The sequence below is a fragment of the Symphodus melops genome (genome assembly GCF_947650265.1).
Source record: "Symphodus melops genome assembly, chromosome: 6".
Classification (NCBI taxonomy): domain Eukaryota; kingdom Metazoa; phylum Chordata; class Actinopteri; order Labriformes; family Labridae; genus Symphodus; species Symphodus melops.
Genome location: NC_136696.1, coordinates 25,726,912 through 25,855,001, shown reverse-complemented (window position 1 = coordinate 25,855,001; position 128,090 = coordinate 25,726,912). Strand labels below are relative to the sequence as shown.

The window sequence follows — 128,090 nt, the reverse complement described above, 5'->3', positions numbered from 1 at the left end:
CAGTCACCAAAAGATAACCTCGAGTCTGCCTTGTGTAACTACAACGCTCGGGGAACTCCAATTGGCTCCAGTTGAACTTAAATGTGTCAAACTCACATGTGTTGCAGGAAAAGGGCAAACCTTGCATAAATAAAGGTGGGGGAAAAAAATCTCAGAGCCTCTTTTAAAATGCTCTCCTTTTCGTCAACAATGCCAACACTGTACAGCAGAGGGCGGCGTTGTTAAAGAAGTCTATTGGTTTTGAATAAATGCAGAAACATAAGCATGCCTTCAAGCACAGGAACGACTCAGTGGAAGAACAAAGTAAATGCTGAATCCCAAAAAATCAATTTGAGAGCAAATCTAAAAGCAGGATTTAAAAAAAAAAAAATCTTTAACCTTTTCTTCATCAAGCTCTTGCCTAAAACTTTACTACACATGAGACGTGTGAGAAAAGTTCTGAAGCAGTTTTAAACAGATGGTTTTCCCCAGTTTCAACAAATACTTCCTTCTGCACACCAAGTTATCAAAAAAAACAACAACCTTTGTCTCCATGAAAACACAAAATGTCCTGTAAACCTGATATAGTAGGATGGCTGGAGAGAAAGGAATCGTTGGGAGGAGAGAGTATAGGACAACGTGTAGTAAAGGGCAGCAGTCGATACCCACAGCCTCTGCCTAGAGGACTATAGCGACCGTACACAAAGGGCACGACATGACCATTATAGGCTTTTGTCTAACCAACAGAAAGTATTTTAACCCTCCATATTCTACTTTCACCTTACATCATACAAAAGTCAGGCCACAGATCTGTGAAAGATTGGTTATTACCCAGCAGAATTTACATCAGAAGCAATAATGGCATCTGAGATTTGAGTTTTTTGTGTTCGAGCTCCCGTTCACCAACCTGAAGCACAAGTCATTTATCCTTGTTAAAAACTGGAAAGTCTTTGAATGCTTTGACCGAGCAGTCTAAAATGTCACCTCAACTCTGTGAAACTGTTCTGCTTCAATGTCTATCCAGAGTTACTTTTCATCCAGTGAATTATTCTTTTCTTAAAGTGCATTTGTTAACCTCTGACTCACAGCTGTTTCAAGTGTTGTTCACATCACTGCCAGCAGGTGGTAGCGCTGTACAACTCTAGTTCACACTGTGGTTTATCCTTCGATTTCCCTCAACAAAATAAATCATCTTTCTGTACACTGGAATAATTTGATCATATAATTCAGTTTTCCATAACTGCATGTGGTGGCTGGATGAAGTTTTATGAAGCTTCTTTTTCGCCATCTGAAGAGATTTGAGTTTGAGAGCTTCAAACTCTGTAACATCAGATGGCTTTTCCAGACTTTAAAGCAGACCTTCACGACAGTATGAGTCACCACCACACCTCCCGGGATTTCATATTCTGAGCCTCATATATAATCAATACAAGTCAAAGAAGCATGCATGTCATGAATTGATTGTTAAGTATACCCTGTTCAGATATTCTGAGCTGAATAAATATTACTGTAAAGAATGCGGCTGTAAAATAACCTTGTGTTGTCTCCTGTACAAGTTTCTACACAATGAAATCAAACAGTGAGAGTCCAAGGAGCTACACAAGCTTCAGCGCTACGGTATCATCGGCCCATGATTAATAACTGGTTTATTTTAATCACAGCCTCGTACGTTCAGAGTGCCTACTTACACTGACAGTGTGAGGCCTCAGGATGTCCTGGATTAGTTACAATGTCAAGGAGAGCTACGGTAACTCTGCGTTAGATTGAGCCCCGAGCATCATGCTGCTTTCATGGAGCTCCTCATGCAGAAACTAAGAGGTTACAATGATCCTCCTGTGAGTGAAAAAACACCCACAGCAACCTGAATGTTCTCTTAGATAACCAGGAGGTTAGAGTTTCTGTACAACATGCAGTCAAGTCAGCCAATGAATGAGTGGGCCCCTGTCTCCCCTTTCATTTTAATAAAATAAATCCAGCAGGTGAGGAGTTGTCTTAGTAAAACGCTGCTGCGTGTTTCACCTTCTGGGGTGGTCCCGGCTCGATCCTTGATGCCGACATTTACAGCACCTTCTAAAATTGATTGACAGATCTGTAAACAAGAAGAGCAGCTCTAGTTTCAGACCTTTGAATCGCTGCCAACACCCCGGGCTCCTTTCGGCTGTACTCAGCAGTTTGCTGTTTGGTGGTGAAACATGCAGACCGATCTGAGCTGTGTAGGTGGTTTTCAAAATAAGGACTTAAAACTCGCACCTGAAATGTAACAGCTTTTCACATGTCAACTTACATAAATAACAACACTTATGACTGCGTATTTCATTGATTGATATCACACATTTTAAATCAGCTGCTTCAAACATCTGCATGCTTTATACATTCAGACTCTGGAAAGACTTAGAATGGACTTATTAAAGATTAAACACTCTGTTACATTAATATGAGGGCACAGACTCTCAGGCTTTACAAAGACCCTGCGTGGTCACAATTAACAACCACATTCCTGTTGAATAATCACCTTTGCAGCCTCAAACAAGCAGTGAAGCTAAATATAAGCGCAGCTGCTATGCGCCCTTGAATGCAGTGTTTTGTGTTATCTGCAGTGTTGCACTCACACAATGCAATCTGTACTACAGTATGCCCAAGCACATTTGACCCCCAGCGTCCAGTTGCAATGACTAGTGTAAGTGCTCCTACCGTGTTCAAGCACCGTACACCTCCTTGGCCGTGAAACTGTTGGAAGAGGTGTGTCGCTTTGGCAATGGTACGGTTGCTCATGCCTGAGCTAAGGTGAGGGAACGCAATGCAATGTAATCCATCCTCATCTTGCATGATCAAGAAGTCCAGGGTAAGATGGCCGTATCTGAGCAAAAAACATCTCAAAATCAAGGAAGTGGAGTGTTTTCTTTCTTTCGTGAGTGTGACTTGTAAATCAATCAAAAAAAACTTGAAATGAGAAAATGATATATGAGCATTGTGTTTGTTTTTATCAGCTCTTTTGCATGATCGGATGTTGAAATAAAGTGTTTTCGACAAAGCTGACATTGGACCTTCTACAGGCTGATCAGAGGGCGCTTTTATTCTTTGGATGCTGAGTGCTCTTTGAATACAACCTTCGTTTGTGTAGACAATGGCCGCTGACATTGCAAAAAAAAAAAAAGTTAATGGACACAGTCTTCCCAGGTGAGTCTGGGGGCAGCTAAAAATATGTGTTACAAGACTCATGGATTGGGCTGTGACGTACACTTCATTCATCATTAATGTGATGAATGAGTTCTATTAAAACTAGTCGATTACCTGCATCAAATCAAACCAGTTATGCTCTTTGAAATGTTCCTTTGCAGAGAACTGGCCAAAGTTAGTGAGCACACACTTCAGGCTTCACAACAGGCTTCACATTGGATGGTTGCAATTTGTCATTATCTGAACATCGGAGCAGATCTGTCAGTTTTTGCAAATTGCAGGCCGCCTCAGCAGATGTCTATCAATATAACGACTCTCATGACCCTGGGAAAGTTCAGGCTTAGTACGCCTCCCACATCCACGGAACAAATTACACACTGCGTGAATTAATTCAACTCCATTAAAAACCTTCATCGACATCTGCTGCTGCAGCGATGCTCGGCCCTGCTTGTCTTGGCCTTTCTCCAGCCGGACGCCTCTTCAATTTAACTCCAATTTGGAGTTGGTGGATGTTGGCTGACAGTTTGAAACTTCTCAGTGGGATGCTGACGAGCGTCTTCACTCCTGCTAAAGGAAAGTCATTCTCTCGTCTGGACAGCGTTGCAAATTGCGTAAAAAAGCCGGTCCGATCAAGATAATGGCTTGTGAAGGAATGAGATTAGCTCCCTTTGTGAGAAATCTGATTGTGTGGATGGGACATTGGCATAACAAGTGTGACCTTGTTGCAGGGGCCAGCTGAGAAAGTAATTAGGCCTCACATATGGGGCGGCATTACCGAAGACTTTGTCATTGGCAGTGAAGGGAACAGACATGTCAGAGCTGTTTATGTCACAGGTGAGGCTGTCAATGTCAGCTGTGAATGGTAACCGTGGATACTGAAAGAGAGGGAGAGACAGCAGAGAAAGACAAGCGGCAAAGTAGAGAGACTAAAGACTCAGTCAAGCTGTTTAAACTTTTAAAATGTTCTTTTCTATTGAAGCCGCTGGAACGCAAATCTACACAGCGACAGCATTTTAAAAGTTGAACTAACTAGCTTAAATTCCATCAAATCGCTGCTAACTTTAGCATTTAGCCACTTCCAAGTTATGGTTTACGCTTGATAAAAATAAATAAATTCATTTAATATATTCACTTTTATTTTAGACATGTTTATAAAAGCGCCATTCACTACTGTTCTTTTTACATTTCTGTCACTGATGCAGTTTAGTGCCCACATATTTACTTCGGCCGCCAGCATGACAAATTGTCCAAGATCCCAAAAGGACAAAAAACAAAAACCAGAAACTGAATTTAAATTCCATAGTTTCTGTGTTACATTACCTCTGTCTGCCTTACTTAACCTGTAAGCTTAGCACACGGAAAGTTAGTGGAGAGTTGGGATGCAATCTTTGTCTTCAGTTAAACAAGCAAGCAGAGATGATCTACATAATGTTCATAAGAAATCCACACTGTGTGCTGCTCTTAATGGATCAATCCTCCCGCTGCAAAGACGACCAGACTGAATCAATGCCTGGAACTGTCTTTCCCTCTGGATATTAGGAGAGAGATTTTCTTACACAGCGGCAGGGATTGCAATGACACGGTCGTTCTGGCATCTGAGATGTAAAGCAAATAAAGCAGAGATCAGATAGCAGAGCCTCCAGAGTAGATACGCTGTGTTTGTAATCTTCTGGTCTGGACAGCTGGCTGAATGTTGCAGGGTGTTTTCACATTGTGGGGCTCTTTTCAGATTTGTTATTATGAGAACCCCAGACTGGAGGCTCACATAAAGAGCTCGATAAGAGGCCTTTTAGACCGCCCTCCTTCACTTATCTGCAATACAACAGAGGGCATTTTATGGATTATAAACAGAGAGGCTGATGTGTCTGTTGGTAATGTATCACTGAATTTCCCCCCCTTTTTTTGAGAAACTAATAAAAGCTTTGAGATGCTGGTAAACATACAATTCATGTTGTGACAAAGAAACCAAAAAAGCCTCATTACAGCTCTGTTGGAACTTCCACTGCAGTTTATCTGTTTGAAACTGTTCACAGGAACACGCATGCAAACATGATGCAGTGGCTCTGCCTCTGCAAACACGCCAAGCATGTACACCTCAGTTCTCCACAGAGGCTTTATCAAGCGAGGCCGATTCCAAAGACAGATCCTCACTCTGTGGTATGCCCTGATGTAAACAGCCTTCACGAGGAAGACCAGCAGCAGTCGTCACTGCTCAGGCTGGAGGGACAGGCAGCCTGTGCAGCGGGCCTTTGACTGGCTGATTGTGTCTTTGCCTGCCTGTGATAATTAAAATGACTCAACCTCCCCCTGCTCCAGTCACAGTGGTGGCATCGCAGAGGCAGCGGCAACAGCAGAGCTGTTATTGCTTGTCCTTCAGCTGAAAGGGATCGTGTTGGCCGGAGAGCTGAGGGCTTTTGTTCTGAAAGCTGAAAAATCTGGTGTCCAGCCTGGGTGGTTTTTAGCGAAGCGCTCTGGGAAATGAGTTATCTAAGCGGAGCATGCAAGAAAAACCCTGACATTAATCTTTAATTAAAGCCTTTACAATTTCGGACGACATGCCTGCGAGTCGGAGAGTTCCTGAAGGGGATAGATATGAACAGTGGGCAGCGGGGAGGGGGCCAGGCAACATATTATTTCTTCTGCTGGGCTCATTTTGTCTCATCAAACTCAAGGATCCGTTGATCCGCAGAGACGTTGTCCCGCTTTCCTTTTCTGCTGTTTGGATCACGAGACACCTTGGAAGGTAGGCTTGGCATTGAGACAGCTTCTTTTTTTTTTTTTTTCCTTTTTGGGGGAAATAGATAAGAGTAGCCTGAGGTAGCAGTAGTGAATTTGATGAGGAGTGTTGCTGTTTTGTTTTTCGACACAGTGATCCAGATTGCTAAATGTTTAGCTCTTGATGAGAGTCTGTCTCAACACTGTTTGTGGGAACACATCAAGGTGACTTTTTTGGTCCACACATTGTTTTCCCCTCTTTTTTTATTGTGTAATTGGTTGTGGATCTCTTGTTGAAAGAGCCAAATGATAAACCTGCTGGTAGAAGCAGCATGCCACTGAAGCATTTTCCTTGTTTTGTGACAGCAGCTGGCTTTGTGATGTCCCCCATGGACACAACCTGTTTCATTCTGGCTGGAGACTCAGTTGGAAAGAAAGAAAAAAAACAAGTCTCCCATGAAACAAAATCGGACTATGATTACTCCTCTCGATGTTCCCAGAAGGATGAAGGCATTACAAAGCTGAAAGAGGAGGTTTAGTGAGGAAGGGACTGAGGAGAAAGTGGCAGCACATCTCCCTGCGGCAAGATTTGTTCACTGGCAACAATGAGAGACAGATGGGAGGACGGTGGTGCCTAGCATGAGGAGGAGGAGGAGGGGGTTCACACCTTTGTGAGGCAAAGCAATTGGGAGCGATTAAACCCTCATTCGCTGAAGGGACGATGCAGTCGGAGGAAGGAGCCGGCTCGAACAGCGCCTGCAGCAGTGTTCCTTTTATCTCCACTCCTCATGAAGACCCTGTTAAATGCCATGGGAGTAGTTAAAGTGAAGCACACAGCGTTCTGCTGGGCTGCTTCACTGTTAACGCTCAACATCATGACGGGCAAAGCAAAAGAATTTCCCGGCTCCTCTGCACCACAGTAAAGGATCATATATGCAATAAGAGTGCTGCTTAACCCGTGTAATTAAACTCCTGACCTAGTCGGTTATAACTCGTCCCTTTTTTTCAACCACATGAGCCGGCTCCAACCTTCTTCTGTGCATGTGCGCGTCCTACTTCACTTACCTTTAACCTGTGCCAACCTGCAAACAAATGATGATTGAATGCTTGACGTGCTTCGCCATCTCAGATTTGGCAGATAAGGATGCATCCATTTCCTTTCCCCATCACGAGAGCGTTTCAATACCCAGCGGCACACGGCTGGCTCGGGCCTCTCGGTGTGCTCTTGTAAACTGGCGGCTCATCAGCCTGAGGGCACCTGAACACCGAGGGGCCCGCTCCATCATCGCCAGATACACAATCACAGGTTCCTCGCTGGGTTTATTACGAGTCATTTATCACCTATGCCTGCTTCATGTTTGTCTTTTGTCAGCTTTAAATTCACGCATTTACTCATTTGTCTCTTCACTGCGCTTCTTTTCAGCTTTTCAAACACACCTTTTTATCTCCCTCACTTCTATTCCCCCCCCCCCCTTCGCTAGTGCACCTGGCTCCTGTGGGTACAAAATCTAGTAATCAGGAGCTATTGACAGGCTTTAATGATGCACTGGTGTGTGTGCTTGAAAACATGTCGTTCCTGCACCTTGAGAGAAGAAGCGGCAAAAAATTGAATCAAACCATCAAACCAGTCTTGGTTGTTGTTCTTTTGATTTCTTTGCGCACATACTCGTCTTAATAGATGGATCGTGAATGTGAAGCGGAATTTAAATCCCACCACAGAGACACATTCCCAAAGGCACAAGAGCAGGACAGATCAAAAGGCAAATGAGGAAATCCACACAATCCGCAGCAGCCCCGGTATCATGTGGGGTTTGCCCTCCTGTGCGGATACATGCTGCCAGCACCATGGCAACCAAAGCAATTGATTGGTCGACGTGGCCCGCTGTGCACAGTGCAGATCTTGTTATGTGGGATGTTGGTTTTTTACTTGCTACCCCGGCCCCCTCACAGTGTGCATTAGCCGTGGTTTCCAGGTACCCGGCTGTCATGTACGCTTACCTTCCCTTTGGTTCTGGATGACTTTGAAGGACAGGAGATGGAGCGAGGCAGCGACCGCTGTGACAAAACGTCTCTGAAATGGTGCAGGTGCTGTGAAAGCCTGAAGGTGTTAAACTGAAAATGAGACTCTATTATCACAAGAAGTCATGAAGCCTTTAATAACTGTGATTCTGTTTACAGATATTTCCCACCGACGAGTGTTTCTTCATTTTTCTCCTCTATCCATTATTCCTTCCATTTATTTGTATGCTTGTGAAAGAGATTATATGCCACATGCTCATTGTTAAACACCTAATTAGCAGCGGGAATCAAGCATGACACTGTGACGGCCCAATCTGTTCAATTAACAGATTATACGTTTCTCTACGGGTTGAGGAAAATTCTCTGAATCTGCTGCTTTCATGAAATTCTTTCAGAACCAATGGGAGGGCTTACAGAGTGAAAGGCTTCAGATTAGTCGGGTGAAATGTTGAAACTATAGTTTACCACCAATGATCTGAAACCATTCAAACACGATCAGGAGTTAGTCTCATTGTCGTTTGAAGGTAATTCTTTGTAAATACAAATTTATAAAAAGGCTTTTACTTCTGTGCTGCAAGGAACTCCAAGTTGACTCATTATGACACCGGTTAAATATTAAACCTAGAGCAACACTTCTCCCATTTATATAATGAACAATCCTCAATGAACAGCCTGAACTATGAGCTAAGACTTCTTCACCCCTCTCACATATTGTTTCCACATTTGTCACTTTTATTAGAGACATTTTCTGTAAAGTGCTCGGGGCACTGAAGGTTGACCGGCACTATAATACTGATGCTCATGTGTCCCTTTACCCTGAAAGTAAAACTGACAAATCTGTCGAAATATATATGTTTTTATACCTTCTTGAAAGTGTTGCAGGTGCAAATATGCACTTTTTTTTTTGCCAGAATCTTGCAACCCGTACATGTGCACTGGACACTTGAACTGCATATGATGGTTAAAATCTTACCTCCAGCTCTGGTAGAAAATCTGACAATCCATGATGTCAAAAAAACAAATCCTGTCGTACGTTATGTGTAATTATTTTCACACGTTGTAGCGTGTGCATGCTTGAGATTATAGAGAACAATATTGGTTAAAATTCTCCCCATGTGCGAGATGCTTTATCATTTCAAATTCAGGTAGGATTTTCAAACTCTGGTAGTCTGAGCCCTGCTTCATGTGTGTTTGAAGCTCTATTTATGACTTTATGATCAGGAAACACATTATGGTGTGGGTTTGAATGTTATAGTGACTTTTTTTTAACATGGAAATTGAACAACAGGTTCAAAGGGTAAAAGTCTCATGGAGATTTTTTTTTTTTTTTGGCCAAATCCCCTGTTCCCTCTGAGTTTCTGATGCTGCTGCAGATTGGTACGTTTGGCAAAACATGGGTGTGTTATACGTGGGTACATTACTTTTGGTATAAGTAAGAGTGTAGTACAATGAATCCATCCTAAAATGTTCTTCACTCCTCTGGAATAATTGAAGCCAATAGTCTGTTGTGCTTGTCATCCGTGTTCTTCGTCTTATGAGACGTTTTGCTTTATATAAGAAATGCATGACCCATCTTGACAAATACACAAAGAGTATAAAGTATCCCCGCAAGCCCCACACCTTCATTAAGCATGCAGTAAAAAAAAAAAAAAAAAGCAGAACCCATATGAATATTGAAATGAATAATGTATGTTTTTTGCTTTTGGCTACAGCGAGATCTGAGTCAAACAGGGTTGCTCTCGCTGCAAGTTTCAAGGAACTGCAAATGTCAGTGATGGTTTCTTTCTTTCATTTCAAATGTATGCCATTACTGCATGTTCTGCTTTTTATTCCTAAACAGTGAAATCAAACATGACCAAGCAGAGACAACAGGGACAACAACTTTGATTCAGGGTTATGTAAATATTGTTTTGTGTTCCTCAATACATTCAAACCAATATTCAAGCCCTGACTCTGCAGACACACATTCAATATGTTGAGCTCCCCGAGCTGTCCGGCTTACAGCTCCTCTCAGCAGTCAATGCACCACAACGCTGGCATCCAATCCTTTAATCTAGTTTCATTTTAAATACAATATATACAGTACAACATTTGAAATGATACGTGTAAAAAAATATATGTCATCTTACAATACAGTACCATTTAGAGAACAGAGAAAGTCAAACGGACACAGGAACAACATCTGAACACACTCGCTCCACTGAACGATAAACAGCACGTGTGAACTCCAAACCTGTTGTAAGGTAGTATCGGTACGCTTCTACATACAAACCCAGTACAGTATCATGAGCAGAAGCTGAACAATACGTCATAGATCCTGATGTACAAAAGGAGTTTGTTTAATCCACTGAAAAATGCTTTTTGTTCATGCACTTTGTACATGCTCTGCTGGAAGACAGCTCACATTTCAAATAATTCAGAACCCTACGCTGTTGTATTCACATTCACCACTTGCTTTGAGCTTCATTGATCAGACCCTTACAGCCAATATAATGAAGCTGCCTGCAAGTGATCTACACACCTCTTCAATTATTCTCACAGAGATCTGCCTCTGAAGCATTTAACTCTTACCGAATGGACACCGACTGCAGAACTTACAGCTTCTCTACGGGAGAAAATAACAGATTTTCCTTTAGTATCACGTTAAATGTACAGTACAAATAATGCTGTTCACACTGTTCACTCAAAAGCCCGAGTATGGATTGAGTTTTCTGAACATGCTGCCAAATGCAAAGAATGCTGTGCACAGCAGTTTGCTGACATCCACTTGAAGAATTTATGCAGCTTTTGTTGTTATCCCCTAGATGTAAATCTGTCCATAAATCTGCAACGTGCAGCTAGTTTTGGCTGGCATCTTGTTTCAAATAAAGATCAGACAGCAATTTCTCCTCCAGCTGAAAAAAAAAAAAAAAAAAAAAAATCCGCCTCACAACATGGTTGCTCTGCTTGGGCATGAGGCGTATCAAAGCCATCCATTACACTTGTAAAACAGCTAACTGCCCTGCGGTGACATCATGGGTTTACAGCTCATAAGCAGGTAATACTGGAGCAGAATTGGCACCATGGTGTGCATCGTAAAGAATACCACGCGCGCAGCACAATGTAGATTGTGTTTCCGAGCGTCATCCATTCAGATGAGCTCCCCTCTAAGGAGCTGATCCATGCAGGTCACGGAGACAGTCACCAAAATGAATGGCAACATTTCCGGGCGAATGGCGAGGAAAAACAATAAGCCGTTTTGTGAGGTGGTGGGCATTCTAATTTCATTCAAGATAGCACATGGGGGACCTGCTGAAGACGGATTTCAAAGTTGAGCTACAAGCCAATCTGCGAAAGGCCTCGATCTGTGACACTGAACGAGACCCTGAGGGAAAACGCAGAACAGGTGGCCAACAGCAACAGAGCTTTACAAAACTGTTGCAGCATGCTTAATGACAATCTGCTTCCACCACGTGTTCCTCAAGAACCTCAGTGGTATGTAAACATTTACCTCTTTATTGCATTTAGTGAATCTTGACGACGTTTCAGTGTAGAAACAAATCGGTCACTGAACATTGCTCACCAACGGATCCTTATTACCCGAACATGGGAAATGGAAATTTTCAAAGCACGTCTCAGAAACGCTTTGAGCATCTCGATGGATGCTGATTTAACATGTGCAGCGTTAATTCTCGCAAATGTTTGCTGCCAAACATAAAGCAAGGTGGGGAATTCTTAAAAGGGACTTCAAAGGAAAGCAAAGTTTAATACCCCAAAGCAGCAGACTGAACGAACCAAGAGCAAAGATCAGAGAGAGGCAGCCATGTACTGTAGGAGCAGAAACATTGGGGTTGTGAGAGCGCAACATAAGGGAAAGAACGAATTGAGATCCTATAGCTTCAGGGGAGATGTTGTTTTGCTGGTGTAGAGAGCGAGGCAAACACAGACCAATTTACTCAGGGAAAATTGTGCTGTGGTGAAAAAAAAAAAAAAAAAAAACTAGACCTAAGAGCAGACCTGACCCATTCTTCACTGTTCAATCTAATCTGAGCTCTTAGAGAAGATGGGTGAAAACAAACATTGTTCTCGAGCTGGCAGCCCTGACGAAACATACAGTGCTCATAAGAGAGCTCGGCCCACTCACACAGTGAAGACGATGATTAAACCTGGGACGGAAAATGACAAAGAAAACAAAACAAGCTGTGTGTGATGGGTGAATATTGAAGGCAACAATGACCTCTGATACGTTCTGCTGGGTTTTCAAGGAGGAACATAATTAAGGGGCTAATGGGGGTATGATGGTAAAGAAACCAAGGCTACACACAATAGCAATCATGAATAATAGCTAAAGACACCATGGATTTAATTTGATGGTATTTTCAAGGAGAACCTGTTTTGTCAAAAAATATTCATTCACACTTTTTAATAGCTATTCTTTCCGCTGATTCATAAACAATCAGTGGGTGCAAAAGAGCAAGGAAAGAAGCCGAGATTAAATCAACCAAACAGCAGTTAATGAGGAGTCTACTGTTCCCTCAGTTAGATTTGTCTTCATTTCTGACATGATATCTTCTAACGTCATCAGACTGACGATGGGTGATGTGTTTTAATATTTAGGGTATAGATATAGTGAATTTGAAATTTCTGATGTATGAAACAGTCACATTTAAAATGTGATCATTTCATACAATAAAATAATCCTTCAAACGTCCAAGTCATTGGAGATCAATCTAAAATGACTCTCAGTAATTGTCAACAAACCTCATCAAAAGTCCGATACCAAAAACGTTTCAGTCCATTTCTCAGATAATCTCTGAACTCCATAACTTTGTCTGTGGCCATAAATTAGACATATAAACATGGAGAATCGGACAAGCCAATGAAAAGATGATGCAGAAGAAAAATCAAGAGGGATGTTAAGTAAAATGTCACGGTTTAATAACCAAAGACAATACCGGTCTCCATCCATCGATCCATTTTCTTATCTGAGGTCCTGTTGCAGTGGCAGAAAGTGAACCCAGACTTCTCTCTTAAAATCAACTATCAAAAGCTGAAACTGTTTGATAAGGCCAAAATAAAAGTTTACATTTCTAGCTAATGGCAGCAATAGCTTAGAGGTGGCTGAATGCTATAGCTAGCTAATGTCTACAAGCAGTTTAAAGCGCCTGTAAATGAAATGAATTATGGCGCCCTCTGGGCACAAAGTGAGACAATGTATGTCTTAACTGATATTCTTCACTGTAATAATCTTTGTTTAGGAAAAGTTAAAAGAAAGTCTGTTTCTGCAGTATGTTGTTCACTTCTTGTCTGACACCCTGCAGCAGGAGTTAAAGCAGAATATCCTTTCTTATAGTCTTGTTCGCCTTAATAGATCATGAAGAGGCATCAATATTAAAGTCGGTAAAGTCTAAAGTATTAAACTCTTTACTTTAAGGTTAGCAAGGTAGGGATTAAATGCATATGGTATCAACTGTCTCATTTTGGCTAGGTTATCATTTATGCCATTGTAGCACAACATAAAGGGCAATCTGATTTCAGGTCTAATTTAGTTTTAGGGTTAACATCACATGGTGCTCTGGTAAGACATTACAGCAAAATAATGAAGTTATATGTCACTCACTGAAATGGTATGGACGAGATGGAGGTCTATGATAAAGAATAATAAGCTGTATCAAACTGTGTCTACATCAACACACTTTTCATGAAATCTGTTGACATTAAATTAATTAGCGCCTCATTCTGTATCGAAGGGTGTAAAACACAGCTTAAAAATGTAATATGCAAGGGTACCAACTTCACACCCAGCTCTATTTAGGATAGCTTTTAAAAGTGTAAATAAATAAAAGGCTTGTGGAACATTTAAGAAAAACTACCTTCGTAAATACTCTGAGGTCAGTTAAACAGTCTGTAAGAATGACTGGGGAAGATGCTCCACCAAGGTTACAACTTGTAGGTATAAAAAACTATAGATTGATTTAGCAATCAAAATGAGTATCAATAAATACATACAAAATGAATAAATAAACCTGGAAATACATACATTAGTAAATAAAAAAAACACTTTGCCTCAATGATATTAAAAGTCTTTCTGGATAGTCCTCATTGGCTGGGGGGTTGTGTAGTCCATAAACTTATACTTCTAATAATAAGCCATTCTTTCTGACTGGCTGTCACTACAATGCGCACACACTCAATATCAAAGGCAATTTTGTGGTCTACATCTTGTACCTCAATGTTGCCATTTTTGAATTCCCCTAATGTGATATAAGAGGAACACTGTTTCCCTTTTTTAGTCCCAACTAGCTTCTCTCCTACTTCCAGAGCTCCATGGTGGAGAACGTCATTCTGACGGTCATCCGAACCAGTAGAAATCTTGATTTTATTAATTTTGGTGGATTTGTTAAAGACTATAACAAAGAAGTCTCCGGTGGAAGGAGGCTTCCCCCAAAAGTATTCGTCCACAGAGCTGTAAGCCTTTGTGGCGTCATAGTTTTCGAAGACGTTGATGTTTGTGTAAAGGCTGGCAGGAGGGTTGTCAGGAATGTCGATGGAGTCTTCCTCGAAGTCGTCGTCCTTTAGTTTGTTCTCGGCTCCTTTGTAAGAGGAGTAGTAGCCCATGTGCTGGAACAACGAGGGCTTAAAGCGGATCACGTCCTTCTGAGCCAGCAGACCCCTGAAGTGGATGAGGAGCCAGTCGCAGGGCATCTCCTGGTAGAACATGAGGAGGAAGTGAGCCAGCCGGGGAAGATCTCTGGAGTGGTACAGCTTCCCGATGTAGCCCAGCTTGGAGAACTCCAGCATCACCCAGTAGGAACCGTCTCTGGACGTGATCACCTTCTTAAGCGCCGTCAGGAAGTTCCTGGAGCAGCGCACGTCGTCCTCTAGCATCATGTAGAAGTGAGAGAGGTTTGTGCAGAAGTTCAGGAGGAAAGCGTAGTCAACGTTCTGCTTGGAGCGGAAACGAACCCGGTCCTCCGGGTCGTTGTAGTTCCTCTTTAACCCGTCCAGAGACGGATAATACTCCTCTGGGGCTTGGATCACCAGAAGGCGCCCCGCAATGATGTGATGAGCAAACTTTCTGGTGATTTCCTGCACCAGGTTTTCACACCACACCAGGTCAAAGTCTGCCAGGTGGACCACAACCACAATCTCTTTGAGTTCCTCATAACTGGACTGATCAAAGATGGATTTGATCGTCTCTAGAAGGTAGTTTCCTCTTTTTCTTTTGACTGATGACAGTCCGATGGTGAGATACTCTGCAAACAAAATGACATCTTTTATTTCAATAATGTAAACAAATAAACCTGCAAAATGCAAGTGCTAAGAATAAGATACATGCAAGGACAAGTTTAAAAAACCCATTAATTTTAAATGCAGGATTGTTCCTTTAAAAAAGACGTTCTTGCTGTATGAACATGACTTCCCATGAAGCTAACCTGTTAAATGGTTAGTGTACCTTGAGATGTGGATACTGACAGTGGCAATTTAAAAGTCTGTTGGGGCCCTAGGTGATAATTCATTGGGGGGCCCTCCAACCAGCATTCAACACCACTATATCTGCAAGTGCCCTGACACATACTGCTTTTTTTCCTGTTTCTTTTTTCTCACAAAGACAGATAATTCCTCTTTCACTTTTGTTGGCAAACTTTCACAGCAATAATACATGCAACGCTTAACAGGGCAACAACAAGGAGTGTTTTTAGTTGGCGCCCCCCTTATGTAGGTTCTCCACTGTCAAAATTTGCCCATTCTGAGCCATGCACTGCTTTATTGTAGTTTAAAGTTTGTAAGGCCTCAGGGGCCGCTTATTGGTCTGGGGCCCCAAGCAGTTGCCTGTTGGCAAGCAGCGCCCCCCCAGGGCACTATTTCATAACTTACTAACTTTAAAGCGTTTCTTGAAAGGCGTGATATACAGTAAATCTTTACTATTGTAGCTTTAATTTGTGACAAATCAAAATACAACATAATGCTTTGTGGATAACAACAGGAGACTCTCAACCAGCTCTTACTTACTCAAAAGCAAAAAATAGTGCCTACAATTGGTACCTTTAAAAGCCTAAAAAGCTGCCTTTGCTTTATTCCTTTCTTTCTCAAATATACAACATTCTGTTGCTCCTACAAGCAAAGATAAAATGTCAATCCTTTTGACTCGAACATTAAACTACTTACTCTTGCGATTCAGCGGAGTCCCAGCAAGATATCGATAGGTTACATTAATAGATCCAGAGAAATTACTGAGGTCTCTGAAGGTGTGAACGTATCGTTCTGAGCTCGGTGGGTGAACTGATGTTTCCCTAAGCTGCCTTTTATCCCCTTCCTGTGAAAAAAAAAGAGAAAGAAAAGCACAAGATTACTTCACATTTTTCAGGAACAGAGACAGAAACAGGCTGTCAACTTTTGGTTTCTTAAACTAATCTCTTACATCTTGTAACAACATGAGACAATGTGTGTTTAAAAGTGACTGAACTAACCCTCATCTTGTGGAGACAAAGGGAATATTAAAACCTCTCAAGGCAGTTTGCATAGCTGCAGCAAAAGGACTTAAGAAGAGCACCAGAGAGCTGCAAACACAGTGTACAGTACCGTTTAATAATTTAAAGAACAAACATGGATAATGTACTGCGATCACCAAGTTTGATGGCATCATGAATAAGAAATAAATCTTCTGGATGATTTTCACTTTGGGTCTGCATTATAAAAATTTAAAAAACTGTCCTTTAAAATCAAGCAATATAAACAGGGCAAATGGATAAGTACAAGAACAAATTTGGTTTCAAAGCCTATTTGTCCAAGTGTAGATATTAAAAAGGAAAACAAAGACTAAGTAAGTATTTTATCTTAATTGCTACCTTGGGAAATACAGTGCATAAATGTACTCACCAGCACGTAGCCATCTTCGATGTAGAGGTTCAGGAAGAGGAGGAAGGTGATGAGGAAGCCCAGGAAGGGGATGGTGGAGCGTTTCCTCAGACACCTCATCTTGTCCAGTGATTTCCACACCAGCCTCATGCTGCACGCGCTCTCACTGCGATCTGCATGAGAACAACATGAGAAATGACACGTTAGAGCAGCTTGCTTTGAATGTCGTCAGCTCCAGTCGCTGCATGTGAATAATTTGTCTCCTTTATCAAGCATCAACAGATTGTGGGGGAATTAATTTTAGGACCATACAGCCATGTATGGTGTGATTATCTTCCACTGGGATCATAATTATTCTTCTGCACATTTCTAATGATGTGTGATACAGAGTTTTTTCTTAAATCCTTTTCAGAGAAAGAGCTGGACCGAATGCACATGAGGGAAAAACTAAACACACTGCAGGATATAGAGGATACAAACATGCTCAGTGGAAGATTAGGATGATTTGGTTTGAAGCCTTCACACACCCCACGCCACAGGTATTTTTAGCTAATGGGTGTTGCTATGGCTGGTGCCCAGTTCTCCAATAGTCCTCCAGTCCAAGTTACATTTGTTGCCTATTAAGCTAAGGGCCTTTTTCAACTAGGCCTCTACATCACCTGGTAGACATGACTGAGAAAAAGAGCTACAGTCATGCTAAAGCTAGCTAGCTTATTAGTAAAATAGCACGAGCAGCCATCCCAGCGTGTGACTATTGGGGACAATGTAGTAAACTCCCTCAAATATGTTTTCTCTGAAAAAAAGAACGCTTCATTGTGTTAGAAATTGGAAACTGCCTCCATTATGTTTAATTTCTGAAAACCAAGCCCTAAATTCTCTAAAAGGTAGGGTAACCATACGCCACAATTTGATTGGGACCGTCCTGTTTTTAAGCTTGGTGTCCTGAGCCCCCACAGTTGTCTATAAAACACTTGTGTCCCGCTTTTGAAAGGTCCCTGTCCTGGTTTTAATTAACCAAAATAATACACTGTATGTAATGTCAACCACTGTTGTTGCCAAGGCATTGCTCTTCTATCCAATAGATAAACATAATTAATGCACCACAAGTCAAAGTTCAACACTGATTCATCTGTATATGTGTCAATCAATATCGAGGTTATGAATGTTGCTTCGCTAGCTTAGCTTAAAAACTGAAAAACAAGTAGCAGAGTTTCAGCTTCTTTAAAAAGCACTGGGCGTTGAATTTGCCTCACACTGCAAGTGCACATTTTCAGTCGCCCTCAGTGGAAACGTCAAACATTAAAACGAGCAAACAGGCTGGAAGTAATGCTGCTTCAGTGAGACACAACACAGGTGATAACAAACTTTAACTGGCTGCTTAGGAGGAGACTTAGTGTGACCAGCGCAGATTGATAGGCTACATATGGGTTTGCAATAAATTTAAAGTGTTCTGATTTGGAGGTTTAAAAATGTAAGCTTTGAGGCTAAACACAGGTTATTTAATTGTTTGTGATAAAAAGACCTGTAGTTAAGTCATAAACTTTTTCTACACTGCCATGTGTCCTCTAACACTCAAAACCCTTTTTTTTTTTTTTACTAAACTTCACTGCTTCCAATACGCACTCCTCTCTGTCTGTGTTGGGAAGAAAACATTCTGATGATACGACGGTCAAAAGGAGGCACTTCTGTCAGCTCTCATCACACTCCTTACTCCTCTTTGTTGTGACAATGTGTCTTCTCTATTTGTAGATTATGGGCCATCATCCAATTCAATTTTCAATTCAGTTAACTTTATTTCCAATTTGTGGTCCATGGACGAAAGAGATAAAAGATATAAAAAGGCTGAAGTGGAGAAGAGAAAGACACAAAGGACTATAAAATGGATGATTACTTTCATTTATCTCTTAAACCATCAGTTTCTAATCTAAACTGGTTTGGATTTCTTTATCATTTTTATACTTTTTCAAAAAAATAAAAAGACCCATCAAACACTCCGACAGATATAAGACATGAAGACAACACTTTCATGAAGACGGAGTTGACATTTTGAGATTAATCCTTAAAAAAAAAGCACCCATTCACCATTCCAATTCCAATTCCCATCCCACTCCCCATCCCCAATGTGAACAGCTTAACTTACATGTATATCACAAGGCTTATCCACAACAATGAAAGCTATATCATAACCTGCTTACAGCTATAGAGTTATGCATCTGGCCCATTCATGACAGGATTGGCAACTCTTCATGGCAAGTGCAGCCGAGACTGACAGAGTGTGTGTGTGTGTGTGTGTGTGTGTGTGTGTGTGTGTGTGTGTGTGGAGGGGGGCCTTAATAGCAGCAGCTGAAGCAACAGCCTACAGATGTAACAATGGAGTTGGTCTATTCTTTGCCAGCAATTAGACGTCAGCATGTGCTTTTGTTCCACAGCTGAAAAACCCCAGAGATGCCTAATAGAATACAAACTAGCTCTAAGCTCAGTTCAATGACTATACACACATCGATCACTCGCACCGGCAGTCAGCATCACCTGGGATTCTTACAGTCAATACCTCTTGTGCACGCTTGAAAACTGAAGTTAACGTATTCATCCTGTGCAGCCTGCTCTGTGCAATTTTAACCCCAGTCTGCTTTCGTATGAAACACAAGAATTTTTAATTTTCAAAATGTAGAAGTGCTGTCATACAAGAACGCATCAGATCAGCATCGTTTCAAACCGTTTGCCTACAAGGAGACAGACTGCGGCACATGCAGAGGAAAATCAAGCATCGATTAAAGAGGGTGCAATCAGCTTTCAGCGTGGAGTGAATAGCGCGGACAAAACAAGGCGCACACGGATCCTTTGGAAACCAGTTACAGATAACTTGGCAGCATCAGATCTTTACTTTTGCAAAAGGCTAACTATTTTTTTTTCTCCAACAATCAAGCAATTTTTTTTCGTGGGATCCAGAAGGACAGTTTTTCTGCTTTTTCTTGAACAGGAGTCAATCTTTTGGATTAGGATGTTTCCAATGTCCATCCTGATGAAACGAGACAAAGCTTTATTTTTAATTATTCAGTATGTGCTCAGAGCTCGAAGAGGAGGAGATGCTCATCCTGGTGAACATGCTTGCATGCTTGATGCTTGCATCTCCAGGACACCTAAAACAAGCTTCTGTAGCTTCTATGAGTATTCCTGTATATGGAAAAGGCATACATGGACATATGGATCACCGCATGAGCTCCCTGAGAGCATCCATTAACAAAAGTTGGACATGTGTGTTGTTTTTGTTGTGTTCACCCTTGTGGCATGAATCCATGGTGGAACCGCAGCAGTAAAATGGACTAAGTGTGTTTTAATGGATGTGTCATCCTGGCAGTCACACACTCCCTCAGATGTCCCCGACACCATTTTCAGGGCACAGCACACTTCTAGCAGGCCGGGGCTGTTAAATATCCATTATGCACTCTGTGTGTGTGTGTGTGTGTGTGTGTGTGTGTGAACTGGACCAAACAAACCATAACACTGGCCAGCTCCTCGCTGATACACAGCAGCACGCTGTGCACTTAACTCTCATCAACTGTCACTCCTGCAGGCGTTTCTTTCTGAGAGGTTAAATCCTTTTTGATTGACGTGTGGGAAAGAAATACTGTTCGAACCTCTGCACACAATGTGTTCTGACTTCACAAACTCAAGTTAATTTCCAATGTTTCGGGGGGGGGCCTGCAAACAGGCAGCATTCCTCGAGATTTTTAAGCACAGTTGCTCCTGGAACAGAGAGGATGAAACAACTATCTCAGGAAAGTATCACCTGGTTTTGAAACACCACGGCTATAGTGCCTCGAGGTTTGGAAAATGGCTCTCAGCTGGAAATCTTCTACCCATCAATCGTTGACGTCACAGCCAGCCGAGGGGTTATTATTATGTTGCTGTGCAGAGAGATGACTACACAAAGGGCTGAAAATGAAAAGAAAGAAAAAAACACCAACACTGAAGACATCTACCAAAGGGCTCTCGTAACCTTGAATCATGATGTTACCATTACAGGCCTTCTTATATCAGGAATTCAAAGAGGGCCTAATATACTTTTAGGGATGAACTAAAAGATTATTATCATTTGTAAAATAGTATTTTATATATAAGTCATTCTTAAAGTGTTTGATAAAAGCAAAAAAAACAAATTGTAAAGACTTAACATGTTTTATGTTTGTGATCAGATCTCCTGTTTTGTGGGAGGAGCCACGAGGACAGCCAAGCACACACTCTGTGAAGTATTGGAAAACTAAATGTTGGCTGATTGGTACAGGATCTCACAGATGTACGCCATCTCCACATCTCTATCCATAGCTTCAATTATTTCTTTGTACATTTTAAGTTTGCAAAAAGAGTCCAAAAACTATAGCAACTACTTCCTGCATATTTGTTTCCTCTGAAGTCATGTTTGACTGGACGAAATGTCTTGAATTGGCTGGAATTTCTGGAGATACAGCTCTGAATCTACAGAAAGTAGATAAAATGTTAAATTGCTTTTTTTTTAAGCAATTTAACATTTTCCTGTGCTCCAGGCAAACCTTTGGCAAGCTATCTCTGTCTTCATCGTCAATGTCCTCCCTGCCTCTCTGGCAGCACATATGAGCTGACTGATCCAGGTATTGTCTTCCTCTCCCCTGCCTCACCCCCTCTCCCTCTAATGGTGAAATCTGACAGAGGCAGACTTCAAATGGAAAACAAGGAGCTCCCCAGTGAGGAGGAGGCAATTATGGTCAGGCCTGATGTGCAACCTAATGCCAAGAATTCTATATCACACAAACACACACATACACACAGAACAAGAGCAAAACAAAACAAAGGGCCGTCCATTCCCCCTCCATTCGTAATGGCTTGATTGCTGCCGAGTCGAAGCAGTCCTCCTGCATGCCAACAACACCACTTTTTGTTTTTGAGTGCTGTGAAATGGGAGAGGAAATGGAGGGCAAAAGAGGTATACGGTTGAGCCGAGCTGCACTGACATGCCACGAACATGAGTCGAGCGCCACAGTAATTTCACATCCCACCTTCCCAAGGTTGTTCCTCTAAAGTCATTTTCACAACAGTCAAAGCCCAATGTCAGGACGGCTCTGAGAACACGCTGCTTGCCTGAGGAGAAACACCTGCAAACCTGGATCTGACAAAATCTGAATGGATTACTTTTTCTTTTTCTGCAAAAGAAAATAAATAAATAAAATGTTTTTGTACAGTATCGGCATAATGAATTCAGTCCGTTCAATGCTGGCAGGGAAGTGAGAGTAGCAGAATAATGAAGGTGAGATATGAAAATAAAATGTTTTCCTCTGGGAGTCTCAGGTACACACAACAATGATTCCTTCCATGTGTTATTCAGAAATCAAAATATCCTCTTAACAAACACTTCCTCGCTTGCTTGAATCAACTCTTAACTTTCTATTCAGGGCGCTACATTTTTTAAAAAGTTAAGCTGCATTTTTCCTGTAATCGGAAAAACCTGGACGGGAAACTCATTGTGAATAAGAAAAGGCGAAAAGATTAATAAATTGGAAGCGGAAAGCAATTCTCCCACATTTCATCTTGTTATCTGTTTTACATTATTTCCCCTGGGTATCCTGCACCTTGCAGATATACAGCTCTGCACAAATAATCAATTAAGCCTGCAGATTTGCGGGGATTCAGCAGTTGCTTTGTGTCAGGCCTTCAGCCACTTTCAATGGATTTCCTTCAGTGATAAAAAGCTGAGAGGAACAAAGGCTTCTGTTGATAACAAATGGTGCCACATGCTGGAATAATAAATCCTTTTATTATGAAACGGCTGTTTTGTTAATAATTTAAATTGGTCAAACAGTCTATCAATTACTACATTCTTACAGCCTGACTCATAAAAGAATCTGTCAATCTACAAAGACATTAAGACCCTCGTCAGACATCCACAACACCAGAATCATCTTAATTATCTTCACGCAATGGGGAATCCACGATGAGTTTGTTATCAGTGCATGGTGTGGTGCTAATTCTGCTGTTCAATCCAGCATGTTCATTGTATCATGAACCCCTTTAACAGATTTGTTTTATTGACCTACCCTATTTGTGGTTGATACCCTGCCATCTCCACAAACTCCAGCGGGAGTTTTCAGATTATTTGAGACGCCGCTCTTTTTTTTTTTTTTTTTCTGTTTTTTTTTTTCTTTTCTTGGTTAACATCTGTGAGCTGTCAAGTGGTTGTCTAATCATAAAACGATCCCAGATGTGTTGTGCTTTTTCTGAACTGAGCTCACATCACATTCAGGAGGCCAGACGGTTGCGCCGAGGACCCAAACAGATGTACCATCCAGCGACAGCAGCAGCACCCGCCTCCCCCTCTGTCCCCCAGTTCCGGGCCTGTCAACGCTGTCAGCAGCTTTAGCTCACTCACTCTAATGGAGGGAGGAGGTGTTGCGGAGGTGGCACTAGAGAAGCGTGTGTGTGTGTGTGTGTGTGTTGGTGTGTGGGTTCCCTACGGACACACTGTCTAAGTGCGAAGCTCTTCCCTCTGATGCCGCCACCACTAACCGCCACCGCTACCACTGCCGGGGCCCTCAAGGGACAAAACAATGAGTCCAGTGACTTCCAGCTGTTCTCCCATAAGGCCACAGTGTGCAAGATAAGCCTTGGAGGGTAAAAAAAACAAACCCAAATGGTCTCAGCACAACCAGCCTGTCAGACTCTCTGATACAGGAATATTTCTAAACACCTCCAGCCAGCATGTCTATTCTGGACGGTCCCGGTGTCCTTGCTCACACAGGGAAAGGACAGTGCCTTGTTCTCGTTCCAGGATGTGTTGGTCACATCAACAAAGCTCTTCAATTCATCAGCATTAATACTTTTTTTTCTTTTTTTTTCCAGAGCAACACTGGCAGCTAATGTCGTACAATCTCATGAAATACTGATCACTGTGCCACCCGTTGATGCAACCTTCAAAGCGATGAAGCATCAAAACATTCAGAACAAACGGTTGCGGCCCTTTCATTATTTCAGTACAATCCCGATCATTCAGCACGAGCACTATTGAAATGTGACTATAAATATCTTCCTCCCATCGTTCAATATTTCCCCCACCATTTCATCACGTCTAACTTGGCTTGAGAGGAAAAGGTCTCGCATCTTTCATAGCTACGAATGGACTCGTGCCATCTCTGGACAGCCAATCGTCGAGGCCATCAGGGACAGGGGAAAGGGACATCACATTTATCATGGAGCACAAACTGAGTGCAATCAAAGAGCTTAATGTGCTAATGATGTGGCAACAAATATTCCGCTTGCTTCATCAAAGAGAGCAACCAAGAGTCTGTCGGACTCGCTGCCGTTATGAGCTGCGTGCCCACCGCGAGGCCATGTTGAACAGGGTCAGGTTGAAGCCCTTGGTGCTTTATGCTGCTGTCCCGGCTCTGACGGTTATACTGTCTGAGGAACATGGAGTTGCGGGAGGGCGTTTCTGCACAGAACATTGGCTTGTTGCAGTGCAGGTGTAGTTTTCCAAACCTCAGCAGAAAATAGCTGCATTCTATCAAAAGTACCGATGTGTGACTTTTAGTCTCAGAGGGTTTTTCTCACAGGAGTACAAGGTTCAAACTCAAACTCATTGTTGTCAGTGTTCGGAGCGAAAAGTCATAAAGATTAGAGAAATTATTCTGGCGGGTTCGGGTCTGACACACTGCTCCTTTGTCCCACGATCTCCTCTTACGTCCTACATGTAGGACGGAGCGTTTCTTGGATTATAAAAAGGTTTTTAGTTACTCTTTTGATTGGGATATAAGTAATCAAAGAAGAAAAAACAAAAAACATTCCGAGGCAACTCTCTCTCGAAGCAATTAAAAAAGCTTTATATTTCAAAATGTCCATCAGAACATCAAACAGACCAAAAAGAAACGCTGAGCCATTTAAAGTGGTACACCACCTAAAGGTATTTTCCACTTGGAGCTGGAGTCGTAACCTCCTGTTATTCAGAGCCCATGCACTTTTAGAAAGTTCTATCTTTTTCTGATTTTTTTAAAGGCACTGGTCCCTGTAATGCAGTGTGGGTTTTGGCAGATACCTTAGATGCAATATTAGACATTAAACAAAAATGCCATTAACGCTTCGTCTAATGGTAGTCAATAGAGAGTCATTACTTTTTGGCAAAAACATTTTTCTTCTTTTGAATAATTCCACAAGCCTATTACAAACAGCATCAAGACAACGGCAGCTGTAAAGACTGCTCCATAAATACTCCCAATACTTCAACATCACCCTGATAAACACAGCGAGTCCCTCACTCAAAATAAATCCAATCAGACGTGTTATCTGAGTTTTTAACTCCAAACATCTATTTTAAGCTCATCAATGTCTCGTGTTATTAAATAAAATGTCAAAGACAAACATTTATCGAAATATACCCCTGCTGCAATGAAAAAAAACAAAGTACTTTCTAAGGTCTCAAGTCCCTGAAAGTCCTGAAAATGTTCCTGCCGTACAATTATAGATTTGTTGGCCTAGCTATCATGGGACGTCTGTGGTAATAGAAGAAATGCTCCGGGGACTCGAGGGCTTGTGGCGAGTCTCGAAAGCTGTTTTCACACATGTTGAAAACTCCTACATTTTTCCGAGGGAGCTGCAGGTTAGCCCCCACCCCCCCTTCCTGAAATTTATGAGTGATGTGGTTGCCCCTGATGCTTTGTAAGCTGTCTCCCTTTTAGTGAGGAGAGTTGTTTAGGTGTTTACATTTGAGGTCAGATGGAAAAAAAAAAAAAAGAAGCTTTTCACCACTCCGGCATAATGAGGACAGGAGGCGTGAGAAATGATTCATATGTGGCCGAACCTCTACAAAGCCCTTATGAGCAGTTAGCACTTTGACCCAGATTAGCGCTCTGCCAGGGTTGCACTATAGGGATGGCGATGGAGGACTGCGATACCGCCTGTTCATTTCCACGAGAAAACACACTTGATGTGCGTACAACCCCCTGTGCACATGCGGTCTGTTGTGAATGTGAAGCTGTGAAGATACGGCCCGTGATATAAATTATTACCTCCATCTGAGGCACAAGATCATTAGTACTTGGATATTGTGATGTAGACTCTGGGGTAAAGGTATTCAATTAGTTCTTTGTTTAATAACGCTCTGCTGATAGTTTGTGTGTCTCCTTGACTTCAAACTCCCATGCTGCCCTCTGCGCCCCACGTCACATGTCATAAACATATGCTGCTCCATCCCTGAGGCTTTTTTCTACATTAAAAGCAAAGACCCATAGGAATTAGCAGACAACAGCCTGTCATCATGTCTACTTACTCAATAAAAAACTAAAAAAAACTGGACAGTGGCTGTGAGCATGAGAGAGGATGAAAACCACAGGGGAAGAAAGGCCATTGAAGAAAAGGCCGGAAAGAAATCTCCCTCTCCCTCTCCTTCTCATTCTCAGTCTCCATTTGTGAGACGGAGAAAAAAAAAGAAAGAAGAGGAGACTTGGCTCTGCCTTAAAAGCACTTAAAAAGCCAAGGTCACCTCCTGGTCAAATCTGTGAAATGAGAAAATGGCTGAAGGGGCGAGAGGCCGGTTGCAGATAACATGAGAATGCACTATCTCCTCCCTCCACATTTAGTGCAGGGGGAGGACGGAGCCCTGGCAGGCGTTTTCAAAAGGCTCGGTGTTGAAATGAGGACTGGAGACACAATACCATGGCCCAGTTTCACCCAGTACGACAGCGCATACACTGAAGTGCTCTTAGGGAATGAGCTTTTTTTGGTCAAGCAGAGAGTGGACGCCGAGGATCTCACGCGAGACGATTTTGCATTTAATCACAACGGCTGAAAGTACTCAGGTAAAATTAAAGGTGCAACCTCCAATTTTGCCAAGATTCATTAGGGTCATTAGATAAATGGATCTGGAGATGCGGCGAGCTAATCCAATGATTCATGTCAAATCAATACCTAAAAACATATTACAACTATCTCCCTGAGGAGGAAATGAGAGTGGGTTGAGTAAAGGTAGAAGTGATGTCATCAGGAGGCAGGTTTTGGAGGTGAGCCACAGTCAATATGTTATTTTGACATAGACTGTCTTTCTCTTATTTATGCCTACCAAACAATCCTTTCTCCAACAATGGGGTTACAGCTGTGACTCCTACGCTACAACTCAATGTGTGCAAACCTTGTTTGCACGCAGGAGTGATGTCATCTGCAACACTTGCAGTCTGTGTTTTTAATATTGTGTAGCAGTGCAAGTGCAACCACGTAGCATGAAGTCCAACTCATCCTAACTGGTTCAATCTTGTGACCCAGACATTCAGAGTAAATCAGTAACTATTCATCTGTTTTCTTTTAAATGCTCTCTGACAGCTAATCATGGTTGCTGTCCAAATACTGAGAGAAAACGATGTAGTTGGAGGTCCGAGCCTCGATGACAAACTCAAACTATATTTAATGTTGAGCTGCTGCAATAACTATTTTTGAAAATGCAAACGTGAGTCTCCTGACTGAAATTCTTTTACGATTGTAAAAGTTACTTTTTGTGAAATGCATCTTGTCTGCATTTGGAAGGTGAGAAAGCAAGGAAAACCAGACGTGCATTAATGAAGCCAAAACTTCCAAGGCATCACAGCTCGAAGTCTAAATCAGGTGATCTGCCGTCATTAAAGCGTTATACTTCAAAAGCTGACTCCACAATCCTGGAAGATCACACACTCCTAGCCTTGAGAATGAACAACAAGCAGGAATGAGATGAACAGCACGATACCTCATGGAGAAGCCCCATGCTTCCTGTCGGCCTCAGCAGCCTCCTGTGGTCGAGTTCTTCTGTCGGCAGAACTCTGCTCATACATCGACTACCTTTCCCAGAGCTGAACCGATGGGAGAATATCCCATTTCCCTGCATCCTCGGACGTCTCCCAAGCCTCCAGCATGAATATTTGATGAGAGACGTGTGGGATGGCCAATCACTAAAAGACATTTATCTCCAATACCCCTGACTGGGCAAACCTTCTGCTCTCCTTTGGTAATCAAAAACAAACGCTTCATCGATGAGAAGCCCTTTTACAGAGAATCATTGAAACCACTGTGACGTATGAACGGAAGATCAGCTCGGCAACATGCTGGGAATACATGAGGATTCAAAATCTGATATAAAAATGACACATTTCTTTTTAAAAAAAATCCCACATTTACATTTTTCACTGCAACAAAATAAGAAAGTGCAGCCTAGTTTTTTCGCACAGCTCTGCTGCCTGTGTTTGTTGTCTCTGGCCTCCCGTGGGTCTCCGAGTGCACAGTCTATATTAATTAGCTAGTCTGGGACTTAAGTTTGTACTTATTCAACCCTAACGACCCTGTTTGTGCCACAGCAACATTACAGAGTGTTCAGCAAATTCCTGCGGTCATTGCTCAGACCTTGAGTTTTACATCATCAGCCTATTATTTAATAACCTTGGTTATGCAAAACACCGTGGCATTTGTGATGACACAAATGAGCTCCTAGGTCCTCATAAAAAAAAATAATAAAAAAAACCCTGGCTCCAATTTCACATCGTTTTAATGATGCTTCAATTGAGTCATTTTCTCTGCGAGGATATCACAATTCTTTCTCTTCTCCATCCAACTAACAGTGACCTTTCAAAGAAACTGTCCAAGACAATTTAATAGTTGGGTTACATTTATCAATCTAAACTCTATCAAAGCCCCAGCAGATCCATTATAAAACGTTTTTTTTTTTTTTCATGAGAAAAGCCATCTCAACTGCACCGTTTAACACAATCTATGCTTGTTCAGCCCGGGCTTATAGCAGTTCATGAAAAGGGGATAAAAGTGTGATATAAATAATCCTTTTTTATCTACATTGCACCGTGGGGAGGGGGGAAACGTAATTTCGATTTCACTGTATGTCTTACATATTTTGGAATTGACAAATAAAGAACCTTGAACCTTGAATCCTACATGGAAATGAATTTCTCTTTTTTTTTTTTTTTTTTCTGTTAACACATATTTCTTAAGGTATTTCAGCTCAAAGTGTTTTATCCCAAAAATAAAGGAACCATATTTTACAATAGCACACCTCTTTTTTTTTTCACCGGCAGAGCTACATTTTTTAAAGTTTCTTTATGGATCATGGTATCTGAATTCCTCCAGTCTTAAATTGAACGAATGCAACCATGCACTTTGTTATTTTGGCCTTAGACTTTAGATTATTTTATTTTTTTTACCCCATGGGATAATTCCTTTTCACAGCACCATTTCTGTCCAACAGGCAATTCCCACCAAAGAACAGTTCATACACAAAACACAGAACAAAACAAACGATGCCATCAAAAGTTCCCACTCTGGCCTGTTCATCGTGGCCTTCTATTCAGGGCAGCTATCACAGCAGGGTCCAGGCTCCTCAGTGCTCTGTCCCTCCGTCCTGAGGGAGGTGGATGTATTATGTCCTGTTCTATGAGGTTGCCACGATGGCCGTGTTGTTGTTGAATTCTGTTAGGTTGGCTGTGAGGAGAATAATTATTCTGGAAGCTATGGTTGTGATGCATGTGAGTTTAGACCTGTTTGGCTCTATATGTTGGTAATAAAAACGTTCCTTTAGTCCTGTTCTGAGTAATGTACAGCTCCATTAAAAACAACAGACTGCTACAAAAACATCCCGTGATTTAACCTTTTTTTCTTTCGTTTTTCTTGATGTGCTGTATTTCTGCATAGTTAGAACAGAAGGTTGCATTTTGATTTTGTTTAAGGGACAAAACGTCTTGGCAATGCTTAAGAGGTCATCATGGTTTGTGCCAAGATGAAATGAAAACGCTGACTTCTGGTTTCAATCTGAACTCTGGGGTAGAAAACCTGAAAGGTGCCCGGTAAGAAAGTGTTTTTTTACCACCATTAAAATGGGTTGACCTGCCCCAGAAAAGCTTTTTATGCTGCAGGCGAACCAGACTTCTGATGGAATGACTTTAGTTCATGCAGACAAAAAGAACTACTGTTTAAGTTTACACTTTCTGTTAGCCCTAATGCATTCATACAAAGTGCAGTAACAGTCTGAACTTAATGATTGATTGCACACTTGCACACTTTTCTGTCCCTTTTAGCTCATCGTAGTTTAGCCACACATCATCTTTCTGCTCCCACAGTGAAGGAAAAGAACGACACAGCTGTGCCTTTGAATGGGCTTATTTTACTTTGAAAAACTCCCTCAAACATTTCACTCATTCAGCATTCCTTTAAGCTTTTTTCATTTACTTCTTTGCACGAGGAAAATTCTTTTATCTGTGGTTAAGTCATTGTCATACCCATCGATCGAACAGAACATCCTGTTTCTTTTCAAAATAAAATGTGTACCTCAACAGGAAGTAAAGAACTCCTAGCTTAAGACAAGTGCAAAATACAAAATAAAAGCATCACAAGTTTACAATTCACTACAGTGTGAAAAGCAAAATAAAGGAATTTAAAATATGTGATTAATTGTGATTATTTTTGACGTAGCGATACAAATGAAGCATTTGACAGCCCTATTATTTATATCATATGTTAGTGGGTATTTTATAAACTGTAGTGAGACCTGCTCTTTAGCAGACCTCTCACTAATTATTTGATTATATAATGATGTCATACAGACACAAACACTCTCAGTCTGTGTCTTCATCACTCTTTTCTGTCACTTATTCTTGAAACTGTGCTGGCATCTGATTGCTATAATCACAGAAGTAAATGAAGCACCGAACCAACTGTAACACAATTACACTTTAATTAACGAGTGCTTTGCTGATCAGTGACATTTATGCTCCGAGCTAAAGCCTGAGAATGTCTCCACCAAGATGACATTGGCTAATTTCCCAGGTCCTGATTCCTTCTTTGTGTCCTCCAGAAAATCAATTAAAATCAGGTTGAGGGCGAACCAGCTCTCCAGTCAGAAAGGTTGTAATGTTTCACTGTTCATGCAGATTTTCTCTGACTGCTACAGGTGTAGAATTTCTGTTGCATTCCTGTCATACATTTAATTGATCTACTCTACGGATAAACGCTCATAATCACACTTTATAAAAAGCCTCATCTACATTTTTTTTTTTTTTTTTTTTTGTTGGAATAAATCCTCCTGTGACCCCATGCAGGTTAATGACAGCTCTGTCTGTGTTCACTCCATGAAATTGTGCCTCTTTTTTTTTCCATGTGTAGCCAAAGGGACTGTTTCTTTTGAATAGTGGTTGTCTGCAATTACTCTTTAGGTGGATCTTTTTGCTGTCAGTTGGAGATGCTGACAAAGGATGCCCTTTGCTTTTGAAGTACTTCATCTTGCCTCGGGTAAAAGAGTCCATAACTTGGCAAAAAGGAAAACTTTTTTGTTTGGTTTCCAGCCTCAGGCAGGCTTTCAACTGAGCGTGCCCCTCTGATGTTCAAGTATATACACACTACACATTTATAATGGTACCTGGAAGAGAGAAAGGCAGAGAATCAGCCCTACTCATTTCATGAAAGAGCAACTAGAGCACTCTATTAGGAGTGTACGCTGCACATTTTCTTCTACCTTTTGAAATAGCAAATCAGAATCCACTAAAAGCACGTCTGTGTGCATTATTAATGCCACTTGAGTGAAAGAGGTCGCCGTGAGAATGACTCAGAGCCCGATCTTCACCTGGTTGCCTGGGTCATGAAAAAAACTAACATCCTGTTCATCATCATAAGTCTGAACATGTTTGAAGGACTTATTTTACTTCTTTTTTTGAAGTAACTAAAACTCATCTTTTAATAAGTTGAGACGTGATGACTTGCAAAACGCTGTAACCTCTTATCGAATTTAAAACAGCACAAAGTCAAGAAATTAAATGTTAAAACTGAGAAATTCTATTATTTGTGTTCAGAAACACATTCCAAAAGATATTCATGTTCATCACTCTGCGTCATTCAGAAAGTGCTTGATGAAGGATTTCAGCTGTTTCAGTTTGTGTTCCCGAGCGTGTTCCCTCAGCCCTGTGGTCCCTCGGATTATTACTTGCCTCATTTGCACCACCCGCTTGTTCAGTCTACTTGAAATTTCAAAAGTTGAACGAATCATTTGAGTGATTTCAAGGTGCGATACCATGAGTATTATGGCAGGGCCAGTCCTGTGGCTGGGAGAAGGTCGGCCTGAGGGAACATAGGGACTAATTTGGGGAAAAATCCTTATGGGAATATCTGATTTAGGAAATATAGGGCCAGATTTTATTAGGAAACAAAGATCTGAATGAGTGAGTCTGCTTTGTCGAACTGTACACACAAGAAATACAAATCAAGACAGTGGCAGGGCTTGTTTAGCACCATGGAGACATGCTGTAATATGTGCAGAATGTAGTTTAGTATTGCATGGCTAAAATAAGAAAGGCCTCCCCTGATAAAGAAGTATGTTTCTCTAAATGCTGTGTTTGTGGTTCTGCATTTATTGGAGCCATCCCAAATGGGAAGGTTAGCTATGCCACGTTGAATCCCCGCACCATCACAGCTTCTGGCTTTATTATCAAATTCAAGATGTGTATATTACTTTCCATCGACAGTGAAATTAACACATCCTGACTTTTAGAAAATGAGGCTGTAAACAGTAAAGAACCAGTTTTTATGCAAATTATGATGAAAGGCTTAAATACTTTCTCTACATCAGAACATCACTGGTGAAGGTGAGAGTAGGTCTCTGGATGTTTTCTCTATCTCCATCCGTTCTCTTCCACATCAGAGCCTCACGTGTTTATTATTCAGCGTAAGTCGGCACACCAGCCTGGCTCCACCTTTGGCTCATTTCCGAACAATTTTCCAGCTTCCTGTAAAATGAATATGCATTGCCTTCGCAGTGAATCCATTTGCAAGACAGAATGATAATGAAGAGAAAGTGCTTTCAAAAAACCCAATTAATCTCATGTAAACCGGCTGCTCACTGCTTCTAATGAGATGCCATTTTAATAAGCGGGTATGTAGTACAACAAAGCCATTTGGTAAACATTATTGTTTATTTGTTTGATGACATGCAGGCAATGGAACGGATTGGATTTTGCAAAGAAACACTTACAAGAGTTTATATTAAAAAAAAAAAGGGTCCTTAAACTTGCAGCCTGCAGCACATGGAGGTTATTTGTTACACATGTTGACGTGCACAGAGAGAACGCTCATTTGTTTGTTTTGTTTTCAGGAGTTTATAAAAGTTGTCTTCACTTTACTGTACCGTGTGATCCTGTATCGTATCATAGTGACTTCCCCAGCATCATCAACAGCAGACACTTAGATGAACTGCAGGATTTGGTACTTCCCTATTGGCTGGAGGTTGCTGCTTGGTTTTGTATCATTTGTTTTAGGAGCTGTTACAAAGTCGCTATAAAGGTCCCATATTCTGCTTTTTCTGGTTTTATATGATCTTTAGTTTGTTTTCCAGGTGTCTTATACATGTTTCGGCACATCTATAGAAATAGCAACATGAAACGCTCAGTCCCGAGCCCCCCTCGTTGAAAATGTGTGGAGTGACATCACAAGACAAAGACGTCACTGATCCAAGCCCATTGGCTCGTTGCAACAAGCACAAGCTCCCCCGGGACCGACTGCCTTCCCAATATGGCAAAAGAGGCTGGACATATCCGAGACCAACGGCGAACGACTGACCAACTACGAGAGAGCAGATCGGCCGACCAATCAGACCAAATCAGACTTGGCACACGTAAGGAACCTTTTTTACTTAGTTTTCCTTCGTGGGGGATTCTGAGCGTTAGAAATACAGGCAGATGAAAGAGCCTGCATGGAGCAGCAGTAAATGAAAACACTCCTTTCTCAAACATTAGTGATCGTGAACATACTTTAATAGACACGTAAATAAGATATATGAACCCCAAAAAAGGGCATAATACGGGACCTTTAAGTTTAACGTACTGTGTCGTATTGTTGTATTGTATTTTTACTTTATTCATGCTTCTGTATCAATCATGACGTGTCATGAGTCATTGTGTTTTTTTGTACAAAGTTACCTAAAGTTGATCATTCTGTATCACATCACTTCATGTTTATGGCACCATATTATTGTATGGTTCGGTATCATATTCTGTTCAGAGTACCCTTTAGCAGGTTACTCCTTGAGATTTAAAATATATACAACAAGTATAAATCAATAAAGAAAATTGAGTATGTCTTCATGGAAGCAGGCTGCTTTAAAATTGACACAAATTCAGATGGAAAACATTTATGGAAACCTCATAAACCCGGGCTCTGTGCAGGCACAACCTAATTTCTTTTTCATTGCACCGTGAAATACTTGTTTCAGAGGCAGCTTGTTTGGACACGTTTCAGGGAGAAACAGAATGTGGTCGGTGAAAGAGCCCGGCTGTGTCAGAGATCAGTGAAAAGTGTTGAGAGAGGGATCAAATTTGAGAGCTAATCGGTAGCTTGTAAACAACGCCGTCTTCAGATGAAAACAAATCTACTTGTTATCGACTCGGAGCCTGCCGTCTGCATCGCTGCCTGGTTGAATGTGTTTACTTATTCATCAAGGTGGAGTGGGCAGGGTACTTTCTCAAACTTGGGGTCCCAGCTCTTATCCTCTTCCTGCTGTTGGACAAGAGGAGCAGACCTCATTAAAGATGCATTGTAACCACAAAGATGAGTTTAAAAAATGTACAATCTTTGTGCTGACCTCGTCAAATATTCACCAGCCCTACTGTACGTGTGCAGTCTTTCACGCTAGAGTAAGCGTGGCTTTTTTTTTTTCCACCAATGTGCGGCCTCTGCAGTGATGCATGCTATGTATGGAAGGGTGGGTGGGCAGCAGGATTAAGAGGCCATGGGGGATGTCTTTACATTATCTTAGCATGAAGGTCGCCCTGCAGATAGGAAACAAAGAAAGGCAAAGATCTTATGCAGAGTGCCTGGGTGGTCAGCTACCCCATGTTGTTCAGTCTGACCTGGATTCTCTGCAGACTGCTTGGTATTCAGGGAGTTAACGCTGCACAATGAGGGGTAATAAGAGAGTACTGGGCAAACTGTGCACTGAATTCATGAGCAATACAAGCACACAAATCAGAGAGTTGTGTTTGGGTGAGGCTTCAGGTTAGCACAATGGGTTTGTGGTCTGCTGGTAACAAAGCCCTTTATCTAATACACCATCTTTTACCTGGGCAACACGGTTTATGCCTGTGTCATTGTGTCCTGTCTGTCAATGTAGCTAAGGTTACTTTCAGCTTGTTTATATTTCTATATTCTATAATGAAGGGTTCATTGTATGACCCTTACATGTAGAAAGCAGTTTACAGTATATTTGCTTGTATTGTAAATACGACCAAAGGAATAAACATCTGTGCTGCAAAGAAGTTTATAGCTGCCGTTAAAAGTTGCTCGAGTCAAAAGATGAACTCACAATAATGCAAATACAGCTCTTGAAATATTTTAAAGACCACTCTGAATTTTCCTCCAGTCAGCATCTCCACATGGATGGAAGCCATTTTATTCATTTTGTGTTGATTTTCCACTCGGACACACATCTTAGTCTGAGCACGAGACCCTAACCTGCTACTACAACAGTACTTTAGAGAGCTTTTGAATAACAAGCAAGCTCTGCCCCAACGCTTTTATTGTGAAATGCTGCTTGACCTACACAAAGGTTCATCTGACGCTGTTAGAGCAAAGACAGTGGTGATATATCAAAAAATATTTTTGTTATATGTAGATTGTCAATACAAAGGTGTGAGTTACATTTCTAACTCATCGTGGCCCCTGAAGAGCTCAAACGTATTGGCCTTGCAAAAACCTCATGGTTTTGTTGTTTTCTAGTAATTCCTAATGAAAGCTAATGAACACACACGAGGGTTTCACATTTTTTTTAAATCAGGATTATTTTACCAAAAGCTGAATTTATCTTTGTCAGTGAAATCATTCTGTTCATTAAAAATGAAATTGAACTTGTTTTCTTTGAATACCTCAAGGTCTGAAAAACACTGCCTGTCATTGTTGTCTGAAACAGTTGGGATTTTCTACACAAAGAAGCTAAATGAGATTTTCTTTGAAAGTTGGAAGTAATTGTCTAATTCAAATAGAACAGGACAATGTAAAGTAGAAAGAGAGATTTCAGACTAAGCGTGGCTGACTCCATAAGCCCAATGATTAGCCATTAATCAACCTTTATGATAAAGACTGTGAAACTTGCAAGCAGAGAGAGAGACTCTTATTAAATATAAATATCTCTTAAAGCTGCAGCCACTATAGGAAAATGTGTGAGGAGTTTTTAGCTGACTATGGAAAATATTGAAATGAATACAGTTACCTCTTTATGACCAAAAAAAGCGAACAAGCCATCAGCCACAAGATCCTGAGATCTCCAGTTATTTTGAATGCTTCAGACAAAGGCTTCAGCTTTTATATTTTTCCTAGGCAAAGAGTCTCTAATGACTGATATATTGGACTGATAAAAGAAAACAGGATGCGAAATAGTATTTTACATCTTTTTTACTGAACAACATTAGCAAAGAGATAAGATATAGTGCTTTGTCCCCAGGGGGGGCGGCAAAATCAGCAGCTGGCCCGGATTTGAATCTGACCAGTGGCTCCCTTCCCTTCATGTCATTCCTCTCTCTCTCTCTCTCTCTCTCTCTGATTTCCGACTTTATCCACTGTCCCATCACTCAAATAAAAGCCCAAAAAATGAATCTTAAAAAGAAAAAGAAAAAAAGTAGCACTATCACTATTCCCCAAAGGTTTACCTAAAAGAAGAGAGAATGCAAGCAGCTATAAAAAGAGAAGAGAAAGTAAACGGTATTAAAGACATTAAACCAAAGAGAAAGCTTTCATTTTGGGCTAAAGATATCGAGACACAGTAAAGAAACGTTTGTGCTGCATCACATATTCAAAATCAGTCCTATATTTATTTTCTCTCCATTTTCATTTCAATTCTATTCTATTTGTCACAGAAACGGTGATTTATTCTTGGACCTTTGCCATCATTATAATATATTTTACATGGTTTTAAGAGACTCAAAGCCTGTCAGCCCGGCTAATAAGCCATCAAAGAGATCTAAAAATACCCACTAAGCCTCTTCTCTCTGCTCCATTCATGACTCTAAAGGAAATATGACAAGTGGCTTTAAAATCTCAATAAAAGCTTTAAGTAGCCTCTAAAACTGACACTTTGCATCAACCAACAGGCACACTACTGATTGCATTCCTGACTTTGGGACTATGTCACTGTCTTCAGCCGTAATGACTAAACTGTTGCCTTTATTTGCCTGATTGCTTCTGACTTGACTGTCCATGAGGAAATAAACAATTTCTGTAGAGTTTTTTTTTTTTTTTTTTTTTAAAGGTGCAGTGATGCTAAGTGTCTAAGGCGTGTCATTGAGTGTCCTCTCACATCCTCTCGCCCTGCAGTCGTGCCGCGGAGCTCATTTTCTCACCTTGTTTTATTCTCGGATCAGATCGGAGATGCATGGCCGATTATTGCCTTGTGTTCGGGAAGTGTGACAATGGGCGCTGAGCCATGGCCTGCTCGCTCCCTCGTTTGTGTCTCGCTGGCAGTGAAATACGGGCCAAACGAACGCTGAGAGAGACAGCACACTTCAGACCCGTGATGGATGCTGTCATTGTTCAAGGAAGGCTCCAGTACAGTGCGCTTTACATGAGATTTAACACAAGCGAGGAAGAAGATGCAAACTAATTAAGTGTGTGCACAATTTAGAGAGCACACAGAAGAAGGAAATCAATGCAATGATCATAAAAGTGTACGAAACATTATCCATAGCAGTTTCAGCTGACCTGCCAGAGCAGAAATGAGGCATTTCCCTGGTTTTTCAGGAAGCCATTTTCATTATTATGCCCCACTTATCAAACTGGGACAGAGTATCTCTCTTACACTGCACGGTCACCACTCCTGCGAAATCATAAAGCAGAAAATCACCATCCATCTGACATTTTTCGCTGGGGAAATAGTGGCTATAACTCCTGACTGAGTTGGCATTTGGAAGTTGGACGTTTGCGCCTCGGGGACAGGACAGGAGCTGTGGGTTGAGTGTGGCGCGGGAGCACAGAACAAGTTCTTCTCTCTTGTGGAGAGGATGCGCTTCAGTCACAGCTGCTGTGTGACTGGCCCTGGTGGGCACAGACGTTCAGTGAAACCCTTACATTTCACTCCACACCCTGCACAGTGGGGAGTTTCTCGAAATAGAACACAATAATGTGCATGTTGGGCTCTTCGAGGAGGAAATGTAACACACCATATGGGAGCAAGAGCATGCAAAATATTGAAACATTGCTTTAGACTCAGTTGTCAGATGCTGCTGATAACTTTCATTCCCAACTCTGACAACAGCACAGCCTGGGTTTCTTTAAAAAAAACAAAAACAAAGTCTGAGTGTACTGAGGCGGCTCACAGACAGGAAGGAACACATGTCAGAAAATGACCCGTGTTTGAGATCCTATTTTCCTCCTTATTTGCTTATTTGACGTCTTTTATTGCATAACATTATTCACTTTATTCTATTAGATCTTTTTTTTACCTGTTTTTTTTTTTTCTATTATTCAAAATGAAGATCAAACCTTTCCAAACAATGCAGATATAAACCTGAACATTCACAGCCTTAAATAAATGTACACACACTCTTTTATTGTAAAGCTCAGGTCTTCTATGCTCATTCAATCTATGTGGCAGCACATGTGTTTAGTAATCTATAGAGTCCAAAAGAGAGAGAGAGTCAGCAACAGGACAGCATCAGCCAATCAGAGGGCTGCTCCACCCACAGTCATTTTTTAAACATGAGAATTTGATGAGCATGCGTGAGTGCTTAACTTGTAAACGGTAGTGATTAAATGGACATATGTCACTGCTGTCTGTTTATCATAACCCAAAGCATTGTAATCACTTACAATGGGATTCATCAGTCAATAAACTGCATCGTAAACAAAGGTGATAAACAGCATGATTTAAGTAGGCACTGGCTGAAACTGTGGTAATAAAGTACACAACATCACTTCATTATTTCCTCTTAGTAAGAGGGAAAAAAACAGTTTGACCAATCTGAGTAGAAGAGAATAAACATTATTCTACTCCCACATCTTTTAAAATTACTTCATCTCTTGTGAGACATGAAATAGTTTGAATGATTTGAATCTTCTGGACTTAAAACATGATTTTAATAGAGGTTATGATACGTCCCTCTCGATAAACAGTCGTGTGACCACTCAGAGCGCTTTGACACCGCAGGTCACACATTCACACACAGATGGCAGAGGCTGTTGATGTAAAGTGTCCATCAGAAGTAAGTAATCCTGTTCATACACATTCACACTCTACTGACGAAGCAGCAGGAGCAATTAGGGGTAAAGCGTCTTAGCCAATGAGCTCGCCTTCCGGTTGAGAGACAATGACTCCACCTACTGAGCCACAGCTCCTCACACTTACTGAGGGGTAACTGTATCCATGCCATAGAGCTACTTTTACCACTAAAGATAATCAATAATACTATTCCGATTTTTACTTTGAAAAATGAGGTGATTGAATTTGTCCAAACACAAATATCTGGGTTTTCACTTGAAAGAATCTGTGTCTTTTAATCAGCATATTGAGAGTCTAGAAAAAAAAACTGAGTGTGAAATTGGATTTCCTCTACCCGAAAAAAATGTTATTTTTCTTTTGTTGCCAGAAAGAAACTCATTGAAGCAATATTTTTATTTTAAATCTGCAACTGACTACAGTGATGTTTTTTTATATGCATGCTACCTCATCCTCACTGAAAATCTAGGATTTATATCTATAACACAAACCTCTTTCCCCCCCTCAAATATCTCATCGCAGTAAAGTATCCTGAACCAGGTCTCTTCTTCGACGCAATTCAGGCTCCTCTCCACAAAAAGAAAATTAACCAACATTCATCAGCAGCTCAGCACACGGGCGGAAAAACAAGACAAGTGTTTTCCTCGGTGATATGTAGAAATTATAGTCTTGTCAACAGAAAGGCAGACCATTCAATTAGGTGCTGGGCTCCCTCCTGCAGGCGAGCAGAGCAGCAATGATCCAATCAGGAGGAGAGCTGGCTGGTTAATATGGCATGTCACGTCTGAGCTGCCTGTTCTCTGGGTAATGCCGCTCAACGCCAAAGGGGCACTGCAGCCAACTAACTCCAATTGATTTAGTAAGCAGCGAGAGCCCAGCCTCTTCTGAGAAAGGAAATACCAACCTGGATAGAGCACTCGATGGCAGAGAGGTGGCTTTTATCCAGCCCACATGCCTCAAACTGCCGGCGTTGCTTTGAGACACTAACTGCTGACATTTAACAGAAACAACAATGTGACCTCCGGGGCTCCATTCACAGCGGAAAGGTCAAAAGCAGGACTTGGGCTCCCACCAACTGGGAAAGAACAGTAGCAACTGCAGACGCTATTTGTTAAATGTTGACGCTAGTTATGCCATTAAAGCCCTCCATCTCCCACTGCCTCTCCGCTAAACACGGACAGCTCAGGTAAAAGTCAGAGATAAAGAGGGAGCCTTTAGATGAATCGTGACGGGTTCGCTCGGATGCCTTGTCACCCACTTGCTCTCAATTCAGACCTCAGTTATTATGCTTTAAATAAACCTACTGACATTTACATTCTGCCTTTATATAACATGTTTATGAAGGGGCCGTGCCACGGCTGAGAAACAGAGCTCCAGAAACCCTGTACTGCAGCCGGGGCTCTGCCAGCCATGAATTAGCCATGTAGCGCTATCGAAATGCAGGAGTCAGCATCTCCAAGTCATAGCCACAAAGGGTCTGATGCTCTCTCTGTTGAGCCAGTGTCCCAGCATTGACTGAGGGTTGTAATTCTCTGAAGAGATTGGAGCTGACAATCTTCGGCTTGCCAGACACAAAATCCTGTTTATCTGTCAAGACGAGCGGCTCTCGCCCACCATTCTCTCCCAGTTCTGCCTGTAAGCTCTCCAAGCAGACAAAGTCTTAGACATCATGAAGACAGAAAGACAGGCCTGATAGCAAAACTGACTGTGCCATCAACACTCCCAACACCGAGAACTTTGGTCAGTCGTGGCTTACCAAGGACTGCAGAGACATGATTTGACTTTCATGTTCTTTTCAATGAAATGCTCGAGGTAATCTCAGAGTTTCTATCTCTAGAATAAACTGAGGTATGCCAAACTTATCAAACTGCATTCTTTGAAGAAAGTTTTCTATGTACTTTCTATTAAAGATGTTTGAATCCTCCTGAGTCTTAGTATCTACCAATACTTCTATAGGTATCAAGGTAAAGTACGAGGCATGCTGCGAGTTCAGTTTTTACCGCTGTTTAATATGTAAGGATTAATTAATCATAAAGCCTTCACCTCACCATTTGTTTCTGTACTCACACTCTACAATCACACTCAAAAAAAGATGGCTGGAGGGAGGGAATATTAGCTTTACTACGGGTGAGCATGACCATCTCGCATTAATGCTTTTCCGTTGCTCATCATGCAAACAATACGCACAGCTGTTGTTTTATTGTTGTCACTGTTTACTATCTTTACTATCCCTGGTTACTAGTCTAACTTTATAAATGTACGCCTACCTCATCCCAGGCGTAAAAGTTATACAAAGGTGCAACACAAACAGGGCCACGGTCTAGTTATCATACAGGGTAAAAGCCATCATAACTTTCAGCTATGAGTCAGAGCTAACGTCACAGCCCGGCAAGTGGAAACTACTCCTGGGCAGCAGGGCTTGAAACTTAATCTGACATGCAGTAACCATCAAGCATCAGAGAGAGAGACGGATCTAAATAGATCAGTCTTGATTGGTTGCTGTTTGCCAACGTTAGGAGACAAATGAGTTTCTCCAAGGCAGCTGGACAACACTGTCTGCTGTAAAGTGTCCTGTAAAGGGTACAGATCCAGTCCCGGTGTGGACCAAGTCTTGAAATTGGCCTCGTAGCTGGAGAGGTGTCATATCATTTACTGAGCACTGCCGAGTTGCCGTTGAGCAGGGCATTGAGCCACATCCGTTTTTGTAACAATAACTTGTCTATAACCTATAATATTCTTTAAAAAAGGAAAGCAGTTGGCAACTTATTTCACATTAACCTATCTGAAAACTGGGTACAAGCAGTGTTTACAGCCAAAAGGAATCAAAGTGTGTTGACAAAAAAAGTCGGGAGACTACTTCAGGGATCAGTGTTTCTAGTTGAGTGGCTTACCCACAGCTTGTTTCATGTAAGAAGGACTGAAGACAGTGGGATTACAGAGCATAAAACACAGCCAAAGAGGACAAGAGTGTAACTCAGAGAGAGATGGCAGCTGTGGCATGCTTCTGAGCCAAGGTGCTGGTGTAGAGTGAGAGGGGAGTGTTGATGGGCTTGCCGGGTGAAAAGGAGTGATGTGAGGCTAAGGTCGGGCAGATGGTGGCCGATAATGAGGGTGTAGAGGTGCGGGGAGGGGAGGGGAGTCGTGCTGTTCACAGGCGCTCGGGCTCTGCAGCAAAGGCTCAACACTGACTTCAAGACCTGGGAGACTGTGAGAAAAAAAAAAAAAAAAGGTGTGGGAGGTGGATAGAAGAAAGGAAGTATTGCCCAAGAGGGTGAGCCAAGTTGCTCAGTGCAACTTTTAACAAGCACACCCATCATCCCGTGTTGTCTGCAGAGCAGTCAACGAATGTGGGAATATTCAAGCATTCACTCACTTGAAATTCTCCTGCTCCTTTGGGTGTATTCTCTCCTGCAATCTTTTTCCAATGTCTTGACCTTACCTTCATTAGTGGGTTGACATTAATGCATAATTGATAAGAAACAAATGAGTCTATGCTAATAATGTGGCGAGAAGTGTGACAGGGAGAGTGCACATTTTTGTGGTCTTACGTCTGGCTACCAGGGAAACATCTTCTTTCCTGCCCACCCACACTATCAGATTATTTAAAATACCGCAACTGTGCAATGTGGACCAACAGGGTAAAAACAGCAGATTAAGATAACAATGAGGGAACCAGTGATAGGCTGGAGGAAATGATTTGAGTTAGTTAGCAGTGAAAACAATCAACAAAGAGTCCTCAGAGGCAAAGTTTGTGAAGCCACTATCGACTTATCATTGCATATCTAAAGCTCCTTAGCGCGCCAGCCTAAAAATGTAAGCCCAAGAAAAAAAGGGAGTCAGAAAATCAAATAAAGTAATGAAAGGATGTATCCTAATCCGGCTTAGATGTCATAATTTGTGTTGGCAGAAAAATGTGTGCCTTAGCAGTTTCACATTAACATTCTGATTGGATTTCCTATTGGTGTTGACAGCGCTATGTGCTAATTCTTTGTAAAAAAAAAAAAAAAAAAAAAAGTGTGAGGAGTCCTTTTTTTTATAACCAACATTCTGATTAGGCTGCATATTTCATGGGTAAAATAAGGAATTTGTGCGTTATTATTAAGTCCCCTCCTCCCTGCCTACTTTCTGCCTCATTTGGTCGTGATGACAGTTGACAAGCCCCACTGATTTTTTTCATTAACAGCTCATACCGTCACCAAAGCGTCGGTGGTACACAGGAAATGATTGCTCATATCAATATTCCGGCTGACATATCACACACAATGCATCTTAAGTAGACACCATCTCTGCCACGTGGTCCCAAGGGTTGGTCCATTGATCACGCTGCATTATAATTATCGACGTCTGAGCCAGGGGGGGGATAAATATCAACCACTACTTTTCTACGTTGACTATCATGAGTTCCAAGAGGTGGAGAGCTTCCAAACAGGATTTTATATCCTCTCCACATGGAATACATAATTCCTAGCCTCTGATAATGCGAAATAACTCTGAGGGGTGTTTATGTTTTAAATGCTAACTGAACATGGTTATACTGTAATTTGTAGAAGAACAATTCCATGACAAATTACCAACCGTATTTCATCAAACACAGAGGTCTTCTGATAATATTAATTCAGTCCAATCTGGCATCATGTTAATAGAGTTTTTATTTTTTTAAATGTCTGTCCCTTTTACAGTCACAGAGTAGCACTATAAACTCCATCAGAAGCATCAGATTGATTCGATGGGTGACATGCTTGATCAAATATTTAGAAATGTTTTCCGGCTTTCAGGTTCAAATGAAAGGTCTAACAATATTAAGATATCATGACAATCAGCTTTGGGCGCCATCATCCCCTAGGGACAGACTTCCGGATGCTCAATACGGTTTCATGATGTCGGCCCCAGCGAAAACATCCCGAATGTCATGCAGCATCAGATGTTTTACATCAGAAATATCAGCATGCGCCGCACCAACCACTTGGTGGTAATTCCCAAATAACCAAAGGTCCCCCTGTAAAACTAACCCCATGCGAATAGGACTTAGGGTACAACACTCTCTCTCGAATGTGTCTGGTCTCAATGGACGATCATGATCTCATGACAGAAAATGTAATTATCAGACCCATCAATGTGGTGCTTGATTTGGTTTCCCTTCAGGTGAGCGTACAGGGAAGATAACAGGATTGTTGATCTTCATTTATGACACAGCATCTGATATACAGGCATGCTCCTGGGGCTTCTGAGTCAATACCAGTATCAGTTTAAAACCTTTCATTAAGGTAGGTATAACACTTCAGTGGCTACCTTATTTTCTCTTTTATCTCAGAGGCTCCAAGGAGGAAATAAAGCACAGGCGAAAGCCTCTGCTCCATACGGGATAAAATCTATTCTCTATTATTGCACTGCCATTGCTTGAGGGCTGTCAAGCTAAAGGTAATGGCATTGCCTGTGATAAATTTATGGCTCAGCTGCTCCATGTTCCATGAGGGATATAACGTGCTGGGAATTGTCCAGATTGTTGAAGTCACAGCTAAAATGACAAATGAGCCTCCTGTGACAAATCAACAATGTCATTTACAATGTCGTTCAAATGACTGAGTGTGTACTAATGGTAGTCAATGCGTTATATATTTACACAAAGCTGCATGAATGGTTGGTCTGTACAGTGAGCTGTCACACTTCCTGAAGGATTGGAAGAAACAGAATACAAAGCAAAGGAGATGTGGATGAGTTGGTGCAAGCAGCATTGGAAACATCCCCTCTTAACAGCAACAGGGTGGCACTCAGCGGTCAGTGGAACAGCTGGTTCAGAGGCCAAGCAGTTGAACGAGGTCCTTACACTACAGGCTCCATGTGAGAGCCTTCCTGTCCATCACACCAGCTCTCACCAGATTGAACACCCTTGCTTCTCCTTAGTGGGTCGAATCCATTTTCATCCATTTGTTCTCTCCTTCGTGCCAAAGCCAGACTGATTCGTGAGACTGCTCTGTGCCAATTAATCAATACTCCTGGCTAAAGCAAGTTGGCAGTAGTTCAGCAGAGCTAAAGCTAATAGGGCACTAAGCTGGCTCCACATTTCCATCTTTTACAGGGTATGAGACCGTGCATTAAAGCAGGACACGGCTCCTCGAGGACCTAACTTTTGTCATCACATACTAAATAATAATTGGTTTACCAAAGGTTAATTGCTCAATAGATACTAGGCCATTGGAATTTAATTGTGCTGTTAAATGCCTCAGATGTAGCCCATGTTTTGTAATAGCTCATTTAACTTGGAATGAATGTAAAACTGTCGGATCCCAGATGACTAGTAAAATTTTACTAACTGTTGCAATGAGACTACCGTAAATTCCGGACTATAAGCCGCTACTTTTTTCTCACACTTCGAGCACTGCGGCTTCTACTCCGGTGCGGCTAATGCATGGATTTTTTATGGGGGACAATGAGCTTCTGCCGCAAAAACATTTGACTTCGTCACGTCGGATCTTAATATCAGTCATTTTGCGCTTCATGCACGCACCCTCATGATGGAAAACACACGGAGAAATACATATGATGCAGCTTTCAAGTTAAAGGCGATCGACCTGGCTGTCAAAGAAGCTAACAGAGCTGCTGCACGTTAAGATGACACTGACAGCGACAAGAGAGACTGAGGAAGTGAGTAATGAAGTCATTCTGAGGCAGTGAATGGATGGACTTTTTGTTGTGAAATATATTACGGTCATCTTTTTCATCAGCCGTGTTACAGACACCGTCGGCTAGGCTTCGTATTGTAACGGTTCATGTTGTAAAGTCAGTAGTTGATAATGTGTTCATAATTCCGATTATGTGGAGAGTCAGTGAATGCACCAGCGAGAACGTGTTGAGTGGCTGTATGAGAGAACGCTGGGGGAGAGAGTTGGATTGTTACGACAAGTTATGGTGTTGCTCTCTGCTGTAAACGGCGTGGTCACGGCCGACAGTGATCGGGTTATTAAAAGTTATTATTTGAACGCTCTCGTCGTCCTTTAACGTCTGTACGGACGCTACAGTATTTGCGGATGTTACCGGTAGCCTACGTCTGTGTAAATAGCTCTTGTTATAGCGTGGACACCTGCGGCTTATAATCAAGTGCGGCTTATATATGTACAAATACATTTATTTACTTATTTTTAGCCGGTGCGGCTTATATCCAGGTGCGCTCAATAGTACGGAATTTACGGTACTTAAATTTGTGGAATCACAGGTTGATTATTTTAATATTAATTTGAGATTCTTGGTATGTAAACTCTCATAGCACTGAACGTCTTTATTTTAATTAAGTTAAGTTCTTTCTTTGAGTTTGTTGTTCTTGCCCTCCAGCTTTTTCACATGGTCTTTGCATTGGTAGATATCCACAAGTCAGCAGGTTTAGCAGCATGTGGGAGCTCTCTCTCCCTCAGTAGATAATGGGAGCATTAAAATGCCAATCTGGGATTTTGTGAGTGCATCAGCCGTGCATGTTAATTCAAATATTCCTCAAGTAGTGGTTGTAAAGTTGATGGAAAAAATGTTCTCTGCAATAATTTTCATCTCAATGCAAAGTCATTTAATGCCCATCTGTATTTCTACAATGTTTGCAAACAAGAGGAAATTACCCTTCTAATCTTCACGTACAATGAAAGATAAAGACTTTCCTCTCTAGTGCTCTTAATTCATGCATCAACAGGGCACTGAATCACTTTTATGGTAAAAAAAAAAAAAAAGTCTTCCTCTGAGCTCCATTATGCTTCTGTTTGTTGTTTTATATTAAGAAGTAGGTGTTTAACATTGAACTATGCCAAAGATAAAACGGTAAGAGAGATATAGTAACATATTTAGGAGGAATTGCCATTTGAAAAATATGTCTTCAACTGCTGGAGCAGTGCCACGGGAACAATTTCAAGGCACAGCCTGTCGAGAACACAACCTAATGGAGGCTTATAAATTATGAGGACAACATCCAGGCATGCTATCAGCTCATTTCAAAGAAAAGACTTTTGAGGCAGAGTGGTATCAAATGAACCTGGAGCAGACGTCTCATTGCTGTTTATCAAACCTCCCCTGGCAGGCTTGCTGGAAAAGCAGACAATCAAGTCAAGTAAAAACATAATTACTTTGTTTATGTACTTCCTCTGTCCTGCCTCCAAGGGCAGATTCGACCCAATTATGACAAGTGAGTGACAATTGAATTGGACAAACACCAGGACGGATGCACAGTAGTAACAAATGTATGCTAACTCGCTATGATGAGGACATCCGCCTTCTAGATGGTCAATGTCTCAAGTAGAAGACAGGCACTTTATTCTGCTTTTTTTCATGCTTTGCTAACATGTGCAAACTACCATTCAATAGAAACAGAAATTGTCTAACTGCACTGAATGATTTTAGTGCCGATCTTCTAAATATGCAGCTGATATTCACACAACTTTTAGCTTCGTTTTAATCTGCGTCAACTCCTAAAATCTAAATCTGGCCTTGAAACTGCCAGCTATTAAGTCAAAGAAAACATATCCACTTCATGTCCTCCATCTACCCAACTAACAACAACAAAAATGAAACAATTATGAGTTAACATCAGCCATATCTCTTTTAATTAATAAATGTTATCAACGTTAATAATAAAGATTCACTAATCTTCTTGTTGTGGGCTATATTTACTCTTTGCTATAATGTTAAACCATAAGCTTTAGAACATAACATTAAAGGCAAGTATAGAATATGTATCATGGCATACAGACCTTTATTTTATTTCTTAAATTCAATATTCAACACCTTCAGCTCTGTTTTGATCTGGTTCATTTGATCAATGTCATATTTTTCCAAATTCAATAATTTGCTTGTGTTGTTTCCTTGATTAAAGCAATTACCTCCGTTTTTATCAACAGTCCAAACAGATAAGAATGATAAAAGGTGATTTTTTTCATTTACCTCCCATAAATTCCATCTTTGTATTTGTCAGAGGCTTGTACCTCAGAGCATGCTGGGAAGCCGAGACTTCTGTCAACATACCCTCCGAAATGTTGTCGAGACCTTTTTTTTATTTATTTTCTTTATCGTACAGCCCCCCTGAGGACAAACACATGATTGGGGCCAGTGAAATTAGATTAACCGTCAGCTTCCTGCTGTGTTTGTTGTGAGGATCCTGCTGCCAAACGTTTGACAAGGATGTCGCACAGAAAAAAAAACCAAAAAAAAACGCAGCCACTCCGGAAAAGCTGCCAACCCTGGCATCTGACCCCTCGGCGCGTCCGAGCAGCTACAAGTGCTTTCCATCTCCTCCGACTGCTCAACCTGTCAATCTGCCTATTCAAAGGTTTTCCCCTTTCCCCAGGAAAAGCTCATTTTCCCTTCCTCTTGGCCCAGTCAGTAAGTGTCACTTCAGTTTAGATTTCACTACCCCCCTGCAGCCGAGCACTAAAGCTCCTGTGGAGGGATTTCTGTCTGCTGTTGTGGTCCCGCTGTCCAATTAAAAGTGTGGGGGCCGGGAGATGAAAAAAAAACAACTTTCTGCTCAAAAGATAGGTAAATGACTCTTTTCTTCAACTACACATGGAAGTATTATGTTCATATTCACTCAGTATCACTAAGCATGAAACATATCTATCACCTTTAATTTCATGTCTGCATTTTTACTTAGAGGGCTTTTAGGCAAACATGCAAAAACAAACAATCAGACAACGTTTTTGTGTAGCACAAAAAGTAACCTAAATGTATTTATGATCAGAATTCCTAAAGGTTTCTTGGATTATTAGCATTTCTTCTGATCTAACTGCTCAACATCCAGATGTTCTTTGGTGAGCTCCCGGTTTACAAGAATCCCATCAGGCCTGTTGCCTGCCAACACCACAGAGGGCTTGAATCTTAATACGGCCTGATGCTTGTCGAGCATCCAATCTGCTCCAGATTGCAGGCCTGTCTCTGAGAATAATGAGAAACTGGTTCTGCCACAGAGATTTCCTCAAAGACCGCTGGATTAGGAATTCACAGGAGATGCTGCCTCTGCAAGATGGCAACCCCCTTTTCTCTGCAAATCAATTCTAATTTTACCCTCCACGTCGATAACCTGCTCGTTGCTCTCTTTGTCTCAGGCTTGCTTTCTGTTTCTCATGCCGTCCATTAGCCAAACTGCTTTGGTTAACTTGCTGACAATGCCATGTGAGTATGTTACAATCGGGTTTCCCATGCACCATTCATTCATCAAATATCCTCTTGAAAAGCTAATGAGGGCAAATTTGAATTCTTGAAGGTGTCCCTCAAGGCTTTTGTATACCTGCAACCCAAAGCCTGTGCTCTCTGTTGGTGTATTGGACTCTTTCTTGGCTTTCCACATCAGTTGTCAGGTTACTGATGTCAGTGAGGGAGAGCACGTTATTAAGGTAAAGAAATATCCTGAGGCAACATATTAATACAGGGTCACGGGCTAGCTTTCCCCGGAGCTCGCTGTCAAACTTTGGAATTGATGTAACAAGTCATGTTTGAGCAGAGGGTGAGATGCATGCAAGAACTATCACAAAAATAATGATTGATAATATTGTTGCTGCATCAATAAATTACCTTTGGATACTTACATTCTCTCTACATTCATTGTGGAAGGGAGACAGCATAAAATGTATATTGTAACACCTTATTGTGCACTAGAATTAAATTGCTTGTTGTATATAAATACAGGTCAACACATTACAGACGCACTAATCCGACCAGTCTGACCTCAAAAACTTAAAATCCAACTGTGTCACAAGAATTTCAACAACTCTTCATGCTGCACCTTGTCCTCTGGCTGTCATTTACTCCCCTAAATATAGAATTCCTCAATTGGTGAATCATATTTGCAGGATGAAAGGATGAGATTTTTTTTTTTTCTGTTGGGGAGTGTTATTGCTGCAAAAAGAGCCGGCCAAAAAGTAGTCCTTAAAAGGGCGGATGTGCCTTCTATCAAATAGCAGAATGAAGCCATCAACCCCATAATCACAAAATGTTCCTCAACAAAGGAAGCCAGAGCTTTTTTGTCATTTCCTGTAGGTTATGAGGAGCAGAGTAGAAAATTGCCTGGCATGGGCACATAGTTACACACCTGCTTGTGTATCACCTCTGCCTGATTATTTTGTTTGCTGGAGCACATTTCTGGGCCTCTGACTCACTGGGTTTTATCAAATTTTCTGGATGGCAGCTTTTATCACAATAGCTCTAATCACTCCCACCTTCCCATGCTGGAGTAATGTGACAGTAAAGACTCATAATGTGACTGCATGGAATACTGAAAACGGATGGATTTATTTTTTTATTTGGAGCCAAATAAATTGCAGAATAATGTGGGACAAAAATACGGTATGACAGAATGAAGATAGCTGGAGAAGACCATTTATATCCCCAACAACAAACAACATTTCACCTTAATGCCTGGTACTGTGGATCACCTGAAACAATTACTATGGAACCACTCACTTCCCATTATAGCTGATAATTCAACAGGAGTAATCTACTAGAAATAGATTTTGGATATAGGCTTTTTTGGTGGTCATCACTCCCCCCTACGAAAAGAAGTGGCTCAACCAGCAAACTCAACCAAGGATTATGAAATTTGGTAGGTATTTGTGTCAAGTCAAGACCTACAAAAATAGCCTCTTGGACCCATGTTGTCTACTCAACTCGAAGTCCCCCATGGATTTAAAAAGAGGGAGAAAACCACAGATTTCCAGGGTTCCTTCTGGGATTAACTACTTCTGAGATAAACTCAACCAATCAAATTCAAATTAGGTGTAAATGTGGCGGACACCTCACTTATAAAATACAGACAGGGTTTGGCTGTGGTAATATTAAGCCTTTTTCCTGGGGTCACACTTTGAATAACTCTTCTAAAGGGGTCAATCGGATCCACTTTACATTCGGTGTAGAAGTTGATGGAAGCTGAAAATGTAAACAATTCCTTCGGCCATTGAACAAAACTCAAAGGATGTAGCCGTAGCGTCTAGTCAAGACTTCATAACTGTGACACAGGAAGTCACTGTAACTCAAACACAAAGGCTCCAAACAGGTACAACACAGAGCTTTTGACTGTTTGACTCACACGTGATGCACCTCAGCCTGACATGCAATGTGAGTGCCTCTTCAGTGCTTCTACAGTCCTCGTTATTGACAATGCTATATTAAGATTTTAAAATCTTTTGCTATTTTTGTTGCTCTGAACATTTCCTTTCTGATTGAAGTCTTCTATTATTACAAAGATTACAGTATTTGCCTCCTCTTTGGGTAAAATGTCCTGAGGTTACATTTGTCATGATTTGAAAGAAAAATGGATCAATTGAGATTGATTTACTAATACTTTGAATTATTTGTCATGCTAAATGATTTGTCAAGCTGGATTTGAAACAGATTCTGAAGTAAAACTGTGAAAAATGTCAGACATTTTTTCTAGAAGGCTTTTCAAACTGACCTAGTAAAGATGAGTGTCTGCAGCCAGCAGGTAGGTAAAGCAGTAACCTTTGTGAAAGGACAAGATTTCCTCGACTAGATGCACAGAGCAGTGGGCACGCAGTCTGTCCCGAATGCTTCGTCTCAGGAATACCTAATGCTCGGCTTTGCAGGAGAGAGGCCAGATAATAAAGCTCAGTCAGGATCAGTGGGGCCGCTCTCCGCTGACTCTCCCCTCATTGTCGGATGCTTTGCTCCCTGGGAGTCGCTTCGCATTATCAGTGATCATCAAAGGCACTGTCAGGAAAGTGTGGAACTGGGGCTTCCACAGGCTGTTCGAGACGCTCTACACATTCAAATGAGACAAGCTTATTAATTCTTCAAAAGCCACACTGCTTCCTTTTCCCCCAGACTCATTTTGGTACATTTAAGGATGATAAAAGCTCAGCCAGGGAGCTCTCCTGTCTCTCTTCTTTCTTTCTCACACATACATCATACATAATGCAGGCACATGCGTTCAGCTGATCTCCAGGAGATATTACTTCTTGCTTTAAAATAGCTGTCATGTCTCAAAGTCTTTTGTGGGAATGGAAATAGGGGCATTTCAGGGACAAAATGCAGAGGGAAAAGCTGCTGCATTTTGCACCAATAGGGTTGCATTTTACATGGCTTAGCTTCATGCTATTTTCTGCTGCAGGCCAACAAATACTGCTGTCAGAAAGCTCTCAGTGAAAAGATGCGTTTGTAATACAAGCATATGTTCAGAGTGTCAGAGATGAAAAAGCATATACAGTATGAGCCAAAAACCATTCTCAACACAGAAAGTTTAAAACAATCTTCAGACTTTTTGACTTGGATGTCTTGTTTATCTCACACGGTGACCCTTGAAGTTTTAATTCTGTGCAATGAGGAGGTCAATTTCTCAGAAAATAATGTAAGAACCAGAAAAGCAAAGGAAATGAAAGTAACAGACAGTTTGAGCGGCTTAAATCTGAGGGAACACGAGGAGGAGAAGGACAAAGTCCCGAAATTCATTACAACTTTTCTTGCATTCTCTATTGCTGCACATTGGATTATATGTGGAACATCAAAAGCTTTAATTATCTTAATTACTCTCCTACATTTGCAAGAAGGGAAGCTCCTTGAAACCAAAAGAAAAATGCAAGAGTGTCTGTGGCAAAGCTGGTCGTTAAAATGCACATAATTTGAACGTTATATGAGAACTTTAATTGGTGAATTCATGCTTATCAAGGGGCCTCCTTCATTACAATTCAAGAGCCTCCTCCATGGTGGCCATATTTTTTACATAATGAATGTGATTCTTTTCCTCCCTCAGTGCAAGAACTAATTACACAGACCTGCTGATGGCCCCCACCCCACCTACACACCCGGAATTAACGTGGGAAGTTTATAGACAACAGGACTATGAGAAAACTCTTTACTTGTGAAACTCATTATGGATTTATTGAAAACCACACCAGTAAGTCCATATTAATTTGGTTATAGCACTTGAGCTATGATTATTAGAAATTCAATTGCCAGCCTTGTCATATCCAACATTTCCGTTCGACTTTTCTCATTCGAAGTTACAATTACAGCTTTGAAAAGGAATGCATGGACTCATATGTAACACAAGACTTTGATGTTTTGAGGAACATCTGTAAGCCTTCAGCGACTGTGCAACACTCATCAAACTTTCACTTCGCTCCAGTGTACTGGATATGGTTCAGGGGCAATATTAGAAACCAAAGGTAGCTGCTCCCACTGTTAAAGTTAATGGATGTTGAAATGTGAGAAACACTTTACATGATGACATATAATGATATACTTAGACACATCTACCCTTCTGCACACAGGCATTATTCCCACTCATCCAAACTCATTGACTGGTTTTGACAGATTAAACTAAACATAGGCTATCTCATGAGCAAGCAGAGACTTCAGTGTTGAAAAACGAAGTAAGGGTGGAAGTAAGAAATTCCTGCAGTTCCTCAACACTTGGATGTCACACACCTATTCAAAAATGACTGGTTTTTTTTTACAGCACAAATTACCATGTTTAAATCCTGACTGTAAAACAAAATACCTTAGATTAGCTCATGTCACGATCTGCACACACTGTATCCAGCTCTTTTTTTTTTTGTTTAATAATTCATCTGTTTTTATTTTATGACGGATAAGAGTCATTAACAATTAGTTGACGGGTGGGCGTGGTGTAGCGGTTTGTCAAGATGCTTAAAACCCGTCTCGGCTGCAGCTCTCAGCCTGTCGTTAGGTTGACTGCGGCCCCCTGCAGCAACAGATGGGTGAAGTCACTCAGCCTTCGTTTATGCTTAAGAGTCTTTGTGAGGCATCAAAGCGCGGCCATGATATTTGACCTTGAGAGTCAAGAATGTGTTGGATATTTGAAGGGTAAGATAAAACAATGTTCATAACCTTTGCGTCATTTCTTTTATAAGAAAGCATTGATTCCACTGTTGAAACACAAAAACACTGTGTTACACTGGATTTGAATGTTCGCCAATACTGAGGCCCAGTAAGAGCAGAATTATGCCAGACTTGGGCAATCTTTGGGATTGAGGGCCTTAGTATGTTAATCTTAATCACTGTGATGCTGTGATGCTGTATTTAGACTGGGATGTTGGATTTCTGTGTATAAGACCGAATGGATTGGATGATAAAATATGATAATGATAAAAGATGATAAAATCACTGCAACATGGTTTTGGTTTATATGTGGAATATTTGTCCATATCAAAGTAAATGTGTTAAAAACTCCTCTGTTGTATGATTATAGTTAGTTACCCCACATGCCTCCACATTTACATGAATGTAAAAGCAGCAGCCGCTAAAAGGTGTGCAGACAGGTTGGAGGCTTAGCGAGTGCCCTGCCCTCTTGTCTCAGGAGTCGGCTGGATAATGTGGCGGGGCTCACCCTGAGGTGCAGAGAGCTCACTACAGGGCCAGATGACACTCGTGCAGGTCGACTCTGTCGGGCACAAAGCCCAGCTGACTTGTTCAGCAGAGCTAAGCCAGCAGCGACTGCCGGGGGGGTTAGAGGTTACCATAAGCCGCTCTGGGCCACCGCAGCCCACTGACTCCGAACAGCAGGGTCAGCTGTGGGGCCGGTGGGACCACTCTGCGAGGTAACGCACACAAACAACAAAGACAAAAACAAGAGAAACATGACAGGAGGAAGAAAACAACGAGGAGAAGCCTAACATGAGGATTATGACAGTTTACAGCACAGAGCGCAAGGAGGGATTGTATCAAAGTCACACAGCTTTAACAAAAGCACAGCACTCAATGTGGCCTGTGCTTTGGAGTCCCTGTCTTTCTCAGGTCAGACACTCATACAGACTACAGCAGGTGAAATGTCCTGTCAATCTTGAACTGTCATTAAGCGTTCAAAAAATGATGCTGAATATTCCTTCTGCAATGATTTAGATCTTTTTCTATTAAACTGTGAAATGTGAAAATGCATCACTGTGCAAATCATGTTGAACCTATGCAAGCCAAAGCAAACAAAAGCCTCATTATCATTATAGGTTCATCATTATGGCTGTGAGCTGTCCATTAACATATGTGTTTGTTATACTCAGGCACTTCATCAAATGACACCATGACCACTGTAGCGGAGACGCTGCCAATATGCATTTCATTGTCATATCAGCTCAGTGACAAGAAAAATACATTACGAAATCAAGACCAAACACATGTTTGCCGACATGTTAATGAAGCTGCGGTCGCCGAGAGAGACAGAGCGGCTATACTGATACATCTTTTTAGCCCCGGGCTTGCTAACAGCAGTGTCAATTTCTTATGTGAGTCCCTCAAGGCTGCTGGCACAGAAGATACTTCAGATGGAGAGGCGGTCGGGGTGTGTGTGTGTGTGTGTGTGTGTGTGGGGGGGGGGGGGGGGGGGGGGTAGCGGGTGGAGGGCTCCTCCCATAGCGCCGCCTCACCGTACCAAAAGATAATTGTCTCCTCCTCACCCGGAGAGGCAGGTGTATTTCTGTGACCTATACCAGGTACTCTTCCCCTCTCGTGCACAGTCTGAGATGTCACAGCAGTTTGCCGTAATTACTTCTGCTGATAGAGGTGAGAGAGGACATTTGCATCAGATGAGGCGCCGAGTGGTCGGGTCTCCCCCACTCGCTGTGTGCAGCTTTTAATGTCACCGTAATCTCTAAAGGTTAGCATTGGCAGCCCTCCTGTATATCTGCACAACGAGCTGAATCAGTGGTTTGGAAATAGGTTTGACATTGAGTTCGGGTAAATGCAGGAACACACACACTCACACACACACACACACACACACACACACACACAGAGTCACAAACACAAGGAGAGAAACCCTGAAAGAGAAACATTGTGTATCTTCACTTAATCGGATCTCTTCTGGTGTACTCCTACACTTAGACTGTGGATAAGATTGGCAGGGTCAGGCCCTGATTTCTTAACACAGCAGTCTTCTCTTTAGACTCTCTTTAGGCTGCACAGATAAACACACAGTGAGCACACCTTACTCTCTAATACAGTGAGCTTTCCTCCTTTAAGAACTTGCTCACCTCTGCTGCAATTTGCACTAAGATGTGTTAAAACCCTGCATTTACCAGATTTCTTTGGATCACCTTTAAGTCCGGCCGGTCTGTTTACCAATTAATAAATACAAAATGTGGAAAAATAAATTTAGCATGGTTATTGCAGAAGCTCATAGGTTTTCAGTTGATATAAACTGACATCGTTTTAGTGAGGTGGGAAACGAGCCGGTGCTGCAGCTCCACAAAGTGTTCAATGGTTGCCGCTACTTTTCTAACACATTTGTTGACCTCCCAGCCTTCACGCCCAGACCAGCCCATAGAAAAGGCTGGGGTCCCGAAAAATCCCGTGACTGGGCCTTCCCAGGATATGATTTAAGTCATTATATGCTTGTAGCCTCCTGGCTAACATTAGCTTCTTCTGGGCATCACCAAAAAGAAAAGGTTCACATCATTTTAAGAAGAACATTGAAATGGTTGTTTCTGTTCCTTTAAAGGACCTTCAAAAGGCAAAGGCCAGGACATCTGTACTCTCTACATGCAGAGTTTAGACCTCGGCCAACAGGGAGGAAGTTCACTTGAGTTCGCAGGACCAAATCTAACAGATACCTGAGTTTGTGTGGATTTTAAAGAAGTTATAGCCATTGTTGCCTTTATACATTTATGTCTTTGTGCTGTTTTTAGAAATACTGATTTTCCATTCCGAGGGAAATCATGAGTATTTAGATTTGAAAAAAACATTGGACATTGTTGGTTGAAATTTGGATACACAATGTTTTATTGGCTAACCACCATGGGCCCTCCCCATGAGACTGGCTCCCCATCCCGCCCAATGGGCCGCCTTGTCAACAGTGATCACTGAAGTGAAAGTTATAAATTATATGGTAAGATTCCCACCCCTATATTTAATATTCAACATACAGCCTCTTAAAATACACCCAGTAAATGCAGGTGCTTTTGCCAATTTTAAAATGAGTCAAGTGCAGCAAGCCAACGTTCAGCTACAACAATCACGCTATCAGAACACTCAACAAACCTGCAGGCTGTAATTTAGATCCATCTCTGGACTCACTGAGCAGTTGTTCACTGATGCCGCAGAGGTGTAGCGTCAAGAAGTGCTTCATCTCTCTGTCTCTCTGCCATTTTTTCTATTCCTCCAATCTCCCACTCCAGGAGAACCATTCTGCCTTCAGTCTCTAAATCCCACACCTCCCAGAGCATACGCGTCTGTTCATCACACTTTCTCCTTTCCCTTCTTCTCTTTTTGTTTCTGGGATTCTGGTGACATTTTCATAGTGCCAGATCCTTGCCTTGAGACATTTATGCATGTGCCCACACCTCTCTGCCGCCCTCAAAAAAAAAAAAAAAAAAAAAAAAATCACACCTAAATACACACACAGACAAAGAAGATACACACACTCCTCGCCTGGAGCCGGGCCCCTCTGTGCTCATCTACCTCAGAGAAGCTGGAGCTTGGCATAGAGAGGAGGCTCCGGTGGATTCTGTGCTCCGCCTGCCAATGCTGCTCTTTTGATCTGCAGCCAGCTGATGACAGATCTACATTAAGCTCATAGTCTTCTCTCCCTCGCTCTGCTTCTCCTCTCCTCCAGCCTGACACAGGGGCGAAATGTGTGCTGTAAGTCCATGAGCATCGGTGGGAATCGACATCTCGAGGGGTCGACCCCGTGAGTCTCCTCTCACACCAGAATGAGAGAAACACAGAACCCTGAGTGGGTTTTTTCAGCTCTCAGAGGAAAGCCATGTGGGTGTAAGCCAAAGATAGTGCCAGACCAACAATTCAGGAGGAGGCTTTGCACTTCACTGATGTGCACCCTCAAGTTTCAGTGGAAATAAATCACCATATTTGTGCACATACTCGATAAAACGCTAATAATGGATGTACCTGAGCAACCTGACGAACGTACTGTACAGCTCCTCTGCTAATTGTCTCCCTCCTTCTTCTTTGACGTTTTTGTCTCTCGCCAGCTTTTGCTGTAAAAATAAGTATGTTAGTCATCAATGTAGAAATAGTTTTAGAATTACCAAGAACCTGTAAATTCTACTCCTACTTTTGATTCATGTACAAAGTCTTCGAAAAGGACAGGATTTAAGAAAAAGAGCTGCTCATGACTGTGAAAAAATGGGAGTTAAGAAATAGGCCTGAATGATAAAAAAGGACCTTACACATTGTGAGGTAATGTTATTCAACTCTGAGGGTGTCGGGGGTGATCAATATGATACGGCACGTTAAGATAAATGGCCGATTATGATGAGAATATCTTCATACAGCAGTTCTGCAATAATTCATATATAGCAAGACAATCATAATCACCCATAAAGATCTGATTAACTGGAGAATATGAAACAACATTAAATAGGTAGAGGTATCACAGGTGTCTAGTTAAAGCATTTGTTGAGTTTGGAGTGATCTGTCTCTGTGGGAGTTGGTCTCTTTTTGAAACTTGATTGAAGGTGTTGGAGGAAGATTAATCGAGGTTGTAGATGTTTTGACAAACTACTTTTCAGCTCTGTGCATCACGTTATGTTGCTCTGTGTTTTACGTCTGTAACTTGTTTATTGGGACACTAAATAAGATTCTTAATCTGAATAATTGTTTTTTTTTTTTAACAAATTGAATAAAGACAATTGGTTTCCTTTTATCCTTTAACATGTTTTCATTTTCTCCTCTTTCCTTCCTAGTTAATCTACTTATACTTCTACTACCCTTTTCATGCCATGAGCTCCTCCTCAAGAATACAATACAATTGTTGTGTCATACGAGTCAGGGTGACAATATATTGCTGTATCTATATTTTGTCCTTTGTCCGGGAAATTAATGAGAAAGGTGAAACTAATCAGGACAAGTAAAACTGTTAAAAATGAAGGAAAAGAAAAAAGGTATGAGGTGAAGACATCAGAAACGATATAAGAGAGGTACGTGTGCAAACATAAAACTGGTAAATAAAATGACAAAAAGACTCTCCACCCTTCAGTCTCAGCTATCCTGCGAGCAAACCTCGCAAGCACTACTAGATGGTCTCAAACAATGCTCGCTGGGACTCTATCTGACTGCCAACTGGTGTCAATGCACGGCCCCTGCACTCCATTTAATGGGTCCAATGTGTCCAGGCTCAGTGTCAGCATCATGCTAGTTTTTCCTTCCTTAATTACTGCATTTTAGTAATATTCTTTGCAATGCATGTTCATGGAGCAATTGCCATGAAAGTGCAGTTTACGGTTCTGTCTTCAAAGAAGGGTGCACTGTAAGGCTGCAAACACGTCTGCTTGTAGTTGTCTGTGATTCGTCTTTGTGTGATTGGTTAATGTGAGCGATGAGTCTAAAGTGAACTCTGGTCTAGAGTGACTCACACCAAAAACCAGACACTTAGCTTAATGTGTCAGACTAACAGCAGAGACTATTTCATAACACTCTATCGGCTCAAGGGGCATTTCCAAGGAAACTCATTGTTATATCGTATTTTCTCAAAGTGGGTTTTCTTTGGCCTTGAAAAAAAAAAACATGATTTGGAGGTAGATTTGGTTTGCTGTAATTACTTCCTTAAGAAAAAAACAACAACTGCCAAACGGCGCAGCATAATGTTCTTAGCCAGACACTCCTCTGGTGCAGTTCAAAATTAATTAGAAAATGAAAAGCTTTTTAAATAGGATGGGAGTCTGACAAGTTTTCTTTTTTTTTTTTTTCTGTGCCTCAATTCATTTAAAAAAATGCCTCGCCAATTACAGATGCAATGAAAGCTGCAGGATCTGTCTGGGATGTTTGATTTCATATGATGAAAAATAAACAGCTGTACTTTTCCCACAAACATCTGCAGAAAATCTGCAATATGAAATATATGTATATATGAAAATCAGTTGTTCTGGCCACTTTTCCTGCTTCCAAGTGTAAATCTGCAGAACAAAATCTTCAACACAAACCACCACAATTTACTAGCAGACCACCCGCCGTCATGCATTGCGAAGTAGACGTTCAGAAGCTGTACTCAACCACCTCAGTGTGCATTATATTGCATTTTTCTAGCGGGTAAGTGCCGGGGGAAAAATAGTTCTTTACAGTGCAGCACAATGAGAGTAATCACAGAGAATGCATGGCTAACAGCTGCAGATGAACGAAGAGTGACGGGCGGGTGATGGAAGCTCACTATTACAAAAACACAACCAGCTGTTCTTCCTAAAAGGGATCATCTGCTTATTACTGCTATATCCAGCAGGAATTTCTCGCCTTTGCTTTATGTAGCACGGCAGACTGATTGAACTGAGGTGTGACTGTGTTCTGAAAGGTGAAGAAACTGTCTTTCAGACGCTATGATTCAGTGTATAAATGTAAAAAAAAAAAGTGAGGGGTGGGGAGGGGCTGACACTAAGAGCTGCCTGTATTGTTTGTGTTTGTCATTACATTGCCTTTGTGCCTTTGTGTGGACTTCAAATTGGCAATCAAACCTGCAACATTACCATTCTAATGGTTGGAGTAAGGGCTCTGTAAGGAGGTCACGGCCTACCTCGGTGGAGGAGAGAGACCTGTGATGATTGTCTTCAAGATTGTCGTTTTTCTTTGGTGTGAAGGGGCACACATATACACACATCAAGTGATTTTAGCTGCACACATAGATAATAACTCCAGCTTTCTTTTGTCTGAAGACCTCAGTCACCCCAGACGACGGCGCCGTATCGGGACACATGAGACGCAGTGAGAAAGGGCAGTGAACAGACGTGAGAGTAAACACCAAGAGTCAAAGTGAATGTGGGCATAAGAGGGAAACAGTGAATATGTAACTCACAGCAAACACTCGAAGAACTCAGCGTCTGCATTCAGTGGCTGCGCCTGCTGTCAGCAGCTTCACACATGATCACTATCAGGACCTGCCTTACAAATGTCAACTTCAATGAACACACACCATGTCTTTCAAGCACCCTGTGATCGAGCTGCTTCAAAATGTAACAATGAAAGGTCACTTAGGCAAATGTCAAAGACTTGTGAACACAAAGATGATAATTTGGTTTTCATTACCTGCTCACTGTCAAAGTCCGACCTAGCTTTGGATCAGATTTATTTGGTGCTTTCAAACTGTCCTGAACTTTTTTGGCTGTGGTGTTTATGTGACGTCCGGGCTCTTTGAATCCGCCACAAGCGGCTTCATTTCTCAACACCGGAAGTTGCCGCTTGTAATTATCATGAGAACTTCTTCTTCTCCGGCAGTGCTGCTCTGACAACGCAAACCTTTGGGTTATTAAGGGAGGAGGGAAGCGGAGCTGACACGCGAGGCACGCATGTATCTGGTGGAAGTGTTTCTCAAGGGGGAGAAATGTTTGGCGCTAACGACACGTACACTCACAGGTAATGGCTGGGTTTGTTTCAACGCGTCACAGATGCCTGATCGAGTCTTACCCACACGACTGGTAGAACCAGTGAAGGCATGTGACAGAGTCAACACAGCAGCATGCACCGATAACAATAATCTATAGTATTATGAAGACTGTTATTTTTAGCAAAGTTCTTTTTTTTTTACCTGGAACTCATCAGGATTTTTGCACTCCTACACCCCGTCTCTGTGCTGCATATTTTGCTTTATGCTGCCATTTCCTTTGACAGGCATGTGTTCATTTCCTGCCACAATATAGTAAGCCCGCACTGTCATTTCAATATTCTTTCAAACTCAGCTTCTCCAGCCTTCCCTGATTTGAAATCTTAGCACACAGTCTTAGCTCTGAGCCATGCTGTCCCGTAGAAGAAAACAGCTGTTTGCATGAATCTTTAATGCACACCCACATTGGCATGGCATTGAGGCAGATGAGGAATTGGAGAATCACCTCAATCGCTGATTTAAGCTGTTTCAAGTCCCCGCTGTTTCAGAATGTCAAACGTCTCATTTACTGGAGTGCTCCACTTAAAAATGTTAAAGGTTAGAAAAACAAAAACAGCTACAGCACTTCAGCCAAAGTGTGACGCAGAGTCCCTTTGCAGAGTATGTGGGCAGAGTGTCAACACAACGGAGAGAGACAGCTTTTCATCGTCTAGAATCACAAGGCTTTGCAAATCAAATGTCTGAGACGGGAAAAGAAAAAAATTGGAAATTCATATTCCAAAGTGAAAGCCAATATTTAAAAAAAAAGAGTGCAGTATCACAGCGTGTTAAATTAGACCAAAGAAGCTTCACAAAAGAACTTGAGGCATGATCGTCCTCTCCTCTTTTTGGTGAAATGAAAGTACACATAAGAGGATCACAAGTTTTAGGTACAAAGCTACATAAATGCACATAACATCATCTGACCCCTTTACAAAAAGTGTTTTATATGTTGTATCTACATGTCACATCCCTTCAAGACTTTTTCTTTAGTTTAGTTTCAAACCGATTTTAAACATTTTAATCATCCTAGCGTGTCTTAAGAAATAAACACAAATATGGAGGACGATGGATGTTGTCAGCTGGCTGTCCTGTCAAGCACATTGAAAAAACAAAAACATAAGAAAAAGACAAGAGTTTAAATACAGGCTGAGAAGTTGTGTTTTCACTGCAATGAGCTGTAAAAGTAACCAACGCTTCTTGGTCTGCACGCTCTTATCTGGGTATTCTGTCGTTGGCAGCCTGACAGATTAAATGTCAAACTAGTTTGATATTTATAATTGGAGATAAGGGAAGATCAGACCCAAATAGGAAGCAGTAAAAAGATCGTATTGACAAGAATCTTGAGGAATATTTGGAAAAATAACTGGTTGTGACAAGCCTCAAATCAGGCCACACCCCCATCATCATGGAGTCGGTCTAAAACCGTCTAATATGGAGCTCACTCAAGTTGTTAACACAATGTGCTTGAATGCATCACAAATCAAGTCACAGCCTTTAAAGCCAATAGGAAGGGGAGTCTTGAAAGTTGCTGTGTCAGGGTAGTGGTGGAAATGTGCCACATTGAACTGGGGGAACCAGTACCTGACCAGTACCAAAGAAGCTCTGGCTCCAGGTTCCCAACGTCAAATGTGTCAGACTGGTCCGAACTGTGAAAATGTAGCATTTTCTATTGTAGCAACCTAAAACTCTTTATGTCTGAATTATGTAATTGAACTCGCCCGCACTTGTCAACAACAACAGCCAAATGTTATCCGTCACATTAGACGGGTTTAAGTTACACAACGATGTTAAATCGTTACCAGAAATGTGATTCATTTAGCTGCCTAATTAGTGACTGGCAAAACAAAAATGCAATTATTTGTTCATTTTTTGCTTCTACAGAGACACAATGAACGGTGGTGTTGGTACGTTTATGAGCACAATAACAGAGAGTCACATAGTGCTGCAGTGACAGCCAATACCTCAGAGCTGCACATAATATTGAGGTGATGAATTGACTTCACCTGCGTGCAAACCAATAATAAGCATGGCTGTATGAGAGCTGAAAAGCTCCAGCACACTGAAAGACAAACACACACACACAAACACACACACACATTGTGCTGTTGGTCTGTCAGAGTGTTTTGTGGTCTTAATTTAGAGGGATATTTAGAGGTCCCTCTGGATTTGGTATCCAATCCAAAGAGTAAGTATTTCTCCTCGTTTTATATTTCTCTGCAAAAAAGCACTTTGGTGAAATAAGCTTAAGAGTCAACACCATAAGCTGGATATGCTGCCCTGCACAGAAGAGCAACGCGGCTGTCAATATGGCTGCGAGTTTACAATTGTTGTGCTTGGCGACTGCTGTCTGTATCACACAAGTGTGAAAAGCAATAACACCACCAAAGTGCAACGGTTGGCGGTCAATATTTTCTCTCTCTGATAAACCCTCTGGGCAGCAGTGTTTCCTCATCTAGCCAACACAAACACAGCTTTGCAGTTTCAATCTGTCACAGTGTGTGAATATCAAGTCAGGAAGGAGAAAAAAGAAAAAGAAATCAAAATGTAAACTGTTGTCTTTTACCACTCTGCATTCAAAACTTTCACAGAGGAATCATCCAAATGTGAAGTTTAGGGATTGCCTGAGATGAAGTCACGCTCCTCAGCAGTGTCAGCGGGGTTAAAAAGAACTCCCCGCTGAAAGCAAATTAGTCTTCACGGCTGTTCCGCTGCGACTTTGATTCAGTTTACCTTTTTCTCATGGCACTCCTCTGCGGGGGGAAAGTTTTATGAAAAAGCAATCCGAGGAAGCTACTGTGAACTATACAAGAAATGTGTAATCGAGCACAGCACACTCTTTAGAGATGCTGAAACAAAAGAGAGAGAGAGAAGAAACATACCTGGGAGAAGTCAGATGTGTTTGTGGGAGAGAGTCTGCAGGCTGAGCTGGACGAGATGCATGAACACGTCTGGCTCACAGTTATCTGAGGAACGAAACAAAGACACGACATGTCAGGGAGATAACACATCTGTGTAACATCTGGAGCATCTAATCGAATGTATGAATCTATGTATGGAACCGTAAATGATCCACACAGCTCATATGGATGCATGTATGACAGGGGTTTGCAAAATAATTAAAATACACTCACTCACTCATATACTCACATTAAAATACAATCAGGCAAAAAGAAAATAAAATCAGGACAAATGCAGTATAAATAAGATGCTAAGTAAAATGTTAATGGTTGTCTGAATGTTCTCACTTGAAAATGTGGTTTTTAACCTAAATGGGATATTTCCTGGATAAATGAAGGTTAAATACATAAAAAAAAATAATAATAATTTAATTGATAAAGATGAAATTGGTTCCATTGTATAACAGACAATCAAAAATGTTTGGGAAAAAAAGTATCATAAAATGAATAAAATTGATAAACGACTGTGATTCAAAGTGGAAATAAACTTTTTTTCTTGATAACAGTTCTGAAATATAACACAATAAATGCTCGACTTTATAAAAATGTAAACCACCTCATAATATCGTTAATTTAAAGGCACAGTACGGAAATTCTGCCACTAGGGGGCTCTCAATTCATTCAATAACAGAAAGCAGATGCTGAGGCTCACAGGAAGTTATGCCCCCCCCCAACCTCGATAAATACTGACTCTGTAGTCAAGATGAACGGGTGAAACCGACCTTAAGGAAGAGAATATGTTTACAGACGATGTATCTGATTATCATTTAAATGACCTTTTTAATCACAGCAGCACATACAGCAACAGAATGGCAGCTTTCAGTAGCAGCTCACGCTTCCTCATGTAGTGGTCTTTTAACTTAAATCCGGTGTTCCCGTGGCAACGATAAACATGTCACGTCCTATAAAATTACAAATTTGTCTGGCTTTGATAACTGTTGGAAATATTTGAGGTAATATAAGTGCTAAAGCTTCAGTACATTTTTAATTAGATTAGATATCTGTGATGCAGTGCAAAGAAAAGCTTTCAAAAGGTTTTTGTTAGAAAAGCCATAATTAACTCAGGTTAAAATGAAGAGATAATAACACCCCCCCCCCCCACACACACACACACACACACACACACACAGCTACAAGTTACATTCAGTGACTCACACTCTCAGTCAACAGCAGCTGCAGACTCCAACGTCATACTTTTTTAAAAACAGATCTCCAGAGCACCTTGAGGAGAAAGCAGCGCTGTGCCGAGGACGTCCAGGAACGCTTCTTACTGTCGCCGTCTCTCTGCCCGCTTACACTGATGGCTGTAACAGTGTGTGTGTGTGTGTGTGTGTGTGTGTGTGTGGGGGGGGGGGGGGGGGGGGTTCAGCGCTCCCTCACTGAGGCAGGGTAATTGGCTCGAGATGATGGGCCATAAACATACATCACAGGGGCAGTGAAGCGCTGAGCAGACAGCTAACTAAGGCTCTCTTTTCTACGGCGTGGCTCTTGTTTGTCGTATACACACACACACACACACTTACTGTCTCTCATTCTCTGAATATTCACGCTCTTTGAGCACACACGCTGGCCCATCATTATTACCACACAGAGAGGAATAACAGCACCCCTTTCTTTCAATTTTTCACCACAAAGCTGTGACGGCTACACTCGACCCTTTTCGCAATATTTTGGGCATCTTGACCCAGAGGACGCTCTCTCCTGCCATTATCATGCACTGATATATAATAGTTGCCATCCATTCAAAATGCATCATCACCATAACAGGCAGGATGGCCCCTCTCGCACCATTACTAGCACCAGACACAGTGCTGGATAATAGGCTATCCTTTCCTGCGGTGCTATCGCCACGCCGCAGACTTTCCCTCCATTACCATAACACTCCTGTCATAATAAGCAGGGAGAGCCTTCCAGTCATGACCACAGCTCGCCGGGAGGAGGTCACTCGTGTCAGATTGTTTGCTCACACACGGGTAATTGGGAGAAATAAGGCCGGGCTGAAGGGAAATAGCGGCCGAGCTCCTCTTAGTTCCTTCGCGCGAGAGGCAGCATTTTTCTTTGCTGCTGAGCCAGTCGATGCGTTTCAAAAAGTGAGGAAATAATAATAAGAGATGAGGGGAACGGCGCCAGTTAATTTGGCCCACTCAATTGCTGCTGTTTGCAGCATCTCATGATGATGTATCATCGTGGATGCTTCCTTGCTATTCTGCATTCTCCCATTCAATGACCTGGGATGAGGAGTTTGTCCATAAAATCCACTTCATTCATCAAGCACCTTTCTTTTTATGGGATTTCCACATTTAGTTTCACAGGTCTTGCATGACACACACACACACACACACACACACACACACTTCAGTGACAAGCAGCAACCTAAGGACCCCCTAACTCTCTCGGCAGACTGGAACTTCAAGGGGAAGGGTAAAAGCGATGGCGTGGGGAGGGAGGGACAAGAGGGGGGGGGGGGTCGAGGCAATATGCTCATTATTCAGGAAGACACTCGAGGCCACAGGAAATAGCACACTTCATTTTTCTTGTCAAACTCCGGCTGGCTTTAATGGCGTGTTCACAGCGAGTGGTGAGACAAAGAGATGGCGTGGCCGCACCTGAGACGTGGGAGGAGTGCCGATAGAGACGGAGGCTGCCGCCGCACATTTAGCTCTAGAGCAGAACAAGCGAGCTGCAGGAGCTGCTAAATGTGTCACAGGCCCAAATAAATTCGTCTCACCTTTCAGAGAGAAAGTGTAGCAAGGTTTGCTTTCAAAGAGGAAAATGAAATATTGTCTCAGTTATACTCTCACTGGAGAGGGGCGCAGATGTTCCTTTTGTTCCTCCCATTCCACATCCGCCTGAACCGTCCCTCATTATTGCCTTCATTACCGGTGCCATCGATACAACGGGCGGCTGCCAGAAAACCTGGATGTACACACAACTCATCATCCAAACAACAATTAATCATCCGCCCAGCAATTACACACCTTCCACAATACCACTCATTGATTTTGAACACACGCTGACGCTTTTTCTCCGCTCCATATTTTGGATGGAGAGGTTTCCGGGAGAGCGCCGCCATGGCACGCCGCAGGCCATGCAAAGCAATCTTCTCCTGCTCCATATATCCGCTGGACTGGAACTGTGTTTCTGATCACAGAGATGATGGGGCAGGTGTTTTGGTGCGGCTACACTTCAGGAAGAGGCCTCGTTCCATCGCGCTCCAATCTCCAGGCATGGCAGCAGGGCCGCGCTATCAGACAGTCTCTTTTGTGCAGCTCCTAATTGGCGTAATTTATTGTCCTAACAGGCGGAGCAGCTGTGGCTTTACAGCGTAGCACCAATTAAATCCAGATGCTGGCATGAAAGGATGGGTCTGAACGTGACTCGGGGACCAATCTCTAATATTAACTCGGATCTCTGTGAGATAAATGAGACAATCTGTGACGAGAGATTCTCTTCAATGCATCGCCATCATGCTGATATAGAAAATTTTGATGAGAAAACAGTTCACAATCAGATCTCAGGCAGACGATATGCATAATCTCTAATAATAGAACGCAATTATCTGGTAGATTAAACGGCGAAACAGAAATCTGCAGGGGGACACCTGACAGCCACGGCGCCAAGACTGTGACTGAAATGCAACTCACAATTACTCCGTTGGACTCGTGTTCGGGTTTCACTGTTGTTAAAGACGTTTTTATTCTGCCACAAAATGGCTCCAGCAGAGGATCAGGTGAATATGAGCAGGAGATCTGGGGAATATGAGGGAGCATCTGAGAGAAAGCAGGTCGCTGTGAAGATTTCTCCCGGGCAGGGATAACCCCGACATACTGCGCTCGCCCCGGCTGCCTCTTCAGCCCGGGCCTCTTTAGACGAAGAGCCCCGGGGACAGACACAAATGTGAGTAACACCGGATGGAGGCAGCGCCGAGGTCACCACCTCAGAGCTGCAGCGGAAAAAAAGAGAAAGCGCAGATACACACAGCGAATCCTCGGGCCTTAAATTCAAAGTGAAGAGACAAGGAGTAATGAGAGCGTTGGCCAGGTTCTCCTCTTTATGTTCATTCGTCTTCTCTGTTCAGTTTTAATGAAGTGTTTGTCCGCTCTGCCATTGTTTACTCTTAATGGAGGGTGTTTGTTGATGTAATGTGCTCAGCCTACGACAAGTTAAACATCCTAATGGCTTCTATATTGTACGTTTTTCACACATCCTGACATGCTGCTTGGAGTGTCTCTTTTGTCTTCATCAGAAAAGTGCTGTTAATGTGTCGCAACCGCGAAGGAAGCAGGAAATACTGAAGAACACGCACATGGCTGGATGCTACTATACTTTAAGAGGAGAGTAAGAGAAATGTCTTCACAATTCTTAAACCATTAAGGTATTTACCTGAGTGAGAGAGGATTTCTCTGCCATGGGAAACACAAAGATTTTTTTTAGAAAACACCTCTTCTGGTATCAAACAGCAAAAAGCCCCCACCTCCACCAATTACCTCTACATGAACGTTTCCAGTGGACCAACATTTAAGACACAAGCGATGACTTCTTGTCTGTAAATTACGATCATATCTGTGCCAGTATTTAATCCCATAGTCTTCACACGAAGCATTATTGTTTTTCTTAAAGGCTTCCTCCTCTTCAGGGGAAGAAAAAAGAAATCGCAGCAGTAGATGGACTTGTACGTCTCTAAAGCGCCTTCCTCCACCTGACTTCACCCTGCCTCAGAGCTCCTCTGAATCTTATTACTCTCCTCATCTTACAACTGCCTTCAAACCTCTGAGACAATATCAAATACCTGTTTGCTGTAGCCTTGACAACAGTAGCTCTTCTCCGTGTTCACCGCAACCTCTCCCCCCCGCCCTCCCCCCCTGCTCCTCCTACTCCTCTTTACTCTGGGAGAAGAAGGAGTCGAACTCTGTTTGCGAGCAGAGAGCCGTAAGCGGAGCGACGAGCGTGGAGGAAAAAAAACCTCAGTGCTTCACAAGGATAAAGAGCTCTGACCCAATTAGTTGTCTTTGTTAAATAAAACTCCACCGGCCCTCGTTTAAACCGCCACGTACCCCACCCACCCACCCCTTCACACACTCCCCCTCCCTTTGCTTGTGTTTTTACAGCACAAAGTGATTACAGATTTAATTAGCTGAGGACCTTGCTTCAGGGAGACTCCTAAATCCATATTGATATTTCTGCCGAGTTCGAGATAGAGGCCGAGGCTCAGCGATGATGACTTACGAGGGAGGCTGAAGGGAAACATAATGAAAAGATGGTTTGCAACTTTGGCTCCCTCCTGTTTACTTTTTTTCCCCCCTGGAGGCGAATCACTCTGTAGCATGGTGATGTTGAGCTTTATGCATGGAGGGCAGGGAGCTGATCAATGCTGACTTAATGCTTCAGCCTTGGATGTAAACAGGGCTGCTGTCGAGTTCTGCTTCTGACATGTGAGGGTTTACTGCTCCTGCTGACATGTATCATCTGTCTGCACACCTACTTTCAAACACCTGGACAACATGATAAGAACCGAGTTACAGTTTAAAAGTCCCACTGCAGCTTTTCCCTCGACTAACAAGCTGCTCTCGTAGGTGTTCACGCTGATGAGATAATTTGAGGTAAACAACAAAAAATGCTTGGTTAGAAATGACAGAAAAATCATGCTTGTGGTCTACAAGGGGGGGGGGATGAGAGTATGGTCTTTCCTTCTACCCTCACTTTGCAATAACACATGGACACTTTCACTTGTATGTGCAATAATCTCAACCAAGTGCAATAATCGCAATAATAATCGTCTATAGCCATTTTTTGTATTTTTTTTTAGCTACTTCCATTTATATATTTTTTTAAATATTTTTTACGTTTTTTTCCAACGGAAGAGTGTTCTATTATTTATTCTATCTCATTCTTTATATTGTTACTTTTTTTGTTACCTGCTACATTTTATTGTATATGCTGCTGGAACCTAAATTTCCTTGAGGGAGTCATCGCAAAAGGATCAATAAAGTTCAGTCTAAGTCTAAGTCTCCAATCCATTTAGCAGACGCTTTTATGCAAAGAAATGCACATCAGAGAGAAAGTACAACAAAAGCAAAGATCTAGAAAGGAGGAAATAATGTCAGTGAGTGCTGACAAACGGCTGTCAGTCCGGACCGCAGAGCTCGCTGTGGAATCAGGAGCATTAAATGGAGCGGTGGTGAACAGCGGCATAGAGCGCACTGGAGATGACAGGGCGCACCAAATATGTGTGGAAGTTGACAGTAAGAAACTTAATGATAGTGCAGCCATATGTTAGAAGTCAGACTTCTTTTTTGATTCTTAATCTGTCCTCTAATCTCATCACACCCTGGATCACAAACTGTTGTAAGTCTCAGTGAGAGCTCGGAGGGATGTCGAGTGGCTTACTGGCAAATGTAGGAAGTCACGTTCAGAGTGTTCACATTGTAATGAGACTGGAAGTATCTTCAAGGGCAACAGTGAAGTGTCAGTTTCAGCATAAAAGCCTTCAGCTGAATGCCTACAAGAGATTTAATTAAATATTACCTGCAAAATAAATGTTCAATAGTGGTTCATTATTTTTAAACATCCCATTCTCTCAGCTATGAAAATCGACAAAAGCAGCGTGCTGTGGGTTTTCTTTTCATCATGACTGTACCAAGCAGGCTGTACAGTGCTGAGCTGCAGACTGGGGGAGCCCTGAGCGAACGTGCCAGAGAGGAAATGAAAAAAAAAAAAGAGGAGGGAGAGTATGAGGTGTCAGAGCGACTCGTCAAACTTCCCTCACACAGTATGAATATTTCACTCCTGACACACAGCAGCTCCACGACTGCACCCCGGAGACTGACAGAGACAAAGAAACAGGAACAAATAGATCTGATAGAGAAGATGGAGAGATAAGAAAAGATGAGATAGAGAGATAGATTCATGGATAAATTGGTGAAAAATGGATTAATACATGAGAACATTGGATAAATGTGTGAAAGATGAACTGCATGATAGATTCTTGTGCAATCAATAAATGCATGATGAAAAGATAAATGACAACAGATGGATAAATAAATATAGATAGCAATGAGATCGATAAATGTGCAAGGCTGCTCATAGGGGGGATAAGAGGAGAGTATCCTGTCACCCAATCACATGGGGGGGGGGGGGGGGGGGGTCCAGTAGAGGTTAGCAAAAAAAAAAAAAAAGGTTCATCCTTATAGATAGACAGACAGACAGACAGACAGACAGACAGACAGACAGACAGACAGACAGACAGACAGACAGACAGACAGACAGACAGACAGACAGACAGACAGACAGACAGACAGACAGACAGACGTCAGTTTCGTTGTAGCTCTTCCCCCACATGGAAACCTGTCTCAGGCTTCACCTCTCAGATCAGTTTTTCAGCCGGCAGTGCTGACAGGAGGAGCTCTCCACAGCTGACAGCGCTGCCTTCCTCTCTGAGAGCTCGCCCATATCACTCCAGCAGCTAATACCCAGGACAGAGCACGACACACCGCTTTCAATCACACAACACACCCACTCCTGTGAATAACACAGAAGCTATACCAGCACGCACTGCTGAGAGAATATATGAGGATGCACAGAGCTGCAGCTGAACATCACACATGTTATAGATAGTATACATAAACACATATTGGGGTTTGTGCAAAGATTTGTGTCTAATGAGAGTCTCCAGATACACATTTTCTTTAGGATGTTTTTCTTTTAACACCTGACACAATCACTGAAGTGGACAACAGCAAAATACTGACTTTATTGTATTAGAAGACAATAACAGACCACAAAACACAACTACGGCCCAAGACTGAAAATTCAAGAATGTCCCTTTAACTTTTAACTTCACTCTGGAAACCAGTTTTCCCATTTGAAAAGTTTCATTATGTTAACCATGTAATGCATCTTTTACTTTTTCCCCGTATCATTTGTGTCGTTTTATTCTCTCTGCCCTCCAAACTGCTGTACAGGACAATAAAAATGCAAACTGTCTCGGTGCAAACGACTGTCCGAGGCATGTGCCGCAGTAAAAGCATGGTTTCATTTTTAAGTGCTGTGTTTTGATTTAAAGTTCGCCATGTTGTGCTGGTCACTAAGTCGGCATGAGATGCGCTGCAGGTTTACGGGAGCAGCGGCGAGAGGAGGAGCACTGCAGCAGTAAATCTGACCTGAAGCACTTACTTCCACTCAGTATCCTATGGGCCATTATTGGTGGGTGTGCTCACACATCAAAGTGGCAGGGGTCTTCCAGGCTAAAAAGGAATAAGAAACAAAGGACCATTAAATCACAGGGAAGGGCCCGGCTTCTAGCGACACACACATGTACACGCACACACTCACACGGTTTAACACTGCAGTCTGAGGAGTGTGAGGAGAGTTTAGCACCCAGAGAGAAGGAGAGAGGGAGGAACGGAGTAGGAGGAGGAGAAGGAGAGAAAAGGAGCGCGACATTGATTTTCCACCCTCTGAAGTGCCAGTTCATCATTCTGTGAGACACACACTATCGATCCCCCGCCTTTAGTTTGTTTGTAATTTTGGGGGCTCAAAACCGTTCACAAAGATAGATCCTCTTATATGCCACTTGCCTCCCAGATGAAGAATGGAGGGATCAGAGGATGAGTGGAGATGACCTCATTCTGTGAGGTGCTCCTCAATCAGAGGAGGAGCGCTCGGGTGTGTTTGTTATGATACAAAGCAGCAGTCTTGCCTTAAGTTAGTTCTGTTTTTTTATCCAACATTAACACCATTAAGCACAGCTTTATGAGGGATTCATGACTAGTGGATCTGCATCGGTGGATTTAGGTTGACATGCCTTTATGGTTTCTATGGTATCTGCTGAAGAAATGCTCCACTTTGAAACCTCCTGCTCTTCTCTTCCACGTCCACTGGTAGAAAAGAAAACTCGTGCTGAGTGCTTTGGTCCAAAGAAGCCATTTGTGAGCAGTTTACTCACACCACATTACATCACTCTCTGCACATAAAATGACTTCCTTAAAGCAATAACCTCCCTCTGCCATTTGGAGCTGGAGTCAACTCGCTTACCTGCCAAGTCGGCACTTTAACTCCAAAGCTCTAATGCCCTTCAAAATGCTCTTTACCGAATCATGACTCGTTACATCTCGGAAAGAGTCAAATCTGAGAGTTTCAACGGAATAATGATCAGTGAGACGCACACGCATTCAATCACAAGTGGAGCTCTTGTAAAGGATTTAAAAGTTTTCCTCGTTCAAAACGTTGGCTCTTATCTGTAGCCTTGGACATCATTTGTTGCAGCTCTCCATTCAATATGTTTCAAACAAAATCTAAATATCTTTCTCATTTGTGGTTGTCATGTGACTTTTTTTCCAATTAGCTTTTCATGGCTCAGGTACATTGTCAGCCTCGATTATACTATTAATGTAGCTTTCAAAGAAACTTTCCCAGCACTGAACATGTCGTCTTTATAATGTATAAGTAATGCTCAGTAAACTACAGAAAATATAACACATAAATTAAGAAGGGACATTGTTTTAAATGAAGTAGGTGCAAAGGACATCAAGTATCCCCTTGAAAAGAAAAAATCCTGCACATTTCAAAAATGTTATTGAAACGTGTAAAATGAAGTTAAGATTTCAAGCATCAAGTGAAACTGAAAGTGTAGTGCTACGTTTTAAAATAAGGTAAATCACTGGAGGAGTTTTTTTTTAATTTGCATTTCCAGAACAAAGTCAAAATGTGAAGAATGAAGTTAAAATACGAAAAAACATGTTTGATCTTTAGTGTCAGGCGTAAAAAATGAAACATGGATGGAATGTATTTACAGTAAGTCCAAAGGTTGAATATGAAGATGAAATTTGTAAGTATGTAAAAAAATTCTCAACTTTGAGGAAAATGCAACCATTTCTGAAAATGAAGCCAATGCAGAGGTGCAAAATCCTGCAGTTTGTTGAGTGTCCACCAGAGGCCGGCTCCAGGAACACCAGAAGTCAAATACATACCACATTAAAAAAAGCCAGTTTTTATAGCAAAAATTAACATGTTTACAGCCTGATACAAAAAAAACCTAAATAGATCTAATTAGTTATTGTCGATTTGAAGGGGTGAATAAGATGATTTCTGAGATTTTATTCTCAATAAAAGGTTCTTTCTCTGATTTACGTTTTTCGTAAGCCTCGCAATATTGCAGAAATGTTTAATCCATTTTTGACATCTTCACTTTATTCTCTACATGTAATAAAATAAACCTCCCTCCTCATATCTTACTCATGTCTGATTTCTTTAAGAAAGCTGCGGCTGATATAGGTTTTAAAACTAGAGAGAAAGAAGAGCAAAGTTTCTTTTTTGAAAGAGCCAGATACTGAAGACATAAGATTTGTTTTCCTTTCTTTAAAAGTAAAGTGAGAGCATTTTGACACTGGCTTCTCTTCTCTGTGGTTGAGCTGTGGGCTGTAGGTGGTTTCTACATGTTTAGACTTGATAAACACTGCACTTCTCTCCTGGAGCAAGCAGAGAGCGCTTTCACTGCCAACACTGTTGATGGTAGGAGCGTATTCGCAGCATGTTTTCCACTGTGACCTCCGTCGCTTCCAGGGAAAAATTCTGCACCTGAGAGACAGCCACACGCAGCCTTACCTTAACATCTCATCTACATTTTATTGCGCCCCACTCCTCCCCCCATACAGAGCGATATCACTTCAGAATACCTTCGTACATATACAGATCTGCAAATCACACATAAAGGTCATCTTACTGTAGGGAACGTAGCAGTGACAGCAGGAAAACATCTGTTAACAGAGTCCACCGTGTTAAAAAGGAAAACTCACATAACAGTGTCACTCCACTATTCTCAAATCTTATCTTTCTCTTTTATACAAATGTGATCATGTTCTGAAGGTTTTTGTGATTAGTCTCAGAGGCCAAGGGGAATATTTTTCCACAAGATAGACCACATAAAAACACCACCGAAGTAAAGTTGTAAAGGCAGGTTGAAATAACGTCCGAGTTGCTGAATGAGGCTCCCAAGAGTCAAATGTTTCCATTCATCTTAATAGCTCAGTTTTTCTGTGGCTGTAAGCTGAAGTAAATTAAAAAGCATGTACCAAGACCCCATAGAGTTTTCAATGGAGACCGCCTCCCTCCTTCACTCTAATGATATCATATATTGTGAGAAGTACAGAAGTCAATCCACAAAACATTTTAAACCGTCGAAAACAACACATTTTAAGTCCCTTAAAAATGATAATAATTAACGACCAACAGTGTGGTGTCAGCAGAGAGCTTCATTTTATTCACAGCTGTTAAAAAAAACAAATCAGAGTTTTTCCACTGATGCTATGTTCACTTTTTGCCCAAGGATTCTTGATATATGCCATTACTCAAATCCAGGTAAAGGGGCAGGAGATGGGGTTGGTGGAGTTTTTTTTTAAATTAAAGCCCATAATAACTTTTTCCAAAACTCAGAACACACTTTGATAATCAGGTCCCTTTGTTGGTGAAAAATAATCCGAAACTGAAGTTTTCAGCTATTCAAAGTTTTGCACTCACAGCCTCGCTCAAAGCACAACAGCAGCTGATTTCATCCTGATCTGCACACTTTGAGCTCAAATGGGTGACTAATCAATCATGGAGTGTAGTGATTGGGAGCAACATAAGGCCGCAGATTGTTGGGATTTAGTGGCATACGTCTGAGAGCTACTGTTTATATAAGAGAAAACAAGTCCATCTGGTGGTTTCTGTTGAGTCACACTTACATTGTCTGTTCTGGATTTGTTCTCTCGATTAAAGCATGTAGATTTTAGGGTCGAGTCACCCTGTCCCTGCAAACTGTGCACTCATCTCTGTCTCCCTCCAGAAGCTTCCAAAGTGGCAGCATTTCTTGTAAATGGGCTCATCAGGAAAATTAAAATAATAAACCCATGAAAAGATAATAACTCTACAGATCCTTGAGATGCCATGTTGATATTGAGGAAAATGGTTGTGACAGTTTCTCCATAATGAGCCTCCATCCTTTCACAGTTAACAGAAGTGAAATGAGTGACAGTCTCAACACTCTGGGTGGAGGTCATCCGAGTGAAGTGACTGCCACATCCTCCAGATGCTCTTGCCATATTTGCAGCCTACAGGCAGTCTATCTATGGTACTTGTTCATTTCCTGACTCCCCAGGTTTTTAAAATGTCATTTATGTCTAATGGCCGTGCTCATTAGCTGCATCTGAAAAACACACTCTGGTCATTACCAGCTACATTTGCAGTCAGGCTTCATGCCGAACTCTCTTGTTTGAGTCATCCGTCTCAGCACCATTCCCTGGCAGTTGGAACCATAAATGACACAATGCACAAATCTTCTAATTATCTGCAACTATCTTTATCTGCTTACATTGCGAGTGAATGTGTTTTGACAAGGCTGCTTTATCGGTGTAGCGAGAAACCCGATCTGAAACAACATCCATCATGTTAAGGCTGCCAAGGCCACTTGGGGGACTGCACAGGCAGTAGCGCGCTTAGAATTGCACTTATACCTTGGTGCGATTCTCTTGTGTTCAGGCGAAGTGGGAGAAAGGGACTGCAATATAGAGACAATAGCACTCAACTCTCGTTCATTATTTACTTGTATCAGTGACAGATATGGACAAATCTTACATGAAAACTACGGTATGTCTGGGGAAAACACCCCAAAGAACATAGTCAGGGTCAAGAGGATCAAAAGTATATTTGAAAACCAAGAAATCCACTTTTGTCACTACTCCAAATAGAAGAAGTATTGTGGTCTCCATAATCGTGCTGTTATAATGCTTTAGTATCACAGCGCCACATGGTCTCTTTGAGTTCTGCATATTTTTTTAGAAATGTTGTGTGGGTGTACAACAGCCTGTCGAAGAAAGAAATAGAGAGAGGGGGATAGTGGGTGGGGGAGCGTACTGGCTATCCTTTGTCAACCGCTCAGTGCCATTTAATGGCCTGTAAACCCCTTTGCTGGGGAAAGAACAGGCAATTAGCATACTGAGTGGATTACAAGATTGCTCTGACTCCTGGATTAATGTGTGCACTTAATCTTCTCTTTGCTAAGCGATTCTTGGATATATAGCCATTAAAGGGGAACAAATTTCCCACCTTTCAAAACACGACATGAAAAGGGTTTCTGTCGTGATGCTTCAAAGTTGCAGTAGAATGACTTGATAAGTAAAAAGCTGTCTGGATTAATTATCAAAGGACAACATGTATCTCTTTCAACTTTGGTCATCTCACATTTACAAGTCTAACTAGTTTGTCTACATACATCAGTGAGTATGATGGGGGTATTCTAAGCAAAGACATGTTGGTACCTTCTATAACTTCAACATTTTCAATACTTTCAATACTACGTCAACAGAATTTCCCCCTGGGATTAATAAAGTATTTATGATTCCGATACTTCAAGTTTAAAACAATACAATGTCCATTATTTAACTAATTGATAGAATTAAACGACACCAAGGCTTTAAAAAACAACCGCTATTTGGTCATATTTTTCAGCAAAAGCTGCTCTATGCAAAAGAGAGAGAGCCCTGTCTAAATTGCACAAACACGTTGGAAACATCGCCAAGTGCTGGTGTTCACTTGCAATCTATATTACATAGTGCTCCTCTATTTGTTACCGTGGTATCAAATATGTATTCATACAACTGGCTCAATGCTGGTATTGTATCCAAGTTTAAAGTCTGGTACCATAACAACCCAAGTACCTCCATAGTTCATATCTGTGCTGGAAGTCAGAATGAAACAAGCCAATAAACCACTATCCAAAATGTTCAGCCAAGTTAATTGATTAAAAATGGTGTTTAATTGCAAACTGGATCAAATCACTGAAAAATATTTTTTAATCACAATGCCAGTTATTTTGTCCTTCATTTTATGCACTGCAAGGCAAACTTTAAATACTCCATTTATGTTACTAAGTAATCTACAGGGAACGTGCTCCTGCATGCATTTGATTGGCCAATGCACCTTCTTGCTGTATGAGTTCATATTGCTGCTAAAGTTGAGCCTGGTTCAACAGGTGACCATGTGGTGTTTTCTGGGTTAACCCCATTGGCATCCCTGGTGTGTTGCTATACCAGCTCCATTAATATGCATGAGAAGACAGCGTTATTTTCATACAGGTCTAAAGTAAGTGCAGCCTAAGTGGCCCTGGCGCCTTTCAATGCCCTCCGTGGTTTGGCTGAGTGCCCCCAAAGTTCTCAATTGCCCGTGCAACTGTGCTTGGTTCCACCCATGCACAACTCCAGAAAGGTTAAACTTATTCAAATAAAACACAACAACAACTAATGGCAAAAAACTATCTTCTGACACAATAGCCATGAACCACAAGGGAAAATTTGAATGTATATTTCCACGAAAATGTTTTGCTAAGACATTGCTTCACAACATGAAGGTTCCTGGTTCCTCTAAAGTATGATAGAGACTTAGCAATGTGCATCCGGCCTTTCATCCAAATATGGTCATCTCTGATTCACAAAAACAAAGATGGTGACACCAAAAGACCGAACTGAACTATTTAAAATCACGAGATCGCAAACAAATGGTTCATGCACTGGTGGCTCCATCCACTTGCTTTATTGGTAAAGCATGACCTCCGGGGAAAAACCTCAAGCTTTGTCATGTTGGTGGGTGAGTTGCACTTTTTTTTTAACTTTGCAACCAACTACAGACTCATTGTTCTCCACTGTAGACAATTACGCTACAGATATTTTATTTGGCCATCAATTTAATTTCTACTTTTTGTGTCCTTGAACACAAAAGTCAAACATTTGGAAAAGTCCCTGACGCACAACTACGCCACACACCACATCATCGCCATGATTGCTATCCTCTGACTATCTCTTCTCTATATGATAAACTTTCAGTGTGCACACCATATCTCTACATTCTCCGGCTTCATCTGCTATCTCTGCTATCATTCCTGAATCACTATACCTATTGGCTGGCTTTGATATGATCTTTAATCCACGGCTCCCGCACCTCAAGCCTGAATCTTTCACCCAGAGTGTCAGCTCAGAAATGAAAAGCGCTGATAACTTTGCACAACTATTGCTCACTGCCAAGGCACGGTGTCTTAAAATGGAAACCTCAGCTTCATATAACCGCATAATGCACAAACATTAATGTTGCAGGTAAAATAGTGTCAAAACCAGATAGTCATTATTTTAGTCTGATATTCCCTGGAAAAAAAACTTTTGAAAACTTTAGAATACCAAAGCTTACTTATAGTACTTTGCAGGTGGTACCAATATACCAAAGAGCCATCATGTTGTAAACATAAAAAAAGGCTTAGGACAGCGTGTTTGCCTCGCTGAATTTGTGTGAAAATAGTCTCAGCAGCAATAACAAAACGCACTTCTTCCTTACTTTAAATATCAACATAGATTACCATCACCGCTGCAATTCTCTGCCTCCATCCTCGCAGATGAAAGGCTTTCAGGATGCACTCCTTAAAAAGAGAAATATAGCGCTGATTCACTGCATTGTGTCAAAATGGGAACAGATGGTTGAGGCATACCTCTGCTGTCCGTTGAGATGAGTGCTCGCTGTTCCAAAAGCTACACCGGCAAACCTAAGCCACGGCAGGCTTGTGCTGTATATCAAGCTTCACTCCTGGGTTGTTTTTCAGTGGCATTTAGAGTGTGTAAAAGAATGGGGGAAAGAGAGAGAAAGCCAGGATCCCTGGACACATTAAGAATGCGTTTTCTCCTTAGAAATCAATAATGTCTCATTGCCTTGAAGATCGCCGGGAATGCCATCGCTTTCAATTTATTCATTCATTCTTCTCAATGAACACACTGCAGTGATCCAGTGTTTTCCATCCCGTTTCCCTCTTGGTTCATCTCCTGGGAGGTTCTTTTAACTTGTTAAGATCTCTTCTCTGCTTCTTTAACAAAGGCATTTGTCTGAGAATTGAGAGAGAGAGGAGGAGAGAGAGAGAGAGCGAGTGAGTCCTGGAGTTTGTCTCTGCTTTATTGCATCACAAGCAATGGGCTTAGACATGTTTATTTTCTTCCTCATCAGAACTTGATTTGATATGCTGAGCTGCATTATTTTCTCCACGCACTTCTAAATCTTTATTTATTTATTTATGAAAGCACCCAGTTTAGCATGCAGCTCCTGCACTACCCCCCCTCCCCCCCAAAGCATGATTCCCTTAAAGGTATTTCATGACTCAGAAGGGGCTAACAGAAGCAACTATTGCACAGCAGGGACTTAATATGCCCGTCCACTCACCTTCATTGTCAACATTAGTCATAGAGGTGTTTAGAAAGCTGCTATCAGTACCCAGTTTTTCTTCAAAAAGCGAACTGAGGACTTGAAACATACTTAAACATCACAGACAGCAACACATCCCAGCTGTGGGGTAAGCAATTGCAAAAACTTACAGATTGCAAAAGTAACCTCAGGGAATAAACGGATTTTGCCAGATGTAGTTTTCAAGACTTGGCTGTGATAATATTTCCATCTTGGCGTGCCTGTCAAATGCAGCTGACTGGTTCTCCGGTCTGAGTCATCTCACTTTGTAAGAGAGATTCATCTGTTAGTCTCGCCACTTAGAAAGTGGAGGTTTAATACATTTTACTTTTCCATATTTCTGATCACATCTGCTTGTCTAGAAACTTTAAGCTAAAGGCCGTTGCTTACAAACTGACTTTTTCGACATACTCTGGGGACTCGATGACTAATATGGAAAAAGTACGTTTTCAAAAGGCCCCAGTAGATTTCTTTAGCTGGCAGCTGCAAAAACAGGCCGCAGTGAACGCAACTTAAACCTTGGAGGGAAATCCACAGATCAAAGTAAGTTGTTTGCCACTTACAGTACAAAAAAAGTGTCTGATAAAAACAAGGGAGGAACTCTTGCAAAGATAAACCTTTGGTAAGTTACTCTTCTAGAAAACTGAAAAAGCCAGACAAGGTTCTCTCTGAAAACTCCTTCATTAAACCCTGATACCTCGCAGGACATGGGAGTTACAGCTGTGTTACAGCAACAAAGCAGGATAGTAGAAGAAACAATACACAGTGCAAAATAAAATGTGATAAAAACAAAAAATATGCATCAAAAATTGTTTAAAAAAAGCCAGTAACAGAGCTACAGTTGTAACATAAAGATGTAAGTCATGCATAAAGTACCACTTTGGTATTTTACATGGTTAGTACATGTCCAATACAATATTTATATTATATGACACAATAACATATTAAAGTGACCAATTATGGCAGCAGTAAAAGTCCAGCCCTCGTGTTCTGGATGGTAAATTCATTTTTTGGTAAAAACAAAGTTTGGTGTTATTGAAGAGAGCAATTCAATAGGAAATGTTGGTTTTCAAAAGTGGCCCTACTCTTTAAGTATCCTTTTGGTATATCATTACAAACTTAGTGTTCCAATATGAGGCTGCCATTTTTTAAAAACAGGCACTTAAATTCACTGCAGGTGCCCCAAAGGGTTATTCAATCATATTTTGATGCTGCTAGCAGAAGCAATATACTGGACTAGTATTGAAACTAATTCGACCTATTAGCTATTTATACAAACAAAGAAAAAACATGTCAAATTAAAAAGGCCTTGGTTTGAAAATACATGAATGGCCCTTAAATTGGACCTCTTCTCCAGGCCTTTTCAAGGTAAATAGCAGGAAGCATGAGCGATACTGAACAGCTCCGGTGTTGGTGGCTCAAGAAGTAAGTGAGCGTGTGTGCACACTTGAATCATTCTGCTGAGCGTAACAATAAAACATAGCTCAATGTGAAGTTCCTACTCAGCAACTTTAATGCTTGCTCCACGAACTACGGGGTCAGAGCTTACTGTAGTTTTTGTTCTCCCCACATCAATATATGATGCTTCACTGGGGGTAATGAGAAGCTGTCCACAGTTGTAAAGGTGAAGTGTGCGAACACGCTCCGTGCACGCCACACACCTCTCGACCCCCCCAAGAATGTCGGCCGTGAAACAGCGAGGCCTTTACGGCTCAATTCTGTGTTCCCTCACAAAACCCCTGAAGTCAGCTCGGCTTTATTACAGCTAATGTACCATCTGCTTCCCAGGGCAACTCCTCATTAAATATGGAGGAGATAAATAACATATCTCACGCCTGCACAGCTCTGAACCTAAATGTGACCACGGCTGGTAGAGAGGTGTGTGTGTGTGTGTGTGCGTGTGTGTGTGTGTGTGTGTGTGTGTGTGTGTGTGTGTGTGTGTGTGTGTGATGGTGGGGGAATGAGACAGGCCTGACAGCTCCTTCTTTATACAAGACAGTCTGTGCAACATGATGAAAAATGCAAGCAGAAGTTCCTTAAAAGATTGCTGCTTCAGGCAGTCTTGACAGGATATTTTGCATCTAAAGACATCCAGGCGAGCTCGTCACATTTATGTTGCGAGCTTAAGATTCAATCAATCAGAGGAGAAGTTCCACTCACAACAACAAATCAATATTTCCAGCCTCGTACTCGCGATTTGTAAAAACAGAGACGGGGAAGCTTTTAAAACTTTCTTGTTTTTCCGACACTGAAGTGGGCCGTTATTGACGATACCTGCATGTCTCTTTTTGCAGCTCTTACTGTCGAACCATGAACCTTGCCTCTGCAGCTGTAAGAACATTTGAATCAATGATGAATTCATCAAGAAGAACCAATAGTTCTCCATATTCATGGGTAACAAATATGAAATCATAAAAAGATGAGTAAATAAATGAAGGATAGATGCGGATCAAAATTATACAACATTTAAAAGACTCAAATTAAACATCACTTAGTGACATAGAAAGCGGCAACCAGCCAATTTATCCAAAAAAAATCTACATTACATTCAGCAAAAGATTAAAAAAAAAAGAAGTTTTTCAAGATTTTCAACATTTTTTTCAACATAAACATTAAAGGGATACTTCACCCAGGGATCCTTTCACATGGTAGAAGTGTTGAATGGTCGTGAATCCAACCCTCATGCAATATGATGCAATATGACGCTTTTTGCATCACATGAAGAAAACTTTTAAGCAAAGAAAAACACATTTTTCTCGTCTCAGGGCAAAATGAGGGCTGGATTCACGACCATTCAACACTACTACCATGTTTCTTATGATACACAGCTTCATGTAAATGGGTGAAGTATCCCTTTAAGAAGGATACACCACATCTGTAGAACACACTCTCTGCTTTCATGATGGATTTCAGTCTTCTTCTTCTTCTCTTCAATGGAGGGATCAATATCTCTACGCACGGTACAATGCAACCCTAAGTCTATTTACTGTGATCAACAGCAAACTGTTCAGCATGAACATGTTCATTCACACAGCCTAGATGCAATCCTGTTTTTTGTTTTTTTTTCATGATGGCTGACGATAAAAATCAGTGTCTGAATGTCGTGTTTACATATTAGACTGCTCTTGTGTTGAAGCGCTCTGCTGAGATTTAGAAATGTATCCATATTGTTGGTATTTCTTAGTCTATGAGTAGCAGTTTTCATTATGAGGATAGGATAAGATTCTTCCCCAACGGATATAAAAAATGAAATAAATTGTCAGAGGGAGGAATGCACGTACAGATTAAACAGGAGGAAATCAGCAAATCCCCCGATGAACGTTTCCAGCTTTACTTATGTTTATGTGAAATCAAAGATCTGCGATGAGGAAATCTTGAAAAACACAAAAGGCCAATAAACCAAACTGCATTAGAGAAGCGCTGCAGCGATACCAGAAATGTTAAGTTTGTTATAAAACAAATCAAAATCTTAAGTGTTTCGTACGACAACAAAAACAGAAGTCTGAAGCAACAAACAGCAAGCAAACTCCTGCACACTGTCTGAATGTCACAAATACATCGGCAACATTTTAGTACCGAAACGTTGCCAACGCACTTGTGCAATTGAGACAGCTCTCTCTCTTTAGCTTACAGCAGATTGGCTTAAAAATGCAACTGAAGATCAGAATTTCGTTTGCAGCTTTAGTACTTTAAGATCTTTGACTGTATTGGATGAGGCCTGAGTGACTTCACACGTCTGTTCCTGCAGGGGGAAGCAGCCGTTGCAGCCCAACGACAGACTGAGAGCTGCAGCTGAGGCGGGTTTTAGGCCTCTTGACAAACCGTTACATCTCGCCAATATGTCAGTCATGTCAGCTTTGCACCTAACTATGGACATTCATGAACCCTGAAAGGACTGCTGGATTTTTTCACGTTCGCATCGGCTGAATTTTTCAACACCGGAGGTTGCCGCTCGTGTCAGTTACTGTCCATCAATAAAGTAACATATTGAATAATTTCCAAACATGTGGGAATCCAAAAAAGCATTACACATTTTGACAAGCTGCCATTTTGCTGCATGTTTGATCTGAAACAATAGTGTGAGTATGAAGTGGTGACTCATCAGCAGACTTGGTTAATAGTTTCTCATAAAAATGGTCCACATACTTCCAGAATTGTTGACGACCACAAAGTTGTGGGAGTGTGAGGTAACACACTCTCCACCTTTTATAAGCTCTCCGATAATGAAAAGTTATCTCCTCTGTTTATCTATTTCCCCAGACAATTAAATTCTCCATTACTGTCACAAGGACATATGTGCGTGGGTGTGTAGATGTGTGAGCACGAAAGCCAAATGAATAGCTACTCCCTCGTCACTGCTTAATTTTAGCAAGACAGTCAGGACGGGAGTTTTTTTATGAGCACCTATTTACCATGCACACACACATACTGTTTATTTTATGCTAAGTAGTGAGGCCGCCCTTATCTTTGATTTTCCGAAAAATTGAAGGGAACAGCCGCAGCTCAAAACAAATCTTAACACGTTGTTGTGTGAAAGCTAAGGGATAAATCTCCTAGGAAACACATCTGTTTCAAGTATACACTCTGGATTGTAGTCATGTGGTTCCTTTGAAGGCCGACAAACATTTTAAACTTCAGTCCATCAAACTAAAAAGTGAGTCCGTCGTTGATTTCTCAGGCTCCTGGAGGTGGTACTTACTTACATAATAATTCTTTGATTGTATTGTGTGTGTCTTTTATTAGTCTGTTTGGGTGGCAGGAGCTCAGTCTGGATTTAGGTTGGGAACCGGAGGCTCACGTCCCAATACAATACAGTGTATTAGTGCATGTCCATAGAATCCTTTTTGTGCATGTGTCTATTTCAGCCTGTGTGTTAATAACAGAATGTAAAAGTGATTTCCCCTCCTGGGATTAATAAAGTATGTAAAACGTACACGATATTTAAATAAATCAATAGCAGAAGAAAAGTGAAATGCGACATGACTTGTTGGCTCACTCAAAGAACGAAGGTTACGACACAATAAAGACATCCAGCTTGGTTCAGTTGTATAAAAGCAGCGGGGAGCAGGTAATGTGAAGTTACATCACATCAACCCTGAAGGATCCCACGAGGTCCTTCAGAGCATGATGTTAGACATGATGTTGCAAGACTACAATACCCATGCAACACAGAAGAAGACAGCAGCTTCAGCTTCACAAATCAGATCAGAAGTTCAAAGTTTTCTGTCTCTGTGGAAGAACTTTGAAGGGTTTATGTTTGCACAGACTATTTATTTAAATACATCTGTTGTTGTTTCCAGCTCTGTGTTCACACGGACGAGACAGAGCTTCCTTAAGCTTCCACACTTCCTGTTTATTGACAGTAACTTAAGACACAAAGTCTGTCCATAGAGGTCTTTATGTTAAGACACATTTTTTAAATCAATATCTCTGGACTAAATTTATGATAAATCTTGTTTATTTTTTTAAAGATTTATGTTTGTTCTTTTTGGCAGTGGATAGAGTCAGAGAGAGAGAGAGAGAGATTGGAGACATTCGTACCCGTGCCGCCGGCTTGGAGGACTACAGCCTCCATACATGGGGCACACGCACTAGCCACTAGGCCACTGGTCACCCCCCCTCCCCCATGAGAAAATTGAACCACTAGAAGTGAACAAGTTCAGTCACTGCTCCCTGATGCCTCTCAGCCTCGAAACATGACAAAGAAACAGCAAACTTTTCCAGTGAAATACTGACTCAAATAGCGAGTAAGATTGCATGCTATAAAAAATTGTGATGACTCAGCATAGACTGGACAGAGAGTCATTATTGCACTGAATTGCCTGTCAGTCTACAACAGTACACTGTGTTGAGTTTCTCACCAGATTCCCTATAGTATGTGCTTAACTGTGAGGCAGACAGTTGTTTTTCGGCAAAAATTGAGCTTCAGGAAAAGATCCGAATCAAAAACAAGTCATGCACAACAGAGCTCATTTCCATTTTTTTCCATTTTTGCATAGATTCAATGTAAATATCCTTCAGATCTCATGCTAAAAAAAGGCAGGAATGCCTAGAAAGACTTTCAGAATCTCTTAAGCACTCACTGTCAAGCTCTCATGTTGTCAAATGTCCCAACCCCTCGAAGACATTAAGCAAATGTTGCTGAGCGGCTGTCCAAATGTTTCATCAGTGCACTTTTCTTAAGAAGTGTTTACTCTGCAATGCCAAACAGAACGCTGCGAGCTGAAAGGAGCTCCCTGCATGGTGTTTTCTCTTCTTCCCTTCACCACTGGACACGTTGGAGAGCTCTTTGCAGATGGATACATGCTGCGCAGACTCCTCACGCCAACCCCACAGGCTATGTTTTGGAGCGGCACACTGTACACGCAGGAGGCATTGTTGGAGCTCAAACTGCAAAGGCTGCTGAAGTCAGCTTCTGGCATACTGAGACAAAGCTGACAACTGGTTATACACGAGCCTTTCACTACCCATACACTGCCACACATCTGCCTTTGTCTCCCACCTTCTTGGGCTTTTTATTTCCCTCGAGCCGAAAAAGGAACTCCATAAAAGTTTCAAAAGTCAACAACTCTATCGAGGGTGGGTTCCTCAAAAGAAAATAAGTTTGTTTTTTACTATGTGAAATATTGGAGCTCTGTAGACGTCTGATCTAAAGCCCCCTTTACAAATGACATCCTGGTCATTTTCTAGACACTTTGGGGACTTTGGGGTCCAGACATATTTCAAATTACATATCACATCACTATCAAATGTATAAGGGTTCCACTAAGGTTGAACCAACGCCCATTATCTTAGTGATTGATATTATGGAGAAGTAAGTAGGAAAGCTTGAAGAAGAACATTAGATCTTGGTTTCATATTTTTAACCCCAAAGATGCCAGGAGAAAAACAGAGAGAGCGATGTAGAAATTAATTGTAAATGAATTGTGCAATAGTTACCAATATCGTGTGCCTATAGGACTTCTAGGTCAATTGCTGTGGAAATGAAACTGGAATATTGTTTGATTTTTACAAGAATTGTGTCAAAGTTTATGAATCTGCTTTCGAGACAAAACATGATTACTTAAAACTCCAGCGAACTCTTAAGATTGGAGTTCTTCCCTCTCTTGAAGAGATTTGATTTTGATTTCTGGCCGATCGGTTTGAAACTGTAAGAATCTGAATTGATTAAAAGTGTTTGTTGTTGTTGTTTTCTTGTTTGAATACACTTGCAAGCTTGATGTCATCGAAATTGAGGGAAACCTCGCTGTCCTTCTGAGGATAAAAGGTTTGAATATGAAGTGTACGAAAGACCCAAACACCCCAACCATGACTCGTGGTGAAGTATAACACGTTTATTTCCCGCCTTTACCGACTTCACCTTAACTTCGAGCAGACGTCTACAAGGGGAGAGGGCAGGAAGGTATTAACGTAACAGATTCCAACATTGTGGTTCACACATGTAGCCCTCCTGGACCTTTAATGGAAATCTCCATGTGTGCAGAGCAGGATGTGAGAGGCCCCTTAGAGTCACACTGTGCCATATATATCGTTTACTCCATGAAAGTAAACTTTTTTTTTTTTTTCCAGGCCTCGTTAGAAAGAAATAGTTTTTTTTTTTTTAAATGATGTGCCACCTTAAGAGTGAGACCTCTGATCTAATAATCATGTGTTACCATCCTCCGGCTTTGTTGTGACTTTCAAACGTGTCGTACAACCGTGACGACTCTTTGGCCCACCAGCAGCCCCCGAGCCAGGTGACCCTAATTACAGCGCTGGCTTGGCTGCCAAACGGATCTCATTGGAAACCAGCCACAGTTTTGGCGACCCCAGCATACGAGCTGCTCCCAGTGGAAAGCAATTTAATGCTTGGCTGCTCAAAGAACAAAAATGTATGCAGCACAAGAAATCCCTTAGATAAATTAGAGCGGGCAAGTGGTCTCGGTCAGAGCCGTATCTGAGGCCTGATGAGCCACCTGTCACCTTAGAGGAGACATGAAGCCACAGTGAGATAGGAAGCAGTCGGAATCTGTCACCGCCCTGCAGGTGCCAAGTTACCTGTGGCTGTGGAACTGTCTAAAAGGCTTCGTTAACTAATAAACCATAATATAATCTAAGTATAGGGTAGAGGGGGGCAATGTGACCTCAGATTCATGTTTTTTTTTTATTGCATAGTGAAGCAGCTGACTACTTTGTTTCTCTTGTGTGACTCATTAAGGAGTTGCATTAAAAATAATAACAACCAAAAGAATCAAAGTGTTTATAAAGTCAGGAAATCTTTGCAGAATTTGAAAATTCATTCATCACACTTACACTCCAAAATACATTTAGGAAACTGGGAGCTTTGAAACCCAAAAATGTTCTGGGACGGATTAGTTTTTACAAAGACAACAAATTCAGTCAGTGTCTTATTATTGCTGCCAATAATAGATATGTTAAATGAAGGCTGGAGCTGAGGCGGGTTTCAATCCTCTTCACGAACCATTACATCACACCCACCTGTCAATCAAGTCGCCCTGGTGCTTAAATGTGGATAACACACAGTGTTTTCAAAATAAAAAACATACCCCTGTGTGTGCCAATGATGACATTAACTCATCAGAACTATTTAGTTTTTTTTGTACCAGGCTGTAAACATGTTAAACATGTTCATTTGTTCGTGTTTGTGACTTCTGGCATTCCAGGCCTCAAGCGGTCACTTGACAAACTGCAGGACTTTGGGGGTGGCAGTCCGTAGCTCAGTCCATATGGACTTAGGATGGAAACCGGAGGGTCGCCAGTTCAAGTCCCGATGCGGACCAAAATATGGAATTCTCAAGCACTGCCAAGGTGCCCTTGAGCAAGGCACCAAACCCACACCAGCACCAGCAGAGGGGGCGCTTCCGGTGGGAGCAGCCATCACACTCTGACATCTCTTCATTAATGCATGTCCACAGGTCCCACAGCGATTAATAAAGTAAATAAAATTAAAACCAAAATATATTCCCTGAAGGCATCACTAGAAGAGCTTGTTTAAAGAATGCAGTAGACAGAAGCATGCACGAGTAACTACGGACTCATACAAATGAACTCAGCTGAAGCATTTATGAGTTTTCTGAGTTCCACATAAATATTCCTGCAGTCAAAGGCGATATGTCTGTATTGCTTCTCACTGCAGCCTGCCTGTGAGTTGAAGCTGACAAAGTGAAAACATGTCCTTCCCCAGTAATTAGTGCTGAAGTGCCAACAGAAAATTGTCCTTTGAAGCCCACTACGCCGGGGCGGCTGAGGAGCAAATCAGCGTGGGTTGAGAGGTGCTCGGCTGGAGCAGAGACCATGATGACCTTTAGATTGAAACAATGTCCTGGGGAGTCAAAGCCATTAAGCACAGTAACTGTAGGTACTGGAGTGAGCCCCACACTGAGAATCCATCTCCTTAGATTAGCTGACAGCAAACAGGCCACAGAGTGGAGCCCGCTTTGGTGGAGTGACGCCCTGAAGGGGCCTCAAAGACGTAATCCCATTCGCCCTCCGAAGGCTTGAATTGTTTCTCCTCGGACCCCTCTCTAAACAAAAAAGAACATGGACCACACACTGCTTCCCTTCAACCAGGGAAGCACAAAGACATCATAAGCGACACGACTAAACCAACGACGCCTTCTTTACTTTTCTGCTTTAAAAGAACGTCTGACACATTCTTTGTCGGGTTTTCAGTCGCAGGCTCGTCTAACGGCATCCCTTCATTGTCATGCCTCAAATCCGTCCCATTACAAGCACGTTTGTCAACTAACTAATCACTTTTTCTGAATGCCGATGACAGGAATTATGTAAAAAGAAGTCTTTTTTTCCCAGTATGTGGATCAATGGCTTTGACAACAGGACAAAATCTGCAGAGCAACAAGTTCCTGATGTTTACCTAATGACAAATGCTGACAAGTGACGATGAGTTGCAGTGAGGAGTCTATGCAAAAGTTTTGACATGTTACGCAACCACAAGAAAATGTGAGTTGAGGAGAAAGGTAATGGATAATGGATGGAAAAACTGCTGCATATCTTAATGAATATCTGTCCCACAGTCTGCTGCTCTTGGTGACATCAGGAGCATGTGAGGAAAGAGGGGAAGTGATGCATTATGGGACAGTAAAGGGATGGCCAAATATAAAGCTTTGGCTTTTGGTTTTGGCCAGAGAGACTAGTGCTAAATGTGACATCTAAAGTTGCATATTGCACCTTTTATATACAGATTTGTACAAGGTAAAGATCCACTGATTGATTCTAAAGACTAAACCTATTTATGCGACAAGATGTTGCAAGCACAGTTTTTACACTTTGATATTGATCATCCCACCCAAAACAATCCAGTGCATCCATCAATACAGTGGCACGCATTTGGAAGTAAAAGAAAATTCAAAGCAAACCCCCGTGGTCACAGAAGCACAACAAGGCCTCTCTCCTGCTCCTCAGTAATCCCACAGACAGCAGCCTCACTGTTTTACTTTGATGGCAGCTCTGTGTCTGTAAATGATACAGAGCCTTTGTTTGTTGTGAAGCAGTCTCGGGCTCGGGTTTGTCTCTAAGTGCTGAGTATATTTACCCTCTATCCAGTGCTATGCTTTGTTGCACTCTGTGAAACAAGGTAGAATTCAATTACATGGTGGCCGAGGTCCTGACAAGAGCTCGTTCTTGTTTCAATCACCCCTCGGATGGATGTGGGGATGAGGAGACGAGGCGCTCCAGTCGTCCCATCGTGGACCAGCAGAGGGCTTTGAAGCGTGAGGACGAGTTGGTCATTGGCACTGATGGATGTTTAAATCAAACAACAGCATACCTTTAGTTCAGTCAACCCGAAACACCTTTGTATGTTTCAACCTAACACCTGTGCAGATTTTTTTTTTACGACTCAGCATCTAAATCAGTGATGTGCATGTGTTTGCTGCCTTTTCCTTGTTATTATCAATAGCCTTAATGTAAATAAATATCAATACAGCTAAGAGGGTTTTTTCCACAGGTTTAAGTACCCCACTTGTTGCTATAGAAACAACCCCACAAGCCTTGGATTCCTGTCTGCATCAAGCGACGACCTCCAGTGTTTAAAAAAAATGAAGCCAATAACACAGCGGTTCATTGACTAAATGGTAAATCGACTTTATCTTGTAAAAAGCTTTTCTAGTCTTCTGACTACTCAAAGCTCTTTTACACCACAGGTCACACATACACGCTCACACACTGATGACAGAAGCTCCCATTCATACACGTTCACACACCAGCGGCGAAGCAGCGGGAGCCACTTGGGGTTAAGTTTCTATCCATCTCTACCGACTGATCCGCAGCTGCCCATAACAGCATGTCCGCTCGAGGCTGGTTGCACAAGCTTCCACTTTATTTTAGAGTCATCGCAGAGACTAAAAGGATTGGTTAGAAAACTGGTGGTAACTGAAAGAAATGGGTTTGAATCGGGCTGTTTTGGTTCCATTATACATTAAATATGATGTTTATAAGGTCCACTGCACACACCTAATGCAAAACAACATCTGTTGAAGGGCCTCTATTCCAAATTTTAATGTTTTCTTCTTTTTTTTTATATATCGCCATTTTCTCCAACATAAAATCGACAGTCCGTGAGCTCTTTGTGAGTCATGCAGTGTGTACAGTGCAGCCATCACACTGACGGCCCTCTCTCAGGACCCTGCCCGAGCCCGGCGCAGATGAACAGACTCCAATAAAACAAACACCATCCATCATCGTGATTGTCACACTTTTCATTGAGTTCATAATTTCACTGTGAAAACGGGTGTGGAGCCGTGGCTGCAGAGACAATTTAAGGCAGTAATCAAGCACATTATGAGACCATGTTGGTAATTAATGGGTGACAATGGCAGTGGGAGGGTCTCATGGGAACTGGGTAAACCATATTTGTGAGGACTCGTGTATTTCACCTTATTCCTCTCAATAACACGATACGTTTGTCTGTATTCCTCGGGGTTGGACTGTCGCCTGTGATTGAACACCGCCTTGTCCTGGCGGAGGCCAGATCATTTAACTGCTATTCTCCTCAGTTCCCTATGGGGGCTTTTTTTTGGTGTCTGCCTCATTGTGTACACAGCTCGTAAATGATATTTATGGGCGAAGCCTACGGAGGGATGTTGTGATGAGAACACAAACGTACAAACACAAACTGCAGAGTGACAGCGAGAAATATGGAGGAGACTTAAGCTACGGCCGCAGCATGAAGATGGTCATGTCGATGCGGCGGGAGATATTCCTCAGAAGTTTTGCAAATAGAAGTCAGAAACTAAACTCACTGCAAACATGACCAATAAGTCTGCATACGCTTACCGTACGTACATACACTGAGTGATTACCAGAGGGTCCGTCGCTCTAAATATATACTACAGGACTTAAAGTGACAATCTGACTGGTATTACGTTATTATGGGAGCGACAGTAGCTCATCCTGTGGAGACCTGGGTTGGAAACTGGAGAGTCACCGGTTCAAGTCCCAGTACAGACCATGTGCAGAGTGTGTAATTGGGGCTGGTCGCTGGAGAGACGCTAATTCACTTCCTGAGCACAGCCGCCACTTCATCAAGGCACCAAACCCCCAAACTGCTGGGTGCTATTCCCTGCACATCGCCCTCCCGCTGACATCTCTTCACTACTGCACGTCTCTGAGTCCTGCTTTGTGCTTTCAGGCCTTTGTTTGTCTTGTCTCACAAAGCAAAGGAACAAGTTGAGGTTAATCAAGTAAAGACAATTACATACAAACTCAAACAGATTTCAACATCACATTCTTACACCAAGTAAAGTCTGGAAGAAAAAAATGGAGGCAAGTTTTTTTTTTTTAACGTTTATTGTAATGACTGGGAGATTCAAACATGTAGTCTGCTGCGATCGCCTCTCTACATGGGGCGTGCCACATAACTGCTAAGCTATTAGCGCCCAAACTGTTTGATGATACGATAAAAGATGCGAAATATCTTGTTTCAAGCTAATTGTGTTCTATTTAGAAGTGTGCAATTTAAATCTGTGATCTTGTGATTTTCACTTTTTCCTTTTGTATTAGAGGAACACATGGACAAAAGCTTTTCAGGAAAAAAAAACAAAGATGGAAATATGTTCTTCTTTTAACCGATTTGTAACATCAAGGGAAATATCAGATTTCACAAGTTTGGTGTTTCGATGTTATTTGAACCCAGGTGGGAACAGCATACATGAAATATTGACAAACATCACATGCATCTTATTTTATGTTAACTTATTGCTCTGACTTTCAGACCGTTACAAAATTGTGCCTTTAGGACTGAAGTGACTTCTGTGGCCTTTGCAATGAGTTATGCAGCCAAACACAAAAACCCACTAACACACACATACACAAATACACTAAGACACACCTACACAAACACAATAACACACACATACACAAACCCACTAAGACACTAAAACACAAATGGAAAACTGGAGAGAGGTTTTTTAGCTAACCCTGAGCACATCTAGCTGCATTCCTACTCATTTTTCTGACTCACATATGTTTTCCCCCCTCCAGGCGACTTCCAACCAACGTTTGTGAACATGAACAAATCTCCCTGAGCCCGGTAACAATATAACCCAGACTTTAATGTGTGATGTCATCAGAAGTCATAGCCTCCAGCTCTAACATTGACTGAAATTTGGATGTAGCATGGTTTGAACTTTCAACCACAAAATGAGGTGAAGGGTTGTTTTTTTTTTTCTTTGCAGAATGATTTAAACCCAAAATATCTTGGTTGCCATCAGGGGAATATATCCGAATGCAGGGTGCATGTTCAAAAAGATTCCACTGGTTCTTTGTTGCCATGGAAAAACCTGACAAAAATGTAGCACGCTGACCCGATGTTGAATTGACATAATCAGTGGTAAACTGAAATGTTTTTTGCAGCACCCTTGCAATTTGTTCTTTTCACAACTGATTGCCACGTTTACCTCTTTTAGGAACCTTTTCCATTCCAGCTCACTCAGAGGCTGAAATGCATTTTGACAGGAAACCATACCAGTGTAGGGCATTTTAAAAACTTGTGGGTTACAATAGTTCAAAGACAAACGTGTAAAACTCTGAAACACTAACATAGTGTCATGCACACCTCTGCATTGTGCATATCCATTTAACTTCAAATATCGTGCCTGTCTCCTTCCTTTTATTCATCCGTTGATGCTTGGCTCTGCTCTCTGCATATCAGGTCTGGGCACAGGCTAATCGTTCGTCCCAGAGGCTCAGCAGGACTGCAGCAGTCTGAGGGCAGCATGTAACCCCAGACGTACTTTAGAGTGGCACAGCAGCCTGAATGCCACGTCCACAGAGAGAGAGAGAGAGAGAGCGAGAGAGAGAGCGACCACTGGCGTTTGGCCTGTCGTCTACTATCAGCAGGTTTTTGGCTCAGTGAAACCTTTTTGCACCGCTAATGATGTCTTTTATGCAAGCTGTGATCCATCCAGAATCTCTTGGCTCGCCTTTAGGTAGAATTTATGCCTTTAATATCATGAATAATCTAGTTCCTAAAAAATATCTGTATTATCTTCCCCGTGAGCTGAGGTAAAGATTCCAGCAAGAGACTTCAAGGTAAAGCTTTCAATTCAGACACGGCTTTGCACTAAAACACAAACGTGTAGAAGCAGCTCTGCATTAAAATTTGATGAACTAAGTCATGAAATATGGAGGTGCTGATAAAGTGGATGTTAATAGGTTGCCTATGGGTGGACCGAGCCTGTAAGTGAGGTGAACATCCTTTAATGCAGAAACACAAGCGTTTGTAAAATGCTTCAGCTGCTCACATGGAGAAAAAAAAAAAAAAAAAAAAAGAGCAAATTACTTTTCAGTATTTGCACAGAAAAGCAACAGATGTGTTAGTAAAAATGGATGATCATTATCCACTTACCTACACGTTTTATATTTAATAAAGCACTCTTCATTCACTTCACTCAGCTTTCAAAGGACGCCATAATCACAGATGTGATTATAAAAAAACGTCCTTTTGTGCATCGACTGAAGTCAACCTGGATCAAACTCCATCAAGGAGCTGTCCATGGTGCTTAATTTGAGCTCTCAGAGCTGGATTTACAAACAATCCCTTGCTTTAAAGCTCAATCCTCCTTTTCTTTTTCATATTTTGTCCGGTGGTGGAGCCAGAACTTGTTTTACTGTGGTGGGTGAACTGGGCCACTGAAGTACACACACACACACACACACACACACACACACACACACACACACACACACTTTAATAACTTACATTAAGTATCAACTATATATGTCATATTACTGTGTACATTGTTTTTGGTGTTTTTGGTAGTCCTCAAAGCCCAGGTTTGGACCCGAGCTTTGACTCCTTTCTGTCTCTAAAATAAAGGCATAAAAAGCCCCAAAATAAATCTGGAGAATGAACTCAAATGAACTTCTTCATTCAACACATATCTGTAGTGATGACTGCTTTTGTTTGTTGATGCTATGCCAAAAATACTAAATGAGACTAAATTCCAGAGAGAGAGAGAGAGAGAGAGAGAGAGAGAGAGAGAGAGAGAGAGAGAGAGAGAGAGAGAGAGAGAGAGAGAGAGAGAGAGAGAGAGAGAGAGAGAGAGAGAGAGAGAGAGAGAGAGAGAGAGAGAGAGAGAGAGAGAGAGAGAGAGAGAGAGAGAGAGAGAGAGAGAGAGAGAGAGAGAGAGAGAGAGAGAGAGAGAGAGAGACAGAGAGAGACAATGGACCCGAACCTGCGGCCCCTGTACACGGGGCGTGTGCACCTATCCCTGCACTATGGTGCCACATGTTCAGTCTTTTTAAGGAAAAGCATGAAGAGAACTTGATAATTACATCAAGCCCAAAATGTAATCTTAATGTCACAGAGAAAAGTCCATCCACCTATAATCTTCTTTGCCTCTTATCTTGTGTCGGGACAGGAGGGCGGTTTTCTTTCCTTGCATGCACCGTAGCAGTTGACCCGCCTGCACAGGTTGGCAGTGGATCACACAACTAAGACAGAGACAGATATCACATTCAATCCAATTAAGAGTCTCCAAATCTGCACCCAGAGGACGCCCATATGGTCGAGGGGAGATCATGCAAACTGTACAAAGAAAGAGCCCAGCCGGCCTGCTGCTTTGGAACAAGGAGGTTCAAAGATGAACCACTCAGCTGCTCTGCTGCCAGATTTCTCTCCTTTTTTTTTTTTTCAAGGGGAAATATAATAGTTGTAATCCTGTCAGGAGCATATGTTCCCATTATTTTAAGAAATCAATTCTATTATTACAGCGCCAACATTTTTTTTTTACAACTGTTAAAATGATTCAATCAATACTGCTTTGGGCACTGGAACAGGAATCAAAATCTAAAAGTATTAGTGTTGGTCTGACTTCAGAGTGCACTCACTGCTTGGTGTAATGTATGAAACCCACTTTGTGCACAGACATTATGAGAGATGAATAACATGTTTGTGTTGCTCTTTTTTAGAGTGACAAGAGAAAGGCGGAACTTGAAAAGAGGCTGGGAGTGCTAATGAGCCTTATTTTAAGAACACAACACGGCCATGAATATTTAACAGCTTGTCTCCTTGATGAAGCACCAAAATAAAAAGTCTGACGAATTCATCATCCCGGGTGAAAAATGGTTTGTGTGAAGCTGCTGCTGTAAAGATGCCTCTGAACAATGTTACTGTACAACAGTGATGCATGCCTTGAAACGGATCCTGTACATCTTGATTAAAATCAGAAGACTCATTTAAAATGTAACCAAAGCAGCAGCACACACACTTAGTCCGAGAAGAAAATCGCAATGTGAGATAATGTTGTGTTCGATATGGTGATCAAGATACGAAGTGAAAAATGAAGGTTTATGAGATATAAATCACAGTTTTCATATCTATCGACTGTGGTTCATGTTCACATCCTTGTTTGTGCAAAATGTTTCATCCTAAATCCAAATGAAATCCAAATATTTTTAACACTAAATTGGCACAAATTCATCTGAGGGAAGCTAACAGCTAGCTAAAGATTCATCTGAGTGGCTTAAAAGGAAGAAAGTGAAACATGTTGCACATAAATACAGAAGAAACCCACTACACAGTGTTTAAATGTCTCTCTGAGTCAGGATGAGCGGGAAGCTCGAGTCCCGTTAGCTGAGCTGTTGTCAGACTTGTGTTTACGGAATAATCGGCGTGTCGCCAAATTTGTTTTGGTTTCACGCCGGTGCTCAAGGGCGACATCTACGATCTCACGCTCTTCCTTTAAGATTAATGTTGATTAAATCCTGGCCTGTTGAACTCGGGCCTCGAGCATTCTTTGTTTACACAACTCATGGTTTTGCAATGTGATTATTGTGATGGGTCATATCATAAAAATGAAATTGCAATTAATTATGGAGCCCTAATGTAAACTTACTTTGGCATTTTTATTATTCAGGAATGTAATCGTCTTGTTGGCGCAGTGGTTAGTGTGTGTGCTAGATGTATGAAAGCTGTAGTCCTCCTTACACTGCGGCCCAGGTTCGAATTTAACCCGTGGCTACTTTACCGCATGTCCCTCCCCGCTCTCTTTCTCGCTAATTTCCGACTAAGAAAATAAGAAAAACAAACCGTTTCAAATCTTTATCTGGAATCAATGACCGACACTCTCTGAGCGGACCTTTCAAGGTAGTCGTGGAAGATATTCTGCAAGGTGCAAACTCCCAGGTTCTCACTTTGTTGCTTAGCAACAGCGAAGGCACTGGCCCCACTTCCTTTCCCTTCTTCAGGAAAACAACCTCAGTGTCCAAAATAAATAAAGATAGAAGGACCACACAGTGAACCTCTTGAGCGGGGTTAAGTCTCTGGGAATAACACTCAGCAAACAGCAGGGAGAGCGGCTGCGAAAGGCCACCGAGTTGTTTATGTGTGGTAATTACACCCTTTACTCTTAGGACATAAACAAACAGCTTCATCTATGGATTCTTTAAAGGCCTGGAATAAGATAATTAGAGCCTCCTATACCTATGAAGATAACATGGTGAAACGCTTCATTAAATGTGGTGTTGTTTAAAGATAAATGATGAATTCCTGACATAATTAGATGTCATATTTTTAGACTCTGAACACTGACAAAGATTAAAAATGAATGCAAATAGCTGTTTACGACTGAAAATGCAAGAAAACACCATCAGAACAGATCAAAAGGGCTACTAGACTACTAACAACACAACTAAGGACTCCATATCAAAGACGACTGGCTTTATCTCATTAAAGCAGGCAAGAAAAAAGGGGGGGGGGGGGAACTTGAGTTCCAAAGGGAAATGTAACAGTTTTGCCCGTATTTGCTTTGTTATTTAGCTAGAACAGCTCAAATTAATTACTCTCATCTTCCTCACTCGATTCATTATTCTAGCTGTAAACACATTAGTCAAATGAAATGTCTCCAAGCACACCTGGCATTCTTATCTTCCCCGCTGTAGACGACAGGTCGGTGCAGCTTTCCAACGCGCTGCAAGCAGAGTATTAAAGAAACCCGGCGCCTTTTCTGGGATATGGTACCTGCCGCCTTCGTCTACCGATAGCTGCCTCCCAGGAAGCCTTAATGTATGAGATTTGTCAGTGTCAATTTCCCAGCTAATCTCTCTGGTCCACCTCGCCGCTGCCGCCCATTCATTCTGCCGCTCTGTCTCTACCTGCTCACAGCATCCTGGGAAGGATGCAGAGGCAGCAGGAAGCCGAGGGAGAGGAAACACATCTGTTATAGCTGCTGCTGCAGAGTGACCCTGCGTGTGCAACCGGCAGGAATGATACACATCCAGGGACAACTGGGCCAGCTCATGCATACTTATTTAATACACAGATGATTTACTGCACAAGGTCTGTTTTTGTGAATGACACTCTGAAATACACACAAACAGCTTTGAAGACAGACCAGGAAACTCGTTTATTTTGAATCAGGGTCACTGTACAAAGTAAAACACTTTCAACACTATTTATTTGTCACTGAGGGAAATTCTGGTTTGCACTTTTTGGAGAAATTCTCACACACACACACAGGCCCAAAAGGGACATGCATGTATGGAGAGATGTCAGAATGGGTCATCTACACACTGTTGGGGGTGCACTGCCTTGCTCAAGGGCACCTCTTCATTGCTCAGGAAGTGACCTGGCATCTCTCCATGTTTTACTTGAAGTGACGACTCTCAGGTTCCCAACCCCAGTCCCTACAGACTGAGCTATATGCTGCGACTGTCACTGGAGAGAAAAGATGTTTTATACCTGATTTAGCAGACGAGCTCATTTAGTCCCTGGTCAGGTGATGGCAATACTAAAACACAGATCAACCAGTCATCTACACATGCACACACATTTAGTAAGAGAGAAGAAGAACACAGAACAATATACAGATAATAAACATTTTGAACACGTTTTCCTGAGTTAAAGAATATCAATATTAGTCTATGATAAATCCTGCAACTCAAATCAGGTCAAACTTTTTACAACACCTTCATATACCTACATTTTATCATTTCTCTTACAAAATGATATTGTGGGAATATTAAACCACTTTCGCTCTGTGCTCCTCCAGCCCGTGAAGGAGAGAGACAAAGACAGCGGAAGCGTGCGCACACATACGTGCAGCGCAGAAACATGGATCCACGGGGCAGAGAGGTGAGGCGCGAGTGAATGCAGGGAAACTGTATTTTGTTTGTTGAACCGTTAGCCTGTTAGCCTGTTGTGCATGTGTGGCTGTCCGTTAATGTTTGTGCACACGACATGAGACAGCTCACGTGTGTGAATCGACACAAAGTTTGGCTATACTTGTGAGGACCATCCGGTCAGATTCAAGTCACATGCCGATCTACGAATGCACCTCTACAGCTTAATGTTTAAAGTGCACACCTTGTTTGTGGAGACATGTGTCACACTGGTGCATTAATGTGGAGATGTATTGAATGCACTTACAAAAGACAAGCCAGCCTGATGCTGTAACATGGTAATATGAAGACTCAGAGGAGCTCAGAGTGCAGCTCACCAGGCTCCGTTCAGGAAAAAAACTTTTAACACTGTGACACTCAAACACAAAGGAGGGATAAACGGCTAATCAACAGACAAAGAGTTCTCTTTGTTACACATTCTTGCCCTGGCTTCTGAATCTCAAACCTGCTTTTTTTTAACAGTGTCAGAAAGCAGCATTTCTCAAGAAACAGGGAGTGTAAGTTTCAGCAGCGGAGCTGAATTTGGCAGGCACAGAGGTGTAATATGCCTTAAGTTCTGCAGTGGGAGAAGAAAATGCTAATTTAGGCTATGTTTAAAAAAGAGAGAGAGAAAAAAAAAAAGAAGGTTTAAATCCTCTGCTCATTACTGTTGGACGCTGGTGTGCTGCAAAGCCTCCCAGCCAGTAATATTACAACACTTAATTAAAATAATTCCGAAAAAACATTCAATGAAGACCTTGCCTTTCATTCGACTTCAGACTTCAGAGGATGACATTCAAACTTTTCCAATGAGAAAAGAAAACTTGCAGCTTCCTCAGAGCTGTAAGTGTTCGAGAATGATTATATTTATTTTAGGACTGGGAACTTTTTCTCTCTGTTTTTTTTTTTTTTGCAGTTTGAGTGTTGATCACACACGTTCTTGTTTCGAAGATTACCTGCTGTGTTCGTTCCTATCGGAGGAGGCCAAAACCCCCCCAAGTGCAACATTAACAGATTAATTTCCACAATGTGTCGACACATTTCCACCAGAACAAGCTCACACAGACGCCCTGCTCAGAGCTCATGAACAGTATTTAAAGGCTTGGTGCTCATGTTAGGATTCATCAAACATGGAAGCATGTGCAATTTTATGCTCCCTGACATATAAAAAATCCAATATAGAAATGTCTATATCTATATCTCTGTCATATATGTGTGTATATTCTTTAAGAGCAAATTCTCTTTTTAGATTTGACTTTTAAAGGAGCAGTCTGTAAGATATCTAGCGAATTAACTACAGTATACTTCACTTTACTATAGTAAGGAAACATGCTATGTTGAAGTTGAGGCTTCTCTGACAACAACACAGCAGCCAGAATGTCCTTTAGATTCTGATCCCGAATGGTCTGGATTTGTTTGGACCAGATAAGGTAGGCGGTTTTAAGAAACCCCTACACGGCCGTTTTGGACGTAGCTCGGTTTACCAGGAAAACATAAAACCAACAGGTGCTGCAGCGATGGAAACAAGAAGGCAAGGCAAGGTTCAGATGGACCTGAACTAAAGCCTCTTCATTGTTCTAATAAGCTCCACGAGCAGAAACATGCTCAAACTAGGATCAATGTTTGAGAGACTGGAGAGAGGTCAGATTGCAGAGCTGGATAAACCATACTTTACTATAGCTGCATTGTTTAGCAAATCATTAGAAATACAATAAGTACAACATAGACGAGTATCCTGACCTACTGTACTGACTGTAAATAATGTCAGTTATTTGAGAGTATTTTAGGCATTCATGGACAGATCTCTAAGTACCTCTCTCTGCATGAGAACAGTGTGTGTGTGTGAGTGTGTGTGTGTGTGTGTGTGTGTGTGTGTGTGTGTGTGTGTGTGTGTGGAGGATGAATATGATGAATTACATCTTTCAAAAGTAACCAAAAGGTCCTCGTCATTTGACATCCATGACAAAGATGAATTACTGAACCGCCTAAAGGTCAATGAACTCCTAATCTACAGGGTGACAACAAGCCAAGAGGAATGTCTTAAAGTGACACTTTGTATTTTGGGAAGCAGCAGGTGTAGCAAAGAATTGATTCATGTCACCATGGTGAGTATTAATACCGAGAATTGTGAATTGATTCCAACATCCAAAATTAGATTTTTCTACAGTTCAAGTACTGCTGACTAATCGCCACTTTCCTTTGTAGCACTGGCACACCAGATTGTTCCTAATGTTAGCTAGCTCTAAGCGTCAGTAGTGTAAGGCTGTGTCAGAGTCAGTAACATATACACTGTATTAAATATACCAGATCTGCAAAATGAAAGTGAGGCAACCTGTAAACGATCAAAATGACATCATGGGGCATCCACGGGAGTCGAGATAAGTGCGACAACGGCCAACAACATCTCACCAACAGTCCGCTTTAACAATCAGTCAGTACAGAATAAAACTAATAAGACTCGTCCTCTGTTTCAAAGACCTGCACTCCTACAGCGTCGTCAACAGTCTCGCTTCAGATTTAAGATCACGTCATTGTTTAACAAATGTCTGATATATACTTTGTCAGTAAGTTATCCTTTAATCCATCTCTCTTTTTCTTCAGGTTGTTCTCTGTTCACATGATTTCAATAAGCAAATAGCTGCACTGTCTTGTGAACATTTTATTGAACCCTTATCAGAAAATCCTTTTCAGTGTCTTAACGCGCTGCAGCAGACTGAGGTAAATCCTGAAGAAGGGACCCGTTGTAACAGAAGCAGAAAGTGTCTGACCCCAGAACGTTGATGTTTTTCTTTACTATTAGAACTCAATAGCTTCTGTGTGAAGCTGCACGTATGTGGGCCAGTGACAAGACAGCCCAGAGAAGCGTGCGTGTATCTGTGTGTGTGTGTGTGTGTGTGTGTGTGTGTGTTGCATCCTCTTATTCTTACCTCGGCATTAATTATTCATCCAGCTGCATTCCATTTAGATGTGTAGAAACTGAAGCTTCATGTGTCCAGGCTCACTGCAGTGTGTCTGCTGCAAAACACAAAGAGAACACACCAGAGTGTTACCATGATAAGTACGCAGGGTGATGTGGTAAAATAAGGTTTGGTAAAATGGGATCCTGCTACAGCGGGTGGTTAAAACAGCACAGCGCATCACAAGGTGTCCACTTCCTGCCATCGAGGATGTCCAGAGGAAACGCTGTCTGCGGCGAGCTCACGGCATCCTTAAAGACTCCTCCCACCCTGCCCACAGACTGTTTACCCTCCTGCCCTCCGGTAGGCGCTTCAGAAGCCTCCGGACCAGAACCAGCAGACTGAGGAACAGCTTTTTCCCCAGAGCTGTCTCCCTACTGAACTCTACCCCCCAAACTCTGAACTCTGTCTCTCTCTCAAACTCCGCCCCTCTCTCGAACTCTGCCCCCTCCTGACTCTTTGCACTTCTGGTGAGATGCCAAACCTCATTTCGTTGCACTATACTTGTATATGTGTAATGACAATAAAGTTGAATCTCATCTCATCTCATCTCATGTGTGTTTTTTTTGATTTGTCAACAAACTACAGCAAAAAACAACAATATAAAAATGAGTCCCTGAAGTTCTTCATGTTATTCTCTGATGTGGGGAAGAACAGTAAAACACAGTTTATTGTGTTTAGCGATTGTTGTTCTGTTTTCTTCAAGTATATTATATTGCATATCATCATCATGTCCGGACTGGCACAACAAACTGGTCTTAATGCTAAATGGACTTGAGCTTGTATGGTGCTTTTCTAGTCTTCTGACTACTCAGAGCGCTAACGTATGTGAGACCATCAGAAGAAACTAATCTCATTCACACACCACCGTGAAGTGTCTTACCCAAGGACACATCGGACATGATGCTGCAGGAGCTTCTGTTTGAGAGACGACGACTCTACCCGCTGATCCACAGCCGCTGACTGAAGGGGCTAAGTGTGCTAACAGTCGGCACGGTACGGATTGCCCAGTGTGAGTGCCCCCTTATAATGGTTTTGATCTGCCTTACACTGGGACAGTGTTTTGGGGGTCTTTCTTTTAAATCATCCTGTTCTTATGAAGGTTATTAAAGCCCTGTGTTCAACACAATATCTGACCTGTCAATCATAATCCTTGTGCTGAGCAAACACTGTGATGAAAGTTCATCAGCCACCTGTCAAGAACGTACAGAAAAATCCCCTTAGAAATACACGGCTGTAAAGTATTGCAAAAACACCCATAATCCTGTAAGAAGTGGCTTCCTGCAGTTTTATTTTATGCCAGGAATTTTTAAATCTCACTTTACGACGCATTGATTTATATCCTGCTAAGCATAAGGCCATCAATCTGCAGTGTATGACATTACGGCTCGTTCAGGGCCGTCTGGGGAGAAATTATCATGCTCGATGATGTCGATGAGTTAAAACCCATAGAACAGATGCACGCCTGATGTTGGATTCAAAGCACAATGCAACATTTCACTTCAAAGCGCAGCAGGCTCTCCGGAGACAAACTGCTGAAGGTACGAAGAAGCGTTCTGCAGGAGTCTGGAAATCTTCTCTAATTCAAAGGAAACTGACAAACGGGGATTTTAATTGCAGATTGTCGAGGCTCTGCTGATGACCAATATGTGTCAATGCACCTTCTATAAAAATATAACAATTGTGCATCAGTGGTCCCGTCCGCACAAAACTCTCATTCATTTAAATTAAATACGCGTGAAATGTGCACTTGACAGACGTCGCTGTTTTTTAGAAGAGCGCCACTCGTTATCCCGTGACTTAACTTTAAATAAACTCTTAAACGTATGACCTGCTTCACTTGGACTTCAGAAGACTTGATTTCATTGAGACAATCTTAAGCTCTTGCCCCAAAGTAATATGTAAAACAGCAAAGGAAGTCTATTTTTCTGCCTTTCCTTGCCAAAATTAAAGATTTAAAGAGCCGGACTGGGAGCCAAATGTGCTGTGGAGAGCACATAAAAAAATGAAACATTTCCAAGTGCATATGTGATAACATTCAGCTTTTTTTTTTCCCTCCATGACTCTTCATTGTTGAGATGGCCATAAAAAAACAGTGCAGCTTTGTGCTGTACATTATCATATAATAATGCCACTAAACTGCAGTCGGAATCATTTTAATGGACCAAAAACAGGAGTTGTTCAGCAGAGTCCTGAGTCACGTCCAAATTAATGCAACAATAAGACTGGTATGCAATAATAAAGCATCCAGCGGCCTAATAGCTGACCCAGGAGGCTTGATTAGGCTGTTTCTGTAACCCATTACAGCAACGCTGGCAGTAAAAAGCCATCATAGTGACAAAACTTCAACATAATGACGCTTGGTTATTGTGAACAACATGTACACGGAATGTGTGAAAAGTCCAAAATAGCTGGTGCATTCGTTCAGCTCTAATAGGAGCCATTTTCACAGTGTATGAATTAACATTCAGCTCTGAAAAGGTCATCTTTTGCCTTTTCAAGCTGTTGTGTTAAAGAATTATGAAATTAATAAATATCTGTGAAGTTTACGAAACATTCAGTTTAAACTTTTTTGATTAACCTTGTTTTTCGTGTCATGGCGGATGCATATAGTTAACAAGTAAAGGATTGTTTATAGTGTTTTTATACAATAAGGCACAAGCCAATTTACAGCTCAATTTCCTTATTTTTTTGGACTGTTTAAGGAACCTGCTTTTTTTAAAATAGAAAACACAATTAATGCATGTAAAGGACAAGAGCAGCAATGAAAAGAGAAGTATGATTTTGTCCAACTAAAGGGGGCGCCAAAATCAGCTAACCAAAGAAAGTAACCGTCGAGGTTTACTAAAGCAGATTTTCAGCCTGAAACACCAGGTATGATCTCTGTAGACACAACCCACCCACTCTTCTCTTGCCTTAATCCATTTCAACCGTACCCAACCAATTTAAACTTTCAATGCATCTCAAGGCGGCTGTGTCTCAGCGGCAGAGTCGGTCATCGCTCCTCGAGAGTTCGATCCCCAGCTCCTGCTAGCTCAAGGACACAAACCAAAACAGTCAAATTAAAACCTGTTTCTTTGAGTTTGCGCCTGTTTTTCCCTTTCTTTCTTAAGAAAGGAGATACAGGTGAGGACAATCAGGGCAATCAGACAGGCGGGGAACCTTGATTAAAGTTAAAGGGATTCAGGTTTACTGTCCTCCAATGAGAACATGAGTTTCAGTCTGCTACGTACAAAAACAGCACTAGTCCTTCTCAAGGGAACTTTTACTGATATTCAGTGAGCTCATTTCAAAATCCATATTTTTACTTTCATATAGAAGTTGAATCAGTACTTTTGCTTTAACCACTTCTGCCACCTCTGCACATCACACCTTCTTGACTCAGAGCAGACTCTGTGGGCTGAAGTCCTTTTCGAACTTGAGCGCACTGCAAACCTGCCAGATATTAGCATAATAAAGGGAGAAACACTGACACAGCATGCGTCACTGTCACGCTTAATTCCTGTTCGCCCCACAATGGGAGAAAATATTATCAGTGTTGTCGTAAACATAAGTACAAATCCCTGCTGTTACGGCGCTCCTACCGAGAGACTTCTGATGTTTCCCAGTCATTTCCATTCCACTGGCAGCATTTGCATTTGTTTGATTTCCAGCAGCAGTATGCGATGTCTCTTTGTGCAACAATTCAGACACAAATAAATTAAGATCCATCCTTCCTCGCAAAGATTATTTATCTCTCTTCTCAAGCTGTCGGAACTTTGAAAACAGTTTTAAAGATATGCATTACTGTTCCCACACCGGTCGCCCACTGTTTCATCTTAGAAATTGCAGTCTGCTGTTTTTTTTTATAAAATATCTGCCTTATACAACATCTTATAAAGGATTTGTTTAGCTGACTTTGGTGTGCACATGCAGGATGAATCATTGTAATGTAATGCATGCCTATAGCTACAGCCCCTCTGCTAATCCTTCTGCAGAAAATCAATTTTTCACATCGGTTTCGGCTGCCCTTAGGAAGACAAATCACAAAACTAGTCAAAGCAGCGATCAGAATCAAAAAGACTCAAATCAGACGGAGCCGAGTCGGTGTAATGCCTCGTGAACAATCAGGAACAAGTCAGTGCCAGAATGAGAACACGTTGTTTCATTCTCATCAGCATCTCAAAAAGACAAACATGAGATAATTAGGATGATTAAGACGAGCAGAGACTAAAGGCCAACAGTGTTAACAGAGCTGCAGATAATAAAAGGATTAGGGGTGATTCACTTACAAAAGCTAATGGCATTTTCAAATATAAAAAAAAAAAAAGGAATTCATTAGCAAATGTGACTGACGTCTGAGTATCACTCCGTTTCAAAGCAGAGATAGAGGAATTCAAATCAACAACAGGTCTGCCTGTCTGGGAGGAAACCGGAAAAGTCACTTAAAATGTCACAGAGTCAGGTGAAAAACTGCAAAAATGGCACCTTGAGGAAAAGAGAGAGCAGATCTGCAGCTGGCAGATGAGCACTGACCCAATCTGACCCACTTCTCACTGATTTATGGTTTATGGTCCCTCAGCAGACACAGCTTTGTTCTGAGGGGTCATAAATCTCCTGCACCTCAGAGCCGATCAACTGACCCTCCAATCCTGGCAGATCCCCCCCCCCCCCCCCCTTCATACAGACCCATCTACCGGCAGCTACCCAGCTCTCAACACAAAGCAGAAATCATCCGATAGCACAAGGCCGGGCAGTTAATCACCGTGAGCGGACAATAGTGTGAAGCGGAGCCAAGTCGGGCTGGGCATCGCAATTGCTAAAGCGCTCAAACGGGACAGCTCAGAGTTTTACCTGTTTGTTATCTCGACTCTGGGCTAAGGGAGTGTTTTACTGAAAAAATGGAATGAAGTTCTCAGTGTTCGATATACGCCAGAGAGAGAGAGAGCGAGGAACAGGCACTTAGTAATTCTGCCCCCGGCCATGTTGAAAGGGCTCAATTCCTGGTAATTATGAGACAAATTAATTGTAGTGAGGTCATTAGACAGGCTAATGGTGACTCAGCAGGTGAACTCCTGCAGCATAGCTCGCACTCAATTCCCCCCCCCCCCCCCCATTTTGTTTGTTGCAGAGGCAAACAACACACCAAGAGTGAAGAAATCAAAAAAGGAAGAAGCAGCCACAAGGAGGGGATTACTTTGCGTCGAGTCACGAGGAACAACATTACAGATAAGAGCAGTCAAAGAATATCAGTTAGACTTCAACTTCCCCAGATGAAATAACCACAGCATGAAGGGACTACAAATCCCACTGCTTAAAAAGAAAAAAAAAAGTTGATGACGAAATGTCGAGTCTCTTATTTGCACCGTGACGAAACAAAACGAAAAATCTGCAAACTCACCTTCCTTAAGCGTGCTCAGTCCTTACGCTGCGTGTACATCATGAGGGAGCTCTGCTGAAGCTCCGCGCTCCCCACCAGCCTTAATGATCTTCATGACTCACACGGGAGCTGATAATTGGCTCTCAGAAAAGTGGGATAAACACCCATTGTTAAGGCAGTAAGTTGCTTGGCTTTTTTTTCCCTTCTTCTTCTTCTTCACACTTATGCACGTGGATATTTCCTTCCCTACCTCTCCGCCCCCTCCTCCTCTTTCTCGCTCGTTCACCGACTCTCTCAGAGTCAGCAGCCCCCTCTTCTTCTCACCACTCTCTTTACCGAGGTGCCTCCAACACTTTCTCTTAGGTCTCTTTCTGCTCTGTTTAGCTCCATTCTCCAGTAGTCTCATTTTAAAGGAATAATGTATTCACACCTCTTTGACCTCGACGTTCCTGTAGCTCACGAATTGTTTCTTGATGAGGAGTGTTGAGTATAACTAATTAGGGTTCGGAGCGGCAGGAAATTAAGCTCGAGGAAATGACAGGATTGAATTTTTTTTAGGTTAACCTGTCGATGCCAGAGACTAAAAAGGTACAGCAGGTGTGTTATATAAGCTTAAGGTCCTTGGCCTGGCAGTGACTGAGAAGTCGTAGTTTTTCAAAATAAACTTCTGGGTAGAGCAGAGATCGAGCCAAACGCTCTCACGCCAAAGTAATGTCTCACCATGAAAATGATTTAACAACGGTAATGTTTGTGTACTTGCCTGAGAAGGAGCTCACTGATGTCTAAAACCTTGACAATTCTGAGTAACTGGATCCTTCAAAATGCCTTCCAGCTCAAAGATAGAGAAAAGTTTACATCATTATTACACACTTTTCAGACCCCTCGATTGAAATGAGAACAAAAAAACTGATTAAACCTCTGCAGGTATTGGAACACAAACGTCTGGTAGAGAAAGGTGAGTCCAATCAAATACAGCAGTCCGCTCAATGATGCATTGATTGAAATAAAAATACATTGAAGGTAATGTACCTTGCTCAGTGAAGACACCCCCTTGCTCCAATCATGCCCCAATATTCTACTGAGAAATTGCATAACCTTCCCGATGACCATTAGCTGCAGCCGCAAACAAACACAGCATCACGAACATCAACAGATCCGCACGTGCAAACTCCAGTGAAACTCCAACCAAACCAGCGGGCAACTAAGCCTTTCCTTTGAAAGGTGACTTCTCTTTAAGTTTGTAATGAAGGTTAGTCACATTACGACTTGAACTTCCCCTTCCCCCCCAACCATAAAAGACCTTTATTATGTAGCAGAACTTAGTAAAACTCCAAGTTTCAGTGTTGTGTGTGTGTGTAAAACTATCATAAATGTAGTCAAACTTGTGATAACAGTTCCTCAGATGAACTACATTTTTTTTTCCTTCCAGGGAATCAGCTCCCTTGGCAGTAATCTGCAGAGCTGTATGTACTGTCTGAGCACCTGTGTTGCCTGAAATTCTGTGATAAATTAGTGACATAATGAGCAGCTCCAGTCGCAGGTGCATCAACTGTGCTATTTGAATTTTTTCCCCCCCCCCTAAGCGCCGCGTGCAAACGCTGACTGTCGGAGTTTTTGAACTTTTGTCAATCGGAGCTTTTAGTGAGCAGAATTGAACGGCTCAGTGAGAAATGTTAAGTGTGTGGCTGTGGAGGAGTAAATATCTGCACAGACAGCTCAGTCGTTTATTGGTAATCCTGGTGACTCCATGAGGGGGAACAATCGAGAGGCAATTATTCATGAAGGTTCTATCGTTTCCTGCCGCCTGTTAGGGATTGATGTACTCCTCTGCTGTTCTACATACACCACCTGATTACCATAGTTATCATGAATATGTGATCACATTTTTTTTTATTTTTAACTGACACAACACAGACTCTTAAAAAAAAAAAAATCATAACCACCATAAAAATTCAGTAGCCTGAATCTGAATTTATGTCAGCAAATGTATACCTAATAATAATAATAGGACTTACATAACAGCAGTATTCTATTAACTAGGGATGGGCACTTATAGTAATCTTAATAGACAAGTACCAACATTACCTTAAGAAGTACTTTCTAATATATTAATTTTTTACTGTAAAAGATAAAGCAAGGAGCCAGGTATGGAAGGGCCTCCTCCGTTCCCTGAACCTGAGCCTGCTCTGACTACATACGAGACTGACTGAAGTGAACTGTTGCTGTGTAGCTTGTTGGACATTGGTCTTAGAATCCCAGTTCTGGGGGCGCAGCGTAATCAAGCTGTCATGACGCACGCCCCACCTACAGAGGCAGTAGTCCTTGTCGCAGCATCTGTGGGTTCGAGTTTAACCCCAGCCTTTTGCTGCATGTCATCCCGGACTTTTCCTCCCAACACTTCCTGTCTCTCTTCAGCTGTTCTATCTACCACAAACTAACTCTGAATGAAATGACAAGTGATGGTAACATAAGACTCTGTGCTGAGAGCTGTTCATGTGTTTGATTTCTGCTACTCTTTCCTCATACATCTTTTCCACTCTCGTTGTTAGCCGTGATGGCGGCTTGTACTCCAGCTCGACGAGCACCATCAGCTACTGTCGACGCAACTGTTTTGAAGCAGTGAAGAAGAAAAGAGGCCAAAAAGTCTGAGCAATCTAATTTTGAGCTTATTGATTTAAGTTATCCCATCAGAGAAGAGACCGATGTACTCCATATTTCTGGCAGTATCAGAGGCATTTGTTCTGATTCTGATCCAGGAAAGCTAATTATTAAGACAAAACACTGATGTATCTTAACAAATATCATCTAGTATAAAAATGGAGGCTTTAGAAAAAGAGTTTCTGTGATGGAGAAATGAACATTAAAATCAAGCAAACAGGAAGCCTGCGTCGCCTTCAGGTCCACATCTGTAACGTCAAGCTCGCCACACCTCCTCCAGCTGATCAAAGCAGATCCGTGTCTTCAACAACAGCTGGTGAACATGAAGGGAAAAAAAACACAGAATGGCAATATGGCATCATTATGCAACCTATTTCAACCAGCCCACCACCCTGCTCTCCAAACAAACACAGCTTGCCTTTGGTCTTTGTTTCACTGTCATTGATGCATATTTCATAAGAGAATTCAATGTCTTCCTTTGATTCTTTGGCACTTTGGTTCAGCTGTCTAGCAATCCATTAGCTCCCATTATCATCTCTCCAGCCCTAATTAAAGACAACAAGGAGACTCTTACATCTCTAATCTACTGCATATGATAGCACAGTCATTCTCTAAATATAAAATCAAAACGTATGGTAAAGACGACTCTTACTGTGAGCAGATGATTTGATTTCTAGTCTACAAAGTGTCCACAAATAATCTAAAACACCTACACAACACACACACACACACACACACAGAGAGAGAAACATGATTTCTGAAAATATATTCTTTTGTCTGACCTACAGTCCAAAGTCAAAATATTCAGCCTGCAATGAAAAGCAGCAAGACCTCACACTGGAGAAGACACAGCAGCATGTTCCACAATTTTGCCTCACTAATGATTAATGATCATCGGTGGTCCAAAGTCCCTCGCCCAGACCGCAAAAAAAAACACTTCTAACAAAGCGTCGACAGCTGCTCTCAGTCTCTCTTCAACACATCCGAATCCTCAACTTCATTCCCAGCAGAAAGACTCCTTTGTATTTTATTTTTGTTAAATAATCTGATTCTGTGAATACGTTCAGTTTGGTTACACTTTGTAGAGGTGACTTTGCTGTTAGCAGACTACGATCTATTCTGAGAAGCTATGACCATATTTGAAGAGAAGAATGTCATTAGAAGTATTCCAAAAGTATAAATGTATGGCCTCAGTTGACAGTGGAATGAGGAATTGTTCTTTAAATAGAGGTTTGACATTGAAAGAGTAAAGGTGATGTGATTCTCTAGACCATGTATAGAAATATCCAAAGTGGGAAGGAATTTATGACATCTGTTGAACGGTATATAAGGGCTCCACACTGAACATTAAATTGTCTATCTTTCAGCCTGCACAGAGTCTCAGTGTTGTCTGTTAGATCAGAACCACGGTCGTGATATGCTGCGTTAATATTAACCAGTCTGTTGATAGATTCAGCTTTAGGGACATTTATATTATTCAACCCATCATAATCCAAGCAGCGTTTTTTTTCCTGTTTTAAAGATTAAACCTCATTCATCTGCTGATTTAGCAAAGTTCAAAGTGTTTATGAGTTTGATAGTAGGAAGTTAGGCTCGGCATCTGTTAGCTTAGCACGGTAAACAAGGCAACAGCCTGTACTGCTGTAACAGCACGGTACTCGAGCTCGCGTCAGCGACAAAGTCAGCCTGATTCTACTGTTCCTATTTCAGTTTCCTAACAGCAGCACATGCTGAACGTCCGAAGAAGTATCGACGCAGTGCAAAGGCTCGACGCCCCATTTTGTTTTTTTCCTCTCTGTCGCTCGAGTAGACGGACGGAGAACGATGAAGGAAGGGGCTCTACACGGTACACTCGCTTTTCTCACTTAGCAGAGCTTGTTAGCTTAGCTTACCTCTTCAAAGAGAAGATAAGGTTGCAAAAATAACATAAAAATTCACAGACACTTTTAGCTTTATAAACATGTGCTTTGTTAGCTTGTTTGCTTCGTCATGCGTGTGATTATAAATGTAGGACAACATCAAGAAGCAAACGGCTTCTTGACGACTGTAAAGGCTTTGGTTATGGGCAGCTCTAGCTGAAAATGGTGGTACCAGTCTGTGAATGGTTTCCACACTGAAGAGTTACTTCTTTGAGGATCTAGACTCAGCGGTAAATGTGAATGGGTTCAGCCCTCCTCAGAGAGTCACATTATGCTAAATGAGCAGCAGAGGGAGAGACGCCGAGGGAAAATGGCCACAGAGACGGATGATAGAACAGGCAAAGCGCACTTCAGTGAGGGTAAGATCATTCCACTTCAAAACACAAGGAGCCCTAATGAAGCTAAATAAGAAACCTTCTCCCTCTTATGGACAGCCGTTTTGATAAGCTGGATGTTCTTATTTGAATCCTTTTATGGCTCAGTGCTGGAGCTGTTACTCTCTGTGGATATGTGGAAGCAGCTTCTTCTTGGTTCATCTGATATCCTGTCCATTAAGTTACAGCAGGTACGTTTATGTAAACCCACCTGTCCACACTGTGTTGCAAAATACGTAGGAGAGTAACTTTAAAAAAAGAAAGAAAAAAGTACTTCCCTGTACTTCAGCACAGTCTTAATATCAAGTTTTCTAAATATAACATGGAAGCATTTCGCCTCAAATTATTTGACTCCAGCTAACATTTTTTCCATCTATTTCTATTTATGACTCCATTAAAATCTTCTCCACCACTTTAGCTGGGGACAGTTTAAGCTAAGAGCAGAACTCGTTTGGTTTTTATTAAGCAGTTTGGGATGCTACGCATGCTGATATCAGAACTGGTGGGATGTGTTTTTTGTTTTTTTTTAATTCCAGGATTAACAGGGATCAGAGTTGCAAAAGTAAAATCAAACAAAATCATTTTCAAACAAGTAAACATCTGCTATACAGGACGGCTTGAGGATTTGAATGAGGACATTTCTGTCCAAAACCAAAAAAGTGCTGATGATGTTTAAAACAAATTTAGTGAGTAGTTCATTATCTGACATAAAGTTGGGCAGCAGTAGCTCAGTCTGTAGGAACTTGAGTTGGGAACTGGAGGGCCTTTCCTTTTGCGGACCAAAATATGGAAGTTGGTCAGGTCGTTGGAGAGGTGCCAGGGCACTTACCAAGCACTTGAGCAAGGCACCAAACCCCAAACTGCTCTGGTGCACTTCGTATGTAACCGCCCCACTCTAAAATAAAGCAGTAAATCTCTCTCTGCATTCTTCCATCTTCAAAAATGAAAAGTTTAAACGTTGCACAGAAACATTAACAGCTGTAACTTCTTTCAGCAGCTGAATGATGTTTAAACATGCACTAGAAGAAGAAGGTTGACTTTATTGGAAATTACACACCAGCATACAACCAACTCTCAGCGCGTATGGGGGGGGGGGTTAAGTGTCTTGCCCAAGGACACATTGGACATGTTACTCGTCAACACAGGAGCTGGGTGTTGAACCCTCGACCTTCTGATTGAGAGACGGCGACTCTACCAACTAAGCCACAGCTGCCCCCTATTGGTAATATCCCTACATTTAGGGGAAAACTGCAGCCGCTGCAATATTTTTGCACAAGTTGTTTTTACTATATTCTGAAGTCGTTTCTTCTAAGGTTTACCACTATTGTGACATCACTATCCACATTGCATATCGCTTAGAGTTATACTTCCTGACAGGAGCTAAAGCTTTACTAAAAAGTCAGCTTGGCTGACGTAAGTGTTTCAAGATCTGCAAATGTTTGTGGAAGCGCAACAAAAACTCAGAGCCTTTTCATCACACCAGGCCACTATTACACTGCTTTGCTTCCCGCCATGACAAAACGTTCTCTTAATGTGGATACATCACTTAAAAACCTCAAAGCCAATGTCACAGCACTTTGATTTAAAAACAATCTATTTACACATTTGAGTGTGTGTCAGTGTGCTTGCTTTTTCTCTTAGTGGTTGGATAATGGTTTAAAGAGAGTCAACATTTATTTCAGTCCCGGTACTCGTAAAATACTACAGCTCTAAATAATAAAGCACAGTCCCCATTTACCAAACTCATAATCATAAACTTGACTTCTCAGGCAGTCTGTTGAGATCTGTTTGGCTTTTGTCCAACAACAATGTGAATGAACTCTTCAATATTGAATGACTCACTCTACGACTGGCGGACAGTCTGCTCTCTGACAGCCGGAAACTACATCTCCACGACACATATATGTGAAGCACTGGATGAGAGTTGAAGCCTCTCTTTGAGCTTTTGGTGCAGAGATATTTCCCTAAAAAAAAATGTATTGAATGTGGTTTTGAACCCCTCCCCTCAAAGGCAGTAAAAATGAGCAGCTGAATCAAACACTGAGGGTAAAGGGAATTGTTAAAGTGGAGATGAAGTGCTGTGGATTGAAATACACCCAACAGCTACAGTTTTCATCTATTGTCATGCCGGCCTGGGCTTTTTTTTATTTCAATGGCAACAATGGCCCGACTCACAGCTCAGAACATAAACGTGAAATGGCATCACCTTAAGGTGTTGTAAAAGAAAACGTAAATGTAAATCACTCTTAAACTTTAGTCATTAAGCTAAACTTAAAATGTCCTTGTTAACGCTTCGGGTTCAATTTCTACTGTTTAAATTTCTTTTTAAGGTTCAACCCTCAGTCGAACAAATCCTCCGAGACTCAACAAGACCTATCGGCTTTTCTTTAAACCTACAGTGCTTTTAAAACTCAATCGAATACTGACTCCTCTTTATGTCCTATAAAAAACCAAAACAAACCATCAAGAAGATTGGCTGGTTTTATAGTTTTGCTGCAGCGATAAAAAAAAGGATTTTGTTTTCTTCACTTTGTTTTTCTCTCCAACTTCCTCAGCAGACATATTGCCGGCAAAGAAATCAAAAACACAGATTTTACCATGTTTTTTACATTTGGATTGGGCTGTTTAATGCATGTTATAGGAGTATGTTTGTTTAGGGTTGTGCGTGTTGGTTTTCTTCGAGAAGGGAGAGAAGAGACTCTGGTTCAAATTGAACAAACCAGAAAGTTTAATGAAGCAAGGAGATACAATGCAGATAGCGAGGGCGTCGTCTCAGATGAGGGTCTACCTCGCTGACTCGCACGTCAGCTACCAAAACCAGAGAGTAGACCCCAAATGTAAGAAATCACAGGATTATATACAGTAGTAAGTTGCCTCCTCTAAAATGTTGGTGTGCTGTGTCAGCAGAAGTTTTAGCAGAGGTGGGGTGATGTTCGTGTGTTAGTTTCTGATAAAGAAAGTGTCCTTGAGGTGTTGCACCTGGAGAAGACAATAGAGAGTCTATGCTGCAAGTTTAGAGCAAAAGGAAGAGGCCCATATAAGGATATACGGAAGAGGCACATTGGCCTAACATTACAGTTATTTGTTAAATGGTTATATACAGTTGTTACCAACTTACAGACTTTCATTATGTTCAGATTGGTGGCCAGGGATGGCATGAGCCCCCTTTGCCACCCCAGGTGCATCCACAAAATTCAAATGTACAATTGCCTAATTGACCAATAAGAGGCAGGACTTTAGTACAAATTTAGTACGAATGTTCCATTATTTATTATACCTAACTTGAAATGTTATATTCACCTCTGCATTAAAACCACCTACATGAAATGTAAAAAGTTTCCCAGTTTCTTACATAACAAGAAAAACATCCATTTAGAGTCTAAGTCAGACCGTCCTTCATGAGCAGCCAAAGACTCTATGAATCCCTGCAGAGAAATCAGTATTTCTCTGTAGGTTGACAATAGCTAGCAGTATTGTACCTTAAGCACAGACAGCTTAGGTAATTGAAAATGAACGTCAAAAAAAAAAATATATATATTTTCTTACAGATTCAAAATTACATAAGTATTCTCTATCCAACTTCTGGTTTTGTTCTGTGACGGATAAAGGATAGTAAGCAGATTGGTACTGCATAATGCAACCCCCGAAGGTGAGCAGGACCCTGATGCAAAGCATGAGTCAGGCCAGAAAGCTCAGTTACATATATAACACAAATTAAGTAACTCATTGCAACCTATGACAATGCCTGCTCGGGTGTGTGAGTAATGAAACGTTACTCGAATACCCGGAGTCCCTGTGCCCATCACTTCCCCCGACTCTCCGTCAGTGTTGATTAAAACTACCAACTTTACTCTCCCATCCCTACATGTAAAAAAAGAGAGAAACAATTAGTTTGAAGAAGTAAAATAACTTCCGAAACAGAAGCTTTAACTCAGACTTATTTAAACATCCTTTGTGCCAGATTGCTTGTGGTAGAAACAAACATCATGAGGCCCCTACTCCTTCCTCCCTTTAGCAGATGTTCAAGCTTAGGTTCAGGTAACTTTAATTATATCTCGAGGTACATTTGGTTGCAGGGAGAGTCACATACACTTAATAAAACATACAAAGTGCAAATGCACGGTACATGGGTGAAAGTGTGGAGGGACATAAAGAGGTTCCAATGTGATAATAAGTTGATCTGTTAAAGTTACAGAGAGAACTATCAAATATATCGAAAAATAAATGAGAAGCAGGACATCAGCTTCTCAGCCTAATTATCGACATCAAACAGCAAAAAGCAAACAGAAGAGGAGAATAACAAAGACAGTACACTTGATCCGCTCTATCATGGCTGCTACAAAGATGTTCCTATAGCATCACAATGTTAAAACCAGCTAAGACCTTAAAAGAGGATAAAGTCATTTTCCAGAGGTAGAATACTGTCGACCTCTAATAATCTGACAGATCAGTGCTTAACATGACGTAATTCAATCCGTTCAAGTCCTCCAGTCAGCGTTGGGATTCAGATTTCTCCTCACAACGCCTGAACACAGACCAGAGGTCAGATCCACTATCACGGACTCAGCCTTCATTGTCAAACTCTTAAACGCCTCACATGTTCTGTATCGGAGCAAAGCTCAGCGTCTGCCCGACAGATTCCTACTGCCCGACATTTGTGACCTGCACCACCTCTGCTAATCAACATGGTAAGACACCGGGGAGACAGAGCGCGGTCAAGAGGAGGGCCGACAATTATTTGTGGCATTTGTCTAACCTTTCAGGGAGAAATCAAGTGAGTGGCTGCCCGGACTACCTGAGTGGAAACCGTTGCAATCATCAGCTTAAAGTTCAGTGAATCTCACTCGGTGACAAATTGAGTCTTGATTATTTTTTAATTCTTCGTAAAAAAATATGAGTAATATTTTATTTATATTTAGAATTTGTTGCAGCGACTCAACATGCGATGTCATTTTGTATAAAACTGGGAAATGTCTGCTTTTATAAGCAGAGTGACAGTCAAGTAAGAAAAGTGCGATTTTAAAACAGATTAAAAGCAAAATGTGTGCCTCGTATTTTTTGAAAACAGAGATTTTTCTGTGCATTTTGTAGACACGCACATGGTGCTTAAGGTCATTGAAAATGCACCAATTGTAAAAACTACTTCTAGGTTGCCGTTTTGGTTTTAATAGTGCTTTTTGCTTTTGTTTTGGAGAACTTAATGTGTGGACGGGATAACCTTACGTTTAAAAAACTACCTGCCTGTGTGTGGACTTGGACGAGGCCTTAATTTCTCTCCATTAAAAAGGAGTGAACAGTGAAGAGTCTACAGAGAAAGAGCCTTCATGGAGGATTAGAGTTCTTTAGGTTTATGTTCTGCTTGAGCACGCTGACTCAATGAACGTCTCGGACTTCATTTTAATGACTTATACAGTATGAGTCAAAACAAAAGTACGACTCGTATGATTTAAGAGGTTTGCTTATTTATTAAGATGAGAAAAAGGCCACTGTTTCAGCAGCACAAGCCTGGATTCAGATTCATGCAAAAGCTGTTGCTGGAATCTGCCAAGTGTTAATGCAGCAACACAACAGAAGCCCAGACTGCATATACAGACAGACCATATATCAGCTTGATCGACCACATGGATTCTACTCCATTAGTAACAAATAGTCTGTTGTGAAATGCAGTTTCACTTCTCTGAAGAATGAAATTCATAAATGGATATATTTAAAAACGTCCATGTATTTAAGACAGACACTCAGGCCCAACCCACAGAATGGACCCACCATGATTTAAATCAGCGTATGCACATTCAATCAGTAGTGTGAGAACTAGCCTCCTGGCTAACATTAGCTCCCTCTGGACACGCTCATGTTAGTAACATTACGAACAAAAAAGGCCATACCATTTTAAAAAGAGGGGGTTAGCATTTTGAAACGAGCTACTTTTTACTGAAGCACCAATAAAAAAAAGTGAGTCCGTTGCTTAAAGAAGTAACAGCGAGTACTTTGGTGTGAAGTTAAATTTGGTAATTGTTGCTTAAAATGAGCAGGGACCATGTGGACCTCCTCATGTGACTGGGCCCTAGAAAGATTTCCCCTTTATCTTAGGCGGACGCTAACTGTGCAAACATCCAAGCTAGTTGTTGTTTAGCTGACACAAAGAACCAGGGCAAATATGTCACAGTCCGATGTGCAAAGACAGTTCACTTCGTCCAAATAGGTTAAGACCTCTGTCAGTACAAAAATAAACCAGTGGTTAAACAGGCGATGGCACAGAGGCAAATTATACCCCCACTGCTGCACAGAACTTGGGCTGAATGACCACTAATGGGACCTCCAGCTTGTGCCTTAATGAACACAGTTTGACTGACAGGGGCAGGGAGGCATCATGTCTTCATTAAAGCTGAAAGACACCTATGTAGTCCCAAAAGTGGCAAATTTTGCACTCAAGATGAATATGTTGTAGGAACAAGTTGTTAACTTGTGCGCACAAGATATCATCTAAGAGAATGCATTATGCACATAAATGATTATCTTGGACGCACACGTTTTGTTTTTTTTACCTCCGAGGCTCCTCAACACTGGTCATTAATTGGACGGAAGCCCGTGCTGGGTGCCTGCACATCATTGGACGCATATATGAGGACGCCAGTTTTGAAGGGAGCTGCAGAAGCTGGAGCGCTGCATTTTCTTCTTCCTCATATCCAAAGAGAGACGTGTTGGGAGAGGGAGAAACTTCATGTTTTCTTTGAATTGAGATTTATTGTATTGACGTTGTGCAGTCCAGGTTACCAGAGAAGCTATTTCTCTTGATTCTCCTGTTTTCTGTTGAAGAGTTAGGCAAGAATCTGGATTTTCTTTGGGGTTTTGACTTAGATTTTATGTTTATTATTTTACACATCGACGTCTCTGATTTTGTGAATGGTGTTAATAAATGATTTATTGGTCGTAACAGTACTAGTCAGTTTTGGTTGTAACAATCACACATGTGGGTCGCTAACATTCTTTAACTAAAAGACAAACAACTGAACAACAGCACAGACATAAACTTTAATGACTCGTGTCCCTCCTCCGAAAAAAAATGAATGTATTCCAATTAGCAGCGTCTTCACAGAGCGCTCTGGTAACAAGCCGGGGCTCGTAGTGGGAGACTCACCCCTCGGTGACCCTTAATGAGCCGGCAGCCTCCTGCCAGAGGAGGACGCGGCTGCTGTACTTGTAATGAGCTGCTGTTTGTGCTACAGGCTTTTCAGATGAGCCACGAAGCTGTCATTCGCACCGCAGTCCATGTGACTCCAGCGGATGATGCAACTCTTTGGCGACTTTAAGGACAATGCACGCCTTAGGTGATGCGTTATACTTCTGCGACTTTAAGTCAGCGTTCACAAAGTAACATCATGAACAGTTTCTAAACACAAGAGGAGTTTTTTTTTTCTTTACTCCCACAGGCTGTCACTCTGATGAAGAGTTCACTCAGTCACATTGTCAGGAACAATCACTGTAGAAAAACCCTGTGACATAAACATCTTCTGTAGCTGTAAATAATATTCTTTATATACTGCTTTAATGTGGTGTTAGGTATTGAGGAAAATACACAAATCAAATATAATGAATTAAGCCCCCCCTACATATCTACAGATGTCAGGTACAATATGATTTGGAAATAAAAAAATAAAAAAAAAATAAAAAAAAATATCAGGGCTAAAAAAGGAGCAGAAAGAATAGTTGAATCTGGTTATCTTTTTCATTAAGTGGATTTCACAGCTGGGAAAGAAGCTGTTTACAGTTTCAGCGTTGAGTCAAAGACGATGTCAGAGTCGAGCGTCTGGTTTTGTGGAGTTGCTGAAGCTCAGCGGCACTTTTGATTTCCAGAGAACTGGAGTCGGCCCATGACAAAGGAGATGCCTACACAGGCAGGTTATGTTGTTTTTGTGGCACACATACAAGCTATTATGGTTTCCCATGGAGCAACTCATGAATATATATTTTTTAACTTGGCTGATTTTGTCTAAGTAATAACACAAAAGGGACACTCATGGCTGGAGGAGACCTTTTCTAAATTGCTTGTTTGTTTGTGCACCGACGTCGAAAACCAAACAGTGGCCTACTGCCTTTATGACATAAAACAGAGTAAAGAAGTAAATACTCACTTTTCTGAAATGCAATTAAATTAAACAGGACGTTTTCCAGTGGCTTAAATGCTTTTTTCACTTTGAATGCAAGTTCCCACATTTTAATTATGTCTTCTTTTATGCTTATACTATATATACTTTATATATACTTTATACCAATAATATGCGTTGCCAAGTGAGAGAAATTCAGTGTTGCCAAGTCAGAGAAATTCATGTGCCACAAGAGGTCACAATGTCAGCAGAGATTCCTGAGTGTAAACTATGAATCCTGTTTGTTTTTTCAGTGATGCGTTTAAGGACACATGAAGGATCTGGACTTTCCCCTCTCATTTTACCATGAGATAGTTTCGGACAGAACTCGGCTTCATGTTCTTAGAGTGTGGCTTATTTCTTTAAGGATGTTATCAAGACACTGAGAGACGCATGCTGCGATGCCCGTGCAGTGACGGGTGGCTGCGATGTTGCACAAAGTTGTGACTCGGGCTGCATCTCTCCGACACAGTGTGGACCAGGACGAGGGTGCCGGTTCGTGCAAGTTATCAGTCAAACCCACGTGGTTTCCTCACCTGAGAGTCTTTCAGCAAACCGTCACCTCAACTCACAGTCAACATCATAGGAACATCATACCGGCACTTACCTCCACTCCGGCGCACGCTGCAGGAGGATATCTGCAGATGTGGGTTGATTTGTCCTCCTGGTTCGCTCTCTTTCTCCCTTGGATCAACTCGGACACCAGCTCCGACGCGCTTCGCGATCCTGAACGACAGAGCCTGGGCAGGAAGGCAGGCAGGCACCACTGGAAATGTCTGCATCAGCCGATGCACCTCCGCGCGATTTGTTCCTCCTACCTCCTCTCTTGCGCGCTGTGGTTTATTCTCTGCGTTCAGCTCTCATCAAAGACAAACTTTGACAATTTCACGGGGCTTTCGAGCTGTCGTTTCTTTTTTTGCTGGCACATCCCAAAGGTACAGTGGCTGTGGATGCTGCACTCCGGTCTGCTCTGCTCCTCTGCTCCTCCCGGCAGCAGGCGGACAGGAGGAGGAGGAGGAGGAGGAGGGGGGCGGCGCGAGAAGAGATTCGTGCGCTCCAGCGGTGCGTGCGTGGCACGGGCGGTCAGATCCCAGGATTCACCTGTCATCACAAGACAAAGTGCATCCTATTTAAAATACTACTTCAAATGAGACTGGCTCAAAGGGCTGTAACCCTGTAACCCATGCAGGGGCGATCATATGGTTTAGGGGGAGTCAAATGTTGAGCGCACATACGTTCAAAGCCCCCTGAGAAGTAAAATACATTTATTTTTACACTTTGCTACTTAAAATAGATAACGTGTGTGTGTGTGTGTGTGTGTGTGTGTGTAATTTAAGCTAATAGAAATTGTACTTCATCCTGTTTTCATTAAATGGTAATACTGTATTTTCACCTCCTCCTCTCCCTTGTTATTCATATCTCCAGCATGAATCGTATGAATCACCTAAAACAGCAGCCATGAAACAATTTACAATGTTGTTGTTTAATTGATCTATTTATTTTTTGCATTTTTGACTTGCCCCCGGGCTCAAATATATATATATATATATATATATATATATATATATTTTTTTTTTTTTATTTAAATTTCAATTGTTGTTCCTTTAGACTCCTGTGGTTGGAGCACAAGGCAGCAACCACACCCTTTCTACGGATTCTGTTATGAGCAGTTTTTTTTCAACTGGTCCCATGTTATTATATAATTGTATAAAATAGCTGCAACATAATCCTTGCTAACAAACCACCTAATGTATGAAGACTTCTTTGGGTGGAGACAAAAGGAAAAACAAATTATTTCAGAAATCCTTCGAATATCGAAGGTCGTCGTGAGCGCACCCTGATCTCTTGCTAATCTGTTAAAATAAAAGCATCAAGCATATCGTTTTCTCCTGTGTGACCATGAATTTAGATTGTCCACTCCTCCTCCGTTCGTGCTCAGCGAGAGGTGAATGCAACAGAGCTTCTGTTTCTCCTCTGTGTTTTCAGAATAAACTGTTGTCTAAAATAAAGAGCGGCTGTTGTCAAAGTCTTCCCTCTATGACCAACTCTATACCGAAGTCAATCGGTTATTAAAGAGCTTATTTGATCAAACTTTTATGACAAAGAGAAAAATCCATTCTGTCCTAATAGAGGTCTGGATGACTTAATGGAGGTTTCATCCGAGGGAGCTTTTCAGTAGCTTTTGTTGCCTTTCTGTTGTGTCCAAGGGCAGAGAAAATGGAGAGTGAAATTAAGCCAACCTTCAGTTTGAGAAAGAGATTTTAGACACTTTCCCCAAGACACTGAACAACAGATTAGTAAACCCCATTTTAATCCATTTACCTTTTGGCTCATTAAAGTGTTTTCTTTTTGTCTGTTCAATCGGACAACCCATGAAATGTTAATAAAATACTGCCAAGTTAACTGAAATATAAATGTCCATGTGTACCACGTATGTTACATTCCCCCTAATTTCAGAGGAGAATATTTAGCGTTTCACTTGATTTGACTTACAAATGTGCCCGTTTCTATTCATTTGCACATAATGTATTTTTAAAATGGTTTCACAATCCTTATAAAACATGATGCATTGTTATGAATTAAATCAACCAACATTACATTAAGTCCATTAAATAAACTTTACCTGCAGCTGGGCAGCATTAACATGCAGAAGACACATGAATGCATCCTCTAATGGTCCATTAATATAATGCAGACTGTGGAAAGAGGACGTTCTGTGTCGTTTATGGAAGCACTTTCTGTACGAACAAATGGGCCTTCGTTTGTGATGAGAGCTGTGACTATGACTGAGACAAAACAATAAAAACGGTAGGCTGTGAAATAAAAGCAATAGGTTGAAAGAAGCTTCAGTGCTCCATAGAGAAGAGTCATACTAAAGTTAGATAAAGCTCATTTGGGACTTGGTGAACCCTTTGTGAACAAGTACAACACTACTGCACCATTGCACGGCTCACTTCACTTTACAAAAGTCCCGGACATCTCAGTTGACTAACTTGTGATATCAAACATTTCAGTTTTTTACTCTTCCCTTCAGCTGTTTTAGTTTACTTTCCAATCAGCCAAAACGTATTCATTCCATGGTTGAGTCATTGTTGTAACCTTCAATCTGTAGAAAGCCTCATGTCTCATTAATTCTCAAAACACTAAACTTTATCATAATGCATGTTAAAAAATGTATGTAGTAGTAGTAAAAGTATTTCACTGACTGAAAACAGCCAACGACAAGTTCACAGTATCAACTCTGTCATCGTTGTTGTGCTTTGAGTGTGGGCTAGGTCACTCGAGGGGTAGAGAACGAGCAGGGAGGGAGACTGGGAGGCGTGATTGGTTCATCAGATTGGTACCTCAGGGCAGACATTGGTCAAAGTTTTTACAGTCTTACAACTGCTACAGGTGACACATTTTCTTTGTTCCTTTTTCAGGACCCAAAGACAATTTAAATCAAAATCTTAAAAAGTTCCTCTTCAGAAAACGACCACACGTGGCTTTAATTGCTGAAAATGTAATCGCCCACAGATCTGATCAGCAACCCTTACTGCATGTTTAGCACCCACGGGTTATGGGCAATCTTCTTAAGGAAGTCCAACACTTTCTGTAGCAGAAATCAGTCATGAATATCCCCAAATATGATATGATGATTAAATATATACATATATTACCCTTTATTGGAGAAGAAAGATACAGAGTAAAAGATGACAGTGTCTGTGTCTAATCTTAAGCATCCATGGTGGGCCCATTAAGTCAAGATTATTTTACATTTTCTGCTAAAATGACACAGCAGCAAAGCGAGCACACACGCACACACACACACACACACACACACACACACACACACACACACACACACACACACACACACACACACACACACACACACACACACACACACACACACACACACACACACACACACACACACACACACACACACACACACACACACACACACACACACACACACACACACAGAGCTGAGTGGATACCAGCTCATGGCTCCAGTTGAGGTCATATTTGGGCTAAGCTGTTTATATGCATATTCATATCCTAATCACAAATACCCGGCATACATAATTAAGCTGAATACTTTGGATATTATTGTAGAAGAAGAACTCAGTGTGACCACAAAAAAAAAATACGATTAAATAGGATACCCTGGGTAATATGAGCATACTCTGGCACATAATCATGAGGGGAGCTTAGACCAGATGGGAAATGGTGTTTTCATGCCTCAAATGGAAATGATGAACCTCCTGAATTATACGGGGATGTAAATGTACCTAAAATTGCCTTCATTCAAACATGTAGCAGGCTGCCATTGTTAAAGTAAACATTTATTCTGAGTATTGGCACCACTAAAAGCAAACCAGGCATTATCTCTGACTATTGTTCTATTTTTTATTTCGTTTCATTAATCATGTCAGGGCTGCCAGTGTGGGAAAAGTTAAAGGAAGTGCCATTAATAACAGTAGGTTTAGAAGACAGTTCATATTTTCATCATCCTTCTCATTCCCAGGAGACGTCTGCTGAGTACCTCCAACTCACAGCTGCATGCAACAGCTTTTAATACCTAACCCTTTTCCCCACTTTGCCCCCCATCCCCAAGTGACACTTGGTACGGTCCACATTGAAAACACTTGAGGTGCATTCAGGGAAGTGTTGTTGCATTTTAAAACCATTCTATGTATGTATGTTCTGTTACCTTCAAAATGAATGATTTATGAAAAGAGAGTCACCCCGCGTGCAGGAAGTGCCGTCAGAGACATAAACTCATGTATTTTGCTTTTTTGAAGCAGACTGTAAACATGTTCATTTATGCTGTAAAACTGTCTCTTTGAAATTGTGTGTGTGTATAGTATGTGACCTTTGGAGCTTCTGCAACGAGCCTCAAGCGGACACCCAACGAACTTCAGGATTTGCTTTTCAACGTTGGCTTCAATATTTAAGACCAGAGGTTGCTGCTTGGCCCAAAGTCATGTTCAAATACTTTCAACTTGTCTGGCTTTTAGACAGGTGCATCATTTGTGTAGATCATCAATCACCAAGATTGAAATGGCAAGAAAATAAAAGGACAAAGTTGGGAGGGAATAGCATGAAAATAACACAAAACTGTAAACCAACACCGATATAAATCTGTTAAGTACATACAAACAAAGTGATTACCACGTTAAAATGTTTTCTCTAGCACCAGACCAGATTCTCCCTCCCCGAGGTGAATTAAAAGCCTGCTCTTTTTGCTCAGTTTCCAGCTGAAATTATCACGGGTCAGCGAAGAGCTCCGGGGACTGTAAAGGGCTTAGGATAAGTCAGAGTGACAATTAGTGAAATGGCACATCTTGACACGTCAGACCTCCAAACAGCCATGAATGAATCATAGGAGCCTGACTAGAAATAGCCATCTCAGCCTCAGCAACAGAGCAGTCAACGTCGGTGTCATCTCTGATTTCAGTCCTCACCTGGTACAGTATCCTCTCTCTGTGAGCAGAGAACTAACCTGAGCTGAACATACACAGTTATGATCCAAATGTCTGTAGGAATGTGGAATATAAGTAAAACAGTGCAGGATCCTCATGATGATCGTACTACAATAAGTACAATTTGATTAAAGTCAAATCGACTCCCAAGAAGCAGGATGAATTGAGATCTTCCGATTCTTTTTTTTCTTTTTTTTTAAACCATTACAATGGTATTGTCGGTATCATTGGACATATATATACCCGGCAGCTTCATTCTGGGGGGGGTGCCTAGGGTGGTATGCCCCCTCTCTCCACACACTTGAAATCTGATTGGCCACCTCTGGTGCGACCCTAACGTTGTAAACTATTTGGGCTTTTACACTTGTAGAAAACTCCAGAAAAACTCCTGATATTTGCCAGAGGAGCTTTATGTGTGAATGCAAACAGCCACTTGTTTTTGTTTGGAGTTTCTCGTGCCAAACTACTCATGTTTTTTTTTCCACAGTAAGTCAGAGTGAGGATGTCCTCCGGAGAATCCACCTCGAGAAGTTGGAGGGGGAAGTGACGTTTATAGACTGTGACTGCAGCACAGTGGAGAGAGTGAATGCATGCGACTGCTACCATCTCCGTGCATGTAAATTATCCTTTGAGGTCCCATTGATGAGCTAAGTTCAATAAGCAAAAAAAAAAATGTTATGTAAAGTCATGCAAATACAGGGCTTGTATTATTTCTCTGTCCGTTATCAAAGAGTTGTCTGTTCTTGAATCTATGTTTGGCACAGTCACAACATGCAGTGTTGTTATTGTCGATGATGACTGTTGCTGGTTCTGGTATTGTTCTTCGGGTTAGCTTTATCCCTCTGCAGCATTTTACATCTTTGATGTACGAGGCTGCTGCAAGGGAGCATCAACAGGTTTGTGTGAATAAAATCAGAAGCAGCTCCCTGTGTGACTGTCACACTGTGAGCGAGCCACTCGACTTCTGGATGACTTTTTGGATTTATTTAAGATTCTTTGTGTCTTTCTTCATCCTTTTTGTTTGAATGTTTGTACTCTCCTCTTCAGGATCCAAAGCTACCACATATTGTCCACTTTAATGAAAGGTATTTAATCAAAGGAGTGAATTGTTGACTAAACTACGACAGAACGAC

The 128,090-nt window shown here is 41.6% G+C and overlaps 1 protein-coding gene across 4 annotated transcripts; it reads right to left on the bottom strand.

Moving 5' to 3' along the window:
* Positions 1-13,306: 13,306 nt before the first annotated feature.
* Positions 13,307-122,558, bottom strand: mgat4c (mgat4 family member C). 4 transcript variants are annotated; one of them, XM_079345407.1, is made up of 7 exons: positions 122,094-122,558; positions 103,003-103,090; positions 72,383-72,453; positions 64,133-64,216; positions 16,750-16,901; positions 16,039-16,186; positions 13,307-15,125 (listed from the first exon to the last, which is right to left on the bottom strand). In XM_079345407.1, the coding sequence occupies exons 5-7, from the start codon at positions 16,876-16,878 to the stop codon at positions 13,969-13,971; spliced, it is 1,434 nt and encodes a 477-aa protein (XP_079201533.1). In that variant the 5' UTR covers positions 16,879-16,901; positions 64,133-64,216; positions 72,383-72,453; positions 103,003-103,090; positions 122,094-122,558; the 3' UTR covers positions 13,307-13,968. The 4 variants fall into 4 exon arrangements, with proteins under 4 accessions (XP_079201533.1, XP_079201534.1, XP_079201535.1 ...); XM_079345408.1 differs by lacking the exon at positions 72,383-72,453; XM_079345409.1 differs by lacking the exons at positions 103,003-103,090; positions 122,094-122,558 and adding an exon at positions 79,716-80,317.
* Positions 122,559-128,090: the final 5,532 nt, after the last annotated feature.

Coding starts and splice junctions, on each gene's coding strand:
- mgat4c (XM_079345407.1), bottom strand. CDS start 16,878: ATGAGGCTGGTGTGGAAATCACTGGACAAGATGAGGTGTCTGAGGAAA. Junction 16,187..16,749: donor TCGAAGATGGCTACGTGCTG/GTGAGTACATTT, acceptor TTTTTTTCACAG/GAAGGGGATAAAAGGCAGCT. Junction 15,126..16,038: donor GACTCCGCTGAATCGCAAGA/GTAAGTAGTTTA, acceptor TTTTGTTTGCAG/AGTATCTCACCATCGGACTG.